This window comes from Lonchura striata, chromosome 17 (genome assembly GCF_046129695.1).
Source record: "Lonchura striata isolate bLonStr1 chromosome 17, bLonStr1.mat, whole genome shotgun sequence".
NCBI lineage: Eukaryota > Metazoa > Chordata > Aves > Passeriformes > Estrildidae > Lonchura > Lonchura striata.
Window position 1 is genome coordinate 10,804,917 of NC_134619.1, and position 123,619 is coordinate 10,928,535.

The window sequence follows — 123,619 nt, forward strand, 5'->3', positions numbered from 1 at the left end:
AACATTTAGTTCCTAACTCACCTATTTCTGAAGTGTGTGAAACAGTAAAGGTTTTGCTAGAAGATAAAAACAGTAAACAAAAGGAGCTATTTTAATTTGCTGGTTTTTCATCTCACAGATGCACATATCTAAAATTGTTCACTCCAAATCCACACACATGCAAGGGACTAGTTGGATCTGTGTCAAACCTTTAAATTAGGTATTTCCCAGTAGAGAACAACCACTCAGAAACTTCACCCATTTAAAACAGGGGAGGTAAAAAGACTCTCCTGCTCCCTTTAATTCCAAGAAGAGGGGGGGGGGGGGGGGGGGGTTCTTCTTATTTAACATGTACCATCAAGACCCAAAAATAAAGTTATTCCATTCCCCCCTGTCTCCAACCACAGCTTCATTCATCTCTTCTGGTTCCTCATCCAGGCAACACTCTTAAATACATTTGCTCTCTTTACAACTACTTACATCTCTCCTTTCACACTGTCCTCTCACCATTAGGAGTCTTTTTGGAGTGTCTTGGAGTTGGAACATTTGGACAGTTCCCAGCACACAGCAGTGCCCAAATAACTTCTTATCCATCCCTGGGGCAAGTTTTAGTTCATGAGGTGGTCAAGGATAGCTGCAGGTTGTGCCTGCACCAACACAACAAGCTGACCTGAGCCCATTTCAAACAGGAAATGAGAGCATCAAATCCTCCAGGCACAACTTCAGGCATTTCAAGTGGGAGGAGGCAGGAAATAAACTTCTGTTAATTTAATTATTGTTTCTATTTGAAATGCCTGTGTCCTGGCAGAGGCCTGTTAGAGGAAACCAAGGAGCACAAATCACCTGATCTTCCCTGTGAGAACTGACTCAGGCTTGTGCTTTGGGGGTGCTGATGTGCACAGGTGCCACCACAGGTGCTCAGGTGACCAGACTGACCCGTTTAAGGGCCAGGACCCAAAGCTCAGGTGGTTTCTGCAGGTGTTCTGGCAGAGCTGCTGTTCCTCCCCAGCACCCCAGTCTCCTTTTTTCCTCTCCATACGAAATCCACTCCATTTTCAAATAACACAGCAAGCCTCACGCCTCTCCTCTGTGCCTCCCAACAAAGCTGCTTTGTCTCCCTTGCACTTAACAAGACAAAGAAGATGGTTAACAAGAACTTTTGCAGATATGTTTTATTTTTATTTTTAAGACCTTCGGAAGCCAACTCATCTGCTCTCATAGGCTTCTTGCTGATATGTCTCACTTTATTAGTGACTTTGGCCTTGAGTGTCTCAGCTGTTTGATCAATACTACAGGGGGTCAGTGATATTTTCTCACTTTTAGTGTCTCGCTGCCTTTAACTTTGTCACCTGATGAACAGCACTACCCCTGGAACGCTTATCTCGTATCGATTTTCTCCAGGCTCCTGCTGCATTTCCAGCTGTCCCACCATTTCCCTCCCTGTCACCACATGCCCATTTAATGTTAACTTATCCCCTTTCTCCTAGGCTTTTCATTCTTACGGGGTCTTTCGCCTCCCCCTCCTGCCTAACAGCAGATTGTCAAAAAAACAATTTCCTTTTTCCACCTGACTCATTGTTATCCTTCAGCCGTTCATTGTTTGTCAGCCCGTGGCTGGGCTCGGAGAGGGGCTGATTGAAGCAGATGTTTGAAAATCCCCCTGCCCTGGCCACACCACCCAGCTTGGGCTGGAGGACTCAGATTTACCATAGAAACTTTGTCTCCCCCACCAATAGAACTTTTCCTCTCAGCTCCATAGCTCAGAAAGCAAAACAAAATTATTTTTGCACAGCCAGGTAGAGCAAACAGCACTGTTTAATACTTTCTGAATGATACCAGTTTAAAGGCCAAAGCTGGTTTTGGGGAACACTGGAAAACAAAGCCCTCCTTAAGCAGGGAGCGTTTAATTCCACTGTACCTGGCCACAGGATGGAGAAGCCTCTCCAGCCATGCCTGGAAGCAGGGAGCACTTTTCAAAACTAGCAAGGTACTGCCTGAAAAGAATCAACTCATTCCATTCCCAGCAGCTGAGAAATTCACCCACGAAGAACCACTCCTGCCAACAGGCTCATTTCCAGAACTCTGCCCTTTCTGCCTTGTGCATTTCACATTTGGTAAGGGCAGAGTACTGTTCACATCTTAAGATGAGACTGAGAGAATAATTTCTAGTGAGAGAGCCTTAGAAACATACCTCGATTTAGAAATATCTAAAAGCAAACCAAAGTAACTCATCTAGAATTAAAAACAACAAAAAAAAAAATTGTAAGATCTAAACCAGTAAGCCTGATTTTGCATTCCAACAGAAAAATAAAAAGTAAAATAAGTTTCTCCTGATACTTGACACATAAAAGTTCAGTTTATGAGGGGAAAAGAAGCAATGATTTGCACAGTTCTGTTTTCAGTCATGTAGGTGAGGGTCCATTGGTTTCAGCAGAGCAGATCTAACAGGTTTCCACGTTGTTTCCCTGTTACCAGCTCTGATCTTCAGCTTTCCAAAGTCCTGAGCTCAGGGCTGAAGAGATGGTAAAAGACAATTACTTACCTTGTTCTACTTTTAATGTATGTCATTGCCTTGAATTGCTCCATTTTTAGGCAAATAGTAGAGTAAATCTCAGGGAAACTATTCCCCTACCTGAATTAACATAGGAACTGTCCTCTGCAGTATTCAGCCCAACATTTTCCTGATTTTTACCTTTTGAAATGTATATTCTGAATGAGCACGCCACCTTTTAATAGTTGAGTATCCTACCATGGGTTCCAATGCTGCCAAGGAGATCTGGGGCACTGAGCAGTGAGCGGGGTTGGATCATTCCCACATCCAAGAATTAACCAGAAGGGAGAATTCATTTGTAGCCCAGCCAGGTGAGCAATCACTAAGGCAGCCGGGGCTCGAGGTGAAGGAGGTGGTCACCACCATGTAGATGAAGAAGCAGGACTGGCCAGAACATGCAGGAGAACATTTTTTACCAGGGAAGGGTTTCACAGCAGCTTGTTTCCCCACTGGGACTGTGGGAAAGGAAGCACGGGCAGGCAGCACTCTGCCCAGCAGGACAAGCACAGTCCCAGGGTGTTGCTGTTGAGGCAGGACAGGAGTGAGAAGACACTGACCAGAAGCTGCTGAGAGTAAAACTCCTGTTTATTCAAAATACACCGCTCTTTTATACAGAGCTTCGTGAGGACCAACTCCATTGGTCCTGAAGTGAAAACAACCCAAAGCATTGGTGTAAAGTGCTTGACGCACAGTGATAGAACTTAACTATAAACAATGTGAACAACAAGAGAGATAAAGAATTATTTACATTCTTCTCCAGCTCTTTCCCAGGCTTCTGCCTGGCTGGAAACTCTCAGCTTCTCTCTTTGACTGAATCTGAGACCCACACCAGGGAGTGGAGCAATGGTGAGTGTTGCTGCCATCACCTCCACCAGTGCAAGGATGCTCCACAGATCCTGGCCTCCCAACTCCCTTCTGCAGCAGCCTCTCAGTCCCAAAGGAAGTTATGGACAGGTCTCATCTTCTCCTTTTCTCCTCTGGTGGTTAGGGTCAGGCCTGGGGGGCAGTTTGTCCCTGTCCTGCCCATGAGAAGCTTTCAAACCCCTGGGGTCTTCCTGTGCCTTCCTTTGAGCCATCCCAGAGGATGGAGCTGAAGGAGCAGCTGCAGGTCCCTGTCCAGCACTGAGCTGTACCCTGCCCAGCCTCTCAGTCCCTGCCATTAGCCCCTGATTTAATCTCCACGTGCTCTTTTATTCATCTGACAGGTTCATTCCTCTGTCAGGTGCAGCCTGGCGTGGGAGCGCTGCGCTGGGCAGGCACGGCAGGATTTATTGTGCTAACAGGTTCGTTCCTACAGCAGCCATTCATTTCTGCAGCCTCCCCTGGCTGCCCCCCCTGCCCCAGGGAGGCTGGAGGCTCCTGCCCAGAGCGAGCCTGCATTGCCCTCCTGCGGCCAGCGCCCGGCTCCAGAGCCCACATTAATCACAGCAGCAGCGGTGTAAAATTCAATTTTACCTCTCCATTCATTCTGAGATGAGCTGAAGGCCGGCCTTGTACATATAAACCACACTTTACTTCATCAGAGCCCTGGTAACAAATGGAGTGTCTTCTTCGGGGAGTTTAACCATCAAAAAGCAGCGCGCCATTTAATTCCACGCGTGCCGAGGGTCAGAGAAGGAGCTCTTGGCATCAGCAAATGCCTCAGCCCTCAGCTGTGCAGTAAACTATGTTTTAGAGATTGTTCCTCAATACGAAATGATCAGTCCATTTATCTGCTAAAGCAGCCTGTCTCTTTGTTCAGTCTCCCAATATTTTTTCCGCTGACCTGATGTGGACAATAAAGCAAAGTCATCTTAAGATATTCACCGTTCAGTTTGTTACTCGAGTGCCTCTGGCTGGCCCTGCTGTCAGCATCCCGGGCTCCCCAGCCTTCCCCATCCAGCCCAGTGCCCGTGCCAGGCACCCCTGCTCTGCACCAGCTCATGGTGCAGGCTCTGATCCCAGCCCCTGCCGTGTCCCAGACCCCCAGCCAGATGCTCTGCCCTGCATCCCTCTCATCTCAAACACACCCCAGCACTTGCAGAAGCATTTGGGGCTCTCTGTGAAGCTGCTTTTGCACAGCTGCAGCCACAGTCTGTCCCCAGGATGCTGTGATTGCTGGTTCCCTTTTGCAAGGGAGTGCCCAGGTCCCCTCTTGGCACCCTGACCCCTCTCCTGGAGCTGGTGACCCACCATAGTTTGAGTGAATGCATCTGAGCCAACATGCAGGGCACGAGTTTATCACTTATCTCCTCCTATAGGTGGAATTTTAACTGTTTTGCAGCAGTGTGGTGCAGGAGCTCACCAGCCTCACACTTCTTTGCACACTTACCAGCAAAGGCCAATGAAATGGGCTGTGTCCCTCTCCCTCAGGAGATGTAACTCTGCACAGCCAAACCATGCTGGCCATCAGCATCTCACTGGTCTGAGTTCTGGGCTCCCAGTGTTAGAACTGCTTTGCCTCTCTGTACATCACTTTATGGGAGGCTTTCAGAAGCTCAGTTCCACGAGAGGTTTCACAGTACCTCTGAGAGCTGAGCTCTCTCTGCCACTACCACCTCAAGCTCACTTTTCCCTGGCTGTCTCAGGTATCTCAGTTGGCACACTGGGTGCCACACACCTTATCCTTTGGCATCAGCAGTCCCTTTGCACTGCATGGAAGATCAGACACCCACCCAAGGCTGTGGTGTCCACTGCAGGAGCCAGACAGCCCAAATCAGCCCTCACAGCTCCCTGACTCACGCCCAGAGCCCTTTCATGCATGGAGCTGTAAATAACTAATGCAAGTTTACACTACAGGGATGAGGGATTTAATCTTTAAAGATGTTAAAAGTTTCCAAACCACCAAACCATCCTGGCTGCACAGACAAGACGCTGCCTGGAAAAGCTGCTCCTCATAATCTCATAATCATTCGTTTGGATTCACTTGCCATTTTGATTCACTTGCCATTTTTCATTTTGATTCACTTGCCATTTTTCATGGCATGTTTGCCCCGTGCTGGCCATGAGGAGCTCCATATCATCTGTCCAGCATCAAGTAAGCAGCAAGATTTTAGCAGCAGCCTGCTGACTGCAGCTTTCTCGATGCTTCCCACCTTGGCTGTGCCATACCAACCCTTCAGCCAAAACAACACCAGCCTGCAGGAGCAAATGAGAGATGCTGGAAGTCTCTAGAAGGACTTTTAATTTTCATTTCAAAGGCCCAGTGAGTTGGACTGTTGTGGGGGTGTGTGTGCAAAGCACAGCTTGGAGAGCCACACCTTGACAGCTGGGCACTGGCAGACAGAGGCACAATCTTAATTTGTGTTTTTTTCACTGAAAACTTTCATTTAAAACATTTTTGATTTCTTTTCCCATGGAAGATCCTAACCCTTTACCCATGTTTTGGAGTTTTACCCCGCTTCTTTCACAGCTTTTTGAACAGGGAGGGAGGGAAAAAAGCTTCCTTTGCAGATCTGCATCTTTCTGCAGTGGAAAAGCACAGCAAGGAGAGGGATGTGGCAAAATACTTTCTGCCACTCATCCAGAGAGAGTGAAGTGAGGAAAAAAGTGCAACCAGAATCAAGTACAGCATTTAAAGATCAGTCAGCACTGAGAAATATCAGATGTCAGCAATCTGCTCCTTCCAGTTTTAGAAAGAAGAGTTTTCTCTCAAACCGTCTCAGCCAGTTCTGGCAACAAAATTCCAAACATGCAGGCCCACTTGCCAAAACCCTTTTTGCCTTCTAGAAAGCATTGTGTTTGTGGGTGTCAATAAATCTGACAGACACTGCAGCTTCCTACTGCTGTGGGAGATAAAATTTCACCCGTATTTACACTTCAGCAAAATGAACTACAAGTGGATTTACCCAGAGAGAAACAAAGTCAACAGCAAAATTTACATGTTCCAGTTCCTTGTTTCCAACCAAAAAGTGATTCCAGAATAAAATTTGGGAGGCAGGAGGAGAATAGTCAATGTTGATCTACAACTTCAGTAGAAATACACCAAGCTGCCTGCTCCAGAGTGGTGGATAGTGCCTTGGAGTCCTTGAAGGTGTTTTCCCTGCAGATCCCACCTCAGCAGGAGCTGTGATGGTGACAGGCAGGGTGCCTGCCTCAATGGCTGTGCCCTGGGCAAAGCCCTGTCAGGCCCAGCTCCACTCTCCTCTCACTGCAGCTGATGCAGGAATTCTGGCAAAGCCTAAAACTCCTGTCTTGCCAGAAGTTATTGCTTGCTTAGGTACAAGGGCTCCTGGAAAGTTTCCAAACCCTAATGGGAACTTGACTCAAATGACTGAGTAGCGGGTTCCCACATATTTCAGCCTCCCCAGCCCCTGAGATTTCCTTCTACAATACATCTTCCCTCTGCATTCCCTCCTCACTCTCACAAGACAACCCTTAAATAGACTCAAGAGGACTTTGTGACAAAGGGACAAGAGTTAGGAGGTGGCTGTGAAAAGCTTTTGGATGGAGAGCAGCAGGAGGACATGGAGCAGACCCAGAGCAGCAGCTGCTTTCACCAGTGTGTACCAACCCCTGCTGCCTTCATTCCCTGCCCAGTGATGAGATCTTCCCACTTGGATCTCCTCACTCATCTTCACAAGCCTTCCTTGTGCTACAGCACACCCCCAGGAGGCCCCCAAACGGGGCTGAAATGGAAATGTGTAAGGAAAAATCACACCAAGGGCACAAATACCCACAGAGTCACCTGCACAGAGCAGGTTACACACTGCTGCAAATCCTGCCCCCAGAATGGCACCATTTTGAGCAGGGGTTCATGAGGTTTGAATGGGGCCATTTGCCATTTATAGAATTCACTTAAAATTAGCCTTTTCCACATATATTTTGGGGAGAGGATGAGGAACAGAGCATAACAGGAGTCTTGACAGCTGCTTGGAAAATCAGTGCTAGGATGTGGACACCATCACCATGTGGGGACCCTGGGCCACACAAAGGGGCAGTGGCAGCCTGGTTCTTCTCAGCACAGCAAGAGAGATGTGCCCTGCTGCCAACAGGAAGCACACACACACCCCACCAGGGCTGTCTCTTCTCTCCATGGTGAGCCCTGCAAGGTAGATCAGGTGTCCAAGCCCTGCTCTGACTCCCTGCTCAGACAGGCAAGCTCTGAGGGCAGGGTTTGTACCAGAACCAGGAATGATCTCCTCTGGAAACAGCCCAGTGCAGCAGGTCCCCTGCACACAGCTGCAGGGGGAATCACTTTCTGCTTCTCTAGCTAAACCAAGAGGCTTCAAGGCTTCTCTGATGGATCCCTCACCGCTGTGATGCTGCTTTCCCACCTGTGAGATGCAAAGGGTTAAATCAGCAGCAGCTGCCATTTCCAAAAAGACAGATTTTGAATAAACCAAGACATGTTCACAGTGCTGCAGCTCTGATACAACCCCCCTCCATGTGCCAGGCTGTCCAGCACCCCCAGGGAGCTGCAAAGAGCCTTCCTGGTATCCTGGCTGCTCTGACAGCTCCTAATGCCATCACTATTTCACACTGTCCCAGCCTGGATTTACACCCAGAGCTGCCTCTGTGATGGATGCCTCCCCCAGCACTGCCCAGCCTGTGCCAGCACAGCAGGGCCAGGCAGACCCGGCTCCCTGGCAGGACTGAACATGACCCTGGCTCTTCCAGTGCCAGCCCAGAGAGGCCCTTCCCTGCCCTGGCTGCAGCAGGGTCTTTGCACAGCTTGTGAAACCCTGGTATCTCCCCAGACACCACAGGGAGAAGCAGCAGGAGTGCCATAAAACCTGGTTCATGGAAGATGTTTCCTGACATCAAAACATTCCCTGTCTGACAGGATCCTCTCTCTGCCAACAGGCATTTGCAATAAACAATCTATTTCTTGGCTGAAGGGAACCAAGAATCTCTTGGTTGCTGCTCTCTGTCCTGCTCTTTCTCTTAAGTTTGACTTTCCAAGCAAAGCAGTACAGGATGGAAAGTTTGCAGGGATTTGGTGGCTGATCCCTGCTCAGGTGCTCCCTCCTTGAAGGGAGCCTTGCAGGCAGAGGTTGCACAAGCAAAGAATCATTGCAGGCACACCCAGCCACTTCCATCTTTGGGAGGACATCAGAAACACCCCAAAGAAAGAAAACATCCTTCTCTGACAGCTTCTGCTTCAGCTTTTATCCCCTTCTGCCTCTGCCTGCAGCACCCAGTGTGGGAGGAGAGCACAGGGAGCAACCCTGGAGCTGGGAAAGCAAGGCAGCAGCAAGGGTGGGATGGCAGCTGCTGATGCCTCAGCAGCAGGGATTTCCTGCAGTGCTGCTCCTGATGCTCTGTGCACTCCAGGAACTGTCAGGGAGAGTTCAGATAAATCTGAAAGACATGAGAAATGCATTTCATTATTTTAAATTGTAACTATTATTCTAGGAAGGAGAAAAGAGGGTTGTTTTTTTTTTTTTCCCCAGGAAATTTTTGATTGTTCATAACTTGCAACACAGCCAAATTCAACCCCTGCATCTCACAGCCTTCCACATCCACAGCCCTGCAAAGCCAATTTTGGAATGGTGCAGGAAGATATTACTGCATCCTCTGAGACAAATCACATCTGCCATGCTGCCACAAACAAAACAGGGATTTTTTTAGTTTGGTTTGGGGTTTTGGGGTTTTTATTTTTGCATTAAACTGTTAATTTTGTTTATTACAATAGTGGCTAGAATCCAACAGAGCTCAAAGATTCCTTTCTAGTGAATATGAAGTGTGGACAAACTGCCAGTTTCTGTGACTCAGGGTGTAAGCAAAAGAACCACTACAGAATGACCTGGTTGGGAATTTTGGGGTTTTTTAGGGCATTTTGTTTGTTTGCTTTTAAACCAGCAGGATATTCAGCCCTCTGGGCTTTTCACTGATCTCTGCACCTCAAATACTGCCTTTATCCCACAGCCACCAACAGCTTTTTCCTTTACCCTTTTTCATCCCAGTTGCTATTAAACTAATTAAATGTTAAAACTGAAGAATAAGGGAAACTTTTGAAGAATTGGCCAATTAGTTTTTCCCCAAGATACTTTTTGAAACCGGTGCCTGCCATCTACTGGCACTTTTCTTAAAATGCAGCCAATTTTAAGCCAAAAACTGGATTTAAGAAGTTTTTCTACAAGCTACTCACGTTCATCTTGCAACTTTTTCATTCCAATCCCCAGCAGAGTTGCTTACTCTAAATGCTGAGTTGGGGTCATGGCATTCTTTGCCAATTGTTGGTTGTGTGATCACTTGATAGAGATGAACATTATGAAATTACAGTAATAAAGCTGTTTCCAAGCTGCTTTCAGTAAAATTGCCTACAATGACAATTACCAGAATCCCAGGATGAGCAGTTCTCCATGACACTGATGCTCCCAAAAGGATTCTGAAAGGCTCTCTGCTTCCCTGCTCTCTTCTCTCCCTCCTTCCCTGCAACCAAGGCTCCCAACTTTTAATTACTTGTCTCTCTCTTCAGATTAACCAGAAAGGGCTGTGACTGTTTTCCCATTAGTTTATCAGAATTACTTTTAATCTAAAAGATGGGAAACATCTCAATATTTTCTTGGCTGAATCTTTATTCCAGGTTATTTTCTTCTAGAGCTGACAATACTGAAGTCCCAAGTAGAAACATTGACAACAGTTCCTGAGGGGCTTGAGGAATGCACCTTTCTTTTACCCCACAATCATTTGATGTTAATGGGTTGTAAATTTACTTCTTAAAAAAATCTGTCTCCTTGCCAGCACTGGAATGACTTCTATTCCAAGCAATATTTTTATTCAACAAACTGATATTTTAACCTCATTCTCTAAAAGCCAGGGTTCCAATCCTCAAATGTTCCATAAACTCCTGACAGCCATCTTCAAATGACTCCAGCCTTCCCCACAGCAGCCTTAATGCAGCAAAGAGCCATCACCAAGGCAGAGAGCCACCTCCTTACATAAAGCTTAAAGCACAATGCTCTGTACGAATCTAGCAGGGAGCTGGAGGCCAAAGCTTTACAAAATAATGAGATTTTTATGGGTTTTTTAAGTTTTCTGTCTTCCAACAACTTCCAAGGGCCCACATCTCTGATGCCAGCAGTATTTTCTCTCTAAAGGTGACCTTAGTCTGGATCCTAGTAACACTTAATTCTTAGCCTGCATCTCTAGAGTAGGGTCTGCCTGTTCTGGGTGTGGAGATACCTCAGGAGTTTGTAAAACTGCTAAAAAGTCTCAATTTTTATTTTTTGCTTGTTTATAAGGACCTACTGCACTCATTCTTACCTAACTACAATGGTCTGCAGCATGTGACAAAACTTGCACACCCCTGGGTTCTGACCTCGGCAGGAATCACAACCATTCCTAGAGGAAATCTTGCAGCTGTGCAATCAGGTAAAAACATCTGAACAAGACAGGTCCCCAGAGCCACCCAAAATTCTCAGAGCTGGCAAATGCAGTGGCCACCCACTGCCAGCCCAGCCCAACACACCCACCCAGCACCCCTGGAAATCACCCCCTGCTCAGACCCAAGTGAAGCATGCCCAAGCTTCCTCAATTCAACAGTTTTATTTTTCTTAAGAATACTTCCAGAGGACAGAGAAACACAGACAATTGACAAGTCTTCCTATTCAGTTCTTTCTCTAATCCTTTAAGAGATAAAAACCTGCAAATTAAATCATTTTAGTGAGTTCCAACACTGCTCTCAGCTCTGGCTAGGAGACAGTCCCTGCCCCGAGGAGCTTCCAGTCTAAGAGAGAAATACAAAGGTGAGGGCACAGGGACAACAAGGAGGAAGATGACACAGTTTTCATGCTGCTGGTGCCATTCCTGGAGACTGGTACATGTGTTTGTGCTGGCAGTCAGTGCATGTGGCACAACGTGTTCTCTGCAGGTATTTGGAAGGGACAAGGTAAAGAAGCTCTCAAGAAAGTTTTCAAGGCAGTCCTGTGATGAGGAAGGCATTTGTTCTATGTAGAAATTTTTGCCTATTTACATCCTTTTTTTTTTTTTTTAAGAAGGAAATAAAACCAGTTAATATGCCAAAAAACATATTCATCAAATCAGTTGAATTACAAAAATAAAATTTTCAAGCAATGCCTTTCTAAAATAAATATATATAGGTAAAAATGGAAAACGGAAAAAAATAGATATGTGTATCCAAACTGTTTTGTTAAAACACAAACAAGCATAATTTCTTACTGAAAAGTAGCCATGGAATATCAAGTAAAGCAGCAACTGTTCAGAGCATCCTTCTCCTCAGTAACAGAGGAAAACGAGTCCCAAGCAGCAAAGAACAGATTTGTAATAAAAGAAATATAATGGACTGTATTCCTTATAGGAAAATATAGAACATTTCCTTCTTTGCTGATTAACAGAGGCTAAAAAACAGAGTTCCATTATACTCCTCAGATGAAATTTACTGGTATTTCCAACCAGTGGAAGGTTAACATTTTTTCTCTCATAGGATAAAAAAAAGAAAAGTAAAGCCCTGTCTGTGAACTTGATTGATTATGAACATACATCTTTAGTCCCCTGATTGAGCAGAAAATTAATCCATCTTAAAAATACTGATCTTCTCTTTCTCCCCTCCCCAAACAGCAGCTCCCATGTGCAGAGCCCAGACCTTTGAGTACCCAGGGACTGCTCAGCACAGTGAGCTGGGCCAGCTCAGCCTCGGGCAGGACACTTTTACTGCTTGGGAGCACAAGCTGCACCAGTTTGGGATGGTCCAACAGGAAATCAATGTTTCCATGGCAGCACCTTGCATTTCAAGGGGTAGCTGATTGCCCTGAGCTCCTGCTGGCAGGAGCCAGGCTCAGTTTGGCCGGTGTAAGTCACAGTGCTCTGGGTGACAGGAGGCAGGGTACCCTACTCCCCACGCTCATAAGGCAGTACCACTCCAGGAAATCTGTTTCTTTCTTGAAGGTTTCAGGTTTTTTGTGGTCCTGTATGTCCTCTTACTTTTTAAGTTGTTTTTCTACCTATTTAAAAGGAGCAACATGCCCAGATTAACAACAGAGGTCAAGTAGGCAAAGATTAAAATGTCCACAATGCAAGCTCTAGGTTTACAATGTACTGGTCATGCATAAACCCCTACAGATCCTGGCAGGCATTTAAACATTTAGGTTGATGGAAGATCAAATTGCTAATGAACTGACTGCTGAATGGACTGTAGCCAGCTTGAAATCACTGGTAGTTTCTGCTTCTGATGTCACAACAATTGAAGTCATGTCAGTGGTCATCTACTTTAGCCCTTTTTGCTTTCAAGGAAAGATGCTGCAAAAAAAGAAAATAAAAACAAATCTGCTTAGCAGATACACCAAAAATTAGGGAAAAAAAAATAACTACAATGCTTTCTATCCTTAATCACAATTTAAATAAATTCTAACACAAATATCCACACCTCTCCAAGCTCTGCTTGTTACTGACACAACTAAAATAAACCCATTAAATAAAAACCCACATGTACCCCAAACTGATATTCTGACTTGTAGTAAAATAACTCCTAGTTCTTCTATACTAGCTGCAAGCATAGGAAAAATTTCCCACTGAAAGCAATTTTCCAAGTGTAAAAATGCACAGAAAGATGTGCTCCCAACAATACATCTGCAAAAAACACCTGGAGAATGTATGTGAAGGACAAGATTTTAACAACTGTATTAATCCTGAAGTTGCACTGGATCTTTGGAACCTCTGTGACCTTAAAGACCTACAAATGTGGAATGAAATATGAGAAGAGTTCTGCAAAACTTGGAATGAAAAATAGCTGGCCAAGATCAAGCTGTAGAAGAACATTTGTTAACACAGAGCCCTATTCAGTGGTAATTTGTAACTTGACAAAGGAGTAAAACCTTTCCTTTCTAGCACAAATATGTATCCTTCAGTAGAAAAAGGATCTAGGTATCTATCAATTAACATAAACCTGTGTGATTTGCAACAGTTCACTTATTAAAATTTTACATGTATTACTCATAGTTTTACACAAGAGAAATGTTTCTAATTTTCAAACATTTTATAAGGACACCCAAGACTTTTGGCTGATATGGATAACTGACCAGGCTGGAAGACAGAATTTTCCTCAAAATCAGCACCATCCTTGAGAGTTACCATTTATTTTAGGATGAAAGCAATGATAAGGTCATACTGCAAACTGACTTCATTTGATCAAAAGGTAAAAAACTTGGTAAAAATTGGGTTTTGATGTAATTTCCTAGATTATCTGCAGCAGTAGTAGCACTACCTTGAAAAACATGTTCCCTCATTCAAGACAAGTCCTCTTTGCTACCACCTAAAAGGAAAACCTCACCCCAAATTTCAGCCCATGGAGAGGTCACAACAGGATTTTGTGTGGGTGTGGGCTGCTAAATGTAAATTATGTGACAACTGTAAACATGTGAGTCAAAGGACTAATTATTGCAGGAACAAATTTGATTCAACATTGGCTCAGCTCCTTTTTATACCATGTCTGCAGATCATCTCCCAGCAGCTGAAGGCGCAAGGCTCTGCCCCACAGGGGTCACCACTGCCTTTGTAAAATGCCTTATAGGAAAAAGGCAGAAAATATTCAGCTATTTAGTAAGTGCATTTATAGATGGGAATTGTCTGGATAATTGAGATGAATTATCCAAGATGAGCATAAACAACCCCTCTCTCGAGTCCATCACATGAACAGATGCCAAACTGTTGGGAACTGTAACCACAGAGGTGTCCCAAGATGCTCTGTGCACCACAGGATTCTCCATTTTGACAAAACCCCGAGGAAGTGAAGAAAACAAACACCAGATTCTCTAAGTCAAATAGTGAAGCAGATGTATAAATTTGAAACAGGCCACCTTTTTCACAAGTCTGATATGCAAATGCATTTTTTCACTCAGATTTTGGAAATATTTCATTAATTTAAAATATAAAGCTCAGTAGATATTAATGTCCCATGAGAAGTTCAAATACAAGATCAATTTGGTAATCTGTACAGTATTTATAGGCTATGTGCTACCAACAGCTCCAGCTAAACTAAATTTAGATAATATTTAATATCAATTCAGTTCTCAGAATGACCAGTGAATAAGTCTGGATTGACAGATTCACACAGGACAGTCTACACAGGTTGGTGACAACTGCTAAAAGATAATACTTATAAATAGAAGGTATCTGTATCACACACAGCAATTTGCAATAAAGCTTTGCACAAACAGCAGCTGTTCTTTGCCATTTCACATTTGAACAGATCAAAACTGATTTTTCTGCAGTAAACATAATTAATGCTCAAAAAAACAAAGGCTCAGGCTTTTCACAAACATTTGCAAAGCATGCAAAGGGTCTCCTAAAATGATTATGCAAAGTGTGATCACTGCCTACCTACAGCTCTGCTCAGGGACGTGCTACCAAGGGCCTATATTGAAGTATGGAATGGCTGAAGGCTTCATTTCCCAAAGTGATACCATAGTAAATGTAACTTTACCAGCAAATGGATCTCATTTTGTAACTCTGAGATCCATTGGCTGGCTAATAGAGAAAAACATTTCATGCATCAACTAACTATCCTCTTCCTTTATATTACAATCACTACAATGACCAGAGCAAAGTAATTTCTGTCCCATTAGACCACAGCAAAACAAACCCTCAGAAAGGTCAGACACAAGAGCTGCTCTGCAGCAATGGTACCGTTTGGCCTTTATGCCGATTCCGTACCGTTCCTTGCTGGTAAAAGTGAGGTGCCAGCTCCAACAGCCAGGAGGATTCAACAGCTGTCACATCTCTCATGTAGTATTTAGCAGTCTGTATGACTTCATTGTAGACTACCCTGGGAGAAAGGAGACAAAATTGAATAGTGTTTGCTGTCAAGCAATGAGGGAGAGCTGATTAACATCATATTTAGACAGTTTCACATACATGCTGCCAGAGGTGGCACTTACAGAGTGACAAGAGAGTCCTTAAGCTGTAATTCAGCCTCCTACCTCTTTCTCTCTGGTTGATCAGAGTTCTCCACATTAAGAAAATCCTTAGATTTTCTAAGGATGAAAACAACCTCACAAACTACCAGACCATATGAGTGCAAGGTATATATGAAAGAATGTTACTTATAACAGGGTCAAGGGGGACTCACAACTGATGCTTTGGAAGACAGAATATGAATTACTCAGTGATATCATAAGGGAAAATGTCCAAAGCACCAAAACCCTGCACCCACAACAAGGAGGGCACAAACCCCAGCACGACTATCCCTGGCGCCAGTCTGCAGACAAGTGAGATAAGCATCAGAGGAAGAAATCAGCTTTAACTCCAGCCAGAACATCTCCTGGGAAGAGACTGAGGAACAACCAACCATGTGGACTCATCCCCATTGCCACACAGTCTGGTTGCCAGCATGGACAATCTATTTCTGAGGTCACCTTCACCTGGTAAGGTCTTTTTCCCCACGAAGTGCAAACCCTTGCACTGAAAGGCAGCTACCAAATCCTTAAGTCACCATCTGCCTCCTACACACAGCAGAGCTGCAAACAACTGAGGTTTGTGGCTTCTCATTAATTGGTATTTAGCTCTCAAAAGCAAAGAGGAAAGAGTTCAGAATTCTCTTTGCCAAATGCGTCCTGAGACATAACAACTAACACAACTAAAAATAAATCAGAGGAAAACAAACCAGAATGACAACACATTTCCTATACGCTCTTAGCAGAGAGAGAAGTGAAGCCCTCAATAAAGGATGGTTACCCAGGCTGCAGCAGCACTGAAATTTAGGTTGTTAAGTTAACTCCTATGTGACAGGATGCCATGACACCAGGCCAAGTTTATCCTTCTAAGTCTCAGCAGCAGGCAGAGCAGGATGGAAGTCCAAATACTTCAGGCTGATCATACTGACCTGAGAGTTCCACACACATTTTTGTTTGTTATCTGAGGACTTTTGACCTGCAAATGGAATGATCATATCCCAGCTAATGGGAAGCACAGCCAGTTCTTTCCTCAATCCGTTGGACAGCCCTAACTTTTCACATCATGCATTTTATGTGTAAGCCCTTTCCCTGATATCTCTTTCCCTTCAATCCCTTTCCCATATCTGCAGCACCTGTTTGAGAGGATATTTCCTTAATAAGCTTAATAAAAGTAAATTAACCCTAGCTCTGTCTAGATACAGCCACTACTTGGAGAACAATCTGCAGTGCAAGATGTCCACTAAACAGGGTCACCTGGCTCTGCTTTCCAGCCTCTGCAGGTTTCTTTGACAGTTAAACATCACTGTATTCCCCTTTTTTATTTGGATACTCCCTACAAAACATTGCAAAGGAAATGCCATTTGGATTCTCCCTGTGGGAACTATGACCTTTTACATCTATTCCTCCACTGATGGAGAGAAGCAGTTCCGTTTGGATGCTGCAAATCCCTTAAAAAAAACCCAAAGAAGAGAAAGCAGCTCTAACTTACCAGCGTGGAGGTTTCTCTGCATACAGCACTGAGCTGGGGTGGATATGAAGCTCATGGTCATCACGGATAGTCCTTGAAAACAAAATACTATTTCAGACTGTGCCTCTCTTTATTGCTTAGCATTTGATTCCTTTCTGCCCCAGTATGAATGTTTATGAAAGCAAGAATGAAACGACTGGAATATGAATGAAATTAACATTTGCATTTCATGAGCAGATAAAACAAGGCTTAATTTGATGTCCTAAAAGAGTTTTATCTACATGAAATGAAAAAGTAACATTTCAGGCTTTTACTCAGTGCTCTGGGAGTGCTACAACACCACTGCACTACAACTGTACTTGCTTAACTTAAAGCAATCTAATGACTACTAGCAGCAGCTTCCCACTATTAATAATTTTAGCTATATTTGCCAAAGAGAAGAGATAAACACTGAGGCAGTTTGCAAATACAGAACTTCAAATATTTAGTGCATTGATTGCCACATGTTCCTAATTGCAAATTAGGAGAAACATCTGCTTGTTGATTAAACTTATATTAATTCATCAGGGGAGCTTTCAACCAAGCACCAGTTGTAGTGAAACTGTATATAGTCACCTGTAAGCTCCTGTGGAGTGGAATTTAGCTGCATTAGCAAAGAATCCAGAAACTATGCACCTCAAAACAGGATCTGGATCACCTGCAAAGAAGAATTTTTCTGTAAGATGAATCAATGGAAAGGCAAAAATCCCTAAAATACCACTTAATAATCTCAAACAACTTTTCAGAGTGCATCAGGCTTTGACAGCAAAGGCAGGAAAGCAGACAAACCCTGCAATTCCTTTTGACTTCAATTTCACAGCAAAGCAAATGCTGCCACCTGTGTCTCCATGAAGAGTTTCACATCCCTAAAGCAGACCAGTGTGACAGCTGAGCACTGAGGGCTGATTTTTCAGAGCAGGTAGAAACAAGTGCTAAGAACCAGTCCTGGCAGCCATGCACACACAGCACAGCTGGAAATCACATCCCAAAGGCTGAACAGCACTTTGAACAAAAATGACCTGTTTGAAAAGACAAAGAGGGAACAGGGTGACCTATTTATGGGTCTTTTGGAAAACCTGTCCATTAAATTGATAATCAGTGGTTAAAACTTTTGCTGGAAGTCTCAACTAATGAAGACTGGAGTAAAACAGGCTAAAGTACTCTTCTGCAGCCATTTTTAGGAAAAAAATCTGGTCTAAATTAACATTATTTTGAGGCCAGGATAAAAATACTCCAAAGGTTACAAGAAAAGTAAGGAGCAGACTGACAGTTTGAAAACTACGTTCACTATGTATTGGACAAGAACTTAAAAAAAAAAATCACCTTCACTGGACTTCTTTGGCACTTTAAAGCGGACGAGAAGTTTTTTCAGCTGCTCTCTTACAACAGAAGCTCTCACAAGCCCTTTGTAGTTCAGAAAGTGCTCCTGACACCACTGGGAGCTCTTGCTGTGCTGTACAGTGAGAAGAGAAAAAAATCTCAATGAGATACCATCAGCAAAGCAAATCCAATCTCTTTTGGATAGCCTTGTTCTGTCTTAATTCTGGTCTCCTACTACACATTTATTGTGGTTTTCCCTGAAAATTACCTATTTACAGAGCAACTAACAAGGGTATGTAGCACTAGTAACTAAAAAACATGTCTCACAACTTGTAAAGAGCAGCAGATCAAATGCCATGGAGTATTTTCAAACAGATGTGCTTCATTTCTTCATATGTGGTGAAAGAGAAGAGCATCAGTCATTCAATTTAATTCTCTCAGATCATAAACTCATCTGTTTTCAACCACAAAATGTAAACAACCTTTTTAGTGCTGTTTTCATTGGTCTTCTCTCTGCAAAGAGCTGCTTCTCCAGAAACCAGCACTCCCTCCAAGAACTTTTGCATCTGACTGTTTCTAAGAGAATTGCACACATACAAAATGTGAAGGGCAACATTTCAGTTGGTGCCTGCCTGGCTGCTTTGTGGCTGGGGAAAAGAAGTCATGTTTGAACACTTGGGTGGTTATACTGCTTCAACTCAGCACTGCTGCAAGTATTTCACTACAGAAGTGGTTGATATCAGTAAAATATACCTCTCCCAAAGAGGTGTAGCAACTTCAAAACTATTAAATAAACCTCAGCTTACAGAGCAGTACCAAGGTTGGTATTAGACCTCAGGGTATGATATCAATGAGTTAATTTAACACCAGAAAAAAAGACTGCTAGATTTAAATGCAGAATATCATCAGTAAAACATGAGGAAAGTATTAATTTCATTGGAAACTTGGACATTTGTTTTTTCCAATCCCCAAGACAAAATCCCTGTCTCCTTGAAAACACAGCTGTCTACCCATAAGATTTCCATGCCGTATCCTAAAAAGATTCTCTTTTACTCCCTGTTCAGAGGAACTGTGGAAAGTCTGTGGCAAATGGTGACCAGAGAGTCTTTTAACGTAGACTTATCACTTGATAAGCTTAGTAAGTCCTCAGCTTTGAGAACTTTTTGTATCCAGAACTTCCAGATTTAGAAGTGAGAACCTCAGGTTCCTCCCGTTCCTGCAAATCCACATCCACTGGAACTGACTTACTTTGACAAAGGCTTCATAAACATTCAGCATGGTCAGATGATCACCTTCCTCCACAGCAAACTTTCTGTGTTGCCTGGCCTGCAGAACAGGAAATATCATTTTATAGGCAGATTGATTCTTGCTGAAATCATGTCTGTCATGCCCAGTTCCCTTCAGCTCAGTATTTCCTGGGGACTGTTAAATTCTTACCACCTAGAGCAGTTCCTCTGGACAATAGCAATACTTTACTAGCCCCCCTAAACTCAGGAACACTTCTAAAACTGAAATTGGAAAAATTAACAGATAAAGAATCTCCATTCATTCAAATTAGACTATTAAGAATTTGCTACATCCTTCCTGTTTTGTTCATCTCAAAAGGAAATGGTGTGTGGGAAGGTTTTGGGGGATTTTTTTGCAAACCCTTCAACTGATCAATATTGGTTTATAATCTTTTGTGTTCCTGGACATCAGAAGGAGATTTTTAGTACTACTAAAAGACTTCAAGGTTCCCTTGTTATTTGGTTTTTTCCTCTACCTACAACAAATTGATACAATTCCAGACCTTATTTTATTTTCACACAAAGTTGTAGTCTGTAATAGGCACCAGTAAAATACTTTCTAGAAGTCCAGAAATGTGGAACCAACAAACAGAAAAGGAGACATAACTGAACTTACAGCCTGGTTTTTCTGATTTGGAGGGATCACAAAGATGTTTTGAATCTGCATCATGGCAGCAATTGTCAAAATCTCTTGGGAACAGCCAAAATTTCCTGAAGAGTAAATGACAAAATACAATAAAGAAACTTTTCCATTCAACTTGCCCCCATAGAGAATAAAACTAAAAAGAAGCAAAATATGTTTTTATAGTCTTTAAAACAGAAATAAATAGAATCCTCTATTTTTTCATATAAGAGTGAATGTTTTCAGTGGAAAACTTAAGAAGCAAATGTTAGACCTATTAGACAGTGAAATGTCTTAGACTAATTATATAATAGAGATTTTAACCAATTCTTTTCACTGCAGACCACACCAAGATGAAGTATAGTTTGAGTTTAGCAAATGTCTAGCAATGAATTACAACTACATGACTGTGAAGAAACTGATCTTTTTCCTCCTACCTGATTCCAGAAGCATCTTTGCAAACATAGGATTCAAAGGAAACTCTGCTATTCTCATTCCAAGGGGCTCTGTTAATCGGCAGTGCATATCCAAACCTGCAACATATTAAGAAATGTAGCTGGGACACAGGCAAAACAGCACAGCAAGGCTTTTTTTAGACTTAAATTGTACTAAAGAGCAGAATTACAAGTTCAAATATAGCAAATGCACCTTAGAGTTCCTGAATGTGTATTACACTAAGCTTAAAGGCAATCCATGATACCCATTTACTCTCCCATGGGTCACCAGATTTATTTTTCAAAAATACTTGAACACACAAGTTTTTTAACTTTGACCAAGTTTTACTCTTATTGTCAATAATTTAAAAAAACCTGCAGTCCAAGGCAATGCCATGGTCAGAGAGGATATTAGCTGTAAGACCTCAGATCCTCTTTTTAAATATTTCGTAACATCTTTGTTAATGGGGATGTAAAGCAGATGAGAATGAAAATGGGAATAAACATGGAATAGGCATTATTTCAGAAACAGGAAGCACTGCTGATGGTAGGGTGTCATTTTTCTGAGCACATCTACTTAGGTCGTGGAGAAAAATGAGGTATTATTATCTAAACAAGAGATGTACAGCTGATGAAGCTTTTCTACAGTTTAGTCTGCCTCATGTATCACCCACTCAACTGCCAGTCATGTTCCAGCTGTAGCCTTTTCCCAGAGATGGTGCAGGGGGTAGGCCTGACAGCTTGATCTGTGATGGCCAGAGGAACCCTGAGCAACCCTGGACATTTACCATTTTAGAGATTTGGCTCCTGCAGACAAACCCCTGCAGCAAGGATAACCCATGCAAAGCACAGGTCACAGTCTAACTCTGAGCTTTATGCTGAGATTTTAGGGAAAGACTTAAATGGAAAAGCCTTTCCTTTGCCAGAGGACACAGAATTAAAAAAATACAATACGCAAGGAACAATAATAAGGAAAAAAAGCTTTCTAAGGAAGGCAGCAAAGAGAAAAAACTGAGAGAAAACTCTGATAGACTAAGTTGTATGAGGTATGACAAAGAGGTAAAGCACCAGAAATAGACTACACAAGCAGGGGTGAGTGAGAGCCCAACAGCAGGACTTTGGGGCACTGCAGGTTGCATAACCAACCACAGCAAAGCAACCTGAGGAAACACAACCACAGCTCTCACATTATATAAACACATTATTTGTCAGACTGTGTGGTGGTAACAAAGCCACAGCTGCACTGCAGCTCTGTTTCACAGAGAAAAGCAAAACCACAAATCAGGTCAAGGAATGAGATCTCCTATAATTCATGTCAGCACATCTGAACCCACAGATCCCTCCAGCCAGTGTTTATTTTACTATATGATATGCTACCAACTCATGACAATGTAGTAATTCACTCACACACCCCTACACTGTCCAACAAAACCTACCAGGCTTTTCACATAATGTCACAGAGTTTTCCTCAGAAACAGATATCAAAGGCAGCTTTTGCGCAATGGTGAACTAACATATTTAAACAAAAAATCACACCACCTGCAAAAATTAATAGCTTTCACTTGACTAATGCCATATGAGAAGTTCAATTTCTACCACAACTAATAGCTTAGATAGGTTTTCATCTACAGAAAGACAACTGCATTCCTAAGTAGGAAAAAGGAGAAATTTCCATATATTTATGCACCACCTTCTACAGGTGCATCAAGCCAAAATCCTTTGGCTTCTGCTGCATTCTACAAACGCCAATACAATTTTGCATGATCTATATATGGGTTGTGCACAGGTCTATTTGTAGTAATAAGCTAGAATATAGCCTGCAGTGGATACTTTGGAATAGGTGAAAGTTTCCTTCAAATAATCCTGGAAGCCATCACTGAATCCACATATATACAAGAAATTATAGATCTCAGAAAAAGGTATTACAAAGATTTTAATTAAATATGCTCAGGAGATATTATTCAAGTACCATGACACTGAAAGGTTTCAAGTAACAACCACTACTGTGTGACAAGGCTGAGGGATTAAAACTATCCTTTTTAAACTTAGGTAGTGTTTGTTTCTGATACATGACAACTCTCAAACAAATCTTCAACAAAGACCTGAAATAACCCTAAAAATAAAGTCACTTTTTGCCTGCTTATTTGCCTCTTAAATTATGTTTAAAACCAATAAACTCCAACTGATAACTCAGACTCTCAAAAGGGCATCAAAGGAGAAGGCTGAGGAGAGATACTTCTGATGTAATCAGTTTGCACCACTGTAAAAATAACCCCCCTACAAACAGTGATGTGTTTATTCAACACAGCTATCTCAGCCTTAGGAGCATCTGCCCTGCACGAGCTGGCACCACACTGGCACAACAGGGGCCTGAGCCCAAACTGCCTTTTTGAATGTGACTGCAATGCCAATGATGAAATTTATGTTCCTACTTGCATAAGAGAAATTTAATCCTCACTGCAGCTGCAAATGCTTGGGCAGCTCCACTTCTGCGCCTTATATAAAATCTTTGTAATAAACCACCTAAAACTTAACTTCACCTTAAATTTCAGCAAAAACTGAAGAGTATATCACACACATGCACACACATTTCTTTCCATCTGAAACACCAAGATCAGCACTTCTCTGTTCTGCTACAAAGCTGTGCAGCCAAGAGAATAAGAGCTCTTTGAAGCTCTTATGGGCAGAACACTTCTGCCAAAACATCACCCAACTAATCAGTGAGTTTATTGAACTTTCCTCTCCATTTCCCTAAGGTGGTTTTGGCTGTGAATTCATCCTTGCAACACATTCCTGAGCCACTGTGAAGGTCCTTGTTTCAAGCTTGCAGAGGTTGCCAAGGACCAAGTGTCTTAAGTGAAACCCTCCTTTGCAAGATGGAACTGAACCAGCACAGGGCAAAAATCCTGGCCAAGCGGAGTTACAGCTCCATGGGCATAAAAAGAGAGCAGCCTGCCACAAGTTACAGCACAGCATCTGTGAGTGGTCTACAAACAGCCACAAACCTCTGGAAGCTTCCAAAACTTACACAATCTCCTTTATGCTGCCTCATGTTTACATTATAGAGCAAACATTGTCAACTCTGAATTAGCTACAAACAAGGAGCTGAAGTCAAACAGAGATTAGTTTTGACTACTTGGCCTCATATCAAGTTTCTGCTTTTTGTTTAGTTTGTTGCATTCAAAAAGATTACACAGCTGTCAAAAAAACTCAACAATGTAACAGTTCTTCCTATAAACAAAATTAGGCAGCAGGCATCTCACTCACCACACAAGAAGGAGCTGAAAACTGTGTATAAAAACATACTACAACAGTGTGATCTGAGTGTTAAAATAGCCAACAGCAGCATAATGAATAAAACCAGAATGAACACACTTAGAATCAAAGACTACCTCCAGTTAGAGAGGACCCACCCATAAGGCTCAAGTCCAAGTCCCTGCTCCTCACAGAACCACCTAAAACTAAACCATATGCCAACAGTGTTGTTCACACTCCAATGAACTGGAGAACAAGCTGTGATTAGTAACACAGAGAACAGAATTTTAAAAAAGATACTCTTTTAAGTAGCTGAATAGTAGAAAAGTACTTTGAATTATGCTCTCAAGATCTGTCAGACTAATCTTTTCTTTTCATTACAAGATTGTGTATATCTGTTGATTTGTCCATAACTGGCAAGTTCAATACTAAAACTAGAGCAGAGTCTTTGCAAGTGGCACACATTTAAAAGCATGAAAAGCCAGCAAGCTGTTTACTGAAACACACACGGTGCCTTGAGAAACAGAGTTCCAGTTCATTCAGGAGAAAATGTGTTGGTTTTAGGGATGATCACGGATTTTTGTTAGTGGTTGTATCCTGTAATCACAGCTAATAGAATCAGAACAGTTTGATTTGTTGTGGGTTTGAACTTTGCTTCAGCTGCAGGACCAACAACACAAACATGAAGAGCATTACACTACAGCAGGTGTAGCCTTTCAGCCACAGCCCATCCTGCATCCAGAGCACAGACTGGAACTAATTTAAAAAATATAATTAAATCAGTTCTTAATAACTCCTGTCAGTAAAACCTTCAAAATCATAGCAAGGAGGGAGTTTGAAAATTATCACACTGTCTGTGGGATTTTACGCACAGCCTCCAGTGACTGAGCTCTCCCAAACTCAGGCATCACATTTGACTCACAGTGCTTAGGCAGAGTTCCAGCACACACACTGCAAAATCAGATAATGACTGCAACGTGTTAACAGGAAAATTTACAATAGACACAGCATGTTTTTCAAAGTCCCACTAAGGAATAAATTTGCAATTCTATCAGCCTTGATAAATTCTGGGTTATTACAGTCAAACCTTTGCTTACAACTTTTTCTGTTTCTATCTGCAAGGGTTACATGTTTCCATTGCTAGCACAATAACATGAAATAAAACACTACCATAGCAAGTCTTAGGTATGTAACAACTTATCTAACTGGGTGCAGGTAAAATTAGTGTCTAACTCTTCTACTGGTTTAATTAGTGTCCAAACTCCATTTGTATATTCATATCACTCTGTAAGAACTGAAGGAACACAAAGATGATATGCCAGGAAAAAAACACCCCATCAGCTCAGAGCCCTGCTCCTAGCAAGGACAAATGACTGGTTTCCTTCCATGAAATTGCAAGGAAATACAGATAAGATAACTACAAAATACTCATTTACCCAATCTAAATAGTTAAATTCTAGTTTAAACTCCATTGCTGCTGTTTGCTTGCTTACCCATCTGAAATAACCAAAAGAAAAGAGCAAATTCAGAAGAGACTGAGGTACACTCTAGAAACCCACCAACAAAAAAAATTCCAACAGTCATAGCTGTGTTTCTCCTTCTTTCTGAAAGCACAGCTCTGAAATGCAAATTTTATTAAGTGCATCCAATCACCAAATACAAATTACAAGTATTTTTCACAACGCCTGCAATATTGCTACAAATAAAGTAAAGCATTAAAACCTCACCTCCTAAAGCATACAGCAACTCTAAAGCTTGCACCATCGACTGTGCAGGGGGTGGCTGTGAAGAGAAAATGTGCATTCATTCAAGTTATCAGCATAGAACATGAGTTTAGCATAGAACATGAGTTTATAGATCTTCCTCTTTTGCAAAATCCTTAACAACCTACTCTGTGCTGCAAAATGAACAAAGAGCTCTCACACTCCTCTTTCTTCATAAATTCAGTGCAATGGGACTGCAGTTACAATCCTACAGAACCTCACGGTTTGTCTTTTTAAGACTTTCCTGACTTCTCAACAATTTAAACATCAAACTCTGGAACACAAATCATTGTTTCTAAGTGGTCACACACCTTATTTGCACTATTGGCTCCCAGGACCGCACTTTGCTGCCTGACAGGGGACAACGAGCTGCACTTTCCAAACCAGCAGGGCAATGGTGAATGGCTCTGTGGGCTATCCCCAGCTCATGCCTGATCTCTCTTCAGCCCAAGGGAAGGTGACAGCCTTCAGAGCCTGGGACTCACCGAGAGGAAGGGGAACCTGAGCACGTTGTCAATCCCCAAAGCCTTGAGCTGCAGGATGACAGGGGCCAGGTTACTGCGCTGCATCTCCGGCACCGTGGACTTGGGCAGCTTCTCAAAGTCCTCCTCTGTGGGGGGAGAAAAACACAGCTGGGAACTGAGCTTCATCTCCCATTCTGTGCAGTCACCACGACAGAATCACACCCATTTCAAGTTTAAATCACCACAAATGGATTCTTGACAGGTGAAAGATCATCTCTATCCCAAAGATGATCTTTCTCCAATTATTGTATTACATTATTTTTATTTAAATAGAAATTCAATGGTTTTGGCTACAATTTTGATTTTGTAGTTCACCCATCCACGTTTCGATTTGAAATGTTACAAATTCTTCACAGAAATCTGGAAATGTTTTGTTTCACTTCTGTTTAATGTTTTTGTCAGAAAATAAAAGGCAGAGTGCAATACTATAAAAAAAGCATATTTTTAAACAGATGTGGAAAAATTTCAAAGCAGCATGCCTTCAGTCCAAAAACACTATTTTTGTAACTACTCAAACGGTCTAAAATATATATTTTAAATAAAGATTAAGGATGGAAAAACAATTTATTTAACAATGCCTTTTTAAAATCACATTTACTATAAAGTCCAAGTCTGGAAAAATACTGAAAGTAACGATAAAATCTTCCACTAACCAACTGCTCCGAAGTAAAAAAAAAAGCACATTCTACATTATTTCCACCCAAACTATTTTCATTTCTACACAACCCTTTTCTATCTCAAACCTTCCCTAGCACAAAGACAGTGCTGTTTCTCTGCTGTTGTTCACTCTGTGCACTTTCTTCATTTCTATTTTTTCCTCCTTTAAAACATTTCTTAAAGCACTCCCTAGACCAGCTCTTGAGCACACAAAAATATCTTCAGTGTAGTCATGGTTTCTCCAGTAAAACACTCACAAAGCTATGTAAGCTTGGGATATTGTGTAGCATATATTGTCTCCTGATTTTTACTGGATACATAAAATCCTGAGCATAAACCATGGCTTGGTTTAATGTGGCAACTGCTGGCAAGCACATACACATTTGAAAGCAAAGTGCTTCATCTCCAACATCTCAGAGCTCCAGTAAAACTAGAGGGGACCTGAAGCCCATCAGCAGTGGGAGTGTTCAGCTGCAAAGCCTTTTCTCATTAAGCAGCTGAGAACAGACACTTTGATTGCAGCTCTCTGGACAGCATAAGGTAGCCAAAAGATTTATTTATAACAGTAAATTTTGTGCACTGTCAGGGTCATTGATTCAAGGGAAGCATTTGGGGTTGGCAGCTATTCCTAGGAAAAAAAGAGACATGAAGTTTTTTCTGAGTTACCTAAAGGATTTCCAGAGCCCTTTTGTTAAATGCAAGGTCAATAAAGACTTCAGTCAGAAAAGAGAGCTTATAAATCTGGTAAGTATTACAAGCTGAAACTGCTCAGAAACCAAAATCTTTAAAGAACAAACTTCTTAATAAGCTCGCCACTTTTAAGAGTTGCATTAACATTTCGTGTTTGCAACTGCTGACTCTGCCCCATTTGTGCTTCTGATTCACAAAAAAGATTGAGTTCCTAGCACCTAGCACATAAGAATGAGGTATTTCTAAACAAGCCATAGGAACAACTGTGGGAATCTGAAAAATAGAAACTTCCACAGATACGAAAGAGTTTGATTTATAACCTTAGAAGAAGCTTAAATTGATGTAAAAATACAATACACAGACACTAAATAGAAAAATCATAAACTTATGTTTCTATAGTTGTAAGTAAGAATATACCTTAGGTAAGTGAGAGACTGTATGGATAAGACAGTGAAGGGTTTATAATGTAGGGGTGAGGTTATATAGATTATATAATTATAAATATGTAGTGTGGAGGTTATACAGAATAAGCTAAGAGTTTAGAAGTTATAACAGAAACGTGTATACATACAACAGCAGCCTATTAGACAAAAGTATCTGCAGTGCAGTAGAAGTAAAAGTGATAAGTTAAAAAAACAAAATAAACCTTATAACATCTGTCCATTATACTAGAAAGTTATATATTACCTTGTAACGAAGAAACTTGTGACTACTCTTGAACTATAACCAGCTACTTACTCTCATAAATCTCAAAACCTCTAAAACTAATATTTATCTAAACAATGAATCGTTCTTAACCCAAAAGCAATCCCACTCCTTCATGACTAACAGCAACAATGATAAACAACTGTTACAGTGTGCTCGGGCTGTGCTTTTCCCCATTTCCAGGGACCCCTGTGACTCTGATCAGATAAGTGTCCCCTCCTTCCTGCCTGATGGGGTTGGTGGAGAGCCAGAGAAGCCCTCCCTGTCCAGAGCCTAGATAAGGCCATGACCCTTCCTGTTCATTCTCTTTCCCCCCGGATCTCATGGAATAAAGAAGCTGAACAACCACATCGGGGTGAGAGCCTCTTTTGAATCTTTGCCCATCTCCTGATGTTCCTCCCCTCAAGGCCTCATATCTCTAGGCTAGCATAATAGTTTAGGGGCTGAGAGAAGTAGAAGCATCAAACAACAAAGGAACATATTGTTCTTTCTGAACAAACAGAGCCTTTTCTCCTTACTCTCACACCACTAACATGTCAATGCTGACCTGTGTAGAGCCGGAAGCACTTGCCGGAGCGGCTGCGGCCGGCGCGGCCCGCCCGCTGCTTGGCCGAGGCTTTGGACACGGGCACCACCACCAGGCACTCGATGGCCGTCTTGGGGTTGTAGGCACGCAGCTTCACAAAGCCACAGTCGATGACAAAGGCGATGCCGTGCACCGTGATGGAGGTCTCAGCAATGTTGGTGGCAACGATCACCTGCAGGCACAGGCAGAGAGGATCCTGTGAGCTCCCCAGGCTCATCAGCCAAGGAGACGCCTCAGCAGCACAAAATGACACAGTACAAACAGCAGAAGGAGCTGTCAGCTTGAAATAAGCCCAGTTTGCACAGCAGTTCTCACAGCTTCACAATCACTTTCTTATTCAAATTTATTCTCTCTTCATAAAAGAAGAGCTTGGCAGTGTTTGCAGAGAAAATTTTTGGCAGTGTTTGCAGAGAAAAAGATTGACTGTAAATCAAGTGTTCTTATGTAGCAAACTAAGAATGTTTTCTTTCTGCTTCTCAGTTACACAGAATTATTCTTTGCACTAGAATGAGGTGGGGGATAGGAGGGGAACAGAGTTCCACATTCAGCACTCCTGCAGGGATTCACTTATATATGTATGTCCTAAAATAATAAAAAATAATTGTTCCCAGACAACAGTGGGAAATCTAATATTTATTTCACCTGAAATTAAAAAGTAAATTTTGAAAGTTAACTGACTAATGTCATATCCCAGAGAGAAGTATTTATATTAAATGTTCTTCAATGGCAGATGAACAGTTTCACTTGTCAAACCCTAGTAGATACAAGAATTACAAGTCACCTTGGTGAAGTGTTGTCAGCTTATTTCAGCCCCAACACAGGCTCTGCATAAGCAGAAAGCACTAATCACACCCAATTATATACTTCTGTGACATTAAATGTCCAAACAAGACTTGCAGAAGTCAAAACAAAGCTTTTTTTTCCACTAAAATCAAGTAAGCTTGAACTTGTTCCTTAGATGAAAATATAGCACTTACCCACTCTGTCACTATTTTTTCTACTACTGCTGGAAAACAGCCATGAACATTTCAATCACAAAAAGAAAGAAAAAAGTAAAAGCAAAGGAGTTCAGAGTGTAAGAAGCTGCAACTGAATGAAGACAAATGCAAAGTTGTATGGAGACACTTAAAACTTGCAGAGTTGATGAGGCAGAAAGGAAAGTTGGAACTGACATGTGATCAAAGATGAAAAAGGAAGCCAGGGAACATGTTCTTGGTTCCCAGTTTGAAAGCTGACAGCATTGATGGGAGATGCAGAAAGCCTCCCTGAAAGCAGCATTTGCAATAGTCCCGTGATGTGAAGCTGATAAATGCAACCTGTGTGCTGCAGACACCCTTCTGGGTGGTGGAAGTGGAGATAGACACAAGAGCTCACCTTCCTGACAGTGTGAGGGACTCTCTCAAACACTTTGAGCTGCTCAGGAGAAGGCAGCCCAGCGTACATGGGCAGAACACGGAGGTGCTTTTTCATCCCGGTGCGGGCGAGGGCTCGAGCCTGTTCTATGAGCATGGAAACAACAGTCTCCACTTCCTCCTGCAGCCAGAGCAGCACAGGGCACACAGTGAGAGGCTGCACTTTAACAGCACATTCCTGTCACCTAGATACAGAAACTGCACCAAATAATACCATTGCAATTGTCCCAACTCCAGGATTTTGACTAGCTCATTCCATGCTGTAATATTCTTAAGATAAATTGCTAATAAATAAAGCTTTATATACATGTTTGTGTTCACTGTTATTTGAGTCAATGCCATACCACAAACACATGAGCAAAATCATGGGGAGGGACTGAACCAAGCTTAGGAGGAAGTTTGGTTTCTCCTGTCTATCTCAACTGGTGAGAGCAAAATGGGAGCCAAAATATTTTGGCAGAGCAGAATGCTGTGGGCCTGGACTGGGAATGGCACAGGAACAGCACTGACACCTCTTGCTCAACTTCATATTTAATCTCAGCTGTGGCATCTCACTCTTAAAGACAGAAAACAAAATGTTCAAACATTGCTTCATGAAATACCGAATTCATTATTCCAAACTTAAATCAATAAAGAGGATGAGGAATTGCTTTCGAAAATATGTAAGATGTTATTGAAGCTCTTCAAGGTAGCTCCTCACTGGAGAAATTAGTTGCCTCCCATTTGCTCTTCCCAACTGCAAAGTGAGCTGACAAGCATAAATAGAACAGAAGAGACCAGTACATTTTGATCTCATGGCAATTTGTTTTTCTGTCAAACACTTCAGATGTTAAGCCTAACAAATGGAAATTCCATTTGCCTTAATTATTAATGATGACTCACTGTCAATTTAACAATTGGGTATGTGTGACTTGCACCAGCAAATCACACAGAATTCCACTCACTAACAAGGCTGAGAAAACACAGCATTAAATGGCAAAAACTATCATCCACCACTAGCTTTGATAAATTCAGGCCATGTATTGTCTTCATATCTTTGGGACTGGCCTAGTTTTGCTCCCATCAATAGAGAAATGTTTGTCATCTTTACTGAGAATAAAGTAAGCAAAACTAAGGAAAGCCTCAGGAGACTGATGCAGCTTTAAAAAGCTCACAATATAGCACTGTAAAGAAAAAAAATCACTTATGTCTATACCTGTCCAGTTAAAAATGCCAGTATATCACCATCATTCTCCATCTGGTGAATTTTCATTGTTGTTTCCACAGTTGATTTTATATAGTCAGGAACAGGGCTATGGGGAGAGAAAACAGCAGAGACATGAGCAGAAAAATAGGTACAGACTCTTCCCCTCTAGCAGGGACAAACAGAGCAGCTCTGGGACACCAGAGCTCTAACCTAGACAAAACGATAGCACAGTTGCACAGTCTCACTACTGCCAAGACCAGACAGGAACACACCTCTGTAGGTAAAAGATGTCCACTGGAAACGTCCTCCCCTCAACAGTGAGGATCACACTGGTGTCTTTGCTGGGGTCACCGGTATCATTTTGATTAAAGAAATCCCTGAATTTCTACATTAAAATAAAAACAAACACTTTCAGTTTGACATTTCAAGGTATGGAGAAAAAAACCTAAGGAAACAAAGAAGTTAAATTGCTATTACTTGGATGTTTACTTCATCAATTTGACAGTGCCAATTAAAAAATGTGAAAGTTTGATTTTGTTGCCTTCTGTTCTGTCTGGGGTTCAGGCATTTAGCACAAATAGTGTTGCAATATCTCATTACATTGAGAAGTAAAAACAGGAAAGGAAAATAAAATTAATTATATCAGCTGCTACAATTGGAAAAAGAAGATAAGGAAACTTTTAACTGGAAGTTAAATCTATCAAATTAGCAAAGTCATAGCCAAGAAGAACTTAGACATAATTGTGCAACAAGGTTTATGTAGGGATTGCATTTTCTTACCCATTTTTGGGTGAGTGAGTAAATTTTACAGCCCTTACTGAACACCAAGATCTCACTTTGTAAAAGCAGAGTCAGGCATGATTTATGAAAATTTTTGATTTATGTGTTGTGAGACACCTTCATAAATTTAGATCTATTGTCATGAAGTATTTTCAATAAATAACAGCTAAAGATGGAATTTAAGAACCTATATAATTCATCTTAACTTTTATGAGCATTGTAGAGATAACCATCAACTCTCTGCATTAAACAAAAAGCTTTATATAGTTACACCAATCATTTTGCTCATATTAACTCATTTTAAATTAACTGTCATCTATTTGAAATGTGGTTTCTGGCATTCTGGCAGTTAGAATATTGCCTTGTAATGTACAGAATATCCAGCAGTGCAAACACTACCAAAGCACAGCACACTTCCAACATTCATGGCATATGGTATCTATCACTAAAGGAAATCTCTGTGTGCCCACACCTTCAGTGCCACTTGTAAGCTCTCACCACCACATCTCAAAGGACAGAGCAGTCAGGAAAAGTGGAAAAGAGCATGATATAGGAGATGGAATAGCTGTCATATGAGGAGAGACTGAAAAGGCTCTGCTTGGGGAGCACAAGGTTGAGAAGACACAGCTGAGGTTTACAGAATCAAAGGTGACAAAGTAAATGCAAAACTGGTTTTGGGGGTGTTTTTTTTTTTTTTTTTTAACAGTACAAGAACTGGGAGATCCTTGATGAAGCTAACAGGTCTGAAAGAATTAGACCAAATGCTTCATTATACAGCAGATGGCAAACTCCTGAAAATTATGCATGGTGTCCTGAAGATTTGCAGATTCAAAGACAAATGAACAAACAGCAGGTCCATAAACACATAGTAGAGGGAAACAGCAGGAAGGTGCTGACTAATATCTGTACTACAACTGCTGCAGGTGCTGAGGCAGCTCAGGCTGAACAGACCCACAGCAGGTGCACAGGCTCACATGTTCTCCCTAAAAAGCATCTCCTGTTGCTGCTGCTACAAGCACAACACAGGGCTGGGTGAAACACTGCTCAGCTCTAAGAGCGTTCCTCTTTTCCTACTCAAAATTAAATTCATGATGCTTGTACTGAGCTTATGTAAGTGTCCACAGGTCACAAGTCAATCAGGGGTCTAGTAAGATCTCATTGAAATTAAATCTATTAATTTATCACTTATTTTTACTTGTCTATAGTTGCCTCAGATTATTTCTGTCAGCAAAACTGAGCTAAATGCCCCTTAATAAATTAAGCCAAGAGAACACATTTTTATAAAGAATACAAATAAGGAGAAAAAAATATATTAATACATAAAAAGCAGATTCATATTTAAACTCACATCCAAAACATGAAAACAAAAAAGAGCAACTGAACTACAGCAGATCTTTTCCTGAAACCACTCAGGCAGTACAGAGGATAAGCTGTACATGAATAGCAGTGGAGCTGTCACCTAATGTCACCTCATTTCAACCCAAATCTCTGAGCTGTACCTCTGCATCCAAGGTGGCTGAAGCCACGATCAGGCGAAGATCCCCACGCTTCTTCTGAACCTGGGAGAGAGACCAACAACATCCTGAGTTAAAACTGCTTTCTGAAATACATGACTAGAACCAAGATTTAGAGAATCCACATTAGCAGAAACCTCTCTGTAGAACAACTTTAAACTACAAGACAGTTGATGAATGAAGCAACCATATCACCCCACAGGTCTAAGAACCCAATGACTGTTTGGAGTTTTATGTAATTATTTTAAGGGCATTCAGTCAGTTATTTTAATTTACTCTTGATTTCTGGTGGGAGTCAGACCTTTAATAGGCTGAAAGTCAACAACAAGACCCTATCAGATCACTTCACATGATCAGCAGCAGCAGAATCAACAGTGTATTTTTTGAACTATCAGCTAAGGAGACATTTCAGCATCAGAGGAAAGAAACAGAGGATTCTCAATGTCAGATGACCAAAGTAAATAGCTGGGTATGTACAATGGACTGCAGGATAAATGAGGAAACAGCAATCATGTTCCCTAAATGAGGAAGCAGCAATCGTACTCCCCTCAATTACCAGCCATCACGATCAGAGGTTGAATGAAAAGGATGGAAATTAAAACAGTTACAGAGAGCTGTATTAAAATTACCAAACTAAAATTTCAGAATTACAGTGAATTAAAAAAGAATTACCTTTTTTAGTAAGCCAATGGCAATGTCTGTATAAAGAGTCCTTTCATGAGCTTCATCCAGCATGAGCACACTGTGAAAAAGGCAGAAAGGTATGGTTTCAGAAATTACATCACTGACACTAGAATTAGTGTTTCCCTGTCTTCTAGAAACACCATTTTTTGAAATCTGCAGCTGGACTTTTACTGTTCACAGACACTCACAGAACTGGGGAAGTTCAAAATGCTTGGAGCAGTGAAGCAGGGAGAAAAATGTACCTGGCATCACATGGGACATACACACTGTTCTCTATTCAGGCTAGTTTTTGGAAAGGAGTAGAAGAAAACAAGTCTATGTTTATTGTACTGCACAGGTTTTTTGGATATCAGAATACAGTATCAGAAAAGCCTGTTTGTTGTTGATTTTTTTATTAGTATAAGGAAGAAAAAATAATTTAAAATTAGGAAATAAAACAATTCAGACTCCATAAGGCCCCCTTAGCTTTTGTCTCAAAACTACAGCATCAAATCTTGTTGTTTTTGGTGTTGCAATGATCAACTAACAATATGTTGTTGATAAAACAATGTTGTTTTTACAACCTAAAGAAGTCAGAGTTCTACAATAATTTTCACTTTTCGCTCCTTAATTTATAAAATCCATTAATAATTTATAAAAACTGCTATCATAATAGCTTGAAAAAAACAGATTTTTACCAAATTGCACTTCAGAAAGCATTCATCCTACATTTTCTTACCTGTATCTTGTTAATAAAGGATCAGCCATCATTTCCCTCACGAGCATACCATCAGTTAGAAACTAGAAGTGAATGAAAAAAAAAAAGGCAAAAAACATCCTTATCCTATAGTCTCCACTAACTGTAACTTTTATAAATGTTTTTCTAGGATTTTGCCTTTTGCCTAAATGTTTCCTGGCCTTTAATTTTCTAATGATCTATCAAATTAGATTGTGATTGCAACTGTGGCCTTGAACTAAGCAAAAATTGATGGCAAAACCCTCCAAATTTTCAACTCTGAATGAATAATCATGCTTAAAAAATAAAATTCAGCTCTATTTAATGAAAAAATATCTCCATTTCTTTCACTGTAAAAGAAACACCAACACAAAGCAAATTGTCTCATTCATCATCACTGCTATTCCAGCACAACTAAAGCAAATCCTCTTCTGCAGAACACAAACAACACTAATATTGCTCAGAGCACTGAAAAACATCTGCAAAGTTGCTATTTAATACACCAAATTATCTCTCAGCCAACTCATCTTGGGTTTTATCTCTGCTTTTAATCAAAATCTATTGTTAGGGGAGGATACTTTTAATCTGTGATTCACTGCAGCCTTTCCCTATGACTCTGAGTGACCCATAGCTCACACCAGTGCTATACCAACAGCTGGCCATACCCTGAAATTGTTTTCTAGATTTAAAATGGTGCTTGTCAGACTATCAGAATAGAACAGGTATTCATTTTATTAATGTTTGGATTGACACAGCCATTTCAAGCAGAATTCTGGAGTACCCACCTGGGAAACTGAAATGCTACCTATTCTCTTGAGTGAGCATCACAAGGTTCTCATTAATTTAGCAAAAGTACTTGAAGAGTTTCAACTAATCCCTTCAGAGTAACCACAGACTGTTGGTGTTTCACCTTAATTCTTGTAGACTGTGGGTCTGTGCAGTCATCAAACCGGATACAATATCCAACCTCATGTCCCAGCACTGCACCTCTCTCATCAGCAACTCGGCCTGCAACCTGAGAAAAGAGATCCTCATAAGCAACAAACAGCTCAGCACACTTCAGCCTTGTGTCATTACAAACTACAAAGACATCTAAAGACACAATAAAACTCCACAATACATTAATTAGTCCCTGTAGAATTCGAACCACAAGTTAGTGCCAGTTATTTGAGTGACACTCCAGCCTATACCTACAGGCAGTGAATTCATTATTTCAGTTGGAATCTTATCACCCCATCACTCTGAGCCCAAGAATTTAGGATAATTGTCAATCTTGGTAAAGCAAGCAAAAGTTCAGGAATTTCTAAACTATGCTTTATATCTTTGCAGCTGCCTATATTTGTTTCTAACAACCCCCATGCTCTAGATGGGAGTACAGATAAGTCACTATTAAAATAAACTATAATTTTCAGTTCAGGACAAAGCAATAAATCATCAGTTATATTTCTCATTTCCAGTAACAGCCACAGTCCAGGCAGTCTGCAACAACAGCCTCAAAGAAAAACCTGCTGTGTCCATGTACTAAGCCTGAATGGGATAATCTTTCTATTTTAGGCTTAAAAATGACGCATTAAGATATGAAAGGGAAAAGAAAAGTGAGTTTGCTGTGAGAAATCATTGCAGCACTCACAACATATTCTGTAGAACTTGTGCTCTGTCAGCTGGATGCCCTGTGAAGGAGAAAAGGGAGGACACTGCAGGCAGACTGCCCAAAGCACAAGATGTAGAGCACTGCTAGAGCCTGTCCCCTTAACCAGGCTGGGTCTGGTCAAGGAATGCTGGATTCTACAGTATTTTACAAGGGAGATGCTGGTGTGTTGCAGATACCATTCATTATATTATGGACAACAGGCAAAATGAGGGTTATAAAATGGCACCACAGCTCTCTGTAAAAAAAGAATGCTGCAGCAGAAACTCCACCCAAATCAGTGCCTGGCAGCAGTTGTGAAGACAAAGGAGCAGTGGATGATTTCTGTGCATGCTGCTACCAGAGAGAAGTCATTGCCCTCAGCATCTCCCTTTCTCCCTCACAGCACATCCAGATGATGTTATGCTCTCCAAGACAAAATATGTATATGCAAATATTACTCACAATAAAACTGTTTCTTCCTCTGCCTGACATTTTTACAAGAGGAAACCAAAAAAAAACCCACCCCATAAAAACAATAAAAAACAAACACAGAAAAAAAATATTAAAAACCTAGTTATTAATTGCTAGAAAGAGGTACACAACCTCTTGTTTCTTCCAGAGGCTGCATAACTATACGCAGATTTACATCACTGTTTCACCTTGTGAAAGAAGTTGAGGGTCACACAAGCACAGTTCTAGTCCTGAGTCAATCACAGCTCAGCCCTAATTTTCACACACAGTTCTGCTGACATCAGTCAATTTCACTTCAAAGCTTCTACATCTGCAATTCTGGAATGCTGGAATTTTCGGCCAGACTCACTAATCAGGTTGAATTTGGTGTGTAACCCCAGCAGCTCTTAGAGAAAGACAAGCAGAAACACCTATTCATTCAGGAGCTCATGCAGATTCCTGCTATTCAGCAAAACCTGCTGCTGAACTGGAGGTTATAATGCCAACAGACTGGGAAGATGGGGACACTCACTGAAACAGCAGCGACCCGACGAGGCTGTGTCACCCCAACAACTCTTCCTTCAGCTGTCCAGCCAGCTTCTGCCAGGTACTGCAAGCAACAGTGGGGATAAGAGAGACACTGGTCATGCTGTGCTTACACCGAGGTGTTACTTCCTCACACTTTGTGTTTTTACCTGGTTCTGCTCAATATTCCATGTAAAATCCCCTTAGGGACTACCTGATTTTACCAACCTAAACAGACACTTACTTGTGGAATCTGCGTTGATTTCCCACATCCTGTTTCCCCAATAATCACCAGAGTCTGGTAGTTCTCCACTAGGTAAAGTATGTGATTTCTTAGCTGAAAGAGAAGATGACATTTAAACATAAAAAGCAGATTGTACAAAAATAAGAAGACAATTAAAATTACAATATTTACGTATCTGGCAGACACTGTAACTTCTTGTTACATGGAGTTCACTGCCAAAAAATAAACAGTCCTTTAAAATCTACAAATGACATGTACTGCATATAGTAAATAACACCCATCAACAAAGCCCTTAGAACTATCAGCTACAGTTGCCAAACAGGACAATAAATTCCAATAAATAGAGCAGAGCCATAAAATTAAACCAAAAAAACCCACAAGAACCAGTCATCATACAACACATTTAATACATCAAAAAGAACTCCTGTACCTTAAAAACAGGCAGCTTTTGCCTTTGCTGTTCAATGGAGAGGGAAGCATAAGGGTTGTAGATGACAGTCACAGCGCTGCTCTCTGCAGGGCTCTGCCTCTCCTCGGAGACACTGACACCAGGACCTTCTGAGCCTACACAACAGGAGTGAATTTTAACTGGAACAACACACTTCTGCCTGGTGTATCACAATACAGCCAAAATAAGTATGTTTCATACAAATACGAATCATGGGTGGCAGCATATTAAAAATAAACAAACAAGTTTTCTGTGAAAGCAATCGAAATATTACCTAACAATAAACAAGGGATATGCCCCTTGCTTCAGTTCTGAACTTACCTCAGGAACTGAAACTTGATTTATTCCTGCTGCAAATTATCACAAAACTACTGACAACTGAAACTGTGCAACCACGCAAGTGAACTAGGGACAGAAACTCATCTCAATAACAGAATGGGTCATCTCCAGCTGCAGATTCAACCAGGAAAGTCTGAGAGCAAAGAGAATTCCCCTGTTTTGTAGGATTGCCTTGCTTGCACTTCTCCCCTGTTAAAAGGTTAGTCCTTTTTAGAACTGTCAAGCAGTTCTAGCACAAATCAACAATTACCATCATTGTTTCCAAGGTGCTTCTCCACTGAGCTGCTCTCCCTGGTGTAAACCAAGGTTATTCCCACCCATGGCCAAGATTATGCTCCTCCCTCGGAGCTCCTTGGGATTGCCCTGCACACTTCATATCCCCTCGAGACCCCTGCAAAGGGCAGCACACCCACCCCACAAACCAACCACTCCATCCCCTGTCCTGCCACCCCATAGCGGGCAGCACCCCGCTGGAGCCACAAACACCCCTGGGCTTTGGCAGTGAGGGGACAGCCATTTCCCCTCATTCAATCTTCAAGCTTGGAAAACACCTTCAAGATCACCCAGCACAACCATCACCCCTGCAGCACCACTGTAATCCCTAAACCACATCGCCCAGCACCAGATTCAGACGCCTCTTAAAAACCCTCAGGGATGGTGACTCCATCACCTCCCCGGGCGAATTATTCCAATGCCTGACCACCGGAACAGGAAAATAAAAATTTATAACATCTAACGGGAATCTCCCGTGTCTCAGTTTAAGGCTATTTCCCCCGGTTCGCTGGCGGCAGACACGGCAGAAGGGACCGGCTCGCACCTCAGCGCAGCCTCCTGTCAGGGAGTTGTAGGAGCGATGAGGTCACCCCTAAGCCTCCTCTTCTGGAGCAAGCCCAGCCGCCCCCGCCGCCCCCCGTAAGACACATTCTCGAATCCTTCCGAGCCTTGCTGCCCTTCACTGTAAATGCGCCAGCGACCCCAGAGAGCCGAGCGGGGCAGCGCCGCACCCCTCACCGCCAGGCAGCTCGGAGCTCTGTCCCCCACACCCCTCCCCACGGCCAGCAGGGCTCCACTCCCCGCGGCCAGCCCGCGGCGGGGCTCCGTGCCCCACACGCCCCACATCCCGCACCCCACAGCCCTCACCCGGCTTCCAAAACTTCACCGGCCCCACGGGCGCCGCCATCTTGGGGTGAGAGGGCGGCGGAAGCGGCGCCCACGTGACGCGGCCCGCGTTGCCATGGAGACCGCGGCCCCCGAGCCCGGCGCGCTCTGCGCCGGTTCCGTGTGCACTGCTTCCCTCTGCACCGCTTCCCTGTGCACCGCTTCCCTGTGCACCGCTTCCCTCTGCACCGCTTCCCTGTGCACTGCTTCCCTGTGCACCGCTTCCCTCTGCACTGCTTCCCTGTGCACTGCTTCCCTGTGCACCGCTTCCCTCTGCACTGCTTCCCTGTGCACTGCTTCCCTGTGCACTGCTTCCTTCTGTTCTCTGCCCTCCTTCCCTGTGCACTGCTTCCCTGTGCACTGCTTCCCTGTGCACTGCTTCCCTCTGTTCTCTGCCCTCCTTCCCTCTGCACCGCTTCCTTCTGCACTGCTTCCCTGTGCACTGCTTCCCTGTGCACCGCTTCCCTCTGCACTGCTTCCTTCTGTTCTCTGCCCTCCTTCCCTGTGCACTGCTTCCCTCTGCACCGCTTCCTTCTGCACCGCTTCCTTCTGCACTGCTTCCTTCTGTTCTCTGCCCTCCTTCCCTGTGCACTGCTTCCCTCTGCACTGCTTCCCTCTGCACCGCTTCCCTCTGTTCTCTGCCCTCCTTCCCTCTGCACCACTTCCCTATGTTCTCTGCCCTCCTTCCCTGTGCACTGCTTCCCTCTGCACTGCTTCCCTCTGCACCGCTTCCTTCTGTTCTCTGCCCTCCTTCCCTCTGCACTGCTTCCTTATGTTCTCTGCCCTCCTTCCCTCTGCACTGCTTCCCTCTGCACCGCTTCCTTCTGTTCTCTGCCCTCCTTCCCTCTGCACTGCTTTCTTATGTTCTCTGCCCTCCTTCCCTCTGCACCGCTTCCTTCTGTTCTCTGCCCTCCTTCCCTCTGCACTGCTTCCTTATGTTCTCTGCCCTCCTTCCCTGTGCCCTCCTTCCCTGTGCCCTCCTTCCCTGTGCCCTCCTTCCCTCTGCACTGCTTCCCTCTGCACTGCTTCCTTCTGTTCTCTGACCTCCTTCCTTCTGCACTGCTTCCTTCTGTTCTCTGCCCTCCTTCCCTGTGCCCTCCTTCCCTCTGCACTGCTTCCCTCTGCACTGCTTCCTTCTGCACTGCTTCCTTCTGCACTGCTTCCTTCTGCACTGCTTCCTTCTGTTCTCTGCCCTCCTTCCCTGTGCCCTCCTTCCCTGTGCCCTCTTCCCTCTGCACTGCTTCCCTCTGCACTCTGCCCTCCTTCCCTGTGCCCTCCTTCCCTCTGCACTGCTCCCCTCTGCCCTCCTTCCCTCTGCACTGCTTCCTTCTATTCTCTGCCCTCCTTCCATCCGCCCTCCTTCCCTGTGCCCTTCTTCCCGCTGCACTTCCTTCTTCTGCCCTTCTTCTTCCCTTTTTCTTCCCTCTGCCCTTCTTCCTTCTGTCCTTCCTTCTTCCCTCTGCCCTTCTTCTTCCCGCTGCCCTTCCTTCTTCCCTCTGCCCTTCTTCCCTCTGCCCTTCTTCCCGCTGCCCTTCCTTCTTCCCAGTGCCCATCTTCCATCTGCCCTTCTTCCTTCTTCCCTCTGCCCTTCTTCCTTCTGCCCTTCTTCCCGCTGCCCTTCCTTCTTCCCAGTGCCCATCTTCCTTCTGCCCTTCTTCCATCTGCCCTTCCTTCTTCCCAGTGCCCATCTTCCTTCTGCCCTTCTTCCATCTGCCCTTCTTTCTTCCCTGTGCCCTTCCTTCTTCTCACTGCCCTTCTTCTCACTGCCCTTCTTCCTCCTGCTGCCCTTCTTCGCTCAACCCTTCCTCCTTCCCTGTGCCCTCCTTCCCTGTGCCCTCCTTCCCTGTGCCCTCCTTCCCTCCCCTGGCAGAGCTTTGCAGCCAGGACACCCCACGTTGCTGTGACCCTAACCAGCACCTCGTGTCTGGCAAACCGCGGCGCGGGCTGGCACCAGGAGCGGTGGCTGTGAGGGCGTGAGGCACAAACTGGCATCGGCTGAGGCCCTGGCACAGGTGCCCAGAGCAGCCCTGGCTGCCCCTGGATCCCTGGCAGTGTCCAAGGCCAGGCTGGACAGGGCTGGGAGCAGCCTGGGATAGTGGAAGGTCCCAGGGGTTAGGATGAGATCCGCTTTAAGGTCTTTTCCAACCCTACCCATTCTATGGTCACCTGGGGGAGCACATAGGATTTAAATGTGTCTAAAGATCACTGCCCAAAAGCCCCTGCTCATTAATTAATTAGAGCTGATTCCTTCTCCAGTGGAGGATGGCTCCACACTACCCAACCATAGCTGCTGCACTTAACACCAGGCAGCTGAAGGACAAGAAAGAAAATCATCACACTAATAGTGAACAGACACAGCTGTGCCCCACCACGGGCTGCTCACAGCCTGATTAAACCACAAACACATCCATGAAAGCCCGTGGAAGTCACTATTGAATCAAACTTAATGTAGGCTTTGAGTTAACTAAGTAGAAGCTAAAGGAAATACAAAATATAGAAAACCCAAACTGTTTCTAGTTAGTTTATTAATACCGTCATATATTCATGCTTATGTGAAAGTAAAAATCAAATCACATCCTATATTCTTATAACTTCCCACGCTAGCAGTGCAGTTATGGTGATTAACACAAACACAACCCTTTACCTCCATGGTCACTTGTTATGCTGAGTAATAACCACATGTAAAAGAGGTTATTAAGTTATAATTATGATGTTCTTAAAGTTCTAACTATATGTTTCAATGTACTTTTGATATTAAGTTCACACTATCAAAAAAAAAACCACAACTCAGTATTTTTTATCATCGATATATTAGTAATTGTTAAGAAAAAAATCCCACATGGAAAGATCTGCCTATTAAAATAATTAGATGAATAACAAAATGGAGAAGCTATGCTTGAGAAAATATATACATATAATTATTATGAAAATAAGACTGCACAAACAGTATTTTGCATAGATTCCAATACTGTATGGGGTTTGCCTTTATGGAAAATATAGCTAAGAATAAAAATACATATTTCAAACCTCTTTACATCTGGATAGCAGTTAATAGTATAAAGCTATAAACTATTGAATATTTACAGATTAGGAGGCCAGAATGATTACAATTCCATGATGTCAGTGCAGAAGAAAGAAGGCCCAGATTAGTTGCATACTAATTAGTAGATTTCTCCAGTGTCCATTTTTGCAACCTTACATTTCTGTAAGATCCATCTGTCCAGTTGCATGTCACCTTGCTGCTGTTTAGCTGAAACCCATGCAAAATTCCCCTGCCAAGTTTTTACCTTCCCCTCTGAAGCCCAGAACCCACAAGACACTCACATAAGCACATATCTGAGTATTTTTCAGTAGAAGAGCCACAAGAACAATTGATAAATGGTAAACCTTTGTTTTTTGACTAATGAGCATCTGCATTGGCAGGCTGCTGGAACTTCAGTACCTCAATGTGCAGCTGTTTGGGAGGATAGCTTATTCATTTGAGGGTGTTTTTTTTTTTTTCCCCTCCAGAAATGAATGAATTAAAAACAATAATTAAAAAAAATGAGCTTCCAAGAGACCTGAAAAAATGGTTCTGTTGCTGGCTTCTGTGTCATTGCATTTCTGGTGGAATTAGGGCTTTTGTGAAGAGGAAGAAGCTTCACAGATTTCAGATCTACTCAGCTTTCCCCAGAAGACCAGACAGCAGCAGTGACCACAAAGATAAGAAGTCTGTCTGGTAATGCCAAGGAATTGGTCTCATTTGGCTTTCCTACAAACATAGTGGGTAGTTTAGAGTATTATCACTTGCACACATTTATTGCATGATGTCCAACAATCCAAACAGTCTAATATAATGGCCATTTGAAATTCAGTCACTGCAAAAGCCTTATTTGCTAACACATTAGCTTGTTCTGCCTGCCAGCAAAGTTTGTATGAAGAATATTGTATGAAAAAAATATGCAACATTGGAGGAGTAGTAGTGTGGTACTGACCTACTGGTTTCTAGATTAGGGTTACTCCTGGTTTGTGTCATGAACCAGTTGGTGGAGAGTTTGTACAAGACCAAGACTGATTTCAGAGCCTGCTTTCATCTTCAAACAGACTTTCAAGCAATATGAATTTCAATACCTGGATTTCTTAAAAAAAAGAAAGGGTTGAGCTACTGAGCTATGACACTGCCAACCCATCAGCTTAAAATATGCATGAACAGGTTGAGAACTGAAAATTTAACAGGATAGTAGAAGTCAATACTGGCTTTATAGTATTCTTCAAACAAAGCCACAAGTCCCGTTTCACTTTCTGTCAGTCTGAGGTTTCTTTCCCAGCTGCCCTGACAAACACACTGCAAGACAGCGCTGGACAGGGATGGACAAAGGTGGTTCCTGAGCTTCTGCTGCTTGCTCTGCATGGACATGCAGTTCATCTCTCTATGATCCAGTGTGGCCTCATAACCAGGGAGCCATTCCTCTTAGTCAGCGGGGGAGAGGTGTGCATCGTGTTATTTGGGGTGTACACGGCCTCCCTGGAGGCGTGCAGCCAGCTTCTCTTCCTCTTCAGATCTCCTACAAATGCTCTCAGATACAAAAATTCCATTCTCAGGAAGTGTTCCCTGGTCATGTCTCTGGAAGCCACTGTTATCCTGAACAGCTGGTCCCACACCCTGTTCTTCTTGCAGCTAGAAAACTCTTTGAGGTTGATAGGCTTTGACCGTGAATGAAGCATCCGAAATTCCACATCAAAGTGCGCAACTGCAGGGCCTGACAGGATCAAAATGTTACTGCTGTTCAGCTTCCCATCTGTCCATGTAAAACTAGCAAAGGAAGAGTGAGAAAATGATGAGTTAATTCAAAACAATCAGTAAAGAAATATTCATTAGAAATTCTCCTCATCACATTTAGTTATGTTGTTCTTAGAAGCCAACTGATGAGCAGTGAGCTCTTTAAAGGATAAATGTTGGTCATAAAATCTGATAAGGAAAGCAATTCTTCAGCATTGCTGTTTTTCCTTTCCATGGAGAGAAATCAGATAAAGCAAGAGAAAGAAATTGGCACTTGCCTGTAGGAGCCTGTTGTCACTCTAATGCCATCAATTAACATGAACTTTTCACGGGCTTTTCCAATGATTTTGGTGCCTGACCTGGTGCAGTATGTGCTCCCCGTGATAATCCGAACCCTCATCAACTGTTAAAGACACGGCAAGAGTCAGGTGGACTGCAAAGTTCAGTGATTGCATTTAAAGGAGTAACACAGAAAAAACCATCCCTGATGAGCTGCACACTGGCACAAGAGCCAGTGAGGATTTTGTCTTGTTTTTGTAGGCAAAGAGGTGACATTAAGGGGCAAACCCACAAACTGTGCAGAACGGGACTGTGAAAATTCCTGTCACCTAATCATCACGATCCAAATTCCACAGACTCCTGTGAACCTGCTTCTTCCTTCAGCCTTCAAAGCCTCAGCGAGCCCAAACAACTCCAGTCATGCTTTGGGAACTGGACATTCCTCCTGCATTTCCTTGAACATTCAATTAGTATTTGTGCTCAGAAAGCAGCTGTAACATTCAATTACAAAGGTTTCAGATTTTCTATTTTCTATTGCTCTCTTATGTAAGAATGGTTAAATCTTCCAAGATAGAACTGGAGCTACATAAAACCCATTTTAAGTTGTGGCAGCAGGTGTAATAGTTTCTTCTTTTTACAGCTTAAAGATTACAGCCCTACCCCTATAAATATGACAAGGCTCACCTTTTCCTCCTCAAGGTCAACTCCCAGATCCTTGCACATTTTTAAAAAGTGGGAAAATGAAGACTGATCTAGAAGGATGTACACTTTAACTTGCCGTTGGCTACAGGCTTCCAAGAGGTCTGTGAAGATATCAGTGTCTGTGAAGGAATCCATAACCAGGGCAATCATCTGAAACAAGTATCAGAAGAAACCACTAGGCTGTTTCCACAGCATCTGAAAGGGGATAGCACATGAGAAACTTGAGTTTCAAATTAAATACTCTCTCCTGCCTTTTTTTCATGTGGTTATGGAACATGGTACAGCAGTCTTCTGTGATAAAGAGTATTCTTCTTCACCCTGAGATAGAAGTAGACCCCTGTATTTGCCCTGTGTTAGGCAAATTTGATCTCTTCCTAAACAGGAGAGGTTTTTTTCTTGAGAACAGATGTCTTTTCCTCAAAAGCATTGCCAGAAGAAAAAGTTGAGCTTACTTCCAATACTACAGTTTTCCACTATTTCAACTTATCAAATATAGAAAGAAACAGTAAGAAAACCCCAAACAAACAGTGTCTGACTGCTCTTTATATCTTAGCTCTCTGTTTAAGATAAAAGTCAGGTTTGTCTTCACATTATTCAGACTCTCATATTTCAAGTCAAGATCTGAATAAAACATCCCTTGAAAGCCAGCTCCTACCCCCTGCGGATTTTCCCCATGGACTGCACCCCAGGATTTGCCGTGGATCCTCCGCAGGATGGGGAAGCAACGGCAATTTCAGAGACCTGGGGATGAGCACTCCGCACTTAGCGCTCACGGGCGCCAACCGCGAGGAAACTCGGCGGCACCAGAGAGCCCGGACTCGGCTTTCAGCAGTATGGGGGGTGAAAAAGCTGACAAATGATGAACTTGATTTAAAACCAAAAGGGGTTGGGAAAGACATAAAGCAATACGAAACAGCGGAGTAATTAAAAACGGGAGGTTATACAGAGCAAGCGAAGCGGGGCAGGACGAGGCGGTCCCGGGCCGCCGCGCAGCGGGAGCGGGCGCTGCCGGCACTCACCTGCCGGGCGGAGCGGATCTGGCGCCGCACCGCCTCCTTGCAGCCGTAGATGCTGTCCCCGCAGCCGGGCTGGAAATGCGCCTCCACCCGCGTCAGCCCGCGGAAGGCGCCGCTGGCGAAGCCCGGCCAGCCCAGCTCCAGCGCCGGCGGCTCCAGGTCCGAGCGCTCGGGGAAGTAGGTGAGCGACGAGGCGTCCAGCGAGGCGCCGGCCGAGCGCTCGGCCGCCGGCTCCGGGCCCGCGGCGGGCGGCAGCGCGGCCCGAGCGATGTCCTGCACCTCGGGCTCCGACAGGAAGGGCGGCAGCTGCTCCCGCCGCAGGAAAGCCCGCAGCGCCTCGGGGCCGCCCGCCACCAGCTCCTCCAGCGCCAGCCGCTGCGCCTCGCTGTACGGCCCGGCCGGCGGCGGCCAGCGCCCCGAGCCCTCCTCCAGACACTGCGACGCGCTGGCCATGGCCGGAGCGCCCCGGCGCTGCCCGGCTCTTTATCGCGCTCCGCCCGCCCACGGCACAGTCGCGGGTGGCACAGCCCGCAGCCTTCTCCACGCCCAGGGAAGCGCCCGCAGAAGCGCCGGCCTCGAAGGAGGAAGGCTCAACCCAGCCCTGGGCCCGCTGCCCAGCCTGGATCAAAAGGATGCTCCTAAGGTTGGAAAGGGCAAATAGCCCCAGCCAGAAAGGAGCAAGCGCCGACGAAATTACTTAGTCACCCCGATTTAAAATGCCAAATAATCAGAAAATAAATCTCAGATGATCAGGTGAAAGCCCTATGGCAAAAAGGAGTTTATTTGTAAACTGTTTCTTGTTTCTGTTAGAGTACCTTAACAGCTGCATGGTATAATAAAGTTAAAAAGCACATAGAACAAAGAAGGTAATTTTACATGCATTCAAGAACTGCAGGACTTGAGCTCTTAAAAATACAATTTGATATTGGCTTTGAAGGTGTAATCTTGGCTCACTCCCTACAACTTGGTTTGGTGCCAGTGTTCCACATCCACGAATCAAGCAATAAATTCCTTATCGCTTTGAACAAGTGCAGACAGAACTTTTTTTCCCACCTCCAGCTTTCGTGAAGGAGTGGCTGCTTAGAAATCCAAGTAGTAAAGGTAGCTAAGCCTCATTGTTCACATTGATTTCAGACAGGAATGCCAAAGTTAGTTACTCTCAACACTTGTAGCCCTCTTGATTTATGGATATTTTCATTCATTCATTCATTCAGTACTCAAGCCAACAGCTGAAATGTGCCATCTACTGGACACACATGCCCCTAAATAAAAAAATACATAACCCAGACTCCAATTTGATTTGGCAGAATTCAGTGCAGTTAGTCACTCAAGTACTGAGATTCAGGTCTAAAGAAAAACAGTACAGGCCATATCTCCGGGAGAGACTGCACCCACTGCTCAGGTAAGAGACCCAGCAAGCACAGACATGCACAGAAATCTGCAAACAGGTAAAGGCTTTGCAAAGCAGTCAAACCTCAGGTCCACTCCACATTGGAAGCATTCAAAAAACAGTGGCACCTTAGTTCCTCAAATCAAGTTAGTAATGGAAAAATAATAGAGCAGGAAAGAGTATTTCAGACAGTACAGTTAAAAAGAGAAAAATGTTTATTTAATTCCTACAGTTATTTGTAAATTAACATTACCCAATATAACCCATAATATTCCATAGTGCATTTGTCAGTTGACTTTTGAACAGGGGTTTTGTCACATGCCCTCAGTGATTGTCTCACCATGGAGCTCACTGCAAAGAAGGAAACACACACACACACACACACACACAGATATTTCTATATCCCTAAACAAAGGCACAAGAGCATGGTCAAATTAAAGGGCTAGTTAGCTCATTCAGAAGGCTTAAACAATAGAAAAATAATACAGTTGAAGATAACCTGCAACTGTTTCAAGAGACTCTTTGCAACTTTAGTGGAAGATTAATATGTATCACAGAAGTTAGAATAAAATCAGCTTTTTGGCTCTTTGTAAAAGTTGATTCCTCTCCTGTCAAAGATAAAGTGAAAATAAAAGCCAATATTGGAAATAAAGAATGAGAATTCCTTGATATAAGATAGATCTCCAAAGCTACTCTGAGAAAGTTCAGTGTGACTCAGATTTTTCCAAGTTTACAAAAATTAAAACTGGGGCATTAGCAATCCTGGAAATCAGTAACAAGTTCAGTTTTGAGGTTAAATACCCAGAATTAAGATGATCTTCACCACTAATGCATACAAGAGGAACCTCTAAGTTGTTACTATAAAATGTCTCTTTTTCACCACTTACATTGCATAGTACAAAACAAAGTGCTGGGGAGCGGTGTGTTAAAAAAGTATCAAAGAAGTAAAAGTGCTGGACAGAAATGGAAGAATCTTTAGGGACAAAGTGACAGCAGCTTGAGACTGGGGTTTGTGTTGTGTGGTGAGGGCAGGAATCATTTTCTCAGGGAAAAGAGCGAGGCGTCGCGGAGGCTGCGCAGGCTGGCGCTGATGTCGCGCCTCTGCCTGAGGCTGCAGCTGCCGGGGTACTGGCTCATGTAGCTGGCAGGGACACGGCCCCGCCGGGACAGGATATCCACCATGTGGCTCAGCTTCGACCTGATCGTGGAGTAGTGGAATTGCCTCTCTTTGTGCAGTTTTTGGAAATATTGTGCCCTGTGACTACTGGAATAGTCAAAGGACCGGAGGGAGGATATTGAGCCTGCAGAGCTTGCAAGAGAGCGCTGGGATGATGATGAAGACAACGAGTGCAGGCTAGAACTGGATACGGCCTTTCCAGACAGAAAATACTCTTCTTTTGAGAACTTTCTGGGAAGGAGGGGTGTTTCTGTGCCATTCTCTTCCTTTGTCTGTGTCACTGCAGTCTTCAGCAAAATGGATGTCTGAGTGCCTGTCACTCTGGCCGTGACAGAAGCCTGAGTGCTGTTGTCTGCTGTGGCAGCGCTGGCCTGAGTGGCTGCATTACATTTTGTCACAGTTGCCATCTCTTCCCACGGGCCGGTTTGAGTTGATGCACTTCTCTGTTCCACTGTGGCTACTTGATTGTCACACTCCTCTTCACACAGGCAAGAAAGCCGCAGGTTACCAAGCTTTCCTGCAGGAGTATATTCAGTTTGATCTGCTTTTTCCAGCAATTTCTTTGGAGTGCTAGACAGTCTGGCAAATTCTGCTCTCAAGTTGCCTTCCACAGTATATTCTTTAGAGGATTCTGTTCTGGTCAGCAGGTGATCAAACATGCCACTGTTCCTGCAGCTGGACGGTTGCTTTGGGCTGATGGGTAGTGACTGGGCATAAAGAATCCTGAACTGGAGGTCAAAGTGTTCAACCACTTGACCTGACAACACCAGCAAGTTGCTGCTGTTCAGCTTCCCGTCAGACCATGTGAAACTATTGAAAACAAACCAAGACTCACAGTTAATCTCCAGTGCATTTCAACAGTAAGCTACAGACAGCAAGACTCAGCTTAAAACTGAAGGCAAGGTAAGAAGGCAGCAGACTATTCATTTCTGCAGGAAGAACTCTATTTAGCCATGGCCAAGCTCTCTGCTAGCAACAAGCTGAGTAAACCAGTTCTCCAAAGGTGTTTTCAGATTTGCATCAGCCCTACTTCAACTCAGCTAGTCCATGTGCCATTGGCACTCATTAACACCGGGCAAACAGCAAAGTTAACACATCCTTTTGCAGCAAATCCCCATTTCTACAGCTTCACTGGGCACCAGCAGACCCCAAACACTTGCCTGTAGGAGCCTGTTGCCACTCTAATGCCATCAATTAACATGAACTTCTCCTTGGCTTTCCCGACAATTTTGGCACCTGACCTCATGCAGTACGTGCTCCCTGTGACAGTTCGAACTCTCATCATCTGGTTCAGAAAAGCAAGGAAACAAGTGACATCAAATTTAAGTTAACTTGCAAAAACCTTTGATTAGCAATTCTACTTAAAAGTGGCTAAGCACAGTATGGAAGATAGGAATGAAATGAGTTTTTTTATACAGTCTGTATGAGTGGTTTTAGTCACAGAGTGACTGTTAGATTAGGTGAGAACAGTTTCAATTAGCTACTGCCCAGGAAGGCAGGAGCGTTTTTCCTCCTCCAGAGAAACTTTTACTGTAGTGAGCATAAGCCTATCCAAAGCCAAGCCATAACACAGCCATGTCTGTTTATATTCACAGCAGCTAAGCAAATCACCTGGCTCACATCATCCAGAGCCTCTTAAAAGAAAGTATTAGGAAAGAAAGCAGATGATACCAGAGCTGTACCACCCTTTAGCTTCCCACGTTTCTGTTTTCCTTAGCAAGCAGTTCCTTGAGCCAAAGAATAAAGCTATTTAAACATTGCAAAATTAAATGCCTGAAAATTGCTGCATCCTGAGGACAGGGATCCCAGTACACCCAGCACATGGGGTTGGTGCACATCATGGTTGTAGCTCCTACACATGGGCAACAGACAGGTTTCAAGGCAGTCTGATGCTTTATAGAAAGGTTTCTTTGATATGTATAAACTACCTCGGAAATAAAAACAAACCACACTGACCCCAATTTAGTACTTACACTTTCCTGCTCAGGACAAACTCCCAGATTGTTGCACATTTCCAAGAAATGGGGTACAAAGTCCTGGTCAAGAAGGATGTAGACAGGGACTTGGCGGTTTTTATAGGCATCCTGAAGGTCACCGAAGATCTCAATGTCTGTGAAGGAATCCATCACAAGGGCAATCACCTGCAAGGAAAGCCACACCACTTACTCAAGGGACTTATTTTACACAAGACCACTGCCTCCCCCAGCCATTTTCTCCTGCTGTTAACATCAGGGCCTCATGCACATTTCCTTGTCCTCCTGCACAGGCTCTGGCAAGTTCTAAAATATTTCTATATTCCCACAACACTCCTGTAAGTTCATTTTGCCCCAGCATGCAAAGCATAGGCCTGAAATGGTTTTTCATCTGTCTGCTGCTTTTGTACACTTTCACATCCTCCTTTCCTACACAACCCCCTGTAATGTGGCCAGACTGGGGAAGCTGTCACAGTGGAATCTGACAAACCATCCCCACATCTGTTCTCCCAGTGTTTCAAGCAGCTCGAATGGCCTCCTTGCTGACAGATCTCACATACCCCGTCTGATTTCCAGACCCTTCCTGGTTTCTATATTCTTACTGAGTTTCTATCCCTTACCTTCAAAGGAAATCCCTCCATTCACACAACAGTTCTTTCAAAAAGGCAAAGCCTAAAATGGGAATATCACATGTTTAACCATCTCTCCAGCTAATTCAGAGCCATCTCACACACTGATTTGTTGCTTGAGTCCTCACCCTTCCAAATCACTTCTGTGTAAGAACACAAAGGCAGAAATTATTCAACTTTATGACTGAATTTTCTGCTTTTCTATTAAACCAGCATAAATAACAATGAGAATACAAACACTGTGGGTACCTGGCACTTGCCCTTATCAGATGGAGGCTGCTGCAGCACACCCAAGGTGTATAAGCACGCAACACAGCTGCTCTGTGTGTGGCACAGCCTGCACTTACAGGAAACCTTTCCCACAGGAACAGGCTGAGCTTTGCATTCCCACCTCTGTCCTGCTCCCTAAGGGACTGGCTCTGTTTGGCTGAGTTCTGACATATAACGTGCACAAACACATGGGTATTTCTAGATAAAGTTGCTTTATGTTGGTGCTTCTTGCGTGTGTCCTGGGCTTCTTGCCACCCAGTCACTAGTCTAAGCATTGAAGAACATTAAAAATCAATAAGATGCTTTTGGCAAGAAAAGACAATTAAGAAAACCACCCTTGAAAACAAGACAATTCACACGAAATCCTTGGTAACACTGATGCCTTCATACCACAGCTCAATTCACAGCATGTTTGATTTCTAGTCCCAGAATTAGCAGCTGAAAAAGAAATAGTTTTGCCCAAAATGTTTAGAGGAAAGAGAGAAAACGCTTTTCTCTACTCATCCATTCAGGATAGCAAGGACAAGATCACAGCAGTCACCTGAACTAACTGCATTTGAGTGCATTAATTAGGGAATAAATTATGCAGCATCTGAAGTTTTCCAATCTTCACATTAACATAGAAATGATTGAGAAGTATCACACAGAATCCAACATTCAGTAAATCTTGGGGTTTCAAAAATGTCCATTTACGTCCACAAAAACGCTCCCTGGATCAGGCACAGCCACAAATGGGCAGGAGCAGCTTGCCTCTCTCTTGGCTCAGACTGAGGGAGGGTGTTTGACAGGATGATGCAAGAACATTACAAACAAGTACAGCTTTTGGGGGGAATAAATCCCTTTATGGTGTTTACTCGAGTTACCAGAGTGGTCTAATATACCTGTAGGGACTGTTTGAGAACTGAGCTTCCCCTGTGACGGTTTCTGGCAAGGAGCCCGTCGTTCATGTCATCCTCACACACTCCCTAAGCCTCTGCCCTCGAAAGGGAGTAGAATCTAAGCTCGGTTCTGATTCAGGGTGTGCCGCGCATGTTACACAAAGAGACAGGGGTTGCTTCATCTGGCCACCCAAAAAGGAAGCTATACATTTAAATTTTAACTGAGCCAATGGAATGGCTGCTCAGGAGAAGGGTGGTTCCCGGCTGGGGATTACAGTTGGAGGCTATGAACTCCGGGAATGCGGTGAGTTACAGGGAACAGTTACAAATTCCTACGCCACGTGCTTTTCAAACCATACTGTGCATCAGAATAAAAGCGTTCACTCCTGTAGGGAGGAAGTCCTGTCAAAAGTAGTTCTGTACGTTGTTTAGTGAGCTAAGGAAGAAAAATACAATCACGGTGTTATACCTATAGGCAATCTTCTCTTATAGAAGAGGCTTTTTCTGTGTCACACGCTTTAAAGAACAGTAGGAGGTTTCTGCAAGAACACCTGTCTGGCAGCAAACATCAGTGGGGAATCCTGAACAGGAGACCTTTTGCTCAGGGTGAGAGCAGGATCAGCCGGATACAGCGGCTGCTCTGGCCTCGGCAGCGGCACTGCGGGACGGGGAGCGCTTGGCGCATCACCCAGAGCCCCCGGGAAAGGGAGGGCTCGCAGATCCAGCAAACAGACTGCCACTTTTCCTGTGTTTTCGAGTGTTCCGTTTAACCACACTGTGCTGGACGACGTTCGGTGTCCCATGGCAAGGCGCAGCGATTTTTGATGCGCTCGCAGACCGAGGGGAGAGGGGCCCGCGCAGCGGGAGCGGGCGCTGCCGGCACTCACCTGCCGGGCGGAGCGGATCTGGCGCCGCACCGCCTCCTTGCAGCCGTAGATGCTGTCCCCGCAGCCGGGCTGGAAATGCGCCTCCACCCGCGTCAGCCCGCGGAAGGCGCCGCTGGCGAAGCCCGGCCAGCCCAGCTCCAGCGCCGGCGGCTCCAGGTCCGAGCGCTCGGGGAAGTAGGTGAGCGACGAGGCGTCCAGCGAGGCGCCGGCCGAGCGCTCGGCCGCCGGCTCCGGGCCCGCGGCGGGCGGCAGCGCGGCCCGAGCGATGTCCTGCACCTCGGGCTCCGACAGGAAGGGCGGCAGCTGCTCCCGCCGCAGGAAAGCCCGCAGCGCCTCGGGGCCGCCCGCCACCAGCTCCTCCAGCGCCAGCCGCTGCGCCTCGCTGTACGGCCCGGCCGGCGGCGGCCAGCGCCCCGAGCCCTCCTCCAGACACTGCGACGCGCTGGCCATGGCCGGAGCGCCCCGAGCCCCCGAGCGCTTCGTGCCGGGTTTGAATCCCAACAGCGCGCCCGCCCCGCCCCGCCACGCCCCGCCAATGGCTCCGCCGGGCGGCACCGCCTCCGCCGGGCGGGCCCTGCCCGAGCCCCGCTGCCCCTCAGGGCAGGCATCGAGGAGTTTTTGCCCTGAACAGAATCAAACCGCTCCGAGAAGGGCGCCCGTACACATTCGCGCTAACCAGTGCCGGAGCTAAAGCCTTGAGAAGCTCGGAAGGCAAGCACGGCTTTGGCTGCCCAGCTTGTCTCCAGCTCCAGCTGCCGCCATTTCACAGAATCGCGGAATATTCTGTGCTGGAAGGGATCCCCAAGTCTCATGGAAGTCCAATTTCCGGCACCAGGAGTGCCACCATGGCCCTGAGAGCATTGTCCAAACGCTTCCTGAGCTCTGAACCCATCCAAGTTACATCCATCCACTGCCTTGATTTCCTCTTCTAGACATCCCCTGGCTGTAGACAGCTGAGAGGTAGAGATATTTAACAGAGTGCCAAAACTCAAACCAGTTAAAAACCAACCAACCAAAAAAAAAAAAAAAAAAAAACCCACAAAAAAAACCAAAAAACAAACCCTTCAGTGGCATTTTTGTATTATTAAAAGAAATTTAATATAATTTTTAAATTAAAAAATTCAATCTCTCTATTAAAGACACTGAGTCAGGTGCTAATACTGTCAAACATACACTTTTGGCATGAGTTTTACATAAAGTTTAAGATTTTATGCATTGCTTCAACATGTTAAGAAACCATCTTCATACTTACAGTAGCAATAAAGTCAATTCCATACAATATCAAATATCCTTTTTTAAAAAAAGTTTTAAATATATTAGACTCTGATTGCCAAAATGCCATTTTATACACAAAGCTGCTAATACAATATACAGTTCTTACATTATTTTTTTTTTCTTCACATAAAATACATTTCATCAAGTTTTATCTGTACATCGTTTACTACTGATCAGTGGAATTACGAGTTATTGCAGAAGGCTTGCCATCATCTCTTACTGTCCTGTGCACGCAGCAGTCCCGCCTGTACCAGGCTTAGCCACACTCCTGCAACCTCACACTGCAATCTAAAGGCTGAAGACGTGGTGGTGGCAATACTAAGGCTGCATCTGCACTGTTTAAAAACCCGTGTCTCCCCTCCAGCTGCACGTGGAGATCATTGCATTGGTGTAGCTTTGGGAACAGGTATCTCGAGCAGAGTTTCCTCTGCTACAGCTTCCATGGTTGAAATACAGCAAAATATTCTAGGTCATAATCGTGCCATGGTAGATGTTGCCCGGAGAGCCCAGTGGTACTTGAATTGTGTGAGAGAACTGAGAAGTCCTTTAGCAGTTTGGCCAACATGAAAACAGAATAAAGGTGAAGAACAACCAAAGGGAGAACTGTTCTGTCACACAGCAAAACAAAAGAAGAAATGTAAAGGTGTTCTGGTATAAGAGGTGAGACTTTGGTGCTGCAAGCACATTCTGAATTCTGCCTGTAGAGAACTGACACACCAAAGCAGTCAACATGAGTTGTTAAAATACAATGAAGCCCCTGTGCATCTCCTTTCTGTGTATTTAGGAAGAGAGAAGTGGCGATCATGAGAGAAATTGAAAGAGTAATTAATAATGTCACAATCTGGCATGCTCTGGACTGTTATCCCCTTGCAAAAGTCTCCAAGTTAAAAATCAGCAAGAACTGTATAGTCACAACAAACCTTCCAGAGATGAGTTACCTTTAGCAAGTATAAGGCACAGAAATAACCCAGGTGTAGGGAGAAACCTTCCAGCAGACAAACAGTTAATGCATGAACAGACCAGTGCTATTGCTTTCTCAGGATATTCCCTTTTCCATGGTAACTGATTTTGTTTCAGCAGGGGTGATAAGGGTAATCAGAGCTCCAAGACTGAAGAAAAAAGGACACTAGATAGAAATTGTAATTACATTTGGGAGCTTTTAAGGGATTTCAACCCCATGAAGATCCTGCTCAATAAACTAAAGAATTCACTGCTTCCACTGAGTATTGCACTGAGTCATTATTGCTATTGCCCTGCCATGCTCTTCCCCTTCCCTACCAGGAGTTCCTCATCCAGGTGGTTCTTCAACCACACCTCCAAGATGGCACAGAATCACTTCAGCTAGAGTCAGTTCTTCCCAAAATTGGGAGGGTTTTAAGATTCAGGAGCACCAAAGAAGTGAAATTAGGTGGGCTGAAATCACATAATGTGGTATATGAAACACAGATCCAGGTCTCTTTTCAAACAGATCCCAGCAGTGGGACTTAAGCCCTTATCTAACATTTCAGTGCTGAGCTCACTAAAGTAGAGACACTGTTTGGAAAGACACTTTTTTCTCCATCTAACAAATTTCTCAACATGGAATGTAAAGCTGCTCTCAATCAACCACTAGAAACAGTACAAATTCAGCACACAGGAAAACGTTGTGAGGAGAAGGGTTATTCTCATGCAGCTCTGCCTGCAACAGATCTGTCAGGACATTCACATTCTCAGATCTTTGTACAGTCTCTATGAACAGCTACAACCTTTGGCTCACTCGTAACTGAACTGGGACTCTAATCTGGCCTCGAATCTGTAATTAGATATTTATTGATCTTAAAACCATTCAGTATGTCATAAAAACCTCAAATGCTCCTCTAATAAACTATGTCAGTCACAACATGATTTTTAGATTCTACAGCTTTCAGCCATATTAAGGTCCAATGAAATAGCCAAGTGCCCTCTGCTCTGTACCTCAGAGCTTTCCTCTGGGATGGCCTTTAAAACACACAGATATCAAACCCCCACTATTGTTGCAACACTGCTAAATTTTACAGTGAAAAGTATTATTCCTAGAGGTAGGCTGCTGCAATGCCCATGTAGAGAACCTGTGTGGTTTTTATTCCCCCAAAAGCCTGTTTTTCTGCACAAAATAGTCCACCAGAAGCAAGTTAATTATCCACCTTACAGAATCCTTCATCCCAGACCTACAACCAACAGCTCTGCCAGTGCTCCTCAGGCAGTGACAATTATATCCCAAATGTCACCACACAGAATCATGAATCCATTCCAGGCCATTCTTCAACAGCCTTCCAGCTCACACCCTGGTGCAACTTCAGCCCAAAGCCAGTGGTAGGTAAATACTTGGCAGGGCTGTGAAACATATCCTGCAAGATTTATCCATTACTGCTTCTTACCATTGATAACTCTCCTGTCTGATTAAGAATGGATTACATTTAATCAGGCACCACTAGACTTCACAGCTAGGATGATAAGATCCCAGAGTTTAACTTATGTGAAATACCACTGGAAGCCAAAAAGCTGTTTGTTTAAAATGGACTGGTTTCCTGCAGTTTCAACATATTAATAGCTCTCAGTGAAAAGAAGCCTCAAACGACTTTACACTATTGCATTCAGTGATCTCCTTTTCATTTCCTTGGAGTTAGGCAGGGTTCAATACACTTGCTAGCACAAAGTTGCTCTGAGAAGGAAAAGGGCCCTACTCCTTTGCTGGGAGGGAAGGCAACATCTGGGCCCAAATTTTGCACCACGTACAACCTAGTAGATAGCGGCACCAAAATTTGTTAGAGTTCAGAAATCTCATCAGGATGGATGTGGAGAGACAAACCTCACCACCACGGGAGAAGAGAGGCACCTGAAAGATCATCTCCCCAGTTCTGAACAACAGCCAGGCCACACTTGTGTTATCCCAGAATAATTCACTCAAGGTAATCAGAAGAGCCACTGTTAACCACACACAGATGCAGTAAAGTCTTCTAATTACCAAATCTTCCTCTTACTACTAGAGAATGACTTTCAAAATCCCTTGAGGTCAAGCACAAGAAGTGTTTTCTGGTTCTATAATTAGCATATGTTTCAACAATGGAGGGAGCCCAACTTCTCTGGATACTTCCAGCTCTGCCTTTAGCAAAACTGAGGTTTTAAGTGAACCAGATCAACTGCTACCACTTTGTAGTTTGCACCTAATATTGGAGAGGAAAAAGAATTCTATCTTCTTATAATTCAAACCATTGAATTGTTAGCCTGGTACCTCACAGGTCCAAAGGTGTCTCCTGCACAGTGTGGCAGTGGTGGTGGCACACAGCTACCCCTGCTGCCTCAAAGAGCCCAGAGCCCTGTATAGGAATGTATCCAGCACCAGCAATGGGTGCATTTAATGGGGGGCAGAGGGTAGCACTTAACAGTCACTGGCAGCCTCAGTCAACTTTTTATAGCCTAGAAAAAAGTTAAGGCTGTGAGGATCCCTGCAAAGGGAGAGTACATGTGAAAGGGAATGTTGATGTCAAACAGGTGCCAGATAAAAGGAAAATGGGTGGAAGGTGCATTTGCTGTTGCTTGGCTGAAGCACAACTACATGAGCTGGATTTAATCCACTGAGGCTTACAGAGACCCAAACAGGTTCATGTCTTCAGAGTTTGGAATTTAAGCTGCCCAAGAAGACACATATTCATGCAATCAAACAGCTACCATGTATGACAGCCTCTCTGTGCAGAGGAGTTAGAGATTTACAGTTATTTCTTAGATACAACTCAAGTGTGGCCAGTTCCTCAGAGCTGTCCTGCACTCTCCTCTCACCTCCTCCAGGCACACAAAGCCTGAACTTGCTGCAAAGCCAGTGCCAAATCCCCAGGTTACCCCATGCCAGTGTTTGCCAGGTGGGCTCTCAGAGTTCACATGAACTACACCCAGGCAGTGCTGGCACTGCAGCTGCTCCACAGCAGAGAGGCTTTGTTAAGTGTCAGGCAACTCTCCCAGACACAGAGGCATTTAAACCTTCCTCTGCCAGCTGCTACCCACTGCTGACAGCTTCAGCAAGGGAGCTGGAAACCAGAACAAAACATCTCCTGTCCTGCTGCAGTGTTCAACTACCACAGCAATGGTTACAGTTATTTCTCAGCCAAAGACTGCAGGTTAATGCAAGTGTTGTCACATCTACGGGATTAGAAATGCTTGCACGGCATTCCTAGGTTAGTGATGTCAAGCCTTTCCTTCCCATTCCTCCTGAGCCCTGTAGTTCTGGAAATCCAGAAAAAATCAGAACGCAAAGCATATTGCCCCTAGTATCTGTGTTGAGTGTACAGAGTAAACAAACAGAATCAATAGGAAAGTGAGATCAACAAAAGTCTTTTCAGTTTTAACAAATTAAAGAGTCTAAATAGTACAAATAAGTTTTTTTAATTACTTATCCCAATATAGACCTTTGTCAGTATTTTATTGCAGTAAAATTCTATTGCCAGGGCCCCTTTATTGCAACATCAGTTTTAAAGCCTATTGAGTGAAGCCTGTTCCAGGAAAAGTTCTGCTTCAAACCTGATGGCAGTCTGCAGTGACAAGCTGACACGAGCAGAACAGGACCCAGCCAGTGCACAGTTTGTGATGGTGAGCTGTCACTGCAAGGAGGTAACACCTTGCAAATTCCTAAGTGCAGCAGCTGTGCTTTCTTGTTGCTCTGGCCCAGGAAGTGCTGGATCCAGCTGTGTGGAAAACAGCTCTGTCCACTCTTGCAAACCTCACGTGGGGCTGACCTCCCCTCCAGGATATGTGCATCACTCAAGAGTGAAAACACAGGTCTGAACTGTCACCTTCCAGCTGCTCAGTGACTTACAGCAAGAGGCTCAGACACGAAGATTTGAATTCAGATCCTTTCTTTGTTCCAAGGCATCTCATGGCTTCCCAAGGATGGGGAGGCAGCACACCATACCTTCCTTCCCCAGGGAGAAAGACTCAGGAGACTCTTTTGATATCATATTGATGTGCATCCCTCCTAAGAGCCTTGCTCCACCTGCATTACTCATCCAGCTGCAATGGAAGTAATTAGCAGGGTGAAGTACAATTTGAGATGAACAAGACTGCCACAGTCAGGATGTCCATAACCAAATTCTCCCTTTGAAATGCAAACAACCCAGCCACTGCGATAGATCCAACCAGCCCAGCCACGTCTCGTGTCCTCTGGGGCGAGACACAGACCAGACTAGGAAATCCTGCAGCACCCATGAACTTTCTCTTCCATTTCCTCCATGGGAGCTTTGAATTTCAAGAGGGGTGGATCACCACTGGACACTGTGTAATACACTGAGGTCCCATTGGAGCTGTAGGGAGAAGTCCTGGATTCGATTAAGTGCGACTTGGCCTCGCCCACGCTCTCAGCAACTCCTGCCATGCCGGCGCTGAAGTGGGTGCTGAGGAAGGGGTGCTGGAGGAGTTTGGCTGCAGCTCGCTGCCGCTTCAGTTCCGACAGCGTTTGGTGGTTGTGCTCCTTGTAGGTGCCCCAGAGCTGCGGGGCCTCGGGCAGCCCGGGGCTGCCGTAGGGCAGCACGTGCCCGGGGTTGCTGGGGTCGGGGTCAGCGTGCATGCTCCAAATGTCCCCGTTGGAAAAGCTGTACTGGTAAGGGCTGGCAGATGCCATCAGTCCATTCTGCAGCGGCATCTCGGTGTCACACTGCGTGCTCTTGTTCGCTAGCTCCGGGAGGAGGGAGGAGTTCTCCAGCACTGAATTCTGTAACAACAAGACATAAAAGAGCATTTTCCCCCATTCCCCGTGGCAGGGTTCATCCCTGCAACAACCGAAGTCTGCTCACACTCAGCCTTTATACCAGACAGGTGCTGCAGCACAAACATTGAATTTCCCCACTAATGCTGTCAGTCCCAACCAGGAACTATTTCCCAAACAGGACATGGAACCTTAACTCTGAAGGTCTCACACACACAAAAAAAATAATATGCTTATCTCCATAACATGACAATAACTTAATTAAAAACAAGTCACTGCAAAACAAGTTTACAATTCTTTTGTGCTTACCAGTTTGTGAGCTTTAGAATAAAAGGCAGACACTATTTTTTTTTGAGCATCCTGTTTCATTTTTATCTCAAAACTATGTATGCAGCTGTACATCCAAAACAGGCTTTCCACTTGAGTGGGACATTCCAGTTTATAGCAAATGAGAATTTGGTCTCTTGTTTACACCTGGTGGATGAGGTCTACAAAATTTTCAGCCACCTTCCACCCAGTGCTACTGAACCTGCACCACCAGCCCTCCTCAGTGACTGCCATGAAATAGAAGAGATTCCTTACAGGGTCTGTATTCTCCTGGTCAGACCGAGTCTCCCCAATTTCTCCAATGAGACCCGAGTTTCTTCCTTCTTCTGCTGCCCCCAGTTGCTGCCACACCATGGCCTCCTTCTCACACTCCTTCCTGTAAAGGTTTGTCCTGTCCGAAAGGCTGGCCCTCCTCACCACCTTCCTGTGGGACAGGGACAAGGGGCATTAAAGCTGTGAGCAGGACATGACATTTCCTCTTAGACTGTAGCCCTTCTCACCTCCTCCTCCTCACACTTCACAGCCTCTCCCTCTGGAATGGAACGTGGATTCAACTTCCTGGCACCCACACAAAACGAAGGCACTGGTGTGGATACTGAAGGTGGGAGGAATTTTAAGGAGCTCTAAACTGGCACTGCAAATCTGTGTTAGAGCTCATGCAGGTCACCTTATGGACCTATTCTGCAACCAGTGGAGTAAATCTAGAAGGAAATAGCCCATGGACTGTTTAGGGAGCTTTGTGGTGTGTAGGACTGCTTTGGTGTCTAGTAAACATCTCATAAATACCTCTGCAAACTGTGTCTCAGCACTGCATCTTGGCCATGTGACATGCTACTGAAAAGCTCAAGTTAATCCACTTGAAGCACTGATTTTCGAACACCAGTTTAAGTGGTTTAACAGGGTAAATTCTTGCCATTTAGTCCTGTGCTCAGGGCAGTTCTTAAACCACACCAGCACAAAACCATTCCCCCCCAAAGAATTAGCATCTCTTCCTAGTGAAAAAGCCACTCTTGAAGGAGCTCTGCTTTCAGCAACCCAAGTGAGCTGCTGCCTTTCCTGAGTTCATTCAGAAAGGACAGATGAGTTGTTCTCACCGACCTCAGGGAGCTCTGCAACCACAGCTGGGTGGCCAGGCCAGTGCCCCAAGTGACCTGCAGGGAACAGCAGAACTCACCCCCGGCTGCCCGTGCTGGAGGTCCTGCGGCTCAGGGAGGATTTATGCCTCATCTGAGACTTCATGATCACATCGTGTTTGTGCTTCAGCTCCAGAAGCAGTACTTTGAATTCTTCCTCTTCACACAGATCTATGGCACACACACAGATCAAGCCCTTTGTCAGATAGTTCTCATTAACACCACGTTACTAATTGTGCCTTCCTAGTTAGACACCCAGGTCTTAGGGCTGCACACAACAGCAGGGAGGCTCCCAAGCACATGGGAAAATATAGGAAACACACAGCAGGAAGACTTGGTGCTTGGGATATGCCTTCTTCCTTCTTTTTATGAGCAGAAAGAAGCATTTTCTGTAGTAAAGTGGTGCTTCAAAACTTCAGTCCCAGTTAAAGAAACTTTCACTTTGATTCTAAAAGAATACCTAAAACATTATGTTAATGCTGCAGAAAGCACCACATGAGGATTCCAGCCATTTCTTAAACATTTCTTTCTTTAAGTTTCATAAACTCACCTATTGGCATCTCATCCAAAGATGTCCTGGCACTCAAACTAGCCCCATGGGACACAAGCAATTCAGCCATCTGCATCTAAAGAATGGAAAGAAAGCCAAGTTGACAGAGGTATTTCAGGCAAATTAAGCTTTCCTCCCTAAAGCTGAAAGGCTGGAATAAGATGAGAGGCAATGGCACGCAGGTTCAACTCACCTCAAATAGCTCAGGTATGTATATGATGTTAAACACTGTTCCCACCCATCCACCTGCACTGGCATGCTCTGCCTGAAATTTCTCAGCAACCAGTTCTTTTTGGTGCCCATGGGATCTCCTCTGATGCTGTCAGAGAGCCTAACCCCAGAACAGATTTATTCCATTTTCAGAGTACTCCAGTTTGTCCAGGCAGAAAGAAATGCCACCCTCATAGATGACACTTAGAGCAAAATCCTTACCTGTCCCCAGAAAGCAGCAGCATGCAGAGGTTCCCAGCCATCCCAGTCCTTAACATCCAGGCTTGCCCCCTGGTCAAGAAGCACTTCAGCTGCATGCAGATAACCATTGGCTGCAGCTATATGCAGCTAGGAGATAAGGAACAGAGCATGAGCTGCCTGCAAGGACCACAAATGATTTTATGCACCGAGTTTCAGAGGATTTTCTTGGATAATGTTTGAGCCTAGAGCTGGACAGGCAGCACATTTCACACTGGGCAGATGGCACCAGGTCAAAAGTAGGTCGTTCCTGTTATTAAAGCTCAGTATTGCCTGCATGTAATTCTGTTTGGAGGGGAAATTGCTTAACATTTCTTAGAATAACTTAGATATATGGATGAGAAAAATAATGTATTCACATTTTAAATCAGGGGCTTTTAAGTGCTTCCCAATCTGTAGGAAAGCACCATCAAAACATGAGCCTGCAATGCAGAACATCATCCACTCTTAAGTTCTGCATTCCTCATGCCAGAACATCTCCTCTTCCCCACTGAAGTGCTGTGGATGTGATTTTTTTGAATCAAGTTTACAGCCTGCTTTAGCCAGGACTCTCTCTGTGCAATTACACTTCCAATCACATCATAATCATTTTCACCATTTGAAAGTCAAAAACATTTTAAACCTTGGCTACTTTAACTTAAGGGAGTATGATTTTTCAGATATTGCCTTCCAACTATAGCCACCACTTTGGAGAAAATCAATAATGGTCTCTTTTAGTCCCCCAGCTTCATGTCTTGGAAGATTTTGATAATTGCAGTCTGCTGTTGCATCTCTGAGCAAAACATTGATCCATGCACTGCTCTGAAGGGATTAACTCCTCTCAGAGCTCCTCCCACTTCAGCTGTGCTAAATGGGAGAATCAAAGCTTCTTTTCAAAAAATTTTCCTGAGGACGCCACCACATGGAGTTAAAACTTCATCTGGAAATAAATCCTGATGCTTTCTGGCAACTCAATTAATTTATACATAAATTTTATGCCACTTTCTAGAGACCACATAAATTGATAAGGAATCACTTGGGGATGATACAAAAGGGGGAGCCCAGAGGTCTGCTTCAATGTATGTATATAGTCCTTGTTAAAGGGAAAAAATGTGTTAAAAATAAGCTGCAATAAGAACTTCAATAATCCAAGCTTACCTTCGAGGGAGCCTGTCCTCCCCTTACACTTCTGGTATATGCTAAAGGTGACATCTAGATTAAAAAACTGGAATGCACTGCCATGGCCTGGCTCTCAAACACACAAACCAAGTGCCTGTATATCAGTAATGTCTGGACCCAAGCATTAAATGACCACGGTTGTATGAAATTCCCAGCAAATATGACCTCATTACTGAACTTTCCCAAAGCTGGGACTGCTGTAAGATATTATTTAGGAGAAACTTTTGTGGGGTGAAAAGAACTAGGACTGTTCAGCCTTCTCAGTCCCTGTGCAGACAGAGCAGACGCCAGCTTGCTGTGTGCTGTACTTGTGTCCTGGGTGCCCACCTCTGCCCAGGGCCAGGTGCCACCAGTGTGAACAAACACAGCAGCCACTGACCCTGTGTGAGGCAGACACACACACAGCAGAAAGGAGCAGGAAGGCTCCAGGGTTCTCAGCACTGGATCCTGCTCCTGGCAAAACCAGAGGGCTCTCACATCTCCTCCACAGGAGTCCAATCGGTCCATGAGAAGCAAGAGGTTCCTGGGAGGTCTTCCAGGCCCATTTCCTGCAGGTCAGCAGATGTGTTATGTTCTGTGGGACTTCTCCTCTTGGTGATTTGCTTTTGATTTTGTGTAACTCCTGCTCCAGGGTAGGTTTCATAACCTCTGGGCTGAAGGAAAGCAAAACTGAAGGCGCTGCAGTTTCACTCACCAGCGTAGCACCTTGGGCATCAGTCCTGTTCAGGTCTTGGCCAGTTGCAAGTATGTCATGAATGTCACAGATCATGACCTGCTCCGGAGCAGCTCGCATCTCATTGATCCTTTCTTGGGTAATCCCTGTTAAAATTCCAGGTAGAAAAAGGATAGTTGGAAAAGTAGAGTAAAATTCTCCACTGGTTGAGTAAAATAAGACTTATGATCCTGGTTGATACGACCCCACATCCTTCACCCTCATGATGTTTAAGAATCAGAAAACCAGACAGAGTCAGGTCCCAAGAAATTATGCCAGAAGCAGCTCTCTGCTTTTCTCCAGAGGCAAATCAAGAGCTGAGAAACAGGGTAATTTTTAGTACCACATTGACCCATTTCTGGATTTTACATAAACTCAGTCTCCTTACCTTGATAGGCCATGCAAGTTTCAATGACATCCAGGGTTGGCTCATCTTCACAGAGGTCATATGGCATGTTGCCATCTGCATTGACTGCCAACAGGTCTGCTCCACTGCAAGGGGAAAACTGAGTTACATCAGCAAGGACCTCAGACATCCTGGAGCAGACAGTGCCAAACACTGGGAAAAATGCTTAGGAAAAAGTAACTGGGATTTGATAGTTGCCCAAATGCCACCAAGGTATGTATGAGATAAGAAAGATTTGAAGCAAAGTTGTGGAGCTATGAATGGAGAAGATTAATTCCAGAACTGGATGAAAGGCAGCACACTACACCTCCTTCCTGAGTCACTAATGCCCTGTGTTCCACATCTGCTCCATTTTTATAACCCTCATCCAAAAATTTCCTAACCCAAGTAGGAACATCCTTCAAGGAATGTTTGACTCATCCTCTTCTCTCATTCATTATAAAGAAAAGCCAAATTTTCAATGGTTATCTCCCAGATGGCAGCACCATAGGGAGAAGTCTCTCTCCTGAGGAAGAAGCAGCAGGCAAGGCAGCAGGTTAACATTCCCAAAGCACCAGCACTCTGGGAAAAAGAGGAGAGGGCTCCACACACAGGCACAGCTATCTGCTCCAGGCAGGATTCACCACAGGTGCTCATGGAACAGCTCAAAACACACCTGGTTTCCTCCTCCTTGCTGCAAGTCTAGGAAGACTTGATCTTTAGGGACTTGGTCAAGCACCCTGTGTCACCACTGGGGATCAAATATTGTAGGAAGTTTAATGATCACTAATTAAGACCCAGTGAGACAGGTCACAAAGTTCACCCAGGTGTCTGAGTTACACAAACACACTACTGCCCCTCCTACACTAGTGTCTGCTTGGCTGGGGCTGCAAGATCTGAAGTGCAGTTTAGGAGCTTGAGGGTAGATCCTGCTGACTGCTCCTGTTTCTGCCCCCCCAGCAACCACAGTCCCACAGGCACACCAGAACACAGGCAAAAAGGGGGAATTTTTGGCCCAGTCTCCAAGAACTTCATGAAACTGAGCCTCGTCATCCAGGGTTTTATTGTCTCCTCAGCCTTTCTGCTCTTCCTCCTTCACTCCCTTCTCCCCCAAGCAGGCAGGACCCCCATGAGCAGCCTGAAATGGGGGACTCATCACCACTGCTGCCATCTCCCAAGGCCCTAAGCAGTCTCAGTTTCCATCCACAAACACTGTGGGTAGAATGAGATCCACAGACACTGTGGGTAGAATGAGACCCACAGAAAGGACAGAATCAAAAGCCACCTACTGCTGGATGAGGATCTTCACCAGGTTGATGTGACCACATGTGGCTGCTGCGTGCAGTGGAGTCCACAGCTCGTTGTCCTTGGCGTTGACGTTGGCCCCGTGGCTGAGGAGGAGCTTGACTATGTCCTCATAGTTGTCTATGCAGCACTGGGGGGGAAAAAATGCAGATTAGGGTTTTTTAAACTTTGGGTGTGGGAATCCAGGGCTTCCCTCTGGCCGCCCTGGCAGGCCTGGGACCCTGGCAGGGGTCAGGAACCCCCCTGGACAGAGCCCCCAGAGACACTGGCTGTGATCTCTGTCCATGGAAAAGAGTTTTCAATCTTACAGGATCAATTACAAGCTCTGAGTGTTTGATAGAAGTAATAATTAAGTGTGGCACGGGTGCAAAAGTAAAATTTTAGGATTCTAGATTAGGGGTCCAAAGGGGACAAGATGGAGGAAATTGGGTGTGTCTTGTCCTTTTTCTCCTTCTTCATGCCCTCCATGTCTCACTGTGGTGTTGGCATTTTTCTGTTGGTTCAGGCTGGGGACACACTGTCCAACGTAGGTGACAGATATCGGCACGTTCTTGTAAATCCAGCCCAGGGAGTTTCTGGTATTTAATGTTTGTCACATCCCACTGAGGGCAGAGCCCCACACGCTGCCCTGCAGGACAGAGCTGGGCAGGGCAGCAGAACATGTGAGAGATAAACAGAATAAACAACCTGGAAACCAGCACAGACCAATTATGGCTTCTGCTTTGGCAGGGGACTGACAGACAGAGACTTTCTACAATCTGGGAATGATCAATACCTCAGATTCCGACATTTGGGAAGATGAGGGTTCATACCTGCTCAGCTGTAAAATAATAAATGGCATCTGGACATGGAGACCTATTTTATCCTGCACTGCTTGGCAAGGAGTCTTTAACTCCAGCAGAGTTAAACACCAAATTGAGCCCCAGCAGGTCAAAAAGGCAGAACACCTACACTGGACAGACCAAAAGGTCACTGGTGCTTTCCAGGGCTTTCTGGTATGGGGGCAGAAGCAGCAGGGAATAACAGCAAACACCTCACAGCTTCTATTCCACTGGGTCTTCCATATTCAAGAGCAAGCACAGCAGAAATTCAGTGTAACCAGTGTAACCACATACCAAGGGGGATGAGCTGACAAGCTGACATTCCTCTTTCTTAGGGAAAATCCCACACACTGGCATGTGATGAGCAAAAGTCTTCTCAGGAGCTCACGCTACCTACCACAGTTATCTGGAGAGGCACAAATTGGATTCCCAGAATTATGAAGCACTTTGCAGGGCATTGTTCACTAGAAAAAAAGCAGCTTCCTTCCTGCATTTAGAGTATAGCCCAGCAGGCCAGAAGGGCCTCAGCCTCCTTCCTTTGGTGAAGGTGCAATTTGCTCTTTGATCCACCTCTTGTTCAGCTCTAGACATGAATGTGCAGGTGATAAAGACATTAAAATAAGATTTATTCTTGTGCAAAAAGCCTGTTTGTGATCTGTGCATTGCTGCAGACCCACACAGCTCAGCACACAGTACCGGCTGTTAATGGGGCTGAATTCCAACACACAACAAGCATTTCAGCAACTGAGTGACAAGGACCTTTCAGGTACTTCTATTTTGTTCACTATTTGTACATGGAAGTGGGGTTAAAGTCATGCCTGTCACACAGCCAAGTTATCACAGAAGTGGAAGGAAGTCATATTCACTGGAAGGAATGCTAATGTGCCCACTGAGGGGCTGCTCTGTGCTCAGGGATTCATTTCATTCCAGTGGATACAAAGCTGCAATCAGAACCCCCAAATGCACCTTTACAACCTCTCAGTGGGCAAGGTGGGATTCTCCAGGCTTTAGAGCCTGGCTGGGGAAGCAAGGAGGCTGTCAGTGTCTCTCTGAGTGCAGGACAACATCTCTTAGGAGAGGTGATGGTGGTGGGACCTTTTGCTCTTCCAGGAGCCAGTTTGCATTTTTAAACAAACATTCACCCAGCTTTGAAGAGAGCAGGCAACTGGCAAAAGAATCCAAAATCCCAAGTCAATGGGAGCATTCAGAGCAGGGAGCTATGGCCAGAAAGCCCTGAGTGCTGGTGTGACAACCATGCCACTGTTGTTTGAGGCAGCGGAGGCGGCAGCTGCCAGGCACGGCCAGTCCCACGTGCCTGAGAAAGAATAGAAAAACCCTTATGGAAACAGCACAGGGGCTCCAAGGAAGGCCACAGACCTACACACCACTATAGCAAGTCTGTATTTCACTGGTGATCAGCTACTGCCATCTCATACAGACTTTGGGATCCCTGAGCCTACAGTGAGCAGCAGCAGATTCTTCAACTATCTTGTGCATCATTTATTTAAATCACTTTCAAAACTCATGGATCGCTAAGGTCTCTAAATTTGAGTTAATCTGCCATAAGAATTTAGAGCCCAGTCCTCCAAAAACTAAAAGGTGGGCAAAATGCTGTTCACATGTAAAATCCAGCCCTGAGTCCTGAGCTCTTATTATCACTGAATAAAATCTGGGATACAGCAAGAAAAGGATTTTATCTCAGTTTGCTCCCCAAGAAACCAGATCAGCAGCACAACATGGTGACGTTTCACTGCTTTAACAGAGGAAAAAAAAAAGAAATCTAAGAGGTCTCCCTGTTACAGCTGGACAAGCTGGCTGAGTGGGCAGCAGGAAGACCCAGGGAGGTGTGAGCTCACCTGATGCAGCGCAGTTAATCCATCCTCATTGCACAGGTCGGGGCTGATGTTGCTCTTCAGCAGGTAACACACTGCAAGGCAAGAACAGAGGAGGGTCAGAGCAGCCACCCTGCCACATCTCGTGTTCTCAGCCAGCCCTGGACAGTTCAAGGCAAGGCATTTTACACCATTAGTGCAGGCAGAGCTGTGGGAGCCACAGGCCCAGCACTGGCTCATCACCACAGCCAGAGCAGAGCCTGCCTGGTTTATCCAGCAGAGAGCACCAGCACACAATTTTCCCCCAGCTCCCTTCCAAAGGACACTTAGCACAGTTACAATTTTTCATTCAGATTTGTTGGAACAGTCTCCATTTTTGCCGTGTGCTTCACAAAGCCTGAGAGTGTAACCTCGGTGTCGTGTGGACCAGGAGAGCCCAAAGGGGATTTTGGGGTCCTGGGTTACAACCATGGAAGAAATTCCTCCCACCATGAGAGGGACAAGGCCTTGCCTCAAGAAGTAATCTATCCATTTAGGGCCTGCCACACTGAATACACCAGGACTGCTTTGGACATTTCACTTCAGCTGCTGGGTGTTTGGAGAAAGCTTCCCAGAGGCTTTAGTTTTCAATCACTGCTTTGGGGAGAAAGGGTAACATTTATTCCATTAAAATGCAAATTTCTGAAACACATGAAAAGTCATTAGCCCCTAGGTGAAAGGCTTGCACAGGGCAACAGCAACAAGGTTGGCAGAGAGCATAAATTAATAGCAACACCAGAAACTTCAAATTCAACACTGCTGACAGATCTTGATGATCCATGCCCATTTTCTGTTGTTTCCTTGCTCATTCCCTGTTTTTTCTCCAGAGATTTCACTACCTAATGCTTTTCCACCTCAAATGTCACTGACAGCACAAGCCAGAGGTTCATAATCATCTCCCCAGGGCCAGAGCAGCAACAGATATTCACGTCACATCTTATTTGATGGCAGGCATGCAAGCACTGAGTGAAACCAGAGCTGCACAACCAGGAACACTGACAGAGCCAAAAGGGCAATAGCTTTCCTCAGAGCTGGCAATCATAAACACTGCAAGGCTGCCCAGTCCAGTCCAGAGCATCCTGCAGCCTCTATCCCTGTGCTGCTGTCAGAGGGAGCTCTTTCCCCAGCACATCCACATGGAAAACCATCTGCAGGGCTGTCCCTGGGGACAGAACACTTCTGGCACACAAAACAGAACATGGAAAACACACCCACCATGACATCAGTGATGATTTATGAGGCTTTGTTTCAAAGATCTGGAAAATGTACTTGCAAGAAAGGCAAATCGAAAGCAAAGTGAAATTTTAATTGGAAGCCACTGCTCTGACGCTACCACAAAGGAAGGCAGAACCAGACAAGTGAAATAAAACACATCACACAGTTGTTTCACCCAACTCAAAATGAATGCTTGGATTTACTTTTGCGGGAAACAATTTCAAGGCAATGACACCCGCTTGATGAAGCTGCTGCAAAAAAGCAGAATACAGTGAAGACAAAACTCATCCAGCACCACAGAGAATCCAAAGCCTCTGGGTTTTTCCCCAGCTCAAAGGCCAGTGCAGGAAGCCCACGCCTACACTGGACTCACAGCCCCAACACTTGCATGCTTAACAGTAATAAGAGCACTGAACCTCAGCCAGTATATCCAATTTAATGACTCTGCTTCTACTGTTTCTGGCCAGCCCTGAGCTCCTGCTCTCCTAATCCAAGCTGAGTGATAGACGAGTCATTCACTAGTGGGTCTGCTTGTCTCTTATTTACTTTGGATGCTCTGCCATCAGGGTTTTAATTCAATCTCAGTCAGTTAAGTGCCATTGTGTACTAATGACACACAGCTCCATAATCATGTTTTGCCTGATTATGGAGATTTGGACAAGTAGATGCTGGCAAATTAACCTTGTAAGTGCTGTCTCTCCATGGGAAGAAGCGGCAGCATAAATCCCAGCTTGTTTTGTGTCAAAGGCACTGTGATCACAGCTTGACAGAGCTTGCAGGAGACCCTGAAGGGTTAAGATTCAGAGAAGTTTTAATCTTACCCTAAAGAAGCTTTGAATTCTTCACTAACCCTGCAGCAGCCCTGTGTTCCCAGTGCACTTCCCCTTGGCTCCCTTCTGCCCTCAGGACAGGCTCACCTTATTTCCCAGTACCTCCTAACACACTGAAGACTGACAGCCACAAGACACCAGAAAAGGGCTCAGAAAAGTCAGACAATGCAGTTAGGTGTGCATGTGGTACCATTGAGTCCAGGCAAACACGGCACAAAGAAGAGATCAGACTGCCTTCTGTCCAGTCCTAAGCTGAAAATTGCACGGAAGGGCTCAGCAGAGGAGCACAGGTCAGGCAGCAACAAGCTCTCATTGCTGCCCAGCAGCCCCAGTTCACAGCAGAACACAGCCCCATCCCTGCCCAGCAGCCCCAGTTCACAGCAGAACACAGCCCCATCCCTGCCCAGCAGCCCAAGCTCACAGAACACAGCCCCATCCCTGCCCAGCAGCCCAAGCTCACAGAACACAGCCCCATCCCTGCCCAGCAGCCCAAGCTCACAGAACACAGCCCCATCCCTGCCCCAGCAGCCCAAGCTCACAGAACACAGCCCCATCCCTGCCCAGCAGACCAAGCTCACAGAACACAGCCCCATCCCTGCCCAGCAGACCAAGCTCACAGAACACAGCCCCATCCCTGCCCAGCAGCCCAAGCTCACAGAACACAGCCCCATCCCTGCCCAGCAGCCCAAGCTCACAGAACACAGCCCCATCCCTGCCCAGCAGCCCAAGCTCACAGAACACAGCCCCATCCCTGCCCAGCAGCCCAAGCTCACAGAACACAGCCCCATCCCTGCCCAGCAGCCCAAGCTCACAGAACACAGCCCCATCCCTGCCCAGCAGCAGGGCATGGGGTGGCAAAGAGCAGCTTCAGCACCCCCTCTCCCTGTGAGCTGCAGAGGCACATGGAGGGAGGACATGGACACCTTCTCCATGCCCACCACCCAGGAACAGCCCTTCCCAAACAGCCAGGAAGAGCAAGTCCTGCTTTCTGATAAACTTCAGAAGAAATTGTGTGTTTGTGAGTTATCCAATGCCATAAGAATAGGAAAGGGGGCTCATCTGTGATGCTGTGCAGTGCTGGAAGCTGGACCCTCACCTGTGGCAGCTCCTTCACCTGTGGCAGCACCCTCACCTGTGGCAGCACCAGCGTGCTCTGCTGCTTCACACACAACATAATTTACAGGGACCTGAGCGTGCAAAATGCAGAAGCATTCTGAAGAACTCTTCAAGCCCTGCTGGTGTCACACACCTTCTTGCAGAGCCCCACACTCTCTCTCCCAGCTCCAGGCATGACTGCTGCTGCACAGGTGGGAAGCAAACCCCTCAGCTCCCAATGACACAGATTAATCACCCAGCATGGCCCATCACCTTCTGCTGGCCCAAGCCTCCACTCGTGGAAGGACCAGCACAGACATGAGCCCTCTGCAAGCCCCTGAGCCCCACAGAAGGGGCTCTTTGGGGTCACACCAGCGTGTTCAGCAGCATCAGGCTCCATGCTAACACCACGATTAACTTCTTAGAGAGCTCAGTGCCAAAAATGCTGAGCTCTGTCAAAGCTGCACGGGGGTGGAGGCAGGTGGGGAGCAGGGCTGGGTGCGTGGAGATTCTTCATTACGTGTCGAGCACAAGTTGTGGGAAGCAATTCCAAAGGCATAGCAAATGAAGGAATGAAAATGATCACAATAAGAGCTGGGTGAACAAATTGTTGTGAATAATTCATTGCAAATTATATTAACTGAGCGATCACTCAAATGTATTTTCCATTATTCTCCTTGCTCTGCCTATAATTGAAACTCTCACACACCAAGATGGTGTACATTAATCTTCAATTTATATGTTATCATTCACATCTGTGCTGTGTTAAATGGAAAAAGCTCCCACAACAGCTGTAAAAATACAGCCTTGGTTTTAAGCCTCCCTCCATCAGATGTCCCAGGGCAGCCTTAGAAAGATTCTCCTCCTCAAACATAGCAAACCACTTCTCAGAAACTCCTTTTCTTTCCCAGTCTCACTTACTCTCCCCAAAAACTAAAAAGCAGGGGAAAGGTAAAAACAACACTGCAAAGGTCCTAAGGAAAATTCAACATGGGGCAATCGACTCAGCCTGAAGAGATGTTGCAGTGCTGTCATTTTTTATTGGTGTTACTTCCCACTGAGTTTACACTAGAAGCAGCTTTTTCAGAAAAGTTCCTAAACCAGATGATGAAAAAAAAAAGCCTCTGTTAGTGCAGTTTCCCCTAAGTCAATAAGCTACACCATAAAATCCTGGATACTGTTACACTCCCATCTATACCAAGCACTTGCATACCTAAAGCATTAATAACTCATAAGAGAAAAAGCCAGCTGGAAGTGATATGGATACCATGGAGGGATTAAAAAAAAAAATCCAACAGATACCTTCCTGATAGGAGGTCCTGATTCCTCCCAAAAATACATAATGGCAAACTGCCTCTCCTGGCAAGCAGGCTTACCTATGTGCTCTGAGTTTACATACACACACAGGCTATTACTTTGTAAAAATCCAGGTTTGTCTCAATCTTTTTTACTCAACAATTTCTCTTTGCAATCATCCAAACTCTTCAAGTTCACCTTTTGGTGAACCAGGCACTTTCAGGCCACCTTTAAAATTGGAGTCTCTATGACAGTACAATAATTTCTGTATGTTCACACATGATTTCACGCATAAAATGAAGTTTCACTTGGGTTAATAAACCATTTTTACGCATTGCTCCAAGTCCCTTTCACCCATGTGCAGCTTTAGTCAGAGGCCCAGTGTAGCAGAAGCAGCTCCTTCCAGCATTATTTGTAGTGACATACACACAGGGGAGTTGGCAAATGTCTGCAAAGACTGATCCCAGCCTGCCAGGCATGGCACTGTGGAGGAGCTCAGCTACTTCAAAGCTGCATGTTTACTGCTGTGGTTGTGCAGGGATATTTATTACACAGGAGAAACAATGCCAGGAAAACAGCACTGAAGCTGTGAGTGCTCTGCCAGCTCCCTAGCCCAGCACACAATGATACTCACATTTTACAGCATATCTAAACTCTGAGCAATAACAGGATGAACTCACTCAGCCTTATCCTCCACTCCCTGCTATCTACAACTGATAGCCCATGCTGGTCCATTGACAAACTCCACAAAAAGCTTTCCCTAAAGCTTTCTGAAAGACAGAAAAACCCCACAGAAAGAAAAATGCCATACTCAGCTTCAAACACAGAGCACACCTAAAGATAAATACAGCCCAGTTTGCCTGCTGAGCCAGCCACCAAGACATCCCATCCTGATTGATCACTGAGCTTTCCCAGCGAGGTTCAAAGCCTGTTAAACACTTCCCACCCCGTTTATAGCCAGGCACACACACTGCTTCTAATATACCCACAAAATCTGGCAAGTCTGGAGAGAGGCCAGCAGACCCCATCTGCTTGGTGCCACACTCACAGGGCAGCCACACTGAGCCCAGGTGCTGCTTTCTCTCAAGGAAAATCTATTTCTGACTCTGATGCTTCTTAGTTAAGAGGGCACAGCCCTCCTCAGCCCCAAGGAGCCTGTTTTTCACAGCAGGCTCCTCCTGCATGGTTTGGGGCCTGGCTTATACAAGTTTTCTTCTGACAGCAAGTCAGCAAGTTGTACATTTATTTAATGCACAGAGTCCAATTCTTTCTCTCCCTGTATGTGCCTATTTTAATCCATTTTTGTTTTATGCTTTGACCCATCACTGCAGCATCACAGCAACAAGAGCAATGCTACAAAGGGACAACCTCCTACAGCTGCTTCTTGGGTGGATGGGCCACAGCCTGCCCCCCACACCCTTCTGCATCCCACATTTTTCTTGTTCTGCATGCAGAACTTCAAGCTCTGGTAATCCACTTAGTGCTAGTGATGACAAAGCATCTTTCTTTCATGGCTGGCATCCACCTGGGATTACTGGAATAAGGAAATGTGCAAGTTACCCATCTGCAACCACAGTGCTTGAAGGGTGTAGCAGAAACAAAGCCAAATCTATTTCAATTGTGAAAAGATAAATTAGAGGATGCTGCCATCTGACACACCTTTCTAAGGGTGTAGTGTCATGTTCAAAAGCATCCTGATCCTCTTCTCATGTCAGACCAACAGTGAAATTGGTCCACACTGAAAATGTTAAATACATAAAGCAAAATTAAAGTCAAAGGTTACTTCCCTGGTTTCCCATTTGTCATCTGGTATTGGAAGAATAAATAAATCATTTTGGGATGTTTTTTTAAAGAGATGATGGGATTTGAAAGGGATGAGTGTTTTATATAACCTTTGGGCTCAGCTGCCTTCAGCAGGATTGCTGTGGGCAGGGAGCCAGGAAAGCAGATTCCCCAATATCACTGTGACAGAAACACCTGGGCTGCAGCAGAGCCTCCTCTCTCTTTACGAGGCACTTCAAAGTAGTTATTTGAATGGTACTGATTTAAAGAGTACTAAAAAATATATATTAACTCAGACTTTGGGAGGCATGGACCAAGCAATCCAAGGCCAAGTTTCCCAAGGATGACTCAGGAGCTTGGCACCAGCAGAGCAGTGCTGGCTTTTAGGGTGTGAGAGCTCACAAAGGGAATGGTCCTGCTGTGGTGGAAGCCACACAGGTCAGTGGCCTGACACAAAGAGACAGATGATGGACAGCCACATTCTCCAGCACCAACTCCAGGGGCACCTGCACCCCCCATCTCCTGAGTTCACACCTGAAATGTTGGGTTTGGTAGGCCCAAGCAGGTGAGCAACACAGCTCATTTTAATTTGAGTTTCAGGCAGAGAAAGACAAAGGGCACCTACAGAGCCAGAAAGTCAGCCAGGACCTCCTGTTCTCCTACTCCTCTGGCTACTTCCAGCTTTCTTCCTACAAAAAGCACTTCTTGGAAGTCATGACAAGCAAACCCATTCAGACAACACAAAATCAACACAAATGTGCCTTTTATCTGAGAAGCACAGAGGATCTCACTTGTGTAAGAGTTCAGAAACAACTTTTGATGTGTTGGATGAAAATCCATCTACTGAGACATGGAGCACTCAGCACCTGTCTGTACTAATCTTATTATAAATTAAGTCTTTCAGAGTACTAAAAAGGAAATGCACCATAAAAATTAATTTGCTTTAATAGAAATGACAGCCTGAGAAGTGTTTAGATAAAAGGGAGCAGTGGTGTCAAGAGGGAAACTTCTGCAGCTGTCTGTGAAGAGCTTCCCCAGCTACATGAACACAATAACCTAACAGGTGATCAGAGGAGCAGGATTGCAAAAGCCCCTCCAACCTCCACAGAGAGCCAGACTGCCAGGATTTGCAAGAAGATACTCTGATGTGCTCTGTGTAGCAGGAAATAGCTCCTATTGCCACTTGAAAGTGCTCTTAGGTTCCAGAGCCAACAGCCTCTACCCCAGCTCGTGTTTCAGGCATCCTATGGTCTCAGCTAAGCAGCTGTATGATGACCTGAACCAGAGGAACATTTTTAAGAGTTTCAATTATAAAACAGGAAACTTTCTACTTAGAGTAGCCGAAAAGAGGTTGTGGTGGAGGGTGGGGAAATACAGATCTCCTTTTCAAGCTGCCCTGAGCTCATGCTGAACAATTCCCTGCAGTGACAGCCTGCTGACCACATCCCAGGAGCTCAAGGCAGGCTGGGCTCTCCAGAGACTCTTGTTCTGTGTTTCTCTAACCACATTCTGCTCTTCAGAGGGCTCTGCTCTGTTCTCTCCATCTGCTCTGGCTGTTTCAGTACCTGCTCCACTCTGACCTCAATCCATGGCTGCTTATTGGGGTTTTTCCCTCCCCACCTCCAAAGTTGTCTCTTTTGGTTTAGGCTTTCATTGGGGATGGAGATCTGTGAGAGCTACAGAGCCACATCACACTTCAGGTGTCATGGAGATCTGTCAGAGCTACAGAGCCACACCACACCTCAGGTGTGCTCCCATGGCTGGCTGCACTCCTGCAGGGGCCTGAGTGTGCCAGGACACGTGCCCAGCTTTGTGTGACAGTGCCACAGCAGGAGCTGCTGCCAGCCCAGATGTGTCACACTCCATTACCCACCTGGGAGACCACAAGGGACATGCCAGCAGTTAAAGAGTAACCTGCTGCAACCTCTGCTCCTTGGCGCCGTTTCTAACTGGAAATGCCATGCTGCCACGCAGTGAGGGAAGGGAAATGTCTATGAAAGCAGAAAATCACCCCTCACACCCCCTTTTCTAATATCAGATAAAGGCAGAATGTGGTTTCATTTTAAAAAACAAACATTACAGAAAAAACTTTCATGCAAGTTAAGCAGCAACCTGAACTTTACCAGAGAAGCACTGGCAAACCTTAGCAACCTCTTTGCTTTTGCAACCTGCAATTATTCAGCAGGAAATTTTACACATTTCAGAGATATGAATTTCAACAGCACCTTTCATCCAAAGATCTTCCAAAGTGCAGCTGCCCTTAGTGGACTGAGCTCCAGGCTATCTCCTGGGATTTTACAATCAGTTTTTGCCTCGTTTCACAGCTGTGACGTCTCAGCCTAAGTTAGACCAAGGCTCTGGAGGTTCAGGGACCTTTCTTTGCCAAGGTGACAATGACAGTCCATGGCACTGTCCTGTGATGCTGCCCTTGAGCCCAGGTCTGCCCTTTAAGCACAAGAAAACTCTACTCTCCCCCATCCTTTCTGTTGTTCAGCCAAGGGCAATTGGATAAAGCAGCTGAAGCCTCAGTGCTAACAGCAATTTTTTATCCCTACTCTCACATGCCCAAGAAGTTTGAAATTTTTAAGGGCTCATCAAATCTCATTATTCCCCCAGACTTTCCAAGCACTGCTCTTTGAACCTTCGTTTCATCACCTGTCACACAGACAAATCAAACAGCCCACAATTTATTGTTTGTATGAACTAAGCAGTGCATTCAAATTTGCTCTCCAGGTCAAACACCTCCAATCCCAAAGCAATCCCCGAAGTCCAGTGTCCCTTGGTTACCAACAAACTCTTGTCAGAGAAGTCAACTTTATCTGTGAACATCATCACCAGAGGTATTCAGCACTGCATGGAAACCAGCTCATACATGTGAGAGTGGAATCCAAAGTTAGCACCTGTGCTTGGCAGAAATGCAGGTTTTTCACAGCCACAGTGGTGTTTGCAATAAATGAGAGTGAGACTGCAAAAAAGCCTTCAAATTTGCTCAAAACAAGCAGGCACACAGACATACAACCTGGCTTGGTCTATAACCTGACTGCAAGTGCTGTGCACACAGATCATTGTTTTAATGATTATCTCATCTGTTCCATCACACAAAGCTGAAAACTCTCTCAAACGACTTCTGCCACAAGCTCCACATGGTTTCTGCTTGCCACCACTTCAAGAAGGAGAAGATGAGTGTTCCCAGGCAAGGTGATGCAGTACAGCTCTGTGACTGCTGGGAGCCCCACGGGAAGCAGCTCCAGAGCTTGACAGGTCATTTAGACCTTAGAAAGGCACAAAAAAAGCCCAACTGGCTGTCTTCACCCATCCCTGCCCTGTGCACAGACACCAAAGTGCAGCCTCATGTGAACTCAGGACAGCTTTTGCTGCCAGCTCTCCTCTGCTGAGCTTCCGGCACTTTGATGCAGAGAAGAAAGGAACTGAGCATGGGGCTGGCAGCACTTTCCTTTTTCACCTCACTTTCAAAAGCCATCTCCATCAGCTTCACTCTTTTATCTGCACAATACAGCCTGAACTCAGCAAACCCCTTCACACCAGTGATGGGCAGAGAGAGAAAAGCTCTTCATTTCCTGGCAGGGCAACAAGGATGCTCCCTCGAGGAAGGAGAGGTTTGGGGTCCAAACCTAGAGCAGCTCGGACTGGAGCTCTGAGCTCAGGACTCTGCCAGCCTTTGGGACAGTCTGAGAGCCTTTACTTAACCTAAAGAGAAAAAGAACTGAAAGTCTCCTCCAGAAAGTGTTTTGCCTTAGTGCTTCAGGCCAGGCCACTGATGTGAGATGAGCACTTCTGTCTCTATGCATACACTGATTTATTTATTTTTAATTCATTGCTTTGTGTTTACACGCTGAGCTTATTATGATTATATGTATTATGTGTTATCTGAATATATTATTGTAACACATATTAACAAAATACATAGTTCAAACCACCAAATTAAAAAATACGTCACTCCTGCAACTCTTACACAGGTTTAAAGCACCCCACTTACCAGAGCAGTATCTCTGAACATTGAAGCCACAGCTCCTTGATGCTGGGAACAAGGAGTTGCAGGCAACAGCAGGGAGCAGAGAGAGCACAATATATCCCACTTAGAATCACAGAATTGCTAAGGTTGGAAAAGACTTTGAAGATCATCAAGTCCAAGCATCTGTTGACTTCTCTCCCTTCATCCCTGTGAGAGGACTCTTATCCTGGGATGAAAGACAAGTCTCCACGTCAGAATTGCAAGTGAAATGCCTCCCCCAGCCTCTGCAGCAAGAGGCAGCTCAGAGGAGTTCTAGTTTTCCTTCCTGCACCAGTGGAGAACAGTTTCAGTTTGCCAAAGTATATCACATTTCCCAATAAAATGGCAGTTTGTAAAATAATTAACAGCCATTAAAATTCCCCATTAAGTTTTGCCACTAGCAACAGCAGGACCATTCTCCTCCCAGCAGCAGTGAAAACTCTACTTATTTCTGTAGTAAACCCCATGTTGTTAATGAGCCATTTTATCCCATCCTGTCTGTTTCTGAAAGCTCCTTCACCAGCAGATCCCTCTTATCAGGGAGTTTTTCATTACATATTTAACACTACAAGAGCCTGAGTGCCATGGACCACCTTTGAGCTGTCACAGACAGGAATGGTGACATCCATCTTCTGGGCTTGAATGGCAGACTGCCCTGTGCTCACTGCTCCCCTTACACCAAGGAGTAAAGGGGGAGTAGAGGAGCCCCCTTACTCCCTCCTGCCATGCTGCTTGAGGAGAAGAGACTACATGACCAAATTAACAAAAATAACCCAAATTTTGAACATTAAGGCAAGAGAAAATCCAGGCTCCAGCTTTGCATCATCCCCCATCAATTCTGCAGTCTAATATTTTGAATTGAACATTTACAGGAACAACAAAATGCTTTAGTGGCTCAACCCACCTGGGTAAGTTCATTAAAGTAATTAATGCTGAAGTGGCTGCTTACAGCTCTGCTGACAGCACTAATTACAGGCTGCAGAGGTGGATCCCAGTGACAGCAAAGGGGACCAGGAGCTGGCATGGAAATGGGCAGATGTGCAGTCCTGTGCCATCCCTGGGCTGGACCCAGCACTCCCCTGGTTCCTCCTGCTCCTAACTCCAAAATTCAGCATCTCCAGCAGCTTCTGCTGGTTTTCTGCAGACCAACACCCAGCAGAAGAAACCTGGAGCATCCTCCTAAACACCTTTTTGAGAGCAAGCCCTTCATTAACAGGAGGAGGGCTGGCTAGCCAAGGTGACAGGGCCCTTACAGACCCTCACGAGGAGAGCAGTCCAAGTGTTCTGGTTCCTGGAAACATCATGGACCATTTAACCTCCTGTGAAATGAAGTGGGAGGGTTGTACTCTCCCTCAATAAAGCAGGGCTAGAATATTCCTCACACAAGTGCTCTTGTCCTGAAGGCATGGGCAGAGATCCCCACATGCTCAGTGTGACTCCTGCCAAGAGCACCTGTGTCTGTTTTGGGAGATGCAGGAGATCTGATCCTCATTGCTAGATCTGTAAGCAAGAACAAGATCTCTCCCCAACTGTTTTTGGTTCACCTTTGCCTGGGAAAAACACAGGCTTAAAGAAAATTATTATTTCTCTGTCAGTTGTTTGTAAGAAATGCTTTTGATATGTTTCCCACATTTCACAAGCTGAGGCAATCCCACTCCAAGCTTCCATCAGCACCCAATTAGTGCTACAACAAGAGAAATCCTGTTTCTTTCTGTTCATCTGATCACAAAGAATCATTCCCTGGGAAAGAAGCCCACCCCACCAGGAGCATCCAACGAGGCTGGATCTCACACAAGCAGCTGCAAGCAGTACAGTTGTATAATGGAAACCTGACCTACAAACCCTGAACCAAATTCTATTGTTCCCCTTTGAGTGAAGGCTGCACACATCTTCTGCCCTGGCTGCTGCCACCTCCCACAGCTGTAATCCCAGCTTGGCTCCACATCCCAACAGGACTGTTAGCTCTCCTCCATCCAGCACAGCTGGCAGGAAGAGGACCACCAGCAAAAAGTGAGTTAAAAATGAGCCCTGGTTGCATAAATTGTATTATCTGTGCCGCCTACAACTCAGGGATGGACGTGGTTTGGTGGCCAAGCTCTCCACACATCAGCACCCACTTCTGGGTTGAAGGACACACAAAGGCCCAGCTGGTGCTGCCTTTTCCAGCAAACAGGGCAGCAGCAGCACTGGAGCAAGGGACATTCCCCAGCACACATATCCCTCACGGAGCAAACAGCTCTGGGACAGAACAGCTCTGTGGGCTCAGAGCACCAAGGTGACAACCAGGTGACACAAACATCTTATCTGCTGGAGCCTTGCTCACCAGCACAACCCCAGCTCCTCAGGAGGACTCTTTCTCTTCACAGACCCAATAACCAGATTGGTTTGAGGTTTTGTGTGCCTGTGATGCACGGCAGCACCAAAGACATTAAGAAGAAGAATATATTGCACCAGAGAGTCTAACAAATAACACACCCATAAAAAGCAGAGATGAAAGCTCAGCACATGCAGACAAATCACAGCAGCTGGGAACTGCAGAGTCACCCTGGGAAGGGGACAAGAGGCCAGGCAAAGCCATCTCCTGCACCCCAGCACAGCCCTGCTCAGGTGGGAATATGGACAGACCTGAGCCCCAGAGCAGCTCAGCAAGATGTACAGACCTTCCCTTGGGTTTCTATTCTGCAGTAAAATTCCAAAAAGCATTAGAAGGAGCTTCTTCAAAGGACTGTGGAAGGACCAGGAGCTCTCATAAGGAGGTCCTTACACTGTCAGCAGTTTTGAGATGCTCTGCAACCACCTGATCCCTCCTTCCCCATGCAGCAATACTTAAATCAAGGAGTTTCTTCAGAGAGTTGGCTCGATTGGAATGACAAGGCTTCCCAGCTCCCTAGCTGGAAATCCCTTATTTTCCTACAGCCTTGCTGAAAACAAGGAGAAATTTTCTGTTGGTGAAGCACATTCCCAGCAGTAATGGACAGTGGCCAGGCTATGCTGACACACTGACCAGCCCTACTTGGCCACCACATGTCCATGGACACAGGGTACAGCATCTCCCCTCACAGGTCACACTGCCCCCTCACAAGAAAAACAGCTGGATAAAAGCTGCCCTGCTGGACTTATCCCAAGAGAAAAACCAGCCCAGTCTGCAGTCAGGAAGGGGCTACATGAGCCAGTTGGGAAGATGCTCCTTCACCCCCACCTGCCTTTCCCAGCGGGCAGTTTGAGCATGTTACAGACACCAGGAGCACAGTGAGAGAGGCTTCAGCCATCACATGGAACCCCAGTTGATAATAACTCACTAAACACCTGATTCACTTAATAACTGTAGCAGCAGCTTCACAAAACATGGGTGATCCCAGAGGTACTCAGTGCTTTGCTGCTGCTCCCAGTCACAGGAAGCAGCCAAGCCCCACAGCAGGGCAGGAACACTGAGATTTCCCCCAGCTGCTCTTATCTTGTCTCGCAGTATTGGAAACTGGGACCTACTGACAGCAAACAAACAGGCCATGGCACTCACTGAACTCTGCTCTAAATCACATGCAGGGACAGGCTCTTCATGCAGGAGTGACAAGGAAGATGCATCTGCAATGGTTTTATGGCACATCAGCATAGAAAATGGTTTTATGTCCCTAAAAGCAGTGATTAAAATTCCAAGATGTCACAGATTTTAATCCTGAGCTGATTTTTCCTCTCTTCTATGCTGTATCATACATCAAGAGAGCAGAACTCTCAAAAATCAGATTTCCTGAAGCTAGAGTACAACAAAATTATGTTTTCTACAGCAAATCAGTTCAACAGAGGCTCAATAAAACATGATTGATAATTAGTGTTTTCTTTTTGGCAGCTAGTAGCAATTGTCTTCTCCTTAAGCCTAGTGCATTTGCCAATTTAAAATGAATCTGTCCAAAAATGAAACAAAACATCTGCCAATAAAATTCCCAGTGAATATTAGTTAAGATTTACGAAGTTCCAAAGCAGAGTGTCACTTGCTGCAGCATCAGACAACTCAACAGTAATTAGGGTAGAGCTGAGACAGCCTTGTGGAAAGAGCCATCAGGCAAATGGAAAATGGATGGGAATAGTTAAATCAGTTTAGATTTCCTTAACAGAGGTAGATCAAAAGGAAACTAACCCGATTAGGAGGGAGAGAGACACTGATCCAGATTCACGGAGCAAAGCAGAACAGCTATAAAATGATATTTATGCCTGTTTTCCTTTCTAGGACTGCATAATGCATCAGCATGTACCAGTAGATCTGGCCCAGATTTATAGGCTAAGGGTAGACCCTTTTAAACCAGGACAGCTTCTCTTCTCCAGTTTACTTTCCCAGTTAAGTAACTGCCCAAAAAAACCCAAAAATTAAAATAGGCCATAAAAAAAAAGCCTCCCAAATTCAATTAAACAGAGTAGGTGACTGTTGGCAGTGCCATTCTCCCTTCTCGGGGCACCTTGTCCTGCTTGCAGCAGGGCAGGGATGCACTGCCAGAGCCCAGCTTTTGGCACAGCCCCTTTCAGACAGCCCCAGGTGTGGTGCCAGCACTGGCTGTGGCCAGGCACAGGTCTGCAGGGTGGCTCCGTGGTCCCTGACAGCAGGCAGGGCACCTCAGTGCTGCCCCTGGGATGCTGCAGCACTGAGCACTGCAGGAATGCAACACACACCCCCAGGAGCACCGTGCCTTGCCAAGGAAAGGCTGACCCAAACCCTGCTCCTGCAGCAGCCATCACCTCCTGCAGCAAAGCCTCTGCTGCACAGAGCTGCCACCGCTGCTGCCAGGGCTCATCTCGGCTGGGGCAGCTGCTCAGTGACTTTGGGGGTCCCTGGGCCCCCAGTGCTCTGTGCCATGCCCAGCACAGCCACAGCCTCTCCTTAGCCCCAGCCAAGTGCCTTTGCAGCAACACCCACACGCTGCCAGGCTGAAAAGCTCCACGAAGCCACTCTGCTGTCCCCAAAAGCCACGGGAACAACTCATTGCCCAGAGATGGTGAGAGCACAAAAGCCACCAGCAGTCTCAGAGAAGGCCACCCTGGCAGTGTCCCCTGCTCTTGGCAGCCCTGCTGCTTTCCAGGGCCGAGTGTCCCAGGGAATGTGTGAGCACAGGTACACAGCATTTTTCCAAAGCAAATACACTCACAAGCCTGTGACACTTTGGTTCAGGTTAAACACCCATGCCCCGAGGCAGCGTTTTACAGCATCGCTTACACCAGGAATTGTGCCCAATCTAAAGAGGTTTTTGTTGCTCGGGGGGCTGTCCCAGAGCCAGGGCAGGCTGCAGCACTCACCCTGCTCTCACAGTGACACTTCCAGCCTCCCTCACCTTCTCCATAAGCACTTCCACCAGCAAACCCTCTCAAAGCTCTGTCTCATCCTGCTGGCTTCTACCCCAGCTGTGCAGAATCCAGACACCCCAACAAGAGCAAAGGGGTGCCCAAAATAAAAGAACCCAAAGTCCTCTCATATTTTAGTGAGAGATAACCATGGCTGAGACTTTGCATGAGTCCCACCAGACCTCCACACTCCTGCACGTGTCAGATGGCACCTGGCACCTCTCCCAAGGAGCTGATATTGCACTGGATGTTATTAGGATCTGACACAGAAGCTGTTTTGGGACAGGGCAAAACCAACTTTGCCCACTGCAGTGCCAGCAAACACCCTTCTTGTGCCCTCCAGTCCCAGGATGCCTGGGTGACCACGCTGTTCTTTTCATGTCCCAGTCACACAGGACAGTGCTGGGCTGTTACCCAGGACTCAGCCTGCTGGTTTGGAAGGCCTCCCTGGCTGTGGCATCTCGGGATGCTCCCAGCAGAGCTCTCAGCAGAGACAGGACACTGACAAACAAGGCCACAGCCCTGAGCAGCGTGGCACAAGGAGGAGCTCTACACAGATGTGAGAAGCTCAGTGGGTAGGTAAACAGGATCCCCCCTTCTTTCCTGTTCCACAGCTGGAAAACCCACAGGCCCTTCCTGCAGGAAGGGAAGGAGGAGGGTGGGGAGCCCACAGCACTGGGGTCAGCTTCCCAAACTGGGAACTGGCTGTCCCAGGGAACCACTCCTGCCCATGGCACACACAAGATGTTTCCACTGCTGCTGGGAGCTCCTGGTTCTGATCAGAATGATCCCTGACGGACTCAAAATGCCATGTCGATATATTTTAATACCATGGGGCAGGGATTAATGGGGTGGTCTGTACAGCAGCATCCAGCAGGAAGAAGCTGAGCGTTCTTCACATGGACTCTGGATCCTATGGAGCACAGTGCTTTAGGTGGCCCAACCAAACTGACTGAAATAAAGGCAAAATACCCAAATATCAGAATGCTCAGGGATCCACAGGAAGCCCTCAGTCAGTGGTAGCTGAAGGTAGCTGAAGGGCTCAGCCCAGCAGTGCTGAGTGAGCAAGGTGTTTGTGGAAGCTTTGAACCCCACGAGAATGACACGAGGACCACGCAAAGCCAGGTGGCCTCTGGCTCAGCAAACACCTCTGGCTCAGCCCCCTTGCCCTGCTCTCAGCACAGCTCCTTCCACCTCCACCTGCAATCCAAGCTGCCAATCCCACCTCACAGGAGAAAAATCAGCCAACAAATATAGTCCTTGAGCTACAAGACAAGTCTGTGGATGTAAGCAAAGCAAGAAGTATTTCCTGTTCACTTGTTCCCCGTAGGGTTACTGACAATGCTGCAAATATTCCCTGTACTGAACACATGGCAAATCCTAGAGCACTGACTGAGACAGTGCAATGATGAGCCAAGCCTTGAATTAATGCTACAGATCCAGTGCTGACCTGTACTCAGATGAACCTTTCCTGGCTCTGAAGAGTGGTAGAAAATTGCCACAAATGAGAGTAATTTGGGTCAGGGGACAGAGCAGCAGCTTTTTCATAGCTATTTCACAACTGCATGATTGAAGTTATAAGAAATAAATTTCCTGCAAAAGCACAAGGAATCCTGTTTAGGTGCCTTTTCAGGTGAAATTTTAAACCCAGTTGCCCTTCTAATAAAAGCCAAATGGACTCCCAGCACCTCTCCATGACCCACTGCCACCTCCCAAACCAGACATGCTGTGGTTTTGGACAGCACCCAGCAGCAGGTTGGAAGCTGGCTGCCTACAGCCTAGACTGGAACTTCATATCACATTCAGGCCTTGCATCACCGTTGTGATAGCACCACAGCTTTAGGAGGATAGAAACCCCTGTGATAAGTGCCTGACAGGCAGGAGGATGTCACTGCAGATCCACGGGGACTGTCCTCCTTTGCTGAAGCTCTGGCTCTAACACCTGCTATTTCAGGCTGTTACACCACAATTTTAATTAAAACAAGAGGGCCATTTAAGCTCTCGTGGAGCCCTGCTCTAGCCTTGCTAATTAAAGACAAACTGACAAGATCTGAAATGACAAAATAAACCAGGTCTGAAAAGTTTGAGAGGCACAGGATGAGTGTGAGCTCTAAGTAGGTTGAAGCCTGCTCTCTGTGGGAGCACTGTGTGCTGCCCAGCCCCAGGTTCCTCAGTGAGGTCCTGGTCTCTGTGGAGCTGATGGGCTCTCCAGAGGGTGAAGCACAGCACCCAGGTCAGAGCTCACCTGTTCCCTGACAGCACACAAATCCAAAGCCAATGCTGGCAGACAGATACAGGAGTTCTCTCCAGGTCCCCAAAACGGGTGGAAAGGCTGTTCTTTACTGCAGGCTCCCTGCTCCTCTCCAGCCCCAAGAGGCCGAGCTGGGATGGATTTCCAGGTGAATTCCTTGACCCAATCATTGGGCAAACCACAAACACCCTGCAGCAATGAAACCTTGGTGCTCCGTTCCTGTGTGAGGACTTTGTACTTTTCATTCAACAATAGGGTAAAACTTTGCTGTTTTTTGAGAAGGATGGGTTTAACTCAGAGAATCCTTCAGATCAGAAGATTTAAACATCGTGTCTCAGGCCTTATTACAATCAGAACCACGGAAGTGTCAGCATCTCACCTCTAACCCATACTGCTCCAAATGGAAATGCTTTGAAGGTGCCACAATCTTCCCCAGCCACTCAAAACATGGATGTGTCCAGACAGATGCAGGTGTAACACAGGACAAAACAGAAGCTGCATGCAGGTAACTCTGTCATGGACACCATCAGCTGCCAGCCAGGCTAAAAACAAGGCTGGTGCAAGCAAGGAGAATGGTGTGACAGTGCCTTAGAGGTTAATTCCTGCTCTAGTCTCCCCATTTTTTAGAGGTGAACTCTACAGCAATAGCCCTTAAGACCAAAAAATGTGAGTGTTGTTTTGTTTGGTGGGTGGGTTGCTTGGGGCTTTGTTATGGAGGAGGATTGTGTTTAACAATTTTTTTTTTTTTTACTAATGGGATTTCTCTTGTCAGCCCAGGTAAAGGCAAACCAAAATAAATGAGATTTTGGAAGTTTCCCACTACATTTCAGAGTCTGATGCTCTTACACTCAAGGCAGGGATCTTTTTGCTGCTTTGAAAGCAAAGCCCAACATAGCAGAAAAAAAAACACCAGGGAAATGTGAATTAAGGCCTAGCTTGAAAATCTTAGCCAAACTGAGAAATGCTACGAACTGTTATAAAAAGGTATTCAGAGCAGGAGAAATGCCCCAGAGTAACTAAAGCCCATTTCCCACATGAGTGGCACTTGCAGCCAGCCTATCTCACAATATCCAGGGAATCCAGAGGCCAAATCCAGCAACAAACAGTTGCAAATTGTAGGGAGCTCAGTGGAAACTGCATCTGCTTGCTCAGAGCTGCACATGGGCTCTTGTTCCCCAAATTAAAAGGGAGTGCAAGGTGCTTGATTGCATCTTGGCTCTTGATTACAAATGCACCAGCAGCCAGAATTAAACAGTTGGCTTCCTGGCCTATTTAGCATCCTTTAGTGCTGGGTTAGAGGGTGGGCAAGGCTTAGGAGGTGTTTTCATATACCAGCATCTGAGTTTTTGGCAATTTTTTTTTTTTTCCTCAAGACACTCGCAGCGAATGATAGCATTTCCCAAAGATCTGGCTAAGCTCCAGAGGGAAAAACAAGCAGTGGAAGTGTCCATAGAAGCAGCTCTGCACTAGGCTATAAGGCACTGCCTGAACCAGCTGCCATAGCAACTGCTATTAAAGAAAGAATTAGAGCATTCTTCACGGAAGTAGAAAACTCCCAGTCAGTAAGTGTAAGGATAAGATGCAAAGCAAAACAAAAAAAAACCAAACAAACAAAAAAAAAAGAGGATAAATATAAGCAAGTAGGAAAAATATGCACAGGTGAATGTGAAGCAGGGCTCCTTGCACAGGTATATGTGCTCTGGTGTCTATGATGCCTATAAATACACTAAGATACCTAACTCCACCCTCATTAGCAAGCATTTTAGATACAGTTGATCCTGCCTTGGGGCAGGAGGTGGATTACATGACCTCCTGAGGCCCTCTCAACCTCTATTTTCCATGATTCTAGGAGGGAGAAATCTACACCAGCTGAGCTGACCTGGCCTCACTCCAGAAAGGCAGGAATTTAAATCTGGGAAAAAAAATAGATTTAATCCACTTTTCAAGTTCTCCTTGACCAGGAGAAAGGGGCAGAAAGTAGAGCCTGCAACCATAGCTTAGAGGCAATTTCTTCCTGGCCAGAAACGCATTTTCAGCTATTACAGGGGTAAAACAGCAAGATCAGGTTTTACCCTGCAAGAAAGATTCACCCCCTAGAGTATTGATCTCCCCACCAACATTCATTTGCAAAGAACAATCAGATAGGTGGCTGCAGACCTGTGGTTTTGGTTGTGGCTTGCTGTACAAAATACACTTGAAAACAGAATTACACTGCAAAAAGCCAGTGAGCTCTCAGGAGCAATCGGGTCATGTCCTATCCCTTGGTACAACTAGATTAGACCCCACAGCACAGCCCCACAGCAGGACAGAGCTTTGGCTCTCACAGCTAAGGACAGAAAGAAGACAAAATTCCCCTCTGGGTTGTGCTGATTTTTACACAGAAGACACCAGAGGTCCTTGATGGAGCTGCTATTTACACTCTCCAGCTCCTCACTACTGGACTGGGACAAAATATCAGAATAAATCATGTGAGACTCCATTTTATTCATGTGGAAAAGCCTATTCTTTATTCACACAATTTATTTTATACTCTTTTTACAAACTCATGTGCAACTGTAATTGGTGAATAGTTTTCTTGCCAATTACTCTATTGGTTAGTAAAAGGTATTTTACTTGTCCATCAAATTTCTGTGTTCTTAAAATTGTTTACATATTTCCTTCACTGATTTTCAAGGGACAGATTTAATGTTTATGTAGGTGCTAGCTGTTTTTCACCTAGGAATAGATTGTTATGTTAACCACCTGTTCACACCAAGATTATTTTCACATGGGACTTGCAAAGTTCTAGCTGCACTTAGAAGAAATGACAGGCCAGCCATCAATCTAACAGAGCAGGCATGATTTTATGAAGCCTTTCTTTGATAATTTTTCTACCTGACTGCAACAACAAAGCACACCATGAGCACAGGGAAACAACACTCACCTGGAAGGCAGCCAGGCAGGCAAGAAACACTCTGCCTGCAAGAAAAAAACCCCATGTCTCATCTCCTGGGGCAAGGACCTGGCTGGGCTGTAGTGCCAGCCTTTCCAGCTGTTATCCAACCAAGCAGGAGGCAGGAGTGCTGCTCCCAGTGCTCCATCCCATCCAGAGACACGGCAGGTCCCCTCAGGAGGAAACACAAGGACAACCAAGCTGGGGAGTTACAGGTTAGAAAGAGTCACTTCTTGCCCTAAATCTTAAGATTTTCTAAAGCCTTCTGAGTTTACATTCTGTTAGAGAATTTTCTCACACAACTTTCTGTAAACAACATATTGTTTTGCATTCCTTCATAGGGGTGGAGAAACTTGATGTACTAGTAGTTTGTCCAATGTCATTGAAGAGGTGGCCCATTCACTCTGCAATCCAATTCCACCTTTGGAAAAGTATAAAGGCTGGAGTCAGAAAATAAACCTCCTTCTTTTCACCTTACAAGTAGCAGTGGCTCACGTTGTGCTTTCAGGTGTCCTGTAGTGACAGCCACTGACTTATCAGCAAGTAGCAGCAGACTGGGAAGTCCTGGCTTTGACATTTGGCAGCTCTGCAGACAGCAGGAAACAAGCAGGCACACGAGGCTGCCTCCACGCCACAGGCAGCAGGGCAGCCAGGACAGGCAAGGGAAAGGTTAAATGCCACTGATTTAGCACCTGTAGGCAGGGACATCTCCAGGCACCTGGTTGAATTAAGGTCCCATTGATAATCTGCCTTGTGCTCACAAAGTCTGACGTTCTGTTCTGAGCCCTCCCTGCCGTGATTTGGCCGGGCAGGGCTGGGGAGCAGATGGTGACCTGACATATCCCACCTAATGTGCCCTGCAGCACAACCTGAGCAGCTCCAGCCTCTCCTCCCTGCTGCCCACATCTCCTTGGGAGGCAGGGACACTCACACACCGACACACCAACACCACTAACACCACCCAAAAAACAAGGAAATGTCCAGTTGGTATTTAGGTGCACGTGCAACCAAGGAGACACTGAGTTTCTCCCCAGAAACACACTGTGGCCAAATGTTGGAAGGTGATTAAGTGATTTAAGCTACTTCTTGTAAGAAACAAAATCTTGACAACAGTGATTGGCCAATCCCTGCTTAATTAAAAACACCTTCAACCCAAACAGACCATTCTTACTGCACTTGGAATCCAATGTTTGTTCATTGCCCTGTAATCCTATTACAAAACACACCAGAAATATTTTCAGTGGTATCAGAAATGGTGGGAGGCAGCACAAGTGTAAAAGCCAGAAAATGAAATGTGTAAATTACCGACTTTTGAGAAATAAAATAAGTATTTCTGATCAAACTTTTTTGTTTAAAGAAAAATTGTCAAATGAACTGTTGAAGTGGACTACAGATTTGGGAAGGGAGGGGGCCTCATCCCAGGAAAACCTTAGGGGGACTTTCAGTGTTAATTTTGAGATAGGAAAGTTGGCATTTGGATATAATTTCCCCACTTGACTGAATTTCAGAGAGTAGGGGGAAAAGAAATATAAAAATATTTACTTGTTATGACAACAGATAAAGTTGCTGATTCAATATTGCCCATGCTTCCAGATGCCTCTAGTTAGCTGCCATATGCAAATCACCCCACATTGGCATCACATCCAAATTGCATGAAAAAGCCAAGTTAAAATGTGGCCAAATACACAAATCTGCTTTTGGAAGACATACCAACCCGCATTAACAAAATTAACAAAATTCATCACTGTCAAGTGCTCCCACACAGAGTTTCCCAAAGAGGACAGCTCTCATTTCCACACCCAGCAAGTTTGAAACTCAAGAAATGCCTTTGTCATTGAAAAGAAACTTAATTTCTGACTCAAACCATTCCCAAATACCCAGATAGACACTCAGACTGATGGTGATAAGAGATCTTTTCTTTTCAGAGCCCTTCAAAGGACACAAAAGCCAGGGGGAAAACCTTCTCAGACAGATAAATGCACTTACTCACAGACCTGGACACAGGAACCCCATGAAAAAAAGCTTCAGGAGATTAATAATGTGGGTGGAAAATTAAGGCACCTCATAAAGGGTTTGAAGTAAAAAGGGAACAGATCACATCAGCTTGGAAAGGTTAAAGAAAGCAATTTATAGACACTAATTAGGGCCTCTTTTAAAAGTGCCTTTGCAAGTGACAAGGTTGGGTTTATTCCAGAGAGGTGCAAAAGGGAGCGTGGTTGGAGCTGCTCGGGGATGCTCCCAGGAAGGTGCCTGAACCCTGCTGGGCACCATGGCACAGGAGCAGGAGATTTGGGATGGCACAAGGGGAAGCAGGGAGATGTGTTGATAAGAACAAGTTGCTTTCTGCCCAGGGAAATCTTCCCCACACAGTGAGCTCCAAACTCATGCCCTCTGCTCTGTCACTGGGAACTGTTTTGCCGAGCACCAAGTCCAGGCCACCAAAGCTGAGTTTTCCTTCACTTTCAGGCTCACCAGCCATGAGGATCTGCACAGTTAAACTCCTGCAGAAGTGCTGCTTTATTCAACACGCTGGCTCTGATAAGGTTTTGCTTGCAGGATGAAGTGCCAGGAGGTGGGAGCTGAAGGATTCTGCAGCGATGCCATCGCCACAGGCAGCGGGCGTCTGTGGGAGGCAGCTCTCACCCCAGAGCAGGAGAAACCAGGGCACCTCTGGCACTGCTGGGAAGTGAATCAATCCTTGGGGTCTCTACTTCTCTGCTGGCTCCTTGAAGGAGCCCAGCTCACCCTGAAGCCAAGGCCAACACCTGCAGTTTGCATCATTCAAGCAGGAGCTCCCAGTGCAAACAGCCCAGGTGTGCAAAGGGAGCTCCAGACAGCAAATGCCACATGTTTGTACAAGCAGCCACTTTACCCACCTCTGGGATCTGGTTTTTTCAGTTTACAGAACACCAGCTTGTCTCCCCATGCTCTGGGGCTACTTTTAGAAAAGCTCAGTGATGTAGAAAGACCTGGACATGACAACCCTGGCTGCTTTTGGGGACAAGGTGCTGCCCTGGGAATGGCAGGACCAGCCTCCTCTCCATGGTTTCAGTCCATCACCTCATAGAACGACCTCAAAGGGCCACAGCCCTCAGCAATTTCTTATCTTCTCAAATCCTTTGTAATCAGCTGAGTAGCTCATAAAGCATTCCTTTATTGCATTATAAAGCAACTCCTTTGCAGCCAGAGGCTGCATCCAGCACCACACCCCCTGTAAACTCCGTGTGGGCTGGGGGGTCCTCCCTTGGCAGCATCCCTTTGAAACCAGCTCAGACTGAGCCCAGAGCTGGGTGAGGACTGCAGTATATTTCCAAGTAAAATGGAGATGGTGTGGGATGCCCCTCCCCAGCAATCCCACAGAGGAGCATGGACCAGGTCCAGCCTGGCAGCTGGGAGTGCTCTGGTCTCCACCTCAGACTCACCCAGGAGCTGTCTGGAGCTATCCCAGCTTGCCAAACAGAAGGTCCAGGCAGCACCTGCAGCCCAGGGCACTGCTGCCCTCAGTCTGGGGTCACTGCCTGTCATCCCTGGGGTCACTGCTGTCACCTCACTGTCCCCACTCACATCTGCCACCAGCATGTTTGCAGTGTGCTCCCTGCCCCGCTTCTGTCAGCAGACATCCAAAGGAGCTTTTAATAGCAGCTTGTTTGTAAAACCTGGGTGTTTTGACAGATCTGTTGCAGAAGACGAGAGGAACATGCAGACAGGAGCCATCACCCCTTCACAGCTCCTGCCCACACTGGGGCTGATGGTGTCCAGGAGTCCCTGCCTTCAGTCCTGCTTGGCCACCACACTGAGACCATGGAGCCACAGAACAACTTGGGTTGGAAAAGCCCTCCAGGATCGAGTCCAGCCATTCTGCCAGCACTGCCAAGGCCACAACTAAACCATGGCCCCAGGTGCCACACGGATGCATCTTTTAAATCCCTCCAGGGATGCCTGCTCAACCACTGCATTGGGAAGCCTCTGTCTGGGCTGGACAGCCCTTTGGGTGAAGAAATCTTTCCTAATAACCAATCTAAACCTACCCTGGGGTGTAACTTGAGGCCATTTCCTCTTGCCTTTCACATGTCAACTGGCACACAGTGGCTCCCTCAATTACACCTGGGCAAGAGGCAGGCAAAGGACAGTGAAAGCAGCATGTCCAGGACCTCAGGACCCCTGAAGAGCAGGGCTGGGTTCTGCACCCACCAGCTCCATCCTACAGCACTCAACTACCACCTCAGGAGGTGGTGATACACACCACAGCCTCAGACAGCATCTGGACAAAGAGCCAGCTCAGTACCCAACTCCACTTTCTCCTGACTTCATTGCACCTGCCACCATCCCCTCTCCCACTTTGGGGGTGAGAATGATAAAAATAAGCAGAGAAGTCACAAGGAATGGAAATGGCACAGGCACCCAGAGGCAGCTCAGAGGTGACACGTGCCAGCTGCGCCCCCAGCTCAAACCTTCCTCACACTGACTTACCAACTTCTTAATCATTTATATTTCACCTCCCCCTCCACATCCCACATGGAAACAAAAGATGATTCATATAGCAAAATAATCACCTGGGACCTCCAAAAGCCCACGAGTTTCCACACTTTCTTGATAAGGAATTTTGCCAGTTTGGCACCTGGGTTTGACTCTGTCCCCTCCTCCCTTTATACTGGTCCCACATCACAGAGGGGGCAGAGCTGGCACAAAACCTGCCCACACACTACTTTTAGGACTTAAATTAATTGAGCACAAAACAAATTCACTGTAATAACTTGAGGCATCTGAAAAATCCAGCTACTTGGGAAGCATGTGTACCCTGGGAATACTGTCCCTTGTCCTCTTCATAGGGTGGGGAAATTGAATTTCTGTCAGCAGGGAAGTGGTTTTGTAATATTTAAGTTTTAGCACCAGCGTCACATTGGAAAGAGCAGCTGCTGGTTCAAGCCCACAACCTGGGCTTGCCCACAGAAAGAGGTGAACAGGATTATGGTGCCAAAAGAGACCCACAGTGACGGATTTTCCCTCAGAGGAGGAAAAGAGTGAAAGTGGGAGCTGAAAAATCAATTCTGCAGCTTCAGCAGTGAAGTATCCATGTCCACACATGGTGCAAGACCGCTGTCCACAGGACCCTGCCACCAGAACACTGGTGTCAGGAGCACAGCCATCCTTCACCAGGGCCCTGAGCACAAACCCCCACCATCCCTGCCTCCCTCACAAAATGAGAAAGCATCTGGAGGACAGACAGTGAGGAGCTTTCCTCCTTCCAAACAACCCAGATCCCAAACCAGAGAGTTGAAAGCAAAACTACAAGGCTGAGCCTCTTGCAGGCCCATCACACCCCCAGCCACACTGCTGTGTGGAGGCACCAGTGCCACACAAAAAGAAGATGGTAAAACTCTCAGCATCTCTCCCAGTGCTGTGACCTGAACAGCTGGGTGTGAAACCCAAACCACAACGTGCCAGTACCTGCCAGCACAGGCAGAGGTGCTGCAAGTCCCAAACATATCCCCCTGGGCAATGCCAGCAGTCACAGCTGGCTTCACAGCTAGAGCCCTCCACAGCAGCTCAGAGAAGCACAGGGTCACTGAAGCAGAGAGCTGCAGAGAGCTATGAAACCTCTAGAGCAAGGAAGGAACAAATAAAAGCCTACAGTTCCAGGGCATTATCACAGGTCTGCTGTCCCAGGGAGGTCACAAATGCACAAAGAACCAGAGCCAAGGCAGGGCTTGGCAAATGCAGTGTCCAGGCAGGGTCACCACTGTTCATGCTCTGTTTCGAAACAGGAGCAGAACACACACACAAGGACATATTACAGTGCAAAAAAAGGCTTGCTCAGAAACAGGGACATGACTTTGGGGAGATTCTTCACAAGACAAGACAAGGTCCTTCCCTTCCACCCACGTACCAGGCAAGGATACACTGTCTCTTGTAGAGGGTGCTGGAAACTAGAGCGACATTCCCTAGCAGAGATGCTCAGCTGGCCAGGTTTCCTAAGCACCCTCCTCTGCCATGCCAAGGGATCACGAAGATCACACCAATTTTGCTGCCTTCAGAGCACCAACCCCAGAGGCTGCTCCAGCTCTCCTGCAAGAGATATTTTTACTCTTCTGCAGAGAAGCACTCTCCAAGCTCCCCAGAGCTCACAGATTTTCCCCCATGCTGTGCTGAGGCTAATGGTTATTGACTTTTAGACATATTTTTTCCCTCCTCCCTTCAGATTTTGTAGCAAAGCACTTTCATCCACTTTGAAATGGTGCAATTAAACCAATTTCAGAACGATTTGCAGGTTTGTTCTTCAGGAAGCAGTAAGCAAGGCCATGCTTCCCAGTATTTTGGGAAAAAATTCATACATTCACATATCTCTGAATCCATGCCCTCAAGCAGGGAAAGTGAAGAGATTTACACTGGCATGTAAATCCCTGCGACAGACTCCTCTAAAACCACTGAGAGGCACGCCCAGAAGGCAAGGAAGTGTTTCACACCTCCTGTAAGTAGGAAGTGTGAGAAGGAAAGAGATGAAAACTGCCTTCCTTCACCCAAACCTCAGTCACAATTCCTGCCCTATCCTGGCACTCCTGCACCCACTCCTGATGCCAGCCAAGGTAACACTGGTGTCACACGGGGACCTCGGAGCTGTGTCAGAGATGGCAACGCTTTAAAGCCCAACACCACACCAAGGGCAGTCCATGGATGACAGCACAGATGCCTGGCACACCACAGAGGGTTTCACGCCACATGGAGCTCACAGGCAGCCAGACAAAACCCGCCAGGCACCAGTGCCATACCTTCCTCCACGTCATTCCTCAGAGAAGCCTCCAGCAGAGCAACACTGGCTTCAAAAGACACTTTCTTTCTGTTCACAGCATTTCTCTTCTTTTCATGCTTCCTCTTCTTGTGCTGCATCTCCTTCTCATACTGGGCCCATTTCTTCAGCTGCTGAGCCCTCCGTTTCTGGGCTGCCCGCAGCCTCTCCAGCGTGGGCACCTTGTCCAGCAGCTGCAGCTCGGTCAGGAGGTCCACGTGGGCATCCATGGCTTCTGCTGGGAGAGGGGACGGGGAGGATGTCCCAGTGGGAAGGGATGTCCCACCACAGCTCCTCTGGATGGCAGCCTCCTGCTGCTATACCAGCATCCTAAGGCCGAGCTGGGGAGGGCCCATGGCAGAGTCGGGTTAGAATGTGGTGGGAACCTGAAATGAGGAGAGAAGCAGGAGAGATCAGCTATCATCAAGCATGAGTTCAGCCTGCTGGAGAACACAACAGGCAACATCTATCACCTCAAAAGACAGCTGAGTTAACTGCTTTAATTGCTCTAATTGCTTTAATTGTTCTTACCAGCCTTGGTGATTTCCCCCACTCAACATCCCAGCCAAACCCTCTTGATTAAGCAGAAGTTCCACTGTGCAACTAGTTCATGTCTATTGCTCACATTAACCCTCTCCCACGAGCAGAATAAAATGTTAAAGAGCAAAGATCTTCCATATGTTGGATACCATTTGTCAGACAACTTGGGAGCAGTCTGAGTACCGAGACTCCCGTCCTTCTCTGGGCTGGTCATCTCCACCAGCCCTGTTCCAGGTGTCCCCACCCCACAGTCCTGCTCCAATGCACACCAGCAGCCACCTCCCTGAGGCATTTCAGTCTCAGCAGCAAGGCACAGGCAGAGGGGACCAAGCTGCAGTGCCCAGGGCAGTCACAGGCACCAGAGGAGACCATTCCAGCTGAAATAACCCAAAAGCCAGAGGCTGGACATAGCTGGGGATAGCTGTCTGGTGCCTCGATGCCAGGCAGGCTTTCCCAGAGGAATTCTACCCACCAGCAGCATCATCTGTGCTGCTCTGCCTCATCCATCCAGCCCAGCTGAGGACAGATGGATAGAGCTGGCTATCAGGTATTAACAACACTTAAGCCACCTCAGCTCTTAAAAACACGAGGGTTGTGTTCATTTCTCTCTCCCTTCAGGTTTTCTCTTCACTACACTAAATCACTCTGGTTTTGCTGTTTGGGGTCCAAAAGCAATGAGAGCAGTGAGTTCACAGCTCCTGAGCCTCAGTGTGACCACAACAGAAACCTCTGAGCAGGATCACCCACAGTGACCAAGCAGGGACCCACGGGCAGCTGCCCAGTCACCTGCTGCACAGGAGGAAACACAGCCCACATTTCAGATGTCCAACAGGTGCATTTGAAATAAAGCCGAAATCACAAGCAAACTGAATTTATCCTTTTCAATCACACCTGTGCTTTAAAGCACATTGAAATGGTTCATGCAAAATCCAGGCAAGCAGCAAATAATCAGGTATGAGATGAGAGCTTGTGTGGTTCAGCCAGCTCAGAGGGGACAAAGGAAAAAGAAAAATAAAGTGTTGATGGGAAAGGGTGACTGAGGAACTGAAGTATTCACAAGCACTTGAGAAAGCCTTAATAAGACAGCTGAAGCTCAACTCTGTTGCTGTTAAAGAGAGGGAGCAACAGACTTGTAAACACTGGATGCAGAGAATTTATGGAAAAGCAGCAGAGGGAAGGCAGCTGGACCCAGCTGAGAGCCGTGCTGAGGATACCCAACCTCACCCATCCAGCTGAGGCAGGAAAAGCCACGGCTCATCCCTGTCAGAGGGGGAAGCAGCCCATCGAGGAGACTCTGAGGGGCTGCAGGGCAGTGTCCACACCACACAGCACATCCACCACACCCCAGGGAATCCTGGCTGAGGCATCCACACCTACTGAACACTGCTCCAGACCTTCCACAGGGCTTTGACCTTACCTATAAATATCAGGGCAGACTGAGAGCGAGACACGCCATTTCCTCCAACAGATAATTGGTTTGGGAACTGAAAACAAACATACTCAGCTAGAGCACACAGGCTGGTCCAGGCAGCTGCTTTATCCAGCAAATGGCCAAGGACAGCTTCAGCAGCACCTGCAAACCTTATTTTGAAGATTTCAGGATAGACCTGAACACACACACAAAAAAACCCCGTGTTTAATCCCATTAGAGTGCCAAAAAGTGCTTTAGCTCCATAAAGGAATAAACACAAATCCTTGCGAAGTTTTTCATAAGAGAGCTACTAACTCAAAATTCAAATTTAATTCACTTGTGGCTTTAGCATGGCATTGGAAAGCAAAGGAAGGGTGCCATGGCTCCTGCACAGCACAAGAGCCACTCACAGCAGTCCCTGACCTCTGCCCACAGGCCCTGCGGGCTGGGACTCACCACAGTCCCCAGAAACCCCACAGAAAATGCATGAATGCACCTCCCAAGAAGCTTTTCTTTTGGGACAGACGCATTTCCCGAGCACTCAGCTGGAAAGCTCTTCAGCACCTCTGGTGAACTCAGCTCCTGCCCCTGGCAAGCATTCCTGGGAAGTATCTTTGTTGGCAATCTCAGCCTCTGCTGCAGCAGCACAGCCTGCAGATCTGAAGCCCCAGTTACAATACCTCGAAGGAGGGGAGATAAGGGCAGGAAATGCCTCCCGGAATACCGAATAGGCACTCCCACCTTGCTCCTTTTCCAAGCCACTTCTGCCATTGTTTGCTCAAAGACGAACAAATATTTTCCAAAACATACCTGGAGTAGAAATGAGGACCTAATTCTGCAGGATTGTTAAGGCAGGAAACTTTATTTCAGCATTTCACAAGAGAGGCTGGAAGTTTTCGCTTTGGGTTTAGGACTGCACCTTGGAAAGTGCAATTTATAAGTAGTAAAGGACAAGTGTGGCTGGGTTTGCCCATGTTTCAGCTTTCCTGCATACACCTCATTCTCCACAGCTCCTCTGCTCTCACAACAGAAGAAATGAGAGATTCAGGTGGTCTGCAAAGGGGAGTGAAATGGAGAGGGGAGATCCACAGACATCAAGACATGTCTGGAAGTACCAAATGCCAGCACGGCCTCAATCCAACCAGAAAATGAACCTCTAAAGGAGCTAAAAGGTCACCCTGAGAGCACTTCCTGAAGTGGACACAGCTCAGCTTCCCCCAGACATAATTCCCTATCACTCTCACCGACCCCAGAGCCCCAAAAAAGACTGTCCCCATAGCTCTGGCTGCCTGTTTTCCAATGACCTGGTTCCTTCCCTGTACCTGAAGAAATGACACATTGATTTGTGGAACAAACAGGTCAGGCTAATTATAGCACAGGTTCAGGCCCCAGCATTTACTTACCTGCAAAGTGACACAGAAGTGGCTGTGTGGGTGGCTGTGGCTTGCAAGGCATCACATTTTGGTTTCCGTTTTATTTAAAGAAGCAGAGGGGGCAGGAAAAAAGCACCATTGCTCCTGTTGGGCCGAGCTGAGCAGTTTCCATGAGCTCAGCAGAACTGGTGCCACCAGGCTGAGCACATCCTGCCACACACACACAGCCCCCGGCCCTGCAGGGACAATGGGGACTGCTTCAGGGGCCAAAAGGAAGGCAAGGCACTGCTGCCATCCCCCTCCTCCTGGTACTGCAGCAAGGAAAGGCTCACTCTGACCAATTGGCTCCTGCAAAGGGCACACAAGTGTTGGCCAACACCATTGTGGGTTTCTTTTTGTAAATTTGCACTTCCTGTATCGTTTGTATCGCCTGACTAAACCCAAAAGTACTCTCAAGGTGAGGTTACTCACTGCCAGTACAAGTGAAGTGGGAGTTTACTGACTCAGGGGTTGCAGCTTGTGCCACCAACCCTGTCTGAAGTCATCTCTCACACACACCTTCCCATTTCACTCTTTGAGGTTGCCACTTGCATCCCTCACAGGTGAAAACCAAAGGTTACTCATTTCCTCCACCAGCACACACTCAGAGCTGCCCCCCTGACCTTCCCACAAAGCATCCAACTTGCAGACAGTTTGCCATAGCACTGCTGAGGCTGGAGCTGGGTCTGTTAAAGCAGCCATGCTGCTGAGTGAGGCTGGAGAGGCTCCTCATCTCCCCATCTGATGATGAAGCTGGAGCCGAGACCTGCAAATCCTCTGTCACATCTTCCCAAGGCAGCAGTTAGGGCACAGCATGACACTGATGCAGAGCACAAACACTCACAGAACTCCTTCACTTAAGTGTCATCAACTGATTTCAGTTTTATTCTACCTAAAAAAAAAATAAATAAATAAAACAGACCATGGAAGAGCAACCCTTAAATGGTACACTTTGAAGTGAAAGGCTGGAGATACTTTAAATCTTTCAAGCAAAGGGAAAACAGGAAGGCCCAGAGTAGCCACTTCTGAAGCTGAGGGGATCATTTCCAGCCACTGGATTGCTCGTGGTGAGACACCTGCAGGACTGGGCCTGGATGATCAGGTGAGGTGTCAGCAGCACAAAGTCAAGCCAGTGGCATGAACAGACAGAAATAGCCCTCTCCTTCCCACACCAAGCTAATCTCTCCACTGGGCTTGGAAACCAAGCACCAAAGCCTACAGCAGGGATCTGAGTGCACAAGCAGTCAGCAGAGGAGGTGGTGCCTGATTGATTTATTTCATTAACATCAACACCTGCCCCATGGAAGGTGAGCAGCTGCCAAATTCTCCTTTTCTGCTCCTTGCAAGGGCCAAGGCCAACCTGTGTGTTCCTGTCCCATGAAATGCAAGGTGACCAGCCCACTGCAGCCCTTCTGCTGAACCCATCCTCTGGCAGCAGGCACCAATAATAAAGAATTCACAGGGTTTTCCTTCAGCATTGTCTGGGGACACAGACCAGCCAAAGATGCATGTTCTGCATGGGCCAGGATCTTCCCAGGGACTGGAGGAAGCAGCAGAGCAGCTTCACCCCTTGGTCCCCAATGAGGCACGAGCTCACTTGAGCCCAAAAGCCAAACACAGCCAGCCAGAAAGCCACGGGGAGAAGGAGGAGACAGCCCAAGGGTCAGGCAGGAGCAGCAGGGAAAGGCAGGCACAGCAGTTCAGCCATGCCCCAGGGAGGACAAGGTGGGGCTCAGGGGATGTGCCCTGGGGCTGAGCACACACAGGGAGCTCAGCTCCTTTCCCTCCTTCCCACAGCCCAGCCTGGGTGGGAAGGGCAGCAGCGTCCCCCTCCCACCCTTCCCAGGGGAACACCTCCAGGTCATTTCCTAAGCCATGTCCCACAGAGCACATACCCACCAGAAGCCCTGCCAAGGCACTCCCCACTCCACCACGGAGCTGTTCTCATCTGCAGCACCTCCAGGAAGATGGGAAACCAACCACTCTGCTGATGGGAGCAGGGAGCCCTGTGCTGCACAGGAGATCTTGGGGTTTGTGTGGTTTCTGCGTTTCTTTAGTAAAGAGTGCATAAAATCAAGAGGGTCCTTCATGCTTAGACCATCACAGCCTAAAACTGATTTTTTAGAAGTGCCTCTGTCACATCCTGGCTTTTGGGAAAACATTTCATTGGAGCAGCATCAAAAAGGACACTGCACTGAGCCTCACACACCTACAACAGGGGACCTGGCCACTGGCTTTTCAAACACACACACACAGAGGTGGACACCAACAGTGACCACATGGCAAACTGGGAAGGGGATTTCAAATCACAAGAGCTATTCCTGCACAGAATCACAGCCCCAAAACACTCATTTTCACCTGCAGTGCCACAGCACACAGTTCCTTTTCCTACAGAGCAGCATTTCAAGCCTCCTGAAGGGTTTCCCGTTTTCCTGAAGCCTAAATGTTTATTTCTCCAGTATCACCCTGCCAGGTAGGTTGTACCATCTCCCTTGTCTGTGCCTCTGTGCATGGAGTGTGGCACAGGCGGGCACTGACCACAGGCTGCTCTGGACATCAGGGCTGGTGGCAAGGCTGAAGGCAGGAACCTGCCCAGAGCCCAAGGCAGCACATCAAACCACAGCTGGACACACACCTCAGCCAGTGCCCTCAATAACCTGCACCAAACCCATCTCTAGAGCTCAAGAGCATCCACAGGTGAGCAGATGAACACATAGAAAAGGCACTGCAAGAGCCATATCACCACCTCAGGATTGGTATTTCTAGTCCTGTGCTCCTTCCACAAGGTGCTGGTGGAACCTACTGGCGCCTCAGTGCTGCTCTGGGAGCTCTGGCTATGGCTTCTGGTGGCAAATTCTTCTTACATACTGTGTGATTCTCTCTGTGTTGTGCTGTGAGCCCCACAGCACCCACAGGTTAACCACATGGAGGAGTGAAAATTATGAAAATTGTTGCTGCCTGATTTAATTTCACTGGTATCTTAGAAGTAAACAGCTCCTTTCCTAACTTGGGGCTTCAGCTACACTTTAAGCAGTGGATGTTCAGTACTACCAGAAAAATGGCTCCTCCTGAGGGAATGACAAGGAAAGTGGCAGGAAACATCACTTTAAAAATATATAAATATATATCTAAAAATATATAATATTATACAAATTTATACAAATATATATAATATAAATATATATTATATATAAATATATTATGTATAAATATATATTACATATAAATATATATATTTCAGCCAGGACCCCTTAGGGAACAGAACTCCTACATCTGCCCTGGAGTGCTGGTGGGGAAGAGCAGGTACAGAAATATTCTGGGTGAAAGATCTCATCAGAAATTGTGAGCTTCAGGAGAGATTCTTGGCTTTTCCACAGGTTTCTTGTATGCAAAGTAAGTAACTTAATCTGTGCCCCAATTACCTTCTTAAAGTGAAGATATTGTTTTACCATCTGTAGCAAAGGAATTTTCATTGCTGCCTACTGCAAATGTGGTGAAGGTGCATCCTTATAAAATATTTTTCTAGCTTGATGGAAAGCTCAAAATTTCAAGCTAAATTCTGCTTCAGATAATTAAAAATATTCTTGTTTGGCTGCTTTATCTCTAATTCCAGATAATCTCTCTGTCTCCAATGAACTCCTTCCCAGCAGAGGGAATAAAATACAAGAAAGCAGAAGAAAAGTGAAGCAGAAAGTAAAAAAAAAAAAAAAATCTCTTTGAAGCCAACACTGGCAATAGAAAATTTTAAGTGCCTCTTTCTTTTCTCCTCCCAACTGTTCCATCCTAACAATACTGGCAGTTGTTTGAGGAAAGCCCCTCAGTATTTTCACTATATGTTTCCTGTAAACACCCAACACAGCACAATATACATTCTTTTTCCTATCAATATTTCAACATGGGCTTCCTTAAAAATTGTTTTTAAAAATTAGAAACTTCTTCTGTGCCAGGCAGTCCTCCCCCAGATCAGTGTGCAGCAAGGAGTAACCCAAAGCTGGTGGTGGTCCCCAGGCACAGAGGGCTGGAGAGCTCTGGCTGGGGGCTCAGCAGACACAGCAGGGAAGGGCTTTGTAGCAAGCACATTTCTCTCCCTCTCAAGATTTTTCATAGAGGTGCACAGAGAGAAATGAAAGAGAAAACAATTTCTATTTCTGCTCCTTGTTTTTCCTATGTGGAATGTGTTTAGAGAATTGTTTACCTGGGGTGATTGCTTGATTGGATTCTGGTGAGGATTGTTTGAGCCTGATGGTCAATCCAACCCACTTGTGGCTGGACTCTCCAGAGAGGGTCATGAGTTGTGTTAGAGTCAGAGAAAGCAGTATGTAGTTTTAGTATCCTCCTTTTATATAGTATATTAATGTATTTTAGCATAGTAATAATAAATAAATAATTCAGCCCTCTGAATTGAGTCAGACATTGTCATTTCTTCCCATTGGGTTCACCTGTGTTTACATTAGGGCTTTGAGCACAGCTCACACCCAGGATTTAGGAGCACGCCAGAACTTTAAAGCTAAACCAGCTCAGATCTCCTTCCCTCCACGTGGCTCCTGCACAGAGCAGTTCCTGGAGCCCCATTCCAGTGCCAGGCAGCGGGACCTGGAGGCGTTTTAAAAACCTTCCTCTAAAAGCTCTTGAGATAAATGCACCTTTCTGTTTCAGCTCCAACACAGCACTTCAGCTGCCACCTGTGCTAGATGAGTAATGCCATGGCTGACTCTCACAATTAAAGGGCAAATATTATGTGTATGTTAAGAGAAGTTCTATAGATTTACAGATATGCTTCACCCCTCCCTTGCATTGTTATCAGGGGGTGGCCTGGGTTTGGGACATTTGGGAGAGTGGGATTGTTACTCTGGCAGCACCTGACCTCCAATCAAGGTGTAAAAAAGTGATCTCCACCCCTGGACAGCAAAGAAGGAGCCATGGACAAACATGGACAGAACTTTGGGAGGGGCTAAAGGGTTAAAAGGCAGAACATCCACTGCATGGATGAGCACATGGAGGAAAAAATCCTTTGCTCCCGGCCACTGTAACATTTTATCTGTTCAGTCTTTTGTTGTGATTTTGATAAGGTTTTAATAAACATTTTAAATGTTTTGCAAGTGAGTACTATTTCTCACACCTTTCTGCATTAAGCTGCCCTTGTCTGGGGATATTTTCAAAACTAGAACTTCCATGCAGATGGTTTTCCCACTCCCTAACAGTTGGGGGTTTCTTCTTCCCTCTCTATTTTTATTCCCCATCATCTTCCTCACCAGCTAAGCTTCACTCTCACTGGCTCTTCCTCCACATCCATGGGCAGAATGGGCTGTTCCAGCCCCAGTCTGAGGTGCAGCTCTAGTCCAGGCACTGGGAACAACTTGAAGGATGCATTGGAGCTGCAAGAACTGCTCAGCCCCCTTGTACTTCCCAAAGGGGACACCTTGGGTTCCCCTCTGCTTTCAGGAATCAGTAAAAAAACCACCCTGAGCTCTTGGCTATGAAATTCCACAAGGAGAAGGGGGGGGGGGGCATTTCTGCCAGCTTGAACTTGAAAAATCTTAACATCGATTTATAGTCGAGTTAAAAATCAGAAAGTTAAGTTCAGGGCTCAATTTGAAACTACATCAGAAGAAGGCACTCCCCTCTAACTCAGTGCCATAGAGACAGCTCGCTCCGCAGTGTGAAGATGCACGCAGCCCTCACTAATTGTCCTGATTGCTTTTTTCCCTGAGCTGAGGGCTGAGCACGTGGAGCCAGGAGCAGAGCTCTCCCCTCCGACTGTGCCCCAGACAGCACAGCCGGCTCCAGGGAAGGTGATGCTGGAAGACAAGGCAATTTTACTCCTTCAAGAATCCAGCACACACCACTCCCCTCTCCCCTTTGCTCCCCTTAGCAGAAAAAGTGTCTGCTAACAAAAATTTATCTCCGGCATCAGAGGAGCAGCAGGATCCCTGCCCTTAGGCAAAGAAAGAAGGATCAGAATGGGATTTCTGTGCAAACATGAAGAGAATCCCAACTCCCCTCGCACGAGAGCAGCCCCATCCTCTGAGCCAGGCAGTTAAATATTGAAGGAAAGGCATGCAGCAGCTCCGATTATGTGGAACAAAAATTAATTGAGGGCATAAGTCTCCGATTGGGCTCTCCATTTATTTTTTCCACAGCACATTATATGGGAGTGGGGGTTGCAATGCAGACACCTGCAGGGAAAGCAGCCCGACCCATCTGTGACAGTGATATTACCTCTTTTTATTTGTTTTTCTGGTTAGAGCTTCCATTTTTTATCAACCCTGCCACAGACAGATGTGTGGAGGCTTCCAAAACTGCATCCCTCTTCCTGACATTTTCAGCTACACATTGAGAGATCTGTAATTTGGAAAACAACAACTTTGCCTCAAAACAGGCTTTAAAATAAGACATGGGGGAAATGAAACAAAAAAAAGAAAAACCCAAACCCTAAGCTAATTTCCAACAGAATCTCAAAAACACCACTGGAAGAGCCCACACCCTTCCCTCAAGATATAAATTACAACCCTATTCGCACCCGCACCCCACTCTTTTTAACAGAAATTCTTCCATTGTTTAAAGCCATTTACACATATTTTGGCGCACGGGAAAAAATAATCCTAGGAACAGCCCTATTCTGGCACAGCAACAAGCTAGATAAGTGCCTGGATTTTCCATTTGGAGCTCCTGGGCACCTCAGGCCGTGCCAGTGGGATGTGCCAGCAGCAGGGCTCTTGCAGGCTCCCAGCTCTGGACAGGGATGTGCCTTTCCCTGGGAATTCTCACTCTGGGCATCCCACCTGCCCCCATGCAGATGTGCACCCGCAGGGCTGTGCTTTCTCACCGGGAGTTACCATCCAGTGGGACTGCATTCCTCAATTTTTATTGATTTTTCTGCGGGTTTTGCCACCAAAAGCAAGTCCTGCCTTGCTGGTCCCTTTCCAAGGCAAAGGTGTGATGCTGTCAGCTTTGTGGCACCACGGTGATAAAGCCAGTGACTGGCAGAATTTAAAAGTGTTTGCTACACACCTGACAGCAGGAATATTGATTTTGTGGGAGATTTATGAGAGGATTCTCTTCCCAACCATCTGATCCATCCATTTTAAACAGCGGTTGCATTTAATTACTGCTAACAAAATGCTTTCAACTCTAAAGCTTATGGACATTATTGAACGTATCTACAACAATTCCAATAATCCTCAAAAGGTCTTAACAAAATAACATAAAAAGATGCCCTCTGACCCATCCTGCATCCATCAGAGAGCCTGTAGAGCAGCTCAGGATAGTGTTATCCTCCTGCCTCTGCTGAGCAGGGACCAGCAGGGTGCCCACAGGCTCTGCTGGGAGAGTAAAGAGGTGAGACTTTGGGAAAAATTAATTATCTATGTGATAGTGAGACTTTGGGAAAAATTAATTATCCATGTGATAGTGTGGGATGCTTTGTTCCAGACAGCTCGAACATGTGGATTTGTTATCTAGGGTTTAGCCCTTATACCCTGGTGAACTCCACAACAACTTCTTGACCTGCTAAACCACACACATGTCACCAAAAAATTCATCCTCCAGTTCCCCCAGATTCTGCAGGTCAAGGTTAGCCCCCAGCACACAAGAAGGGGACCCTGAGGCTGCTGATCCATCACTCCCAGCCCTGGTCAGGCCTCCTGCAGCCCCCTATAGCTGCTATAGGGGACCAGGGCCAGCCCACTCACAGCAGCACCCACAATCAGCACGCCTGGACCAGGGCAACCCAGGCTGTTCTCCCGGGAAGCCTGCAGGAATATTACAAGAGCATCTTCTAGAAAGTGGAACCACAATACTTGAAGAGGACAACGGCTCCTGAAGATGCAGATGAGCAGAAAGCCTGCTCGGGTAAAGCAGCACCGCCTCTCACTTCCACCTCTGCCTGCCCCGCTCCAGAGGAACTCCTTATCTCACATGCAAGCCATGAGATTGAAAGGAAATGTTCTGCTAGCAGAATGCTAACAAAACGTTAGCACAGCTCTCTGCAGTGCCAACATCACCAGTTTCAGTCTGAAATCAGACTCTGGGAGCAGCTTGCCACTGCCTTGCTTGGGAGGCAGATTTTCTGTTTCTGAAAAACCTTATTTTTAGGCACGTCACCATACGTGCCCTACTTTCTGTGTTTTCTGCATCTCCTCTTGGCCACAGTCAGGGTGGCTGTTGGCTTGACTTGCTGCTCTGACAATACAATTGCTCTGACATCTAGTTTAATCAAATATTTACCACTTACTTGTTTGAAAATAGGATTTTGTATACTTAGATTGACTTGACTTGTAAGCACAGAACCAGAATTGCTGGTACAGCTCTCCTCCTCACAGTCCAGTTCTTACTTTGCTTCTGCCATTTCTGGGATTATCAGCACAAGGGCTCTGCTGGCACAGGCTAAGGAGGACCAAGGAAAACCCTGGAAAACCTCAGTCATTGATGAGCCCAACATTCAGCCATTCGTCTGTGTCCCAATGTTCAAACAGTCAGACCTGTCCAGGAGAGACTTTTCCCAAAGATATCAAGATTTAAGGCCTCAGCTGGGAAGAATGGCTGCTCTCAGGGATGACTTCCTGGGCATTTGGTAGGTACCTCACTTCGGTGTTTGTTCTGAGAAGAAATGTTATTTGGATGGCAGAAAAACCAGTGCAGAAGTCAAATTCAGATAAGAGGGGCACCTTAAAGCCTGAAATCTGATCACATTTCAGATGAGCAGATGGTGGGGGTGACCCTTCTGCATCCCACTGACAGCCCTGCTCCCACCCACTGCTTTGGGGGGGTTAAGCAAAGCCCACCCGGTATAAAACCCACTTAACTCCAAATACCAGATGAACTCTTGCTCGAGACCTCACTAGTAAAAAGCCAAGTCCTACACAAATCCCTAAATCTCAGCTTAGCCCCACAGAGGAGAGAAAATTAAGGTATTACTGGATACCCCACAGCCAGCACAGGGCCCTCTTTCCTTCCTTGGTCTTTCTCCTTGGAGGGGTATTTGACCTTTGAGCTGTCATGCCAGTCACCAAGCAGAATCTGAGCCCATGAAATGCTGCCCAACTTCAAAATCACCTTAGAGCAACACCTCATACTTGGGGTTTTCCCATGTGGATCATATTAAGGATGCCATAACATCATAATGAGCAGCTGGGACAAAATTAAGGCAACTGGTTCTGATGAATGAAACTGTGCATCTCCATTCTTCCCTTGTAGGCTGTCCTCTCTCCTCTCTTCCAGAGATACCAACCTGCAACTCCTGCCCCTCCCAGCTCAAGGGCAGAGCAGCAAGATACAGCAAACCCTCACCCACAAAGCAGGGACAAGAGCAAACTCACAAGGAAGGTCTCTTGGCGACTCAGGGTGAGAGAAAAGGAGTGGGGAGTTGCTGCCAGCTTGTTTGTGTGCACTTAGGGTGGCATTTCCAACCCTGTAATTGTTGCATAATGAATTTAGCAATGGAGTTCAAGAGCTATGAATCATTCAGGCCAAGAAAGCATGAGTCAGCCCCCAAAGAATCAGATGTTAAAATTACATACATTTAACTTGAGCTTGACAAAGCCAGAGGAGCAATGTCCCAGCACAACTCAAACCATCATGCCAACATCCCCACTACTCCTCCTGATGGACACAAGACAAAAGCAGCACCAGAGCAAAACCTTTGGCCACTGCAAATAATTTACAACTGCCACCCCTGGCCAACCCAAGTTATCAGCCCCAGCTCCGAAAAACCACCTGATGCTGCTTCTTGGCTGCTGCTCACTGAGAAAGGTGGCGAGCCTGAGAAAAGCTCTTGGCACAATCCTGACAGGGACTGAGCACTCGGGATGCTCATTTCACTGTGTGTGACCTGCCCAGGAGCTGGATGGGGACAGGGGAGGACAGCAGAGGTGGCTGTGGGAGCTGGCAGTCAGGGTGTTGGAGCAAAGAACAGAGCTGGGGTGGGAAAGGAACACAGCACTCTGCAGGACACTGAGAATGAAACATCATGACAGAGAAGGATGCCCGAGTTAAGGAGTGTGTGTGAATGCAGGGAGACTTCAGCAAAAAGAAGGTGTTTTCCTGGCTCTGTTGGAGATCCTGCTTAAGCCATGCCCTGTATTTGGCACTTACAGGGCCTGCATATGTGGAAGGAAAGTTATTCTGAAGTGAGATAGGGCATGAATTCAAAGCAGAACAACTATTCTGGGTTAACTCCCCAGGTGGCTTCTTATTCTAGAGTGGCAGTGCCTTTTTCTAGTTTAATTCACTGTAAAAATAGATTAGGCCAATGGTTCTCATCTGCAAAGCCATGGTGTAGCTGGCCTGCTGCTTTTAGAGCATCCTTAATTGGAGCCTGGCTATGGGGACACGGGGGGTTCTGGGATGCAGATGTGGTACTCTCAATTTGGGAACATCACATGAACTTAAAGCAGGAAAAAAACAACCACCTGCAGGAGTGTCTGCACAGCCACAGGGCTGTACCTCACACAAGGCAGGGGACAGAGCCTGCAGTGCTCTCTGCCCACTAAAACCAAACAGCACTACAGCAGACCCACAGCCTGCCCTTCACAGCACCCCAAGGCCTCCTTGTAAAGCCAGTTTTGTTTGAATTTTTATCAAGCTTCTATTTAGCCCCGTTAATCACAGCCTATCAAGCTCTTTCAAATGCAAACACAGAAATGTACCCAGCAACTGCACTTTTCCTGGTTATCCTTCTCCTGCTGGAATTATGGAGGGCTACAAAGCAGGAATGCCAACCCACCTGTCTCACGCTTTTCAGCCACTTCCCATGGGATGAAATCAGCTGACTATTCTAGAAAAAAAAACAGACTGATCTCTTTCCCTGCCAGCTAGCAACATCCAAGGAGAGCAAACAATGTGCTGTGCAGGAGAAAGAGCATCCCTGTGAAAGTCAAGGGGAGAGGCAGATGGGCAGCTCCAGCAGCTCAGCACCTGCATCAGCACATGGATGCTGCCTCTGGACACAGGGACAGCCAAGCCACCTTTGTCAGAGGCTGTGTATTTCCTGGCAGGGCCTCTAGAGCCAGAGATCTCACAGCTCACTTAATTCCTGTCAAACGATACACCATTTTTTTTGCTTTGTTTGGGTATTAAGGCTTAGCCTTCCTCAAGCTATTCATTCTTTTTTCTCAGTGCCTACGTGGCTGTTAACCCCAGTGCTGACATGCTTCTGAGAGCTGCAAGGAAAAGCTCTGTCAGGAAGAGCCACATCACTCTGCAGGTGTCGTCTGTCCCAGACAGCAGCGCCGAGTCCTGAATCAGTCCCGTGTCAGCAGCTTCACTGACCAACCCTTGCCCACTGCCGTGAGACCTGGGCTGTTGCATTCATTCCTCTCACCTCCCAAAGTCTGACAGCTTTTCTGCTCCTCTTTGCTCAAGCCAAGCCCAGCAAAGCAGGAACTGTCCTGATTTCAGGGGTGAGGTGCAGGTGATCCCCACCTGCCCCTGGTGCTGCTGCCCTGGCCAAGCACCCCGTGCTCCACACTGGGCAGGACCTGACCTAGGAGTGGGCTTTGCCTTGATCAGAACTGGACTCTGCTTGCTGCTGGTACCACCCTGCACCTCCACCCAGCCAGCAAAGCAGCCAGGCTCCACTGGCCTTTCAGGAGCATCACCTTCAGAGAAAACCTTTAAAAATATAGTATCTCTCTCTATATAAAGAAAAACCATGTTGGATGGTAAAAAGTGACAGTCCACAACTGTGCATGCCCTAAACAAAGCTCTGGCAAGCATCAGAGCAGGGCTGTGGAGTGAATGTGCAGGGGAGCGCTCGGGAAGGAGACAAGGAGAGACAAACAGATTAATAGAAGACGACAGATTTCTAGTAAGATTGTGATAAGCCTCTTGAAACTTCCCTAAAGGATGAGCCAGCTGGCAACACGATCCTAGGAGGTGGTGTAAGTCGACTAACAGCCTTGCAAAGAGCCACCAGCTGACCCCTTTCACACATCCCAGCTCACTCCTGCAGCTGCTTAAGCAAGGAAAGCTGAAGAGGCCACACCTGGATGCTTCTACCCTGGCACTCACCTGCAATTTCAGCCCTCCCTGCAGTGCAGCCACTGGCCCTGAACTGTTTAGAGCAAGCAGCGAGGTCGGGCTGACCGTGGCACCGGCAGAGCTCACCACCCTGCTCTCCTCTCCCCAGCCAGCCAGCCAGCACGTCTCGCTGCCCACAAGGGGTTAACCCGACCTGCGTCCACAGGGAAGCTGCCAGGCATCTCTGGGAAGTGGCACACGGCTCCTGGAAAGGGCTTTGCCAAAGCAGGGATGGGAATGACAAGGTGATGACCCTGACCTTTGTCTTCCTTCCTAAATTCAGCTCAGCTGGGATCCCCCCAGAGCCAAATCCCCCAAAAACACCACACCCCAGTTACCCTCTTAGGAGGAAGAGGAGAGGGTTATCCACAGGGGAAGGCGAGCTTGAAGTGTTAAGATTTTTATCCTTCAAAGGACAATACCTTCAAAACCTGCTGGAGGTGAAGTGGACACCACACCCAAAAGTAGGAGCTCACTGAGTCCCCTTGCCAGTGCCACAACAAAGCCCTGTCACTGTTTGAAACTGGGGGTTTCACCTGGAGCATCTTCTTCAGGATTATGAACAGCAACAGCCAGTTTATTTGGTATCAGGCAAGTTTTTCTTCTTAGGCCAATTAGTTGCTGATATAATTTGCCCACTGAGGTCACTGAATCATCATTTAGCAGTTTCAAAGGAGATGAGATGAACTGCAGGCCAATTTCTCCCCTCCAGCTCAATGACTGATTCAAAATGCAGTTAATGATAGTGGCTCATAAGTATCTGGCAGAGGATTTGAGAGAGCAATTTATTGCCCAAAAAGAGGTTGATCTCTTTCAGCCAAAGCAGCTCAGCTGGTGAAGATGTAGGATCTGATTCTGTCATCTTACTTGACAGTTGTTAAATACTTAAGAGCTGCTAAACTGAAATCAGACTCAAGTAAATGGAAAAAGAAGATCCAGAATTAAGGTAAGGAAGGTCACAGTTAAAATCCACTTTGTCACCAGAAAGCAAGTTTCATTCTTTTAAAGGACGAGGAAAATAACCAAATAATAACTAACAAGACTTTCAGCACAAATCCTGCTTTTTTGTGAGTTTATAGAAGATAAAAATGAGACACCCCCTCATCCACAAAAGCTTCATTATTTGTCAACCTCAGGCTTCGTAACCAGTAAACACTGGTTGATGTTTTTCTTCTTGCTGGATGAAATGTGCCTAGAGGCAACAGGCATTTTATAAATTATTAAACCAAGGGAAAATAAGGTTCCAACAAAGTGGCTGCAGAAGCGATGCAGAAGCACCGAGGAGCTGGTACAATTGGTACCAGCACATTTACACAGAGTCATTTTTCCTGCAACAACTGACTCGACAACAAGACATTGTTAGAAATGCACATCCTGGACACGTGGTCTTGAGGGCAAAAAGAAGATGTGATATCTCAACATTTCATCACATCCATCACACATATCTGAAGTTCAGCACTTTAAACCTTATTTTTCTTATTAAAAAGTCACTTATGTTTTCCAGTCAGAGGGAAAATTAGCTTTTTTTAAATTTAAATTCCAATCTCAGAAGAGATCTTGGGACATAAAGCAAAACCCATGGAAATAGTGTAATAAGAGTACTTACATATCAGCTATAGTTTTTCATCCATCTCATAGCATTGAGAAGGAAGGAAAAAACACGAATGAAAAAAGTATTCTTCACTATCAGGGTTTAATACATTACATCTTTCACAACAAACACAATCTACCTCCAGACTAAGTCCTGTTCCAGCCAGAAAAAACCTTTCTGCTTTCTGCCATAACAGCACTTGGCGCTTCCATCTGTGAAAAACCACTTAACAATAATGGCAAGGCTCAGGAGAGCGGGTCAAGGGAGGCTGGGTCAAGGTGACAGCGAGGGCAGCCCAGCAGCCGCTGCTCCCGAGGTTCCCTGAGGGTTTCTTAGGGAACAGGAGGGCTCAGAGATGAGTTTGAGTTTGTTTTGGTTTTTTTGGGGTTTTTTTTTCCCAGGTTTGTGAACCTTCTCCTTTCTCTGACAATTTGTGAAAAGCCACTTTTCCAACTATTACCCTACTGCAGCTTGAAGTATCTTCCTTCTCCTCCTCGACTGGTTTTCACCGTGCAGAACAGATCTTTTCGCGGTAAGCAAGCAGAGAAATAAACCACAATTTTGGTCGCTCGTCAGTCAACCAAAAACATCTCTACCAGCACTGCCGCCTCAGGCCCGGGAGCTGAAGAAGGGGCTTTAGTTCAGGCTGAAGTTCTCCTGGTCTGTCATAGCCTGAAGGAGACTGTCCCCAAAAGCCCTTCACCTCCCCTGAAACCCTGCAACCCCGATGCCGTTTCAGTAACTAAGCTTGTATTTGTGCTACCTCGAGTAAATTTCTTCCACACCCCTTCCGTGCCAGAAGGCAGCGGAATTCCAGACGCACACCGAGCAAAACCCCCCGGGAGCAGCGCGGCACACGCACAGCCCCAGCGCGGGGCTCCCTCACGGCGCCCCAGCGCGGAGCCCGACCCGCGCGGGCGGGACCCGTCCCCATCCCCGCGCCGCGGCAAGGCGGCCGGGCTGCTTCTGCCGCACAGCCCGCTCCGGGGCCGGACGCACCCCGACTCCGCGGAGCCCACGGCACCCCCGCAGCATCCCCGGGCCGGGCCAGCCCAGCGCCCGCTGCTCCCTCCCCCCGCACGGCCCCGCACTCACCGCGGAGCTCCGCGCAGGGCCCGGCCCCGCGGCAGGGCAGGCGCAGGGAAGCGCAGGAGGCAGCGGCGCCGCGCACAGCCGGCCCCGCTCCCCGCCCGCCTCCGGCCCCGGCCGCGGCCGCCGCTCCGCCCCGAGGCGGGGCCGGGCCCGGAGGCGGGCGGGAGCGGCGCCCGCCCCGCAGGTGAAGGCGCGGAGCAGCCCCGGGGATGCTGCGGAGCGGCCGCTGCGGGCTCTGGGGAGCGAGGGCCCGTCCGCATGGGGCTGTTTCTGTAAGGGTAATTGGGATAAATTTCTAAATATTTTTTGAAAAAAACTCTTTGAATTTCGGTGGAAGTTCGCGCCCCTGCCTGCCCAGCTGCCTATGGATAAGATTTACCCCGACTTTTGTCTAGGGATGCGATGCTGCTGCCCCCACTGAGGCTAGAAGGTGGATATGTGGTTTAGAAACTGTTTTGCCAGGGTTTTTGTCATAAATATGTGAGCCCAGCAGCAGGTTCCTATTTGCCACAAAGTGGTTTTGTGTGAGGGTCCCAGAGAACTTTTTAGAAGGAACCAAAATCCCTCCCAACACAGTGTAACGTTGCTTTAAACACAGTGACTGATACCAAAACCAAATGCCATTCCTGAAGTGTGCCTTATGCCAATTTTATAGGCAGATGAGAGCCCTTGCCAGGAGCCAAACCAGTCACTGGAACTGGGAGAGAAGCCAAGAAGCCTCCTGGGCCAGGGAGTGGCACTGGGAGCCCACACTCACCCACTGGGAGTGAAGCAGAACAGATTCCTCATGCTGCTGTCAGATATTGTGTCTGGGATCAGTTGCCTTTTCCAGGGTGGAATGGGTTTCAGAGGGTTTGGAGGATTAATCACCATGGACTCTATTTCTCCTTGGGAAAGAGCCTCCTCCCAGGCTGAACAGATCCACGGGGAGCAGCTCTGACACTGAGCTGTGGGGTTTCACTGAAACCCTTCTAGCCCAAGAGGGGCCTTAAGGTTCGAAACGTGAGTCACTCCCTGAAAAGGTGCAGATAAGTGTTCACAGGTAATAAACCTGAATCTCTGCAAGTGTACAGGAGAGTAAGACACCATCCACAGGGTGAAGGTCTGACTAAGGTAAGAGCTTTCCCTGGCATGTGATTGAGAGCTCTGTCCAGAATTCACTTACTACTACTGCAACATGGCAGAACCACAGTTTAGGAGTCAGCAAGCGACCCATGGGGACACGGCTTAAGTGTGAAACTTGTCTTATCGCTGCCTCTGTATGTGCAAAAATCTGAAAACAAAGCTGATGAGAAGCAAACTCATCCGTGTTCTCCTCCTCGCTGGATCCACAGGGCTATAGGTGCAGGATGGATGGAATGGGAAAAGTTTTAGCCACATTAGAGGTTAATTACAGCTCTGGGATAGACTTAGATCAGCAGCCAGGACCTTGGCAGCCCTGGGCTGCGCAGGGGGGGAGGCGGCTTTCCAAAGCCCGAGTCTGCCAGCAGGAGCCTTAGCCCAGGGCACTGGAGAGCTCAGCAACTTTGCATCAGTCTCTGAAGTCCATAATTCAGCTGTCTGTTTATTGAAATTGTGTTGTAAGCACAGCTGCTTTCTGAGGCACGTATGGAAATGAAGGGGGAGTCTCATAAATACCCTGGCTCTGTGCCAGAGCAGTGAGTCAGCGTAAGGAGCTGAAATGCAGCTTAACAGCTACAAGATTTAAAAAAAACTCTAAAATAACCTCAAAATTGTTCTCCCAGCCCCCCACCCCCTTTTCTGTTCAAATGTGGGTATCAGCATTGTTATTGGGAAGGTAAGGACAGCTACAGCCTCAGCAGGATGTTGCAGTGCCCAAGGCCTGGGACTGGAGAAGGTGGAGGCCTTCAGGGCAGAAGGAAGGCTGAGCTCATCTGAGAGCCTGCAGGCATCTGCATCATCCTGGTTTTTGCTAGCAAATCAAAGCCTTTGCTTCAGTTGCCAATGCAAAGATTTGGAGCTACAAGAGAAATGCAATGTTTGTTTACTAATATAGTCAAAATTCACAGCATCAGGTTGTTTTGTTTAATCCTCCTGGATTAAACAAAGAGGTGGAAATCTGAAGTGGCTGAAGATGCTTTGGATGCACAGAAGGAGCTGCCATGGGCTGCTGGGAGTTTAAAGTGAAGAAGTGAGGTGACAGCAACACTCCTGCCCTGCTCTGCAGGCATGCAGGACACGTGTGGCTGTGGTCTCTGCTCCACCGTGCAGTGCTGCTGTCAACTTGTCAAACTCACAGCTGGGCACAGCTGGACAACAGCCCGATACAGGCCTGAGGGTGCTGCTGTGTTTTCCTCTCCCCTCTTCAATTTGTGCTTCCAATTTCTGCAGTTTTAGTGCCCAGCAAAGTTCTCCTTTGGTGGTGTTTCAAGGTCTCCTGGTGTATTTATCTGACTCCAGCTCAGAGCTGCTGTCTGATGGCGAGCGAGCAGAGCATGTCCTCACTTAAACCTGCTGCGAAGGAGAAGAGCCTCTGCAGAGCTGAGGAACGTGTCCTCTCCCTGCCTGCACGTCCAAACACCTCTGGGAATGCCCATGGGCAGGCTGGCAGCACAGTGAGGGCTGGGGAGGAGGAACAAGTCATGAGACAAAAAATGAAGGCAGAAGTTGGCCACGGCTGGGGGACACTGCTCCGAGCGCCGGGGCTCACCCAGAGCAGGAGGTGAAGCCAAGGGAGGCACAGAAAGCACCAGGAGGGTGCTGGAAAGGAAGGTGGCTAAAACAGAGATGGGGAAGCAGAAGGAAATGGGCAAACTTGCAGGTGAAGGCTGGTTTTGAACAGACATAGTGGGAGCAAATCAGTGGTGAAGCACAAGGGGAACTGCAGGGTGGTGGGAGTGGAGGAGTGATCCAGCTGTGGGTGTGGGTTCTCTAGAAGGCAACAGCAAGGGACAAGAAAAGGAAATTATGTTCAGGCCAGATGGTTGTCAGTGGTGAGACAGTATTATAGAGAAAGATTCATGAGTAAGAACACTAACATTGATTCTTCTCTATTAAACAAACAAACAAACAAACAATGGATTCAAGGGCTTAAAAAGTGCTGATGTCATGGGAATGCTCTCAAATGTCTTACACGTGGCATAACCAGAGTCTGACTTAAAAAGGAAAATTAGATGAAGGAAATCAGTAAGAGAAGAGAGCACACGGGGGGACACCAAGGGAAAGGTGAAAGTAGCAGCAGAATTGAGGGACAAAAAGAGACAGAGGAGTAGATCTGGGATATTCATGCTAATTTCACTAGAAGCTCAGGAGAGAATATCACAGATTCACTGAAGAATAAACCAGGATGCAAAAACAAGGTGCATACCTCCAGTACAGCTGAATTTAAAAGTGCTGTACCAAGAAAAGTCAAAAGTAACTGATATTTCATGCTCCAGCTTCAGATCAGTAAAAAACTTTGCAGAGGTTGGTGGGAGGGGCTGTGACCTTGAGGACATCGCTTCACCTGCTCCAGGAAAGTCCACACCAAACTGGGCAGTGAACTGGCACAAGGAATTCCCAACACACCAACAAGCTCTCCAAGTGTATCCTCACCACTGCAGGAAAAATAACACATGGGATGGTGCCAGTGGCAGTTTGTACCTTGTAAATAGACCAAAAGAAGCAAAAGGATTAATTGATCAATCCCCAATATTTGTACAACACAGCCTTATCACAGGCTGCCACTCAGTCCTGCTCTTCTGCAGGCACAAAGGCCAGCTCCTTCCAGGCAGAGCAGTCAGTACCAGCCCCAGCACTCAGCCAAGGCAGTGAAAGCTGCACTGTGACATTCAGGACTTTCCCAGCACGGCCACCTGCAGACACAGAAGCAGATCTGGAGAGGAAAACCTTTCTAAACCCACAAAGAGCCAGCACCAGGCTGACCTGTGAAGGATTTCAAGGCTTGACAGGAAAGATGTATTACAGGCTGGTGGGCAAAGATCCATGGCTTGCAAGGTCACAAGTCAAAATCCCTGTGGTTAGGAGCTGCCTGCTTGCCCAGGGTGAAACTGTGTCCCTGTTTTTAGCAGCCTGCTCCTCATCCTCGGGCTGAAGGAATGGGCACTGCCTGCCCCACCTTGTCAGGGATGCCAGAGCAGTCCCCTGGTGTCAGGTGAGTGCATCTGTGGGGTCACTTGAGTGCCTGGCACGAAATCCTGTGGGGTTTGCTTTGAGGGGATTTGTTCTGGAGGTGGGTTCCCCCCCCCCCCCCCCACTCTGCACAGGAGCTGCAGTGACAAGCAGGAATTGCGCTGCAGCAGAGCACAGCCCTCCAGCCCTGCACAGCACAGGTTTTTTCTCACAACTAACCCCTACCTCTTCTCCAGTGCCTCCAATCCCTGCTGGGGCCTCCTTCCTGCTGCAGCAGAGCAGCATGTGGGGTGAGAGCCATCTCCAGAAGTTTCTGGGGAAGACCACACAGACATCTCCAGGCATTTCTCTCTGTCCGTAGTTTGGACGATAAAAAACATTTCTACTGCTATAGCTTGTTTCCTTCCTCTCACCCTCCCATGGCACTTTAATACCTGTTACTTACCTTTTTCACAGCACTTTGGGGAGATTCATCACAAAGATCATCTCAAGGTGCAAACTTTGCACCTGGTTGGAAACTTTGAAGGTCAGCAGCAAGGTGGTTTATGTTTATTACAGACTAAAACATGAAAGCGCAACACTGCTGGTGCTGCACAGGCTTGCTGCACTGCACACTGGCAATAGACTCATATCAGGGACTTTAAAGGTCACAGCTACTCATGAGGGGAACCTCAAAATACAGCCTCCAAAAACAGTGTATCAGAAGCAAGACCCTCTGGATACCTGAAATCAAGCCATTCTGGGCAGCTCTAGTGTCAGGGATGAAGGTATTTAGGAAGAAAATATCAAATCAGGCAGAGCAGGATTCTTCTAAAATATATCAGCACAGAGGTACTGAAAGGTGCTTTAGCATTCAGATGAGACAATGCTATTTTATTTGCAGCCATCCTTCCTGATAGCATCCTTGAATTTCTCAGTTTCTGGCCTTGAGAAAATCATCCAGCCCATAATTCACTTGTGGAACAGGGTGGGCCTTCACCTGTAGTTCACAAAGCTGATGGAAATTTGGAAAATAGTTGCCACGCTCCTGTTCTCCAGCCTGGGAACAGAGACTTACCCAGAGACTTACACAGGAACCTAGAGCAGAGCTGTGCCACCAGGTTTGGGACACCTGCAAAATGGGGTCTGCACCACCCTCAAACAGCTGCAGCACCACTCATTCCTCTAATTTCTGGTTTCTTTAATCTATTTTTAAAAGTAGGAGAATAAAGCCCTTGATCACAGGAACACAACAGTGTTGAGTGTAATGGCAAATACAAAGAGCAACACTGGTTTTGAAAGCAAATGTCACTTTTGCAGAGGGCTGCAGTTTAGAAGGAAAGTCAGGGCACTACCAGAGGAAAACCATGACATTTTCTACACAGCTCTCACACACTGGTCCCATTAAAGGCCCTTCCATCTTCTATTAGGCAGCCATTGATTGGAATTAATTAAAATATCTCCTGTGCACTGGACTTGAAACTCATCAGTGCTTTGTCATTATCTGCGAGCTTTCTCCCCAGTTAAAGCAAATATTGTCCAATAATCTGGTTTGCAGTAAGTGTACAGAACATTTAGCCACAAAATACCCTGTGGCATTCAGGTATTTGACAAGCTGGAGGGTTTAAGGGTGTGCCTGGCACTTCTGTTTAGATATACAATTGTGCAATGTATTTTTTAATCCAAGCTCAGAGAGAAAGTTGGCCTCAGAACCCTCTGGAACAGAAAAAATGCAAACACATTTCTGGAGTCATAACCTCAAGCTCTTGGCTTGCTCTGGCACTTAACCCTTGAGATGAACCAGCCATGCTGTCCTTGCAGCCTGCTCAGTCACCTGGTTCTGCTGCCTGAGGAGCTTCATCTTCCAGTTTCCAGGTGGGTTTATTCTCAGGAAATTCTCTCCAGCCCTTCCCATGGCTCTGGTGCCTTCTCCCAGGTCCTGCTCCTCTCCCAGGAGTGACCACACACTTTGTCCCCTGGAGCAGCACCCCCGAGTGTGCTGTGGCAGTGCCACCCCAACTCTGAGCGAGCTCTCACACCAGACAGCTTCAGAGGGACGAGTTCAGCAGGACCTGACCATCTGGGAAGCAAAGAGCACGAGGAGACCCTGAATGCTGGAGCTGCTGCTGCCAGCCCCAGGGAAATGATCCTGACAGGCCATGCATCTTTAATGCTGCTCTCTGCACACAACACATTTGATAGCTGAAGGCACAAAAGCCTCAGCAGGAGTGTCAGGAGCCTTTGTCCATCTTTCAGAGCCAGATCCAGTTTCTACAGCTGATGAAAGTCCCCCCGTTCGTTTTAGCAAGGCCTGAGGAAGGAAAGCTGCAGCTTGGGCTTACAGCTGTGAGAGTCAGGGGCTGGTTTATAGGGATTTAAACACAGATATTCCATGCTCAGGACTTTCTCCTCTGTAAGAAGGATGGCTTTACTGGTCAGCTGCCCTGACAGTGATGATGCTGGGCAAACACAAGACTGCAGCAGGAGCATTCTAACAACCTGGGTTGTGTTCTCAGAGTTCCCCTGTCACTCATGCCCACTATTTCCAAAAAGGAACATAATACCTTTGCTCTTTAAATCCACAAATTCACATTTAAATAATCAGCTTTTAAGAACAGTGATAATGAGAACAAAGCAACACCAAAAGACACACCAGGCGACAGCAGAAATTCAGCCCTTTATCAAAGTTCCCTGACATTCAAAATACAGACTCAAGGTTAAGGTATCCAGCCTCAATTGAATATTCAGTATTACATAACACACACAGCACTAAAAGCAACATCAGGATTCTTTTCTCCCCCTGAGGCTACTGAGACCTGGTTTAATGATGTATCAAGACACCCTAACAGAGCAGAACACACAGAACAAACCTCATTCCCTGCTTATGGTAACACACAGGTCACTCCTGCCCCAAACTTGGGTTTTATTTTGCAGCCCCCCAGATTTCCCCACTTTTATCAAGCTTTTAGCAAAGCAGATGAATGGGTTTTTTTCTTTCCCAGTGCATTCAGCAGTCCATTTGGGCATGGCTCTGCATCTATTGCAGGTCAAGATGTTCCTAATTGCTTTCACATGTATTCCAGTTAACCAGCCCTGGTCATGTTACACAGCAAATGAATGACTGTTTTTTCATTGAAATCCTAATGAGTAGGAAAAAAATCAATATGACAACTGGAACAGGAAAAGTGATGATAACAACATACACTGTCCTACAGTATCTAAAACAAGGGGGGCTGGGGGGAATCGATTCTAATCAATATTAATTGGAAGTTTCCTGCTCTGATACTCTGAGTGCTTGTTGAAAGTCTGGTTCACAGTTGTACCTACTGTCCCACAGAGTTTGGCTGATATTTTTTGACACAGAGAAGAACTTCCAGGAAAAATAAATGCTAAGAAAAAAAGGAACAAAGAACAAGATGATAGTTATTTCATGGATAAGTTCTCCTCACATACTTCTCCATTTTATGAGACATAAAACTGTTAATTTCTAGTTCCTATTAGAAGATTTGGTGCCTGACCAGGCAGAGTGCAGAGGGCTTTATTTCAAGTTCTTATCTGTGCCCAACATCCCTTCTTCAACTGCTGCTGCTGCTTGTTTAACAATAACCACGTTTAACCATACAGTCATTCAGCTGTTCTAAAGGTGACTGCATGGATAAAAACTCACAGCACTGGCAGTGAAGTTATCAAAAAGGAGCCTTGACCACTTACATTACATAAATAACACTTATTTCAGTCTGAAAGTATTCCAGGTGTTGGCTCAGTAGCCAGGACAAATACAGAGCTACCACACTGCTCAAGCTCCCAGGAAGACACAAGTACAGAAAGAAGATGGCATCGAAAAATGTAAGAGGACCCTGTGTGAAGTTATTCCAAAGCACAAAAGACACTGCTAAATGTTGATAACTGCTTAGCATTAATTATTTTTTTTTAATTCCACCCACAGGTGAAGGAATAAAGCCCTGATGTTTTAAATGAGCCCTTTTAAAGGCTCAGCAGAATTAATGCTGTAATGACTCAGTGCTGGTTACCAGCAGAACTTAAACTGGTGGCACTAAACAGACCCCAAAGGGACAGGGCCAGCTCACAGCAGTACCTGCTGCTCTGCAAGCCTAACACCACTCACTTCCTAAAGGTTTTTGAGAAGGATTGTTCTGGAGGAGAAGGAAAGAAGGGAGGATTTGTGATGGTTAATCTGAGTAGTCTTAATTTCTTAAGGAGCTATAGTAATTCTATAGTCATAATAGAAATCCAGTTCTGCAGATTGGAGAACTAGGGATGACTGGTTTACAACAGGCTGGAGATGGAGAAGCTGCTCCTTGGTTTGAGGAGATGTTCTGGCACCCAAGCTAAGTCATTCCTGAGGGGCAGTGCTTAAAGTGGGAGACTTCTGGTCTGCCTTGTGCCAACTCTGCAGCCAGGTCTGGCAGCTGGGATGGAGCCCTCTCAAGACAGCCACCAAAGCCTTCAGGTGTGGGATTAAACTACCC

At 45.9% G+C, this 123,619-nt stretch overlaps 4 protein-coding genes across 5 annotated transcripts; all 4 read right to left on the bottom strand.

Moving 5' to 3' along the window:
- Positions 1–10,983: 10,983 nt before the first annotated feature.
- DHX35 (DEAH-box helicase 35) lies at positions 10,984–39,856 on the bottom strand. Of its 2 annotated transcripts, none has more exons than XM_021527847.2 (22): positions 39,780–39,856; positions 38,283–38,416; positions 37,853–37,945; positions 37,616–37,693; positions 35,914–36,018; positions 35,007–35,068; positions 34,277–34,346; positions 33,590–33,649; positions 31,583–31,695; positions 31,320–31,416; positions 30,087–30,245; positions 28,674–28,884; positions 26,036–26,160; positions 25,515–25,569; positions 20,536–20,631; positions 20,093–20,187; positions 19,439–19,516; positions 18,194–18,323; positions 17,447–17,528; positions 16,853–16,924; positions 15,098–15,236; positions 10,984–12,712 (listed from the first exon to the last, which is right to left on the bottom strand). In XM_021527847.2, exons 1-22 carry the CDS (start codon positions 39,817–39,819, stop codon positions 12,668–12,670), a joined length of 2,139 nt encoding a protein of 712 aa, XP_021383522.2. In that variant the 5' UTR covers positions 39,820–39,856; the 3' UTR covers positions 10,984–12,667. The 2 variants fall into 2 exon arrangements, with proteins under 2 accessions (XP_021383522.2, XP_077643155.1); XM_077787029.1 differs by having other exon boundaries at positions 15,125–15,236; positions 39,780–39,831.
- A 3,419-nt stretch (positions 39,857–43,275) lies between these two features.
- On the bottom strand, positions 43,276–47,006 carry LOC110469294 (protein FAM83D-B-like). Its single transcript, XM_021527890.3, has 4 exons — positions 46,557–47,006; positions 45,520–45,687; positions 44,835–44,959; positions 43,276–44,589 (listed from the first exon to the last, which is right to left on the bottom strand). Exons 1-4 carry the CDS (start codon positions 47,004–47,006, stop codon positions 44,199–44,201), a joined length of 1,134 nt encoding a protein of 377 aa, XP_021383565.2. The 3' UTR covers positions 43,276–44,198.
- A 1,858-nt stretch (positions 47,007–48,864) lies between these two features.
- Positions 48,865–54,207, bottom strand: LOC110469293 (protein FAM83D-B-like). The gene is made up of 4 exons (XM_077787090.1): positions 53,758–54,207; positions 51,094–51,261; positions 50,281–50,405; positions 48,865–49,930 (listed from the first exon to the last, which is right to left on the bottom strand). Exons 1-4 carry the CDS (start codon positions 54,205–54,207, stop codon positions 48,979–48,981), a joined length of 1,695 nt encoding a protein of 564 aa, XP_077643216.1. The 3' UTR covers positions 48,865–48,978.
- A 613-nt stretch (positions 54,208–54,820) lies between these two features.
- On the bottom strand, positions 54,821–115,162 carry PPP1R16B (protein phosphatase 1 regulatory subunit 16B). Its single transcript, XM_021527843.2, has 11 exons — positions 115,062–115,162; positions 96,978–97,380; positions 69,458–69,528; positions 66,765–66,910; positions 65,479–65,582; positions 65,073–65,197; positions 63,185–63,310; positions 62,753–62,828; positions 62,244–62,373; positions 61,325–61,493; positions 54,821–60,748 (listed from the first exon to the last, which is right to left on the bottom strand). The coding sequence occupies exons 2-11, from the start codon at positions 97,222–97,224 to the stop codon at positions 60,224–60,226; spliced, it is 1,719 nt and encodes a 572-aa protein (XP_021383518.1). The 5' UTR covers positions 97,225–97,380; positions 115,062–115,162; the 3' UTR covers positions 54,821–60,223.
- Between the last annotated feature and the right edge of the window lie 8,457 nt (positions 115,163–123,619).

What these genes read in the sequence shown, in the direction of transcription:
- DHX35 (XM_021527847.2), bottom strand. Translation starts at nt 39,819, where the DNA reads ATGGCGGCGCCCGTGGGGCCGGTGAAGTTTTGGAAGCCGG. An exon ending in CACAGTCTACAAGAATTAAG is followed by an intron (nt 35,069 to 35,913) that starts GTGAAACACCAA and finishes ATTCACTTCTAG; the next exon opens with TTTCTAACTGATGGTATGCT. An exon ending in CAGCCACCTTGGATGCAGAG is followed by an intron (nt 31,696 to 33,589) that starts GTACAGCTCAGA and finishes ATTTTAATGTAG; the next exon opens with AAATTCAGGGATTTCTTTAA.
- LOC110469294 (XM_021527890.3), bottom strand. Translation starts at nt 47,006, where the DNA reads ATGGCCAGCGCGTCGCAGTGTCTGGAGGAGGGCTCGGGGCGCTGGCCG. An exon ending in AGATCCGCTCCGCCCGGCAG is followed by an intron (nt 45,688 to 46,556) that starts GTGAGTGCCGGC and finishes TACTTGTTTCAG; the next exon opens with ATGATTGCCCTGGTTATGGA. An exon ending in GTGACAACAGGCTCCTACAG is followed by an intron (nt 44,590 to 44,834) that starts GCAAGTGCCAAT and finishes TTCCTTTGCTAG; the next exon opens with TTTTACATGGACAGATGGGA.
- LOC110469293 (XM_077787090.1), bottom strand. Translation starts at nt 54,207, where the DNA reads ATGGCCAGCGCGTCGCAGTGTCTGGAGGAGGGCTCGGGGCGCTGGCCG. An exon ending in AGATCCGCTCCGCCCGGCAG is followed by an intron (nt 51,262 to 53,757) that starts GTGAGTGCCGGC and finishes CTTTCCTTGCAG; the next exon opens with GTGATTGCCCTTGTGATGGA. An exon ending in TTTGTCCTGAGCAGGAAAGT is followed by an intron (nt 50,406 to 51,093) that starts GTAAGTACTAAA and finishes TTTCTGAACCAG; the next exon opens with ATGATGAGAGTTCGAACTGT.
- PPP1R16B (XM_021527843.2), bottom strand. Translation starts at nt 97,224, where the DNA reads ATGGATGCCCACGTGGACCTCCTGACCGAGCTGCAGCTGCTGGACAAG. An exon ending in GAGGAATGACGTGGAGGAAG is followed by an intron (nt 69,529 to 96,977) that starts GTATGGCACTGG and finishes CTTGCCTTGCAG; the next exon opens with TGTGTTACCTGCTGAAGAGC. An exon ending in GATTAACTGCGCTGCATCAG is followed by an intron (nt 66,911 to 69,457) that starts GTGAGCTCACAC and finishes TTTCCCCCCCAG; the next exon opens with TGCTGCATAGACAACTATGA.